Source organism: Aphelocoma coerulescens, chromosome 25 (assembly GCF_041296385.1).
Source record: "Aphelocoma coerulescens isolate FSJ_1873_10779 chromosome 25, UR_Acoe_1.0, whole genome shotgun sequence".
In the NCBI taxonomy this organism is placed as follows: domain Eukaryota; kingdom Metazoa; phylum Chordata; class Aves; order Passeriformes; family Corvidae; genus Aphelocoma; species Aphelocoma coerulescens.
In genome coordinates, this window is record NC_091038.1 from 2,308,747 (window position 1) to 2,441,243 (window position 132,497).

General features: G+C 63.6%; 17 protein-coding genes and 1 pseudogene across 17 annotated transcripts in view; 6 read left to right on the forward strand and 12 right to left on the reverse strand.

The window, feature by feature from the left end:
- The window catches only part of LOC138098499 (Fc receptor-like protein 5), a 13,278-nt gene extending 6,951 nt beyond the window's left edge, over positions 1-6,327 (reverse strand). Inside the window, 8 exon segments of the mRNA XM_068995072.1 lie at positions 2,118-2,197; positions 2,286-2,307; positions 2,711-2,797; positions 2,877-3,179; positions 3,269-3,538; positions 3,947-4,552; positions 5,267-5,332; positions 6,231-6,327. Coding sequence (XP_068851173.1) covers positions 2,118-2,197; positions 2,286-2,307; positions 2,711-2,797; positions 2,877-3,179; positions 3,269-3,538; positions 3,947-4,552; positions 5,267-5,332; positions 6,231-6,327 — 1,531 coding nt within the window.
- A 2,052-nt stretch (positions 6,328-8,379) lies between these two features.
- Positions 8,380-13,477, reverse strand: LOC138098500 (Fc receptor-like protein 4; annotated as a pseudogene).
- A 3,728-nt stretch (positions 13,478-17,205) lies between these two features.
- Positions 17,206-21,354, reverse strand: LOC138098501 (Fc receptor-like protein 2). The gene is made up of 11 exons (XM_068995073.1): positions 21,174-21,354; positions 20,530-20,550; positions 20,211-20,441; positions 19,675-19,947; positions 19,282-19,557; positions 18,615-18,884; positions 18,223-18,525; positions 18,057-18,143; positions 17,632-17,653; positions 17,464-17,543; positions 17,206-17,381 (listed from the first exon to the last, which is right to left on the reverse strand). Exons 1-11 carry the CDS (start codon positions 21,352-21,354, stop codon positions 17,266-17,268), a joined length of 1,860 nt encoding a protein of 619 aa, XP_068851174.1. The 3' UTR covers positions 17,206-17,265.
- A 2,023-nt stretch (positions 21,355-23,377) lies between these two features.
- On the reverse strand, positions 23,378-27,064 carry LOC138098502 (Fc receptor-like A). The gene is given in 9 exon segments (XM_068995074.1): positions 23,378-23,709; positions 23,712-23,833; positions 24,057-24,078; positions 24,612-24,698; positions 24,779-25,081; positions 25,516-25,782; positions 26,016-26,246; positions 26,335-26,355; positions 27,034-27,064. Coding segments are annotated over 9 exon segments (1,347 nt in total). The 3' UTR covers positions 23,378-23,446.
- A 518-nt stretch (positions 27,065-27,582) lies between these two features.
- On the forward strand, positions 27,583-33,111 carry LOC138098503 (Fc receptor-like protein 2). Its single transcript, XM_068995075.1, is given in 13 exon segments — positions 27,583-27,675; positions 29,100-29,157; positions 29,776-29,796; positions 29,885-30,115; positions 30,378-30,650; positions 30,767-30,994; positions 30,997-31,044; positions 31,492-31,761; positions 31,851-32,153; positions 32,236-32,319; positions 32,723-32,744; positions 32,834-32,913; positions 32,996-33,111. Coding segments are annotated over 13 exon segments (1,827 nt in total).
- Positions 33,112-36,468: 3,357 nt separating this feature from the next.
- LOC138098504 (Fc receptor-like protein 4) lies at positions 36,469-41,612 on the reverse strand. The gene is made up of 12 exons (XM_068995076.1): positions 41,601-41,612; positions 40,996-41,083; positions 39,974-39,994; positions 39,655-39,885; positions 39,106-39,360; positions 38,731-39,009; positions 38,053-38,322; positions 37,661-37,963; positions 37,495-37,578; positions 37,070-37,091; positions 36,901-36,980; positions 36,469-36,818 (listed from the first exon to the last, which is right to left on the reverse strand). Exons 1-12 carry the CDS (start codon positions 41,610-41,612, stop codon positions 36,703-36,705), a joined length of 1,761 nt encoding a protein of 586 aa, XP_068851177.1. The 3' UTR covers positions 36,469-36,702.
- Positions 41,613-43,575: 1,963 nt separating this feature from the next.
- On the reverse strand, positions 43,576-48,263 carry LOC138098453 (Fc receptor-like protein 4). Its single transcript, XM_068995020.1, is given in 13 exon segments — positions 43,576-43,665; positions 43,763-43,853; positions 43,943-43,964; positions 44,369-44,452; positions 44,535-44,837; positions 44,927-45,172; positions 45,175-45,195; positions 45,653-45,931; positions 46,111-46,365; positions 46,683-46,913; positions 47,002-47,022; positions 47,644-47,701; positions 48,252-48,263. Coding segments are annotated over 13 exon segments (1,713 nt in total).
- Positions 48,264-50,101: 1,838 nt separating this feature from the next.
- Positions 50,102-54,914, reverse strand: LOC138098454 (Fc receptor-like protein 2). Its single transcript, XM_068995021.1, has 11 exons — positions 54,875-54,914; positions 54,219-54,287; positions 53,560-53,580; positions 53,241-53,471; positions 52,710-52,973; positions 52,315-52,593; positions 51,696-51,965; positions 51,269-51,571; positions 51,102-51,188; positions 50,545-50,566; positions 50,102-50,347 (listed from the first exon to the last, which is right to left on the reverse strand). The coding sequence occupies exons 1-11, from the start codon at positions 54,912-54,914 to the stop codon at positions 50,200-50,202; spliced, it is 1,734 nt and encodes a 577-aa protein (XP_068851122.1). The 3' UTR covers positions 50,102-50,199.
- A 1,810-nt stretch (positions 54,915-56,724) lies between these two features.
- Positions 56,725-61,867, reverse strand: LOC138098456 (Fc receptor-like protein 4). The gene is made up of 12 exons (XM_068995023.1): positions 61,828-61,867; positions 61,172-61,240; positions 60,513-60,533; positions 60,194-60,424; positions 59,663-59,926; positions 59,268-59,546; positions 58,600-58,869; positions 58,208-58,510; positions 58,042-58,128; positions 57,618-57,639; positions 57,449-57,528; positions 56,725-57,366 (listed from the first exon to the last, which is right to left on the reverse strand). The coding sequence occupies exons 1-12, from the start codon at positions 61,865-61,867 to the stop codon at positions 57,251-57,253; spliced, it is 1,782 nt and encodes a 593-aa protein (XP_068851124.1). The 3' UTR covers positions 56,725-57,250.
- Positions 61,868-63,679: 1,812 nt separating this feature from the next.
- Positions 63,680-68,822, reverse strand: LOC138098457 (Fc receptor-like protein 4). Its single transcript, XM_068995024.1, has 12 exons — positions 68,783-68,822; positions 68,127-68,195; positions 67,468-67,488; positions 67,149-67,379; positions 66,618-66,881; positions 66,223-66,501; positions 65,555-65,824; positions 65,163-65,465; positions 64,997-65,083; positions 64,573-64,594; positions 64,404-64,483; positions 63,680-64,321 (listed from the first exon to the last, which is right to left on the reverse strand). Exons 1-12 carry the CDS (start codon positions 68,820-68,822, stop codon positions 64,206-64,208), a joined length of 1,782 nt encoding a protein of 593 aa, XP_068851125.1. The 3' UTR covers positions 63,680-64,205.
- A 1,723-nt stretch (positions 68,823-70,545) lies between these two features.
- On the reverse strand, positions 70,546-82,184 carry LOC138098505 (Fc receptor-like protein 5). The gene is made up of 21 exons (XM_068995078.1): positions 82,004-82,184; positions 81,398-81,418; positions 81,079-81,309; positions 80,530-80,784; positions 80,155-80,433; positions 79,487-79,756; positions 79,095-79,397; positions 78,929-79,015; positions 78,505-78,526; positions 78,187-78,415; positions 75,073-75,160; positions 74,433-74,453; positions 74,114-74,344; positions 73,583-73,846; positions 73,188-73,466; positions 72,510-72,779; positions 72,118-72,420; positions 71,952-72,035; positions 71,528-71,549; positions 71,359-71,438; positions 70,546-71,276 (listed from the first exon to the last, which is right to left on the reverse strand). The coding sequence occupies exons 1-21, from the start codon at positions 82,182-82,184 to the stop codon at positions 71,161-71,163; spliced, it is 3,636 nt and encodes a 1,211-aa protein (XP_068851179.1). The 3' UTR covers positions 70,546-71,160.
- Positions 82,185-84,196: 2,012 nt separating this feature from the next.
- LOC138098506 (high affinity immunoglobulin gamma Fc receptor I-like) lies at positions 84,197-87,884 on the reverse strand. The gene is given in 10 exon segments (XM_068995079.1): positions 84,197-84,400; positions 84,402-84,505; positions 84,508-84,629; positions 84,853-84,874; positions 85,436-85,522; positions 85,603-85,905; positions 86,340-86,606; positions 86,840-87,070; positions 87,159-87,179; positions 87,854-87,884. Coding segments are annotated over 10 exon segments (1,392 nt in total).
- A 1,468-nt stretch (positions 87,885-89,352) lies between these two features.
- LOC138098507 (Fc receptor-like protein 3) lies at positions 89,353-93,575 on the forward strand. Its single transcript, XM_068995080.1, is given in 11 exon segments — positions 89,353-89,364; positions 89,922-89,979; positions 90,601-90,621; positions 90,710-90,940; positions 91,204-91,476; positions 91,592-91,819; positions 91,822-91,869; positions 92,317-92,586; positions 92,676-92,978; positions 93,061-93,144; positions 93,550-93,575. Coding segments are annotated over 11 exon segments (1,554 nt in total).
- A 2,395-nt stretch (positions 93,576-95,970) lies between these two features.
- On the reverse strand, positions 95,971-103,826 carry LOC138098508 (Fc receptor-like protein 4). Its single transcript, XM_068995081.1, is given in 10 exon segments — positions 95,971-95,993; positions 100,904-100,983; positions 101,061-101,082; positions 101,853-101,900; positions 101,903-102,130; positions 102,311-102,565; positions 102,872-103,102; positions 103,191-103,211; positions 103,624-103,677; positions 103,769-103,826. Coding segments are annotated over 10 exon segments (1,020 nt in total).
- A 1,375-nt stretch (positions 103,827-105,201) lies between these two features.
- Positions 105,202-116,186, forward strand: LOC138098509 (Fc receptor-like protein 5). The gene is given in 20 exon segments (XM_068995082.1): positions 105,202-105,232; positions 105,796-105,816; positions 105,905-106,135; positions 106,398-106,667; positions 107,468-107,737; positions 107,828-108,130; positions 108,211-108,297; positions 108,859-108,880; positions 109,079-109,223; positions 109,824-109,939; positions 111,564-111,664; positions 112,226-112,246; positions 112,335-112,565; positions 112,881-113,108; positions 113,111-113,158; positions 113,584-113,853; positions 113,943-114,245; positions 114,331-114,414; positions 114,803-114,824; positions 114,913-116,186. Coding segments are annotated over 20 exon segments (3,066 nt in total). The 3' UTR covers positions 115,175-116,186.
- A 3,077-nt stretch (positions 116,187-119,263) lies between these two features.
- LOC138098524 (Fc receptor-like B) lies at positions 119,264-123,530 on the forward strand. The gene is made up of 9 exons (XM_068995097.1): positions 119,264-119,294; positions 119,840-119,860; positions 119,949-120,179; positions 120,442-120,708; positions 121,509-121,778; positions 121,868-122,170; positions 122,251-122,337; positions 122,899-122,920; positions 123,143-123,530. The coding sequence occupies exons 1-9, from the start codon at positions 119,264-119,266 to the stop codon at positions 123,528-123,530; spliced, it is 1,620 nt and encodes a 539-aa protein (XP_068851198.1).
- A 1,111-nt stretch (positions 123,531-124,641) lies between these two features.
- LOC138098510 (Fc receptor-like protein 2) lies at positions 124,642-128,482 on the forward strand. Its single transcript, XM_068995083.1, is given in 11 exon segments — positions 124,642-124,694; positions 125,304-125,570; positions 125,685-125,918; positions 125,921-125,962; positions 126,408-126,423; positions 126,425-126,675; positions 126,765-127,072; positions 127,147-127,233; positions 127,637-127,658; positions 127,746-127,823; positions 127,906-128,482. Coding segments are annotated over 11 exon segments (1,452 nt in total). The 5' UTR covers positions 124,642-124,663; the 3' UTR covers positions 128,022-128,482.
- Positions 128,483-131,642: 3,160 nt separating this feature from the next.
- LOC138098523 (cilia- and flagella-associated protein 45-like) overlaps positions 131,643-132,497 on the forward strand; it is a 4,141-nt gene continuing 3,286 nt past the window's right edge. Inside the window, 4 exon segments of the mRNA XM_068995096.1 lie at positions 131,643-131,774; positions 131,776-131,913; positions 131,915-132,081; positions 132,407-132,497. The exon segment at positions 132,407-132,497 is cut by the window's right edge and continues 51 nt beyond it. Coding sequence (XP_068851197.1) covers positions 131,643-131,774; positions 131,776-131,913; positions 131,915-132,081; positions 132,407-132,497 — 528 coding nt within the window.

Below are 132,497 nucleotides of genomic sequence, written 5' to 3' on the forward strand. Positions count from 1 at the left end.
CAGGTGGCTGCAGGTCCCATGTGGGGGCCAGCGGGCCAGGCCAAGGCCATCCTGAAGCCATGGCCCTGTTCCAGCCGTGGAACCCCCCCACTGCCTTGCTGTGGACAGCCGGAGCGGCTCAGCTCTTTTCCCCTCTCCACTGTGATAAGCAAAATTCCAGCTGCAAGGCTGAGGTGAGATTAACCCTTTTATTGCTGTGAAGAGCTGAAAACCTGAGGGAAGCGAGAGAGGAGATGCTTAAAGCTGAAATTCTGTTGTGAAGCTATGCTATATCAGAGTATCCCGTTGTAATTTCATGAAGATATGGGGGGTGGAGTGTTCAACTTGTAAGCAAAAGCACCTGCGCTGAGATAGGCAGATGCTGAAGTGTGGGGTATGCCCAGCCCCTGCCCTGGAGGGATCTCTGCTGAGATAAGAGATTTCACAATCACCCAGCAGGACTCCCTGGAAAGGCAACCACTTCTTTGGTCACGGCGAGAAAAGACAGACCCACAATCCTTTAGGAGACCCTATGCAGATCCTTTGTAACCCATTGGCCTTCACCCATCCCCTGTATCCCTATAAAAGCAAGCCCTCTGCCCCTGTGGAGAGAGTGCTCTCATCCCTGGCTTTCCCCTTTGCCGGAGGGGACCAACAATAAAGCTATCTTCCGTGTGGAACCAGCCACATGAGCCTCTCATCTCTCTCTCTGGTCTGGCTTGGCCTGGAGGCTGCCCTGCAGAGCTGAGCTGGAATCACGAGCTGATAATCACTGAAGAGCTGACAGCCTCTGCAAGGGCCCTCCTGCCAGCAGCTGAGGGAAGATACTGGGCCTTGGGAAGGCGATTCCTTTCGAGACCATCTCCCTGGACCGGTCACCTCTTCCTGGGTCAGAGCCACTGAAGCCGTCACCAGCTGTAATACTGATGCAGCTGTAATTTCATGAGAAGTTTGGACAGGGAGAGATGAACCAGATGAGGACTTTTGCTCCAAATGGGAAAGGAGAAAACCTCAGTTCCTAGAGATGCTCCCAAAGATAGTCCTAACCATGAAGATGAGGAGGACCCTTTGCTCGCAGTGAAGGAGGAGGGCCGCTGTTCTTAGAGATGAAATGCTCCCCGAGATGGGTGAAGAGAACTTTTGTTTCTGAACAGCTCAACCTTAAAATTGTACCCCAAAAACTTCAAGAGTGGACCCTCAAAAGCAGTTGTGGGAAAAGCTGCAAGTTGGGGAAGGGACTCACATGCGAGCAGAGAGACTCCTCGTCCTAAATGGACTGAACAATATTTGGAAGCGGGTGTCTGTCTCACTTGTGATAATCTTTTCATAGCACGAGCAAGAAGAGACTTCTCTTTCTAAATGGACTGAACACGGTTATTGTGGAAGTGATAAACAGACTGAACATCTGAAGGGTTGTCTTTTTACATTGTCAGTGGGAGAAGGGAGGAAGGAGGGGGGAGGAGGAGAGTTCTGAAGGTGGTATAATTTTTTTTTCCTTCTTTTAGGTCTGTTAATAAACTTCTTTATATTCTTTCAAGTTTGGTGCCTGCTTTGCATTTCTCCTAATTCTTATCTCACAGAAGATAAACAGTAATGAGTATTTTGGACCAAACCACTACACCAAGGGACTGAGGGAGCCCCAAAACTCAGGCAAATCCCACAAGGATCTGCTCAGCACCCTGAGTGGGACCCTCCTCCTTCCTGCCTTGCCGTGGGCTGGCGCTGCCTGGATGCCCTGCACCCACCAAAGCCACTCCCTCACTGCCCTCCGCAGCTGGATGCGGAGAGAAAGTTTTTAGTAGAAGCAGGAAATTGGAGAATCCCGTTCCAAAAGCAGGAGACAGCTGAACAAAGAAACACCATTTCTCCCAGTTTCAGCAAAAAGCTGCATTTTGGGCCCAGCAGAAGTCAGTCGGGTCCTCCAGTGTCCCCCAGTGCCCTCAGTGTCCCAGCACGTTCCCGTAGATGTCAGTGGGTGCCCGCGGTCGCCCGTGGGGTCCTGGCAGCTCCGCGTAGGTCACTTGGGTATCCTGGGGCGGAGCGGTGCGGGTGGGCCCTGCAGGAGACCCTGGCTGTGGCATCTGTGTGACACCCCCCGTGGGTGACGTGTCCCTGTGTGTGTCCCACCCCGTACTCACCCTGCGTCCGCTTTGTCCTCGTGACGTGGGTGTACAGCACCTCCCCCTCCTCTGGGGGGGCCGGGGGCTGCGGGGGAGCCCTGCAGGGATGGGGGGATGTGTGAGAGGGGATGGGAGGTCTTGGGGGCTGGATAAAACCGGGGGTCATGTCTGGAGCCCCCCACTCACCTTTCCTGGTGCTTCCTGGAGGCTGCAAAGGAAAGGGGTGGGGTGAGTGTGGGGTCCCCAAGGCCGTGACCACCCTCGGGAATCCTGAACTCCCACAGGCTCTCAATTTCCCCAAGGAACTCCCAGCATTCCTGGAGCCTCCCAGAAGCCCTGAACCACACCAGTGCCCCTGGCCCTGATGCCCCCAGGGCCCCAAGGCTGGCCGGGATGGGCACCCTCCAAACTGCCCCAGGATTCCTGAAAGAACCCCCAGCATCCCATGCATGACCCTCCTACACCACCCCAAATCCTTGAGGACCTGGAGCAAAGGTCACTGGGGACTCAGCACTGCCCAAGTCAGGGACTGTCGGTGCTGCCCCATCATCCCCACATTCTCGGTGGCCTCCCAGCTCCCCAGGGCCCCTGTCGGCCCCATTGTCACCCACCCAGGCAGTGCCACCGGCGCCAGCCCACAATGACACCCACGAGCAGAACCAGGAACAGGAGGGACCCGGCAACTCCTGCGGCCACTGCTGGGGACAGAGGGGGACACATCAGGGTCAGCTGCCATGCCGGGGGTACTGCAATCCCAATGACCCCGAGTGACCCCACCTGTGTCCCAGTGTCCCCGCGGTGTCACCGTCAGTGCCAGCTCGGGGCTGAGTGCCCGGAACACGCGGTGCCCGTCCTGTCCCAGCTGGTTGGTGGCCACGCACTGGTAGGTGCCGGAATGTCCCACATGGACGTCCCTGAGCTCCAGGAGGGGACCCCGGGCCACCTCGCGGCCGTTGTGCAACCAGGTGAAGGTGACAGGGGCTGAGCCCACCTGCACCGAGCAGCGCAGGGTCACGGGGTCACCTGCACGCACCGGGTGTGCCAGGGCACCGGGGCTGATGGTGGCATTGGCCACGGGCACTGCGGGGACACAGACAGGGCTGGCACCTGGCCAGGGGCGATGGGGATGTGGTGGGTGTGGTCAGCCCATTCCTGAGGGTCCCACTCACCCAGGACGGTGACATTCAGGGGGACACTCTCAGCCACGCTGTCCCCGTTGCTGGCCCGGCACTGGTAGTGGCCGCTGTCATTGTCCCCAACGTGGTGCAGCTCCAGGATGGGGCCGGTGCCCAGCGGTGCCCACGAGTCCCCCCGGTGCCAGGAGAAGGACAGGGGACCTGTCCCCGCGGCCACCGCGCAGCTCAGCATCAGGCGGTCCCCCAGTGCCACCTGTCCCCCGGGGGGCTGCGCCGACACGGACACCCCCGAGAGCGGGACCCCTGCGGGAGGGGGACACCAGCGGACAGTGATGGACCCAGGGAGGGTTGGGGAGGGGCATTGGGACCCCTGTGAGGAAGAGGGGTCACGGAGCCTGGGAGTGGCTTGGAAATGGTGGGAAGGGACCCCAAGGAAGGATGGGGGGTTTAGGGAGGGCACACCTTGAGATGGATGGGGGGGACTGCAGGGAGGGGTGGGGACCCAGAATGGGATGGTTTGACCTGGGGACCAGGAGGGAGCTCACAGAGGGCAGGAGGGGGGAGCCGGTGACAGATGGTGGGACCTGGGGAAGGAAGTGGGAAGGGATGGGAGGACACTGGGCAGGTGTCAGGAAGAGCTGGGTGTCCCCAGGCAGGACTGGGGGACCCGTGGCGGCTGTCGGGGCTCCCCGCGCCCATCCCCGCACTCACTGCGCACCGTGACGCGGAGCCGGGCGCTGCTCTTCCGCACGGCCCCCCGCTCGGAGCGCACCTCGCAGCTGTAATTCCCCGAGTGGGAGACCCCCACGGCGGGCAGCAGGAGCTGCGGGGACCCCTGCGGGCCCCCCACCAACCGCCCGTCCCGGTAGAAGAGGTGCAGGAGGGGGGCTCGGGGCCGCAGGGGGCTGGGGGTGCTGAGGCAGCTGAGATTCAGGGGGGACCCCTCGGTGGGCTCAGGGGGACCCTCCAGCACCGGCACCGGGAACAGCTCTGGGAAGAAGATGGGAGGGGCGATGGTGACCCCGAGTCCCTGGGAAGTGGTTTGGGGCTGTTGGGTCATTGGAGCTCCTGCTGTGGGGTGCTCACCGTGCACTGTCACTGTCACGGGCACTGACCGTGACAGCCTGAAGCCCTCCAAGCCCTCACAGCGGTAGCGGCCGCTGTGGTGCAGCTGCAGGGGGGACAGGGACAGCTCTGTCCCCTTGTGTGTCCTCCCCAGATCCTTCTCATCCTGGTAAAATTGCACCCTGCTGACCGACGTATCCTTCCTGTTCCGGCAGCGCAGTGTCACCGTGTCCCCCTCCAGCAGCGCCCGCGCTGGCACCTGCAGCACCAACCGCTCTGTGGGACAGGGGGGTCCCATCGCACTGAGGGGCTCGAGAAAGGTCCGAGGTGGGTCCCCACATCACCAGGGACCTCTGGGGGGAGTCTCCATTGCACGGGAGGATCCCAGGGACACCAGGGGTAACCCCATGGCACTGTTGTCACCATGAAGGTCCCATTACTCTGGGATGCACTGGGATGTCCCTGTAGGCAGGGGACAGGTTTTCGCCACATGAGGGTGAGGCCACCCACGGAATGGAGCCCACCCAGACCCACTGGGGACCACCCTGATCATTTATGATGCTCGCTCACCATTCAAGATGCTCACAGAGGGGCTCAGCCCGGTGCCGGGTCTGTCACACTGGTAGGTGCCACTCCCGGTGACACGGAATCGGTCGGGTCCCTGCAGCCACCAACGATGCCCGTCCTTGTACCAGGTGGTGGCACCGGCGGTGCCCGAGCCCTGGCAGGTCAGTGTCACCTGGTCCCACAGCACCGGCGGCGTCCAGGGGGGCTCCACGAGGAGCTGGGTGGTCTGGGCGCCTGCGGGTGACAGGGGACACCAGCCTGCCAGGGCCAGCACGGGATGGGGACAGCGGGGCGGGGACGTGGCATCCCCCCGAGGACTCACCAGCGAGGCCGAGGGTCTGGGCTGGAAGGGAGAAGGGACAGGGCTGGGTGGGGGTGGCACTGTGGGGACAGCGGCACCCGGGGCATGGAGTGTGAGGCTGTCCCCAAACTGTTCCCGTGCGAACACTGGTTTAGCACGGAGGTCTCGGGGATTGGGACACCTCTGTCACCCTGGGCTGAGGCAGGACATGGGGACACTGTGGTCACCCCATGCTTCTACAAGTCGCCTCCACCCACCCCACAGCACCTGTCCCTACGGCCACATCCCTGTAGGTACAAAAATGCTGTTAGCAAGGATTTCCTTGCTATTTTCTAAGTCCGTGAGAGACTTTTCTCTCTCACAGAAGAGGTGGCAGGGAATGTAAACAACCAAGCCACCTGCAACCTTGAAAAGTCTTGTTTATGGTAAAGTAGGAAAATATTTTGACAATGGATGTTCTAGGATTTTAGCCAATCACCCCCAAGGGGTGGCTCATCCTTTGTCCAATTAGACTATGAAGAAAAATGTCAATAAAAGAGTTTGTAAAATAATTAAATAGATCTTTCTTGCAGCACAATTCGTGCCTGCTGGATCTTCTCCTCCTCCTTGCCCCTATGGCTGCGGGACACGGTGATATACCATAGGAACCAGGCCTGCGGTAATACATCCCCATGACCCTCTGCCCATGATCCCATCCCAATGGCACCTGGCCCCGTGGCCCATCCTGATGGTGCTTGGCCCTTGTCCCTGTCCCTGCATCCCTGTCCCCCTGGCCCTGTCCCCACAGCTGTCCCAGCCCCAAGGTTCCTTTTGCTACATCCCACTCCCTCCAATCCTGTCCCTCTGATCCTGTACCCCCCATTCCTGTCCCCACAGCCACCCCACGACTCTCGTCACATTTAAGGGCTCCATGCCCCTACTCGGGCTTTGCTGCCCTTGGGGACCTCAGGGCACCCCGCAGCCCCCCTGTGCCCCCTCCCCACCGCTCTCTGCCTCACCAGGGCCCATCCCCGGGGCCTCAGGCCCGTGCCCAGGGCACTCACCCCAAAGGAGCAGAGGCACCTTCCCGGCCATCCCGGTGTCCCCGGCCACCCAGGCTGGCTGCCACACGCTGCCGGGGCGAACTGTCCCCTGTGTGGTGGGCAGGAAGCGATGTCATGTCTCGTCCCCACGTGTTGGTGGCCCTTGGTGGGGGCAGGGTGGGGGCAGGGTGGAGACACGGCAGGGGACAGGCTGGGGACAGGGTGGGACATGGTGTTCCCAGGAGTGGGGGGCTCAGGGCATGTGGGGATCTCAGGATGGGTGTCCCAGGGGAATGGGGAGAGAGGGGAAGTGACAGGGAGTGGCTGTCTGGGGAATGGGGGTCCCCATGCGTAGGGGGGTCCCCAGGATGGCGGTCCTGAGGGAATGGGGAGCAAAGGGGTTGGGGGGAAGGGGATGGAGATGCTGGGCAACAAGAGACACAGGATGGGGCTCTAAGAAGAAGGGGACCCAGGGAATGTGGCTGCCACAGTCGGGTTCCCAGGGGAATGGGGGTCCCAGAGATGGGCAGTGCCTGGGGGGCTCGTGGGTCGCAGCTCCTTCACCGGGTGCCTCAGATTTTAGGGTGACTCAGGGCCCAGCACGGCCCCCCCGGGGCACTAATTACCAGGGGCGGCATCACTGGGGGGTCCTGGGTAGCTCCGTATCTGTGTCCCCCGCACCCTTTGGCTTTTTCCTCTTTATTTCTGTTTTGTCCTTCATTTCCTCACCTTTGTGCCACGCTGCCTCACCCCCCAGTGTGCGGCTCAGTGATCCTGGGGAGCTCCTGAGCAAGGAACGGGTTGGGGGGACCCTGTGCAGGGGGAATAGGGGGTGTGGGGGTGCAGAGAGGGGTGGGGGGGCAGTGGGGAATGGGGGTGTCCGGCTGTGCCCCCCAACACTTTCACTTTCTCTCTCTGGCAGCAGAAGGAAGAGGCCGTTTGTGCTGAGAGTCAGACGGGGAGCGGGTTCTGACCTGGGGGGGCACATCCAGAGGGGTCCTGTCCTTGGGGTGACACGTCCTGGGGGGATCCTGTCCCTGGGCTGCCCCATCCCGACCAGGGAGGTCCTGTCCTGGGGGATGGCGGTGCTGGGGGGGTCTCTGGACACATTCCTGGGGGGAAGGGGGGGTCCCTCTCCCAGTGGTGGCACATCCTGGGGACCCCTGTCCTGGAAGGGCCCTGCCGGCTCCCACTGTCCCTGCTTGGGCTCTGTGACCTCTGCAGGGCACAAATTTGGGGGTGCCCTGTTCCTTCCATATTCCTTCCCCTTGATGGTCCCCTCCAGTCTGGGAGCCCCAAATCCCCCCTTGGGATCCCCCAGGGTGCAGCCCCTATTCCCCATCCTGCAGCCCCCTATCACCCTTCTGTGGGTGAGAAGCCCCACGGGGTGCCAGTGGGGGTGACAGGGGGTGGGTGTCAGTCGGGGAGGGCACAGACCCCGCCACAACCTCCCACAGCCACCCCAAGCCCCCAGCCCTGGCAGGGTCTCAGCGCTGGGAACCAGGAAATGGATGAGACCCTGCAGATGAAACGCTCATGACACTCCTGGCTGTGCCCCGCTCTGGCCACAACACCTGAGGACCAACCTGCCCCCTCTGCCTCAACACCCGCATGGAAAAATAGAACTTTTTTCCTTCTGCAAATGGCTGATTTGGCCAAAAATTGATCCCACACCACTGAGACATTGCAAATGTGGGGGGGCTGAAGCGGTTGGGGGCTGCCCCCCCTTTCCTGCTCCCACTGCCCCCCGTGTGGTTTCCATCCCGGGGGGTTGGGACACTTTGGGTTTGTTGATTTTGAGAGAAAACCTATTTCACACTTCTCCATTCTCACTCATCCCCTGCAGGAGCTGAGGCGGCAAGAGCAGCTTGGGAATGGAGCCCCAGGCAGGAAGCAGCTCCCAAACTCCTCCGTGCAGCCAGTGGCCATCCAAGTGTGGGGCCAGGCCACGCCACAGCCCCACTGCGCAGGGATGGGCATTGGCCAGCCCTGCTCTGGCCAGCCCCAGGGGCAGCCAGCACGAGGGTCCCCCCACCCCCTGGGCTTTGACTCTCGCAGCTTTAGAGCTGCTGCAAGGTGAGAATTGTGTGGGGGAAAAGGCGTGGCTGTGGTTTGCTCAGCGCTGCGAGAAGCACAAAAGCCAAGGGGAGCCCAAGCAGTGGCTCTGCGAGGGCCTTGTATGGTTTGCAGAGCAGGGCTGGCTGGAAACCGCCCCTGCAGGGGCAGCTGCGAGGGAAGCAGCCCGGAAATGCAGCAATGGATCATTTTGTCCCTCTGCCCAAGGCACTGAGGGAGCCCCAAAACTCAGGCAAATCCCACAAGGATCTGCTCAGCACCCTGAGCGGGACCCTCCTCCTTCCTGCCTTGCCGTGGGCGGGCGCTGCCCGGATGCCCCGCACCCACCAAAGCCGCTCTCTCACTGCCCTCCGCAGGCAGACAGGGAGAGAAAGTTTTTAGTAGAAGCAGGAAATTGGAGTATCCCGTTCCTAAAGCAGGAGAGAGCTGAACAAAGAAACACCATTTCTCCCAGTTTCAGCAAAAAGCTGCATTTTGGGCCCAGCAGAAGTCAGTCGGATCCTCCAGTGTCCCCCAGTGCCCTCAGTGTCCCAGCACGTTCCCGTGGATGTCAGTGGGTGCCCGCGGTCGCCCGTGGGGTCCCGGCAGCTCCGCGTAGGTCCCTTGGGTATCCTGGTGCGGAGCGGTGCGGGTGGGCCCTGCAGGAGACCCTGGCTGTGGCATCTGTGTGACACCCCCCGTGGGTGACGTGTCCCTGTGTGTGTCCCACCCCGTACTCACCCTGCGTCTGCTTTGTCCTTGTGACGTGAGTGTACAGCACCTCCCCCTCCTCTGGGGGGGCCGGGGGCTGCGGGGGAGCCCTGCAGGGATGGGGGGATGTGTGAGAGGGGATGGAAGGTCTTGGGGGCTGCGTAAAACAGGGGGGTCATGTCTGGAGCCCCCCACTCACCTTTCCTGGTGCTTCCTGGAGGCTGCAAAGGAAAGGGGTGGGGGTGACTGTGGGGTCCCCAAGGCTGTGACGACCCTCGGGAATCCTGAAGTCCTACAGGGCTCTCAATTCCCCCAAGGAACTCCCAGCATTCCTGGAGCCCCCCAGAAGTCCTGAACCACACCAGTGCCCCATGTCCTAATGCCCCCAGAGCCCCAAGGCTGGCAGGGATGGGCACCCTCCAAACTGCCCCAGGATTCCTGAAAGAACCCCCAGCATCCCTGCACGACCCTCCAACACCACCCCAAATCCTTGAGGACCTCAAGCAAATGTCACTGGGGATTCAGCGCTGGCCACGTCAGGGGCTGTGGGTGCTGCCCCATCATCCCCACATTCTTGGTGGCCTCCCAGCTCCCCAGGGCCTCTGTTGGTCCCATTGTCACCCACCCAGGTGGTGCCACCGGTGCCAGCCCACAATGACACCCACGAGCAGAACCAGGAACAGGAGGGAGCCGGCAACCCCTGCGGCCACTGCTGGGGACAGAGGGGGACACATCAGGGTCAGCTGTCACTGCGGGGGTGCTGCAATCCCAATGACCCCGAGTGACCCCACCTGTGTTCCTGTGTCCCTGCGGAGTCACCGTCAGTGCCAGCTCGGGGCTGAGCGCCCGGAACACGCGGTGCCCGTCCTGTCCCAGCTGGTTGGTGGCCACGCACTGGTAGGTGCCGGAATGTCCCACATGGACGTCCCCGAGCTCCAGGAGGGGACCCTGGGCCACCTCGCGGCCGTTGTGCAGCCAGGTGAAGGTGACAATGGCTGAGCCCACCTGCACCGAGCAGCGCAGGGTCACGGGGTCACCTGTGCGCACCGGCTGTGCCAAGGCACCGGGGCTGATGGTGGCATTGGCCACGGGCACTGCGGGGACACAGACGGGGCTGGCACCTGGCCAGGAGGGATGGGGATGTGGTGGGTGTGGTCACCCCATTCCTGAGGGTCCCGCTCACCCAGGACGGTGACATTCAGGGGGACACTCTCAGCCACGCTGTCCCCATTGCTGGCCCTGCACTGGTAGTGGCCGCTGTCATTGTCCCCAACGTGGCGCAGCTCCAGGATGGGGCCGGTGCCCAGAGGTGCCCACGGGCCCCCCCGGTGCCAGGAGAAGGACAGGGGACCTGTCCCTGTGGCCACCGTGCAGCTCAGCACCAGGCGTTCCCCCAGTGCCACCTGTCCCCCATGGCTGCGCTGACTGGACACCCCTGAAAGCAGGACCCCTGCAGGAGGGGCAGAAAGGGAATGGGGGACCCGCGAGGGTGGGGGACACCAGGGGCCAGGAAGGTCTCAAGAAGGGGAGGATCAGGGAGGGTTGGGGGGATCCCAGTGAGGAAGAAGGGGGACAAGATATGGGGGAGACGTTTGAAAGGGGTGGAAAGGACCCCAGGGAGGGATGGGAGATTAAGGGAGGGGAGACCTGGAGAAGGTTGGAGGGAGCCACATGGAAGGTTTTTTAGAGACTGGCATGGATATGAACTATGGACCATGGAGGGATATAAGAGAGGGAGAGGTGAACCTAGGGAGGGGTGAGGGAACCCAATGTGGGATGCAGGAATCAGGGGCTGGGAAGGGAGGTCCCAGGGAGTGAACTGGGAAGACAGGGAGGCACACAGAGGGTTGAGCAGGACTGGGGGACCCGTGGCGGCTATCGGGGCTCCCCACACCCATCCCCACACTCACTGCGCACCGTGACGCGGAGCCGGGCGCTGCTTTTCTGCACAGCCCCCTGCTCGGAGCGCACCTCGCAGCTGTAATTCCCCGAGTGGGAGACCCCCACGGCGGGCAGCAGGAGCTGCGGGGACCCCTGCGGGCCCCCCACCAACCGCCCGTCCCGGTAGAAGAGGTGCAGGAGGGGGGCTCGGGGCTGCAGGGGGCTGGGGGTGCTGAGGCAGCTGAGATTAAAAGGGGGACCCCTCGGTGGGCTCAGGGGGACCCTCCAGCACCGGCACCGGGAACAGCTCTGGGAAGGAGATGGGGTGGGGGCGATCACCCCGAGCCAGCAGGGGACAGGGCGCTGAGGTGTGGATTGTGGGATGCTCACTCTGCAGTGTCAGCAGGGGGATGCGGTGATGCGCAACCTGCTGGGGATGAGAGTGGGGGTATCAGAATATTTGGGGTAGCGGCTGTGGGGGTGCTCACCGTGCACTGTCACAGTCACTGGCACTGACTCCAGCCGGTTGGTTCCTATCTGGCAACTGCAGCGGTAGCGGCCACTGTGGTGCAGCTGCAGCGGGGACAGGGACAGCTCTGTGCCATTGAGGGGCCCACCCAGATCCTTCTCCTTGTGGTAAAATCACACCCCGGTGACTGACTTGTTCTGCCAACGCCGGCAGCGCAGTGTCACCGTGTCCCCCTCCAGCAGCGCCCACGCCGGCACCTGCAGCACCAGCCGGTCTGGGGGACAGGAGGGTCCCATTGCACTGAGGGGCTCGAGAAAGGTCCGAGGTGGGTCCCCACGGCACCAGGGGACGTCTGGGGGCAGTCTCCATTGCACGGGAGGATCCCAGGAACACCAGGGGTAACCCCATGGCACCGTGTCGCCCTGTGGGTCCCATTACACTGGGATGCACTGGGATGCAATGAGATGCACTGGGATGTCCATGTATGCAGGGGACAGGCGCTTGACACATGAGGGGTGTGAAGCCACCCATGGAGTGGAGCCCACCCAGACCCACTGAGGACCACCCTGATCATTTGTGATTCCCCCTCACCATTTAGGACGCGCAAGGGGGGGCTGCGCCCGGTTCCAGGTCTGTCACACTGGTAGGTGCCACTCTCGGTGACAACAAATCGGTCGGGTCCCTGCAGCTGCCAGCGCTGCCCGTCCTTGTACCAAGTGGTGGCACCGGCGGTGCCTGAGCCCTGGCAGGTCAGTGTCACCCGGTCCCACAGCACCGGCGGCGTCCAGGGGGGCTCCACGAGGAGCTGGGTGGTCTGGGCGCCTGCAGGTGACAGGGGACACCAGCCTGCCAGGGCCAGTGCAGGATGGGGACAGCGGGGGGGGGACGTAGCATCCCCCCGAGGACTCACCAGCGAGGCCGAGGGTCTGGGCTGGAAGGGAGAAGGGACAGGGCTGGGTGGGGGTGGCAGCACGGGGACAGCGGCACCCGGGGCACGGAGTATGGGGCTGTCCCCAAACTATCCCCATGGGGTCACTGGTATAGCACGGAGGTCTTGAGGACAGGGACACCTCTGTCACCCTGGGCTGAGGCAGGACATGGGGACACTGTGGACACCCCATGCTTGGATAAGTCATCTCCACCCACCCCACAGCACCTGTCCCCACAGCCACATCCCCACGTCCCTCTGCCCATGATCCCATCCCAATGGCACCTGGCCCCGTGGCCCATCCTGATGGTGCTTGGCCCTTGTCCCTGTCCCTGCATCCCTGTCCCCCTGGCCCTGTCCCCACAGCTGCCCCAGCCCCAAGGTTCCTTTTGCTACATCCCACTCCCTCCATTCCTGTCCCCCTGTTCCTGTGCCCCCCCCATTCCTGTCCCCACAGCCACCCCACAACTCCGGTCACATTTAAGGGTTCCATGCCCATGCTCGGCTCTGCTGCCCTTGGGGACCTCAGGGCACCGTGCAGACCCCCTGTGCCCCCTCCCCACCGCTCTCTGCCTCACCAGGGCCCATCCTCAGAGCGTCAGGCCCGTGCCCAGGGCACTCACCCCACAGGAGCAGCGCCACCTTCCCGGCCATCCCGGTGTCCCCAGCCACCCAGCCTGGCTGTCACACGCTGCCGGGGCCACCTGTCCCCTGGGTGGCGGGCAGGAAGCGAGGTCACGTCTTGTCCCCACGTGTTGGTGGCCCTTGGTGGGGGCAGGGTGTTGCAGGGTGGAGACACAGCAGGGGACAGGCTGGGGACAGGGTGGGACATGGTGTTCCCAGGAGTGGGGGGCTCAGGGCATGTGGGGATCTCAGGATGGGTGTCCCAGGGGAATGGGGAGAGAGGGGAAGTGACAGGGAGTGGCTGTCTGGGGAATGGGGGTCCCCGTGTGTCGGGGGGTGTCCAGGATGGCGGTCCTGAGGGAATGGGGGGGAAAGGGGATGGGGGGAAGGGGATGGAGATGCTGGGCAACAGGAGACCCAGGATGGGCTTCCTAGAAAAGGGGGCACAGGGAATGGGGCTCCCACAGTCAGGTTCCCAGGAGAATGGGGGTCCCAGGGATGGGCAGTGGCTGGGGGGGCTCGTGGGTCGCAGCTCCTTCACAGGTTTCCTCAGATTTTGGGGACCCAAACTTAGGGCCCAGCACAGCCCCCCCAGGGCGCTCATTACCAGGGGCGGCATCACAGGGGGGTCCTGAGTAGCTCCGGTCCTGAGTCCCCCCCACCCTTTGGCTTTTTCCTCTTTATTTCTGTTTTGTCCTTCATTTCCTCACCTTTGTGCCACGCTGCCTCACCCCCCAGTGTGCGGCTCAGGGATCCTGGGGAGCTCCTGAGCAGGGAACGGGTTGGGGGGACCCTGTGCAGGGGGAATAGGGGGTGGGGGGGCGCAGAGAGGGGTGGGGGGGCAGTGGAGGATGGGGGTGTCCGGCTGTGCCCCCCAACACTTTCACTTTCTCTCTTGGGCAGCAGAAGGAAGAGGCCGTTTGTGCTGAGAGTCAGACGGGGGACGGGTTCTGACCTGGGGGGGCACATCCAGAGGGGTCCTGTCCTGGGGTATGTCCCTGTTCTGGGGTGAAACATCCTGGGGGATCCTGTCCCAGGGCTGCCTCATCCCAGCCAGGGAGGTCCTGTCCAGGGGGATGGTGGTGCTGGGGGGGGTCTCTGGACACATTCCTGGCAGAGGGGGGGTCCCTCACCCAGTGGTGGCACATCCTGGGGACCCCTGTCCTGGAAGGGCCCTGCCGGCTCCCACTGTCCCTGCTTGGGCTCTGTGACCTCTGCAGGGCACAAATTTGGAGGTGCCCTGTCCCTTCTATGTCCCTTGTCCTTGATGGTCCCCTCCAATCTGGGAGCCCCCAATCCCCCTTTGGGATCCCCCAAGGTGCAGCCCCTCTTCCCCATCCTGCATCCCCCTATGACCCTTCTGTGGGTGAGAAGCCCCACGGGGTGCCAGTGGGGGTGACAGGGGGTGGGTGTCAGTCGGGGAGGGCACAGACCCCGCCACAACCTCCCACAGCCACCCCAAGCCCCCAGCCCTGGCAGGGTCTCAGCGCTGGGAACCAGGAAATGGATGAGACCCTGCAGATGAAACGCTCGTGACACTCCTGGCTGTGCCCCGCTCTGGCCACAACACCTGAGGACCAACCTCCCCCTCTGCCTCAACACCCGCATGGAAAAATGGAGCTTTTATCCTTCTGGAAATGGCTGATTTGGCCAAAAATTGATACCACACCACTGAGACACCGCAAATGTGGGGGGGCTGAAGCTGTTGTGGGGCTGCCCCCCCCTCCTGCTCCCACAGCCCCCCGTGTGGTTTCCGTTCTGGGGGTGGGACACTTTGGGTTTATTGGTTTTGGGAGAAAACCTATTTCACATTCTCCATTCTTGCTCATCCCCCGCAGGATCTGAGGCGGCAAGAGCAGCTTGGGAATGGAGCCCCAGGCAGGAAGCAGCTCCCAAACTCCTCCGTGCAGCCAGTGGCCATCCAAGTGTGGGGCCAGGCCACACCACAGCCCCACTGCACAGGGATGGGCATTGGCCAGCCCTGCTCTGGCCAGCCCCAGGGACAGCCAGGACCTGAGGGTCCCCCCCGCCCCCTGGGCTTTGATTCTCTCAGCTTTAGAGCTGCTGCAAGGTGAGAATTGTGTGGGGGAAAAGGCGTGGCTGTGGTTTGCTCAGCCCTGCGAGAAGCACAAAAGCCAAGGGGAGCCCAAGCAGTGGCTCTGCGAGGGCCTTGGGCGGTTTGCAGAGCAGGGCTGGCTGGAAACCGCCCCTGCAGGGGCAGCTGCGAGGGAAGCAGCCCGGAAATGCAGCAATGGATCATTTTGTCCCTCTGCCCAAGTGTCATAGATTAGCAAGCGATGTCCCGGAAGCAATGTCCTTGCCAAGGGGTGCTTACAGCTTCCTTTGTGACCTAACAGAACTTATCCGCTGGCCAATTTGATTGTGGACAATTCTTTAAGCCACTTTAAGTTGTGACCACCTCTGTGATCCACACTTAAGAATAGACAAACCCCCCACGTCTCTCTCTCTCTCGTTTCCGGTGCTGGGACAGGTGGCTGCAGGTCCCATGTGGGGGCCAGCGGGCCAGGCCAAGGCCATCCTGAAGCCATGGCCCTGTTCCAGCCGTGGAACCCCCCCACTGCCTTGCTGTGGACAGCCGGAGCGGCTCAGCTCTTTTCCCCTCTCCACTGTGATAAGCAAAATTCCAGCTGCAAGGCTGAGGTGAGATTAACCCTTTTATTGCTGTGAAGAGCTGAAAACCTGAGGGAAGCGAGAGAGGAAATGCTTAAAGCTGAAATTCTGTTGTGAAGCTATGCTATATCAGAGTATCCCGTTGTAATTTCATGAAGATATGGGGGGTGGAGTGTTCAACTTGTAAGCAAAAGCACCTGCGCTGAGATAGGCAGATGCTGAAGTGTGGGGTATGCCCAGCCCCTGCCCTGGAGGGATCTCTGCTGAGATAAGAGATTTCACAATCACCCAGCAGGACTCCCTGGAAAGGCAACCACTTCTTTGGTCACGGCGAGAAAAGACAGACCCACAATCCTTTAGGAGACCCTATGCAGATCCTTTGTAACCCATTGGCCTTCACCCATCCCCTGTATCCCTATAAAAGCAAGCCCTCTGCCCCTGTGGAGAGAGTGCTCTCATCCCTGGCTTTCCCCTTTGCCGGAGGGGACCAACAATAAAGCTATCTTCCGTGTGGAACCAGCCACATGAGCCTCTCATCTCTCTCTCTGGTCTGGCTTGGCCTGGAGGCTGCCCTGCAGAGCTGAGCTGGAATCACGAGCTGATAATCACTGAAGAGCTGACAGCCTCTGCAAGGGCCCTCCTGCCAGCAGCTGAGGGAAGATACTGGGCCTTGGGAAGGCGATTCCTTTCGAGACCATCTCCCTGGACCGGTCACCTCTTCCTGGGTCAGAGCCACTGAAGCCGTCACCAGCTGTAATACTGATGCAGCTGTAATTTCATGAGAAGTTTGGACAGGGAGAGATGAACCAGATGAGGACTTTTGCTCCAAATGGGAAAGGAGAAAACCTCAGTTCCTAGAGATGCTCCCAAAGATAGTCCTAACCATGAAGATGAGGAGGACCCTTTGCTCGCAGTGAAGGAGGAGGGCCGCTGTTCTTAGAGATGAAATGCTCCCCGAGATGGGTGAAGAGAACTTTTGTTTCTGAACAGCTCAACCTTAAAATTGTACCCCAAAAACTTCAAGAGTGGACCCTCAAAAGCAGTTGTGGGAAAAGCTGCAAGTTGGGGAAGGGACTCACATGCGAGCAGAGAGACTCCTCGTCCTAAATGGACTGAACAATATTTGGAAGCGGGTGTCTGTCTCACTTGTGATAATCTTTTCATAGCACGAGCAAGAAGAGACTTCTCTTTCTAAATGGACTGAACACGGTTATTGTGGAAGTGATAAACAGACTGAACATCTGAAGGGTTGTCTTTTTACATTGTCAGTGGGAGAAGGGAGGAAGGAGGGGGGAGGAGGAGAGTTCTGAAGGTGGTATAATTTTTTTTTCCTTCTTTTAGGTCTGTTAATAAACTTCTTTATATTCTTTCAAGTTTGGTGCCTGCTTTGCATTTCTCCTAATTCTTATCTCACAGAAGATAAACAGTAATGAGTATTTTGGACCAAACCACTACACCAAGGGACTGAGGGAGCCCCAAAACTCAGGCAAATCCCACAAGGATCTGCTCAGCACCCTGAGTGGGACCCTCCTCCTTCCTGCCTTGCCGTGGGCTGGCGCTGCCTGGATGCCCTGCACCCACCAAAGCCACTCCCTCACTGCCCTCCGCAGCTGGATGCGGAGAGAAAGTTTTTAGTAGAAGCAGGAAATTGGAGAATCCCGTTCCAAAAGCAGGAGACAGCTGAACAAAGAAACACCATTTCTCCCAGTTTCAGCAAAAAGCTGCATTTTGGGCCCAGCAGAAGTCAGTCGGGTCCTCCAGTGTCCCCCAGTGCCCTCAGTGTCCCAGCACGTTCCCGTAGATGTCAGTGGGTGCCCGCGGTCGCCCGTGGGGTCCTGGCAGCTCCGCGTAGGTCACTTGGGTATCCTGGGGCGGAGCGGTGCGGGTGGGCCCTGCAGGAGACCCTGGCTGTGGCATCTGTGTGACACCCCCCGTGGGTGACGTGTCCCTGTGTGTGTCCCACCCCGTACTCACCCTGCGTCCGCTTTGTCCTCGTGACGTGGGTGTACAGCACCTCCCCCTCCTCTGGGGGGGCCGGGGGCTGCGGGGGAGCCCTGCAGGGATGGGGGGATGTGTGAGAGGGGATGGGAGGTCTTGGGGGCTGGATAAAACCGGGGGTCATGTCTGGAGCCCCCCACTCACCTTTCCTGGTGCTTCCTGGAGGCTGCAAAGGAAAGGGGTGGGGTGAGTGTGGGGTCCCCAAGGCCGTGACCACCCTCGGGAATCCTGAACTCCCACAGGCTCTCAATTTCCCCAAGGAACTCCCAGCATTCCTGGAGCCTCCCAGAAGCCCTGAACCACACCAGTGCCCCTGGCCCTGATGCCCCCAGGGCCCCAAGGCTGGCCGGGATGGGCACCCTCCAAACTGCCCCAGGATTCCTGAAAGAACCCCCAGCATCCCATGCATGACCCTCCTACACCACCCCAAATCCTTGAGGACCTGGAGCAAAGGTCACTGGGGACTCAGCACTGCCCAAGTCAGGGACTGTCGGTGCTGCCCCATCATCCCCACATTCTCGGTGGCCTCCCAGCTCCCCAGGGCCCCTGTCGGCCCCATTGTCACCCACCCAGGCAGTGCCACCGGCGCCAGCCCACAATGACACCCACGAGCAGAACCAGGAACAGGAGGGACCCGGCAACTCCTGCGGCCACTGCTGGGGACAGAGGGGGACACATCAGGGTCAGCTGCCATGCCGGGGGTACTGCAATCCCAATGACACCGAGTGACCCCACCTGTGTCCCAGTGTCCCCGCGGTGTCACCGTCAGTGCCAGCTCGGGGCTGAGTGCCCGGAACACGCGGTGCCCGTCCTGTCCCAGCTGGTTGGTGGCCACGCACTGGTAGGTGCCGGAATGTCCCACATGGACGTCCCTGAGCTCCAGGAGGGGACCCCGGGCCACCTCGCGGCCGTTGTGCAACCAGGTGAAGGTGACAGGGGCTGAGCCCACCTGCACCGAGCAGCGCAGGGTCACGGGGTCACCTGCACACACCGGCTGTGCCAGGGCACCGGGGCTGATGGTGGCATTGGCCACGGGCACTGTGGGGACACAGACGGGGCTGGCACCTGTCCAGGAGGGATGGGGATGTGGTGGGTGGGGTCAGCCCATTCCTGAGGGTCCTGCTCACCCAGGACGGTGACATTCAGGGGGACACTCTCGGCCACGCTGTCCCCATTGCTGGCCCGGCACTGGTAGTGGCCGCTGTCATTGTCCCCAACGTGGCGCAGCTCCAGGCGGGAGCCGGTGCCCAGCAGTGCCCACGAGTCCCCCCGGTGCCAGGAGAAGGACAGGGGACCTGTCCCTGTGGCCACCGCGCAGCTCAGCACCAGGCGGTCCCCCATTGCCACCTGTCCCCCAGGGGGCTGCGCTGACACGGACACCCCCGAGAGCGGGACCCCTGCAAGAAGGGGACACCAGGGGACAGTGAAGGAACCGGGGAGGGTGGCAGAGGGACACGGGGACCCCTGTGAGGAAGAGGGGGCACGGAGCCTGGGAGTGGCTTGGAAATGGTGGGAAGGGACCCCAAGGAAGGATGGGGGAGTTTAGAGAGGGCACACCTGGAGAGGGATGGGGAGGACACCAGGGCGGGACGGGGACCCAGAAGAGGAGGGTGTGACCTTGGGACCAGGAGGGAGCTCATAGAGGGCAGGAGGGGGGAGCCGGTGATGGATGGGGGACCTGGGGAAGGAAGTGGGAAGGGATGAGAGGACACTGGGCAGGCATCATGTGTCCCAGGCAGGACTGGGGGACCCGTGGCAGCTGTCGGGGCTCCCCGCGCCCATCCCCGCACTCACTGCGCACCGTGACGCGGAGCCGGGCGCTGCTCTTCCGCACGGCCCCCTGCTCGGAGCGCACCTCGCAGCTGTAATTCCCCGAGTGGGAGACCCCCACAGCGGGCAGCAGGAGCTGCGGGGACCCCTGCGGGCCCCCCACCAACCGCCCATCCTGGTAGAAGAGGTGCAGAAGGAGGGCTCGGGGCCGCAGGGGGCTGTGGGTGCTGAGGCAGCTGAAATTCAGGGGGGACCCCTCGGTGGGCTTGGGGGGACCCTCCAGCAGCTGCACGTGAAGAGCTCTGGGAAGGAGGTGGGGTGCGGGCAGCGTGACCCCGAGCCTGCTGTGAAGGGGCTGTGGGGGTGCTGAGGTGTGGGGGTGTCGGGGCATCAGGGTGGTGGCTGTGGGGTGCTCACCGTGCACTGTCACTGTCACTGGTGCTGACTCCGAGTCCTTCCACCATTGTGACACCTCAGAATACACTGAGCCCCTGCAGCGGTAGTGGCCACTGTCCTGCAGCCACAGGGGGGACAGGGACAGCTCGGTCCCACCGTGGAAACTCTGCAGTTGTTTCTCCTCACGGTAGAAGGACACCCAGGTCACCGGATTGTCCTGCCAGCCTCGGCAGCGCAGTGTCACCGTGTCCCCCTCCAGCAGCACCCGTGCTGTCACCTGCAGCACCAGCAAGTCTGGGGAACAGGAGGGTCTGGTCAAACCATAGGGATCTGTGGGGTCCCAATGGCATCGTGACACCCCGATTGGGTCACACCCAGCGCACCAGGGGTCCCCAATTCCAACATGTAGCTCGGCTCACACTGGGATGGTCTGGGATGTCCCCGTGTGCTGGGGACGGGCTCTCGTCACACCAGGAAGGTGACCGATGGAGCAGAGCCCACCCAGAGCCCTTGGGGACCTCACGGGTGCCAGGCTGGGGACACCCAGCCCCCCTTACCATCTAAGACGCTCACGGGAGGGCTCAGCCCGGTGCCAGGTCTGTCACACTGGTAGGTGCCACTCTCGGTGACAACGAATCGGTCGGGTCCCTGCAGCTGCCAGCGCTGCCCGTCCTTGTACCAGGTGGTGGCACCGGCAGTGCCCGAGCCCTGGCAGGTCAGTGTCACCCGGTCCCACAGCACCGGCGGTGTCCAGGGGGGCTGCACGAGGAGCTGGGTGGTCTGGGTGCCTGTGGGTGACAGGGGACACCAGCCTGCCAGGGCCAGCGCGGGATGGGGACAGCGGGGTGGGGACGTGGCATCCCCCCGAGGACTCACCAGCGAGGCCGAGGGTCTGGGCTGAAAGGGAGAAGGGACAGGGCTGGGTGGGGGTGGCACCGCAGGGACAGCGGCACCCAGGGCACGGAGTGTGGGGCTGTCCCCAAACTGTCCCCACGGGGTCACCGGTTTAGCACGGAGGTCTTGAGGACAGGGACACCTCTGTCACCCTGGGCTGAGGCAGGACATGGGGACACTGTGGAAACCCCATGCTTGGACAAGTCACCTCCACCCACACCACAGCACCTGTCCCCACGGCCACATCCCCACGGCCCTCTGCCCATGATCCCATCCCAATGGCACCTGGCCCCTTGGCCCATCCTGATGGTGCTTGGCCCTTGTCCCTGTCCCTGCATCCCTGTCCCCCTGGCCCTGTCCCCACAGCTGCCCCAGCCCCAAGGTTCCTTTTGCTACATCCCACTCCCTCCATTCCTGTTCCCCTGGTCCTGTCCCCACAGCCACCTCACGACTCCGGTCACATTTAAGGGCTCCATGCCCATGCTCGGGCTCTGCTGCCCTTGGGGACCTCAGGGCACCCCGCAGCCCCCCTGTGCCCCCTCCCCACCGCTCTCTGCCTCACCAGGGCTCATCCCCGGAGCGTCAGGCCCGTGCCCGGGGCACTCACCCCACAGGAGCAGCATCACCTTCCCGGCCATCCCGGTGTCCCCGGCCACCCAGGCTGGCTGTCACACGCTGCCGGGGCCGCCTGTCCCCTGTGTGGCGGGCAGGAAGCGATGTCACGTCTCGTCCCCACGTGTTGGTGGCCCTTGATGGGGGCAGGGTGGGGGCAGGGTGGAGCCACAGCAGGGGACAGGCTGGGGACATGGTGGGACATGGTGTTCCCAGGAGTGGGGGGCTCAGGGCATGTGGGGATCTCAGGATGGGTGCCCCAGATGAATGGGGAGAGAGGGGAAGTCACAGGGAGTGACTGTCTGGAAAATGGGGGTCCCCATGTGTCAGGGGATCCCTGGGATGGGATCCTGAGGGAATGGGGAGAAAGGGGATGGAGGGAAGAGGATGGAGATGCTGGTCAACCGGAGACCCAGGATGGGGCTCCGAGAAAAGGGGACACAGGGAATGGGGCTCCCACGGCCGGGTTCCCAGGGGAATGGGTTCCCAGAGATGGGCAGTGCCTGGGGGGGGTCGTGGGTCAAAGTTCCTTCATTGGGTTCCTCAGATTTTGGGGTGACTCAGGGCCCAGCACAGCCCCCCCGGGGTGCTCACTACCTGGGGTGGCATCAAAGGGGGCTCCTGGGTAGCTCTGGTTCTGTGTCCCCCCCACCCTTTGGCTTTTTCCTCTTTATTTCTGTTTTGTCCTTCATTTCCTCACCTTTGTGCCACGCTGCCTCACCCCCTATTGTGCGGCTCAGTGATCCTGGGGGGTCCTGAGCAGGGAACGGGTTGGGGGGACCCAGTGCAGTGGGAATAGGAGGTGTGGGGGCTCAGAGAGGGGTGGGGGGCCAGTGGGGGATGGGGGTGTCTGGCTGTGCCCTCCAACACTTTCACTTTCTCTCTCGGGCAGCAGAAGGAAGAGGCCGTTTGTGCTGAGAGTCAGACGGGGGGCGGGTTCTGACCTGGGGGGGCACATCCAGAGGGGTCCTGTCCTGCAGTGCGTTCCTGTTCTGCGGGGGACACCTTCTGGGGGAATCCTGTCTCAGGGCTGCCCCATCCCGGCCAGGGGGGTCCTGTCCTGGGGGATGATGGTGCTGGGGGGGTCTCTGGACACATTCCTGGTGGGGGGGTGGGCCCTCACCCAGTGGTGGCACATCCTGGGGACCCCTGTCCTGGAAGGGCCCTGCCGGCTCCCACTGTCCCTGGTTGGGCTCTGCAGGGCACAAATTTGGGGGTGCCCTGTCCCTTCTATGTCCCTTGTCCTTGATGGTCCCCTCCAATCTGGGACCCCCAAATCCCCCTTTGGGATCCCCCAAGGTGCAGCCCCTCTTCCCCATCCTGCAGCCCCCTGTCACCCTTCTGTGGGTGAGAAGCCCCACGGGGTGCCAGTGGGGGTGACAGGGGGTGGGTGTCAGTCGGGGAGGGCACAGACCCCGCCACAACCTCCCACAGCCACCCCAAGCCCCCAGCCCTGGCAGGGTCTCAGCACTGGGAACCAGGAAATGGATGAGACCCTGCAGATGAAACGCTCGTGACACTCCTGGCTGTGCCCCGCTCTGGCCACAACACCTGAGGACCAACCTGCCCCCTCTGCCTCAACACCCGCATGGAAAAATAGAACTTTTTTCCTTCTGCAAATGGATGATTTGGCCAAAAATTGATCCCACACCACTGAGACATTGCAAATGTGGGGGGCTGAAACTGTGGTGGGGCTGCCCCCCCTCTCCTGCTCCCACTGCCCCCCCCCGTGTGGTTTCCGTCCTGGGGGGTTGGGACACTTTGGGTTTGTTGGTTTTGAGAGAAAACCTATTTCAGACTTCTCCATTCTCACTCATCCCCTGCAGGAGCTGAGGTGGCAAGAGCAGCTTGGGAATGGAGCCCCAGGCAGGAAGCAGCTCCCAAACTCCTCCGTGCAGCCAGTGGCCATCCCAGTGTGGGGCCAGGCCACGCCACAGCCCCACTGCACAGGGATGGGCATTGGCCAGCCCTGCTCTGGCCAGCCCCAGGGGCAGCCAACACCTGAGGGTCCCCCCCGCCCCCTGGGCTTTGACTCTCACAGCTTTAGAGCTGCTGCAAGGTGAGAATTGTGTGGGGGAAAAGGCGTGGCTGTGGTTTGCTCAGCCCTGCGAGAAGCACAAAAGCCAAGGGGAGCCCAAGCAGTGGCTCTGCGAGGGCCTTGGATGGTTTGCAGAGCAGGGCTGGCTGGAAACCGCCCCTGTAGGGGCAGCTGCGAGGGAAGCAGCCCGGAAATGCAGCAATGGATCATTTTGTCCCTCTGCCCAAGGCACTGAGGGAGCCCCAAAACTCAGGCAAATCCCACAAGGATCTGCTCAGCACCCTGAGCGGGACCCTCCTCCTTCCCGAGCTCAGCAGGCAGAGCTGAACAAACCAACCCCATTTCTCCCGCTTTAATCCAAACGCTGCCTTTTGGCTCCAAGAAGAGGCAAAAGGGTCCTGTGCTCCCCTGGCACTGGGAGGGGGAATGGGGAGTCCCTGGGGTGCTGGGAAGGGCAGAGAGGGACCCCTGGGGGGACTCGATGCCTCCCAGTGATCCCCAATTTCCCCCAGGGTCACATCACACTCTCGTAGATGGCACCGGGGTCCTGCTGTCCCTCGTAGGGTCCCGGCAGCTCCGCGTTGGTCACTTGTGGATGCCGAGGGGGGGCAGGGCCGGGGGACACCCGTGGGGGCGCTGGCAGAGACAGCGGCTGTGGGGACCTGGGAGGGGGTGAGACCCGTGGGGGACGTGTCCCTGTCCCCAGCCCCGTACTCACCCCCCGCCCGCTTGCTGCCCATGCCGTGGGGCTCCAGCAGCTCCCCCTCCTCCGGGGGGGCCCTGCGGGGATAAGGGGGGGCCTGAGGGGGTGTCTGGGGAAGGGGGAAAGGGGAGTCACGGCCGGAGCCCCCCCACTCGCCTGTCCTGGGGCTTCCTGGCGGCTGCAAGGAAAAGGGGAGGGGGTGACCGTGGGGACCCCGGGACCTCTGAACCTTCCTGGGACCTCGGCAGCTCCGACCACCCGCGGGACCCCCAAATCCCCACTGGAGCTCTGATTCCCACTGCACCCCTGATTCCCCCCTGGATGCTCCAAGCACCCCTGAACCCCCAGAACTTCTGCACCACCGCAGTGCCCCCGAGCTCCCACAACCCCAAGCCCAACAGGGAGGGGCAGCCCCAAAACTCCTCCAGGACCCCAGAAAGATCCCTCAACATCCTGCATGGCCCTCCAGGAACTCCCCAAACCCTCCAGGAGCTCCCACTGCCAGCCCAATGTTCCTCAAAGCACACCCAGGGATGCCCCTGGAGCCCAAGCAAGACCCTCCAGAACCCTCCTAAAGCCCCCAGGACCCCCAGCCGAGGTCACTGTGGGCTCCGTTTCCCCAGCTCAGGGGCTGTGGGTGCTGCCCCATCCCCCCCCACTCTGGGGGCTTCCCCTCACTCCAGCAGCCCCATCCCCCCCATTGTCACCCACCCAGGCGGTGCCACCAGTGACAGCCCCCGATGACAGCCAGGAGCAGGACCAGGAACAGGAGGCTCCTGCCGATGTTCACAGCCACTGCTGGGGACAGAGGGGGACACATCAGGGTCAGCTGCCATGCCGGGGGTTCTGCACCCTCCAGTAACCCCGAGTGACCCCACCTGTGTCCCAGTGTCCCCGCGGTGTCACCGTCAGTGCCAGCTCGGGGCTGAGCGCCCGGAACACGCGGTGCCCGTCCTGTCCCAGCTGGTTGGTGGCCACGCACTGGTAGGTGCCGGAATGTCCCACATGGACGTCCCCGAGCTCCAGGAGGGGACCCCGGGCCACCTCGTGCCCGTTGTGCAGCCAGGTGAAGGTGACAGGGGCTGAGCTCACCTGCACCGAGCAGCGCAGGGTCACGGGGTCACCTGCGCGCACCGGGTGTGCCAGGGCACCGGGGCTGATGGTGGCATTGGCCACGGGCACTGCGGGGACACAGACGGGGCTGAGGCCACGGGAGGGGCTGGCACCCGGCGTGGGGTCAGGGGAATGGGAGGGGAGGGAATGTCAGATGGGGGTATGAGGGAGTCTGTGCATGGTGGCACCTGGGGACAGAGGGAGCCTTTCAGCCAGGACTGTGACGTGTGTCAGTGTTTACCGTCACCCATTGGGGATGCCGTGGGTGGGAGCATCCAGAGCCAGAGGGTCCCAGTCCCCCAGGACTGTGACCTTCAGTGGCGGGGGCTGTGACCTGGGGTAGGATGGGGGATGCTGTGCTTGGGGTCACCCCCAGCCCAAGAGGGACATGGGAAGGTGTGGGTGAGCCAGGGAGGGATGAAGGGAGGGATGAGGGACCCAGGCAGTGGTGGGGGAACGCCGGCAAGATGTTGGGGTCTCCCATCCTCATTCCCACATTCACCATGCACTGTCACTGTCACAGGAGCCGACTTCTCCCACCACAGTGACGGCCCAGAGTCCACCCAGCCCCCACAGCGGTAGCGGCCACCGTGGAGCAGCTGCAGGGGGGACAGGGACAGCTCGGTCTTATTAAGGGGTCTCCCCAGATCCTTCTCCTCGTGGTAAAATTGCACCCCAGTGACCGCGCTGTCCCTCCAGCCCCGGCAGTGCAGCGTCACCGTGTCCCCCTCCAGCAGCGCCGACGCCGGCACCTGCAGCACCAGCTGCTCTGTGGGACAGGAGGGACCTGTCACATCTGGGGAGTCTGAGAGATCCCAAAGGCCTTGGGAGGCACCAGGGGTCCCCCATTGCAACAGGGAGGTCTCATGTCACTGGGATGCACTGGGATGTCCCCGTGTGCAGGGGATGGGCTCTCGTCACACCAGGGGGTGACCCATGGAGTGAAGCCCACCCAGAGCCCTCGGGGACCCCATGGGTGCCAGGGCACTCATCATCACTCACCGTTTAGGATGTGCATGGGAAGGCTCAGCCCGGTGCCAGCTCTGTCACACTGGTAGGTGCCACTCTCGGTGACAACAAATCGGTCGGGTCCCTTCTGCCACCAGCGCTGCCCGTCCTTGTACCAGGTGGTGGCACCGGCAGTGCCCGAGCCCTGGCAGGTCAGTGTCACCTGGTCCCACAGCACCGGCGGCGTCCAGGGGGGCTCCACGAGGAGCTGTGTGGTCTGGGTGCCTGCGGGTGACAGGGGACACCAGCCTGCCAGGGCCAGCGCGGAATGGGGATAGTGGGGCAGGGACGTGGCATCCCCCCGAGGACTCACCAGCGAGGCCGAGGGTCTGGGCTGGAAGAGAGAAGGGACAGGGCTGGGTGGCTCTGAGGGGCAAGTGGCACCCAGGGGACTGGGTGTGGGGCTGTCCCCAAACTGTCCCCAGTGGGACACTGGTTCTCGTGAGAAAGCACTTAGGAATGGTCCCCAACAGGTCTGGAGAGGCTGGGGGACGTGTCTGTGTCACAGCTGTCCATGTGCCACATCCGTGTGGCATGGAAGCCCCAGGGATGGGGACACTGCAGCCACCTCGAGCTGAGGCAGGACACGGGGACACTGTGAACACCCTGGAAGTGGGGACACCGTGGACACCCCATGCTGGCCCAGGTCACCACCACCAGCCCCACGGCACCTGTCCCCCATGGCCCATCCACACAGTGCTTGTCCCCTTGTTCCTGTCCCTGCATCCCTGTGCCCCTGGCCCTGTCCCCACAGCTGTCCCAGTCCCAGTGTGCCTGTCATGATGTCCTTGTCCCCAGATCTCAGTCCCCCCATTCTGGTCCTCCTGTTCCTGTCCCCACAGCCACCCCACGACTCCGGTCACATTTAAGGGGTCCATGCCCATGCTCGGGCTCTGCTGCCCTTGGGGACCTCAGGGCACCCCGCAGACCCCCTGTGCCCCCCCCTCCCCAGTGCTCCCTTCCCCGCCAGGGCCCATCCCCAGGGCGTCAGGCCCGTGCCCGGGGCACTCACCCCACAGGAGCAGCGCCACCTTCCCGGCCATCCCAGTGTCCCCGGCCACCCAGGCTGGCTGTCACACGCTGCCAGAGCCACCTGTCCCCTGGGTGGCGGCTCTTTGGCCAAAGAGGAAGGAAGCGAGGTCAGGTCTGTACCCATGTGCTGGTGACCCTTGGTGGGGGCAGGGTGGAGACAGGCTGGGGACATAGAGGGAGATGGTGGGACATGGTAGGGACATGAGACTTGGGAGTCCCAGGAATGGGGGCTCCAGGAATGTGGGGAGCTCAGGATGGATTTCCCGAGGAACAGGGGGCCCCTGGGATGGGGATCCTGGGGAATGGGGGTCCCCACTGATGGGGGGACCAGGGATGGGGGTCCCAGGGAATATGGGCCCCACGGATTTGGGGTCATGGAATGAAGATCCCAGGGATGGAGGGTCCTGAGGGACTGGAGAGCCCATGGGATGGGGTCAAGGGGAGGGGGGTGCTGGGCAATGGAGGTTCTGGGAAATGGGCAGCCTGGGATGGGGGTCCCCAGGAGAGGGGACTTAGGGAATGCGGTCCCATGGTTGTGGTTCCCAGAGGAATGCGGGTCCCAAGCATGTGCCTGGGTGGGCTCGTGGGTCGCAGCTCCTTCACCAGGTGCCTCAGATTTTGGGTGAGGCAGACAAAAGCAGAGACCCCCGTAGTGTTGGTGGTCTGTGGGGAACACCACGGGGTTCTCACGGTGCTCTGGCCCTGTGCTCCCCACCCTGGCACTTTTTCTTCTCTTTGTTCCTATTTTTTCTTATTTACCTCACTTTTGTGCACTCCCCCTCCCAGTTCATGGCTCGGCAATCTTGGGGAGCTCCTGGGCAGGGAAGGGGTTGGGGGGACCATGTGCAGGGGGAATAGGGGGTGTGGGGTGCAGAGAGAGGTGGGGGGGCAGTGGGGAATGGGGGTGTCCGTCTGTGTCGCCCAACACTTTCACTTTCTCTCTCGGGCAGCAGAAGGAAGAGGCCGTTTGTGCTGAGAGTCAGACGGGGGGTGGGTTCTGACCTGGGGGGGCACTGGGGCAGGAACCCCCAGGGCGTGGCACCCCCAAAACGAGGACCTGCCTGGCACAAGGCCCAGGTGTCACCACAGCAGAGGAGCCCCTTTCCCCCAGGACAGGACCCCTCTGGATGTGCCCCCCAGGTCAGAACCCGCCCCCCGTCTGAATCTCAGCACAAACGGCCTCTTCCTTCTGCTGCCCGAGAGAGAAATTGAAAGTGTTGGGGGGCACAGCCAGACACCCCCATCCCCCACTGGCCCCCCACCCCTCTCTGCACCCCCGCACCCTTTTTTTCCCCCTGCACAGGGTCCCCCCAACCCGTTCCCTGCTCAGGAGCTCCCCAGGATCACTGAGCCGCACAATAGGGGGTGAGGCAGCGTGGCACAAAGGTGAGGAAATGAAGGACAAAACAGAAATAAAGAGGAAAAAGCCAAAGGGTGGGGGGGGACACAGAACCAGAGCTACCCAGGCCCCCCCTATGATGCTGCCCCAAGTAATGAGCACCACGGGGGGCCGTGCTGGGCCCTGAGACACCCCAAAATCTGAGGCACCCGGTGAAGGAGCTGCAACCTACGAGACCCCCAGGCACTGCCCATCTCTGGGACCCCCATTCCCCTGGGAACCTGACCGTGGGAGCCACATTCCCTGTGTCCCCCTTTTCTCAGAGCCCTATCCTGTGTCTCCTGTGTCCCAGCATCTCCATCCCCTTCCCCCCAACACCTTTGCCCCCCATTCCCTCAGGACCCCCCTCCTGGGGACCCGCCGACACATGGGGACCCCCATTCCCCAGACAGCCACTCCCTGTCACTTCCCCTCTCTCCCCATTCCCCTGGGACATCCATCCTGAGATCCCCACATCCCCTGAGCCCCCCACTCCTGGGAACACCATGTCCCACCCTGTCCCCAGCCTGTCCCCTGCTGTGTCTAAACCCTACCCCCACCCTGCAACACCCTGCCCCCACCAAGGGCCACCAGCACGTGGGGGCAAGACGTGACACCGCTTCCTGCCCGCCACCCTGGGGACAGGTGGCTCCGGCAGCGTGTGACAGCCAGCCTGGGTGGCCGGGGACACCAGGATGGCCGGGAATGTGGCGCTGCTCCTATGGGGTGAGTGTCCTGGGCACGGGCCTGATGCCCTGGGGATGGGCCCCGGTGAGGCAGAGAGCGGTGGGGAGGGGGCACAGGGGGTCTGCGGGGTGCCCTGAGGTCCCCAAGGGCAGCAGAACCGAGCATGGGCATGGAGCCCTTAAATGTGACCGGAGTCATGGGGTGGCTGTGGGGACAGGAATGGGGGGTACAGGATCGGGGGGACAGGAATGGAGGGAGTGGGATGTAGCAAAAGGAACCTTGGGGCTGGGGCAGCTGTGGGGACAGGGCCAGGGGGACAGGGATGCAGGGACAGGGACAAGGGCCAAGCACCATCAGGATGGGCAACGGGGCCAGGTGCCATTGGGATGGGATCATGGGCAGAGGGACGTGGGGATGTGGCCATGGGGACAGGTGCTGTGGGGTGAGTGGAGGTGACTTGTCCAAGCATGGGGTGACCACAGTGTCCCCATGTCCTGCCTCAGCCCAGGGTGACAGAGGTGTCCCTGTCTTCAAGACCTCCGTGCTAAACCGGTGACCCCGTGGGGACAGTTTGGGGACACCCCCACACTGTGTGCCCCGGGTGCCGCTGTCCCTGCGGTGCCACCCCCACCCAGCCCTGTCCCTTCTCCCTTCCAGCCCAGACCCTCGGCCTCGCTGGTGAGTCCTCGGGGGGATGCCACGTCCCCGCCCCACTGTCCCCATCCCGCGCTGGCCCTGGCAGGCTGGTGTCCCCTGTCACCCACAGGCGCCCAGACCACACAGCTCCTCGTGGAGCCCCCCTGGACGCCGCCGGTGCTGTGGGACCGGGTGACACTGACCTGCCAGGGCTCGGGCACTGCCGGTGCCACCACCTGGTACAAGGACGGGCAGAGCTGGCGGCTGCAAGGACCCGACCGATTTGTTGTCACCGAGAGTGGCACCTACCAGTGTGACAGACCCGGCACCGGGCTCAGCCCTCCCGTGAGCGTCTCCAATGGTGAGGGGGGTTGGGTGTCCCCAGCCTGGCACCCGTGAGGTCCCTGAGGGCTCTGGGTGGGCTCCACTCCATGGGTCACCCCCTGGTGTGACGAGAGCCCGTTCCCTGCATACGGGGATATCCCAGAGCATCCCAGGGTGAGAGGAGCTCCGTGTTGGAATTAGGCACCCCTGGCTTACTGGGTGTGACCCAGTCGGGGCATCCCCGTGCCATCGGGACCCCATGGAACCCCACGGTGTGACGAGACCTCCCTGTCCGCCAGACCGGCTGGTGCTGCAGGTGCCGGCGCAGGCGCTGCTGGAGGGGGACACGGTGACACTGCGCTGCCGGGGCTGGCAGGACAATCCGGTGACCTGGGTGTCCTTCTACCACGAGGAGAAACAACTGCAGTGGTTCCGCGTTGGGACCGAGCTGTCCCTGTCCCCTCTGCGGCTGCAGGACAGCGGCCGCTACCGCTGCAGGGGCAGGGTGGAATCCAGCCTGTCACGGGGGTGGAAGGAGTCTGTGTCGGCGCCAGTGACAGTGAAGGTGCACGGTGAGCACCCCGCAGCCGCCACCCTGACACCCCATCCCCCCCCACACCTCAGCACCCCCACAGCCCCTTCACAGCAGGCTCGGGGTCACGCTCCCCCCGCCCCTTCTCCTTCCCAGAGCTGTTCCCGGTGCTGGTGCTGAAGGGTCCCCCCGAGCCCACCGTGGGGTCCCCCCTGAATCTCAGCTGCCTCAGCACCCCCAGCCCCCTGCGGCCCCGAGCCCCCCTCCTGCACCTCTTCTACCGGGATGGGCGGTTAGTGGGGGGCCCACAGGGGTCCCCGCAGCTCCTGCTGCCCGCCGTGGGGGTCTCCCACTCGGGGAATTACAGCTGCGAGGTGCGCTCCGAGCAGGGGCCGTGCGGAAGAGCAGCGCCCGGCTCCGCGCCACTGTGCGCAGTGAGTGCGGGGATGGGCGCGGGGAGCCCCGACAGCCGCCACGGGTCCCCCAGTCCTGCCTGGGGACCCCACAGCCCTCCATGACACCTTCTCGAGTCCCCCCATCACTGCCATCTGTCCCTTTATCCCCCACCGGGTCCCCTCACCCCTCCCTAAGAACACCTCTCCCTCTCTTAGGTCCCTCCATGGTCCACAGTTCTCATCCATGTCTGGCTCCACAAAACCTTCCCTGTGCTTCCCTCCAATCCTCTCCAGGTCTCCCCTCCATGTACTTTCCTGGGGTCCCTTCCAGCCCTTCCAATCTTCCCCCCCCATCTCTTGGCCCCCTTCTTCCACACTGGGGTCTTGCCACCCCTCCCTGACGCTCTCCGACCCTGAGTCCTCCACTGGCACCTGGTGTCCCTCACCCCTCCCAGGTGCACCATTCTCTTTCTGTCCCGCCCGCAGGAGTCCCGCTCTTGGGGGTGTCCGTGTCGGCGCAGCCCCCCGGGGGACAGGTGGCACTGGGGGAACGCCTGGTGCTGAGCTGCACGGTGGCCACGGGGACAGGTCCCCTGTCCTTCTCCTGGCACCGGGGGGACTCGTGGGCACTGCTGGGCACCGGCCCCATCCTGGAGCTGCGCCACGTTGGGGACAATGACAGCGGCCACTACCAGTGCAGGGCCAGCAATGGGGACAGCGTGGCTGAGAGTGTCCCCCTGAATGTCACCGTCCTGGGTGAGCGGGACCCTCAGGAATGGGGTGACCCCACCCACCGCATCCCCATCCCCCCTGGCCAGGTGCCAGTCCCGTCTGTGTCCCCGCAGTGCCTGTGGCCAATCCCAGCATCAGCCCCGGTGCCCTGGCACAGCCGGTGCGTGCAGGTGACCCCGTGACCCTGCGCTGCTTGGTGCAGGTGGGCTCAGCCCCTGTCACCTTCACCTGGCTGCACAACGGCCAAGAGGTGGCCCGGGGTCCCCTCCTGGAGCTCGGGAACGTCAGTGTGGGACATTCCGGCACCTACCAGTGCGTGGCCACCAACCAGCTGGGACAGGACGGGCACCGTGTGTTCCGGGCACTCAGCCCCGAGCTGGCACTGACGGTGACACCGCGGGGACACTGGGACACAGGTGGGGTCACTCAGGGTCATTGGGATTGCAGCACCCCAGCAGTGACAGCTGACCCTGATGTGTCCCCCTCTGTCCCCAGCAGTGGCCGCAGCGGTTGCCGGGTCCCTCCTATTCCTGGTTTTGCTCGTGGGTGTCATTGTGGGCTGGCACCGGTGGCACCGCCTGGGTGGGTGACAATGGGGCCAACGGAGGTCCTGGGGAGCTGGGAGGCCACCAAGAATGTGGGGATGATGGGGCAGCACCCACAGCCCCTGACTTGGCCAGTGCTGAATCCCCAGTGACCTTTGCTTGAGGTCCTCAAGGATTTGGGGTGGTGTTGGAGGGTCGTGCAGGGATGCTGGGGGTTCTTTCAGGAATCCTGGGGCAGTTTGGAGGGTGCCCATCCCTGCCAGCCTTGGGGCTCAGGAGGCATCAGGGCCTGGGCTCTGGTGTGGTTCAGGGCTTCTGGGGGGCTCCAGGAATGCTGGGAGTTCCTGGGGGGAATTGAGAGCCCTGTGGGGGTTCAGGATTCCTGAGGGTCGTCACAGCCTTGGGGACCCCACAGTCACCCCCACCCCTTTCCTTTGCAGCCTCCAGGAATCACCAGGAAAGGTGAGTGGGGGGCTCCAGACATGACCCCCCTGTTTTACCCAGCCCCCAAGACCTCCCATCCCCTCTCACACATCCCCCCATCCCTGCAGGGCTCCCCCGGAGCCCCTGGCCCCCCCAGAGGAGGGGGAGGTGCTGTACACCCATGTCACAAGGACAAAGCGGACGCAGGGTGAGTACGGGGTGGGACACACACAGGGACACGTCACCCACGGGGGGTGTCACACAGATGCCATAGCCAGGGTCTCCTGCAGGGCCCACCCGCACCGCTCCGCCCCAGGATACCCAAGTGACCTACGCGGAGCTGCCGGGACCCCATGGGCGACCGCGGGCACCCAGTGACATCTACGGGAACGTGCTGGGACACTGAGGGTGCTGGGGGACACTGGAGGACCCGACTGACTTCTGCTGGGCCCAAAATGCAGCTTTTTGCTGAAACTGGGAGAAATGGTGTTTCTTTGTTCAGCTCTCTCCTGCTTTAGGAACGGGATTCTCCAATTTCCTGCTTCTACTAAAAATTTTCTCTCCCCGTCTGGCTGCAGAGGGCAGTGAGAGAGCGGCTTTGGTGGGTGCGGGGCATCCGGGCAGCGCCAGCCCACGGCAAGGCAGGAAGGAGGAGGATCCCGCTCAGGGTGCTGAGCAGATCCTTGTGGGATTTGCCTGAGTTTTGGGGCTCCCTCAGTGCCTTGGGCAGAGGGACAAAATGATCCATTGCTGCATTTCCGGGCTGCTTCCCTCGCAGCTGCCCCTGCAGGGGCGGTTTCCAGCCAGCCCTGCTCTGCAAACCATCCAAGGCCCTCACAGAGCCACTGCTTGGGCTCCCCTTGGCTTTTGTGCTTCTCGCAGCGCTGAGCAAACCACAGCCACGCCTTTTCCCCCACACAATTCTCACCTTGCAGCAGCTCTAAAGCTGTGAGAGTCAAAGCCCAGGGGGTGGGGGGGACCCTCATGTGCTGGCTGCCCCTGGGGCTGGCCAGAGCAGGGCTGGCCAATGCCCATCCCTGCGCAGTGGGGCTGTGGCGTGGCCTGGCCCCACACTTAAATGGCCACTGGCTGCACGGAGGAGTTTGGGAGCTGCTTCCTGCCTGGGGCTCCATTCCCAAGCTGCTCTTGCCGCCTCAGATCCTGCAGGGGATGAGCAACAATGTCTGGAATAGGTTTTCTCCCCGAACTAACAAACGCAAAGTGTCCCAACCCCCAGGACAGAAACCCCATAGCCGGGGGGGGGGGTGGGGGAATGTGGGGATCAGGAGAGGCGGGGGCAGCCCCCAAACAGCTTCAGCCCCTTCCGATTTACAGCGTCCCAGCCCTGCAGAATCAAACTGGGGCCAAGTCAGCCATTTCCAGGAGAAAATACCTGCAGCTTTCACAGTGCTGCAGGAGAGAGGGCAGAACGGTCCTCGGGTGTTGTGGGCAGAGGAGGGGATGGTCACGAGCATTCCAGCCTGGTTCCCAGCACTGAGACCCTGAAGGAGGTGTGGGGGTGTGTTACAGTGCGGATTCTGCAACACGCGTATCAGACAATGAGGCCCGTGGAAAAAAAAATATATATGGAGGGATTCTTGATAGATGTTTCAGAGAGATGTCTGTTACTCCAGCCCCATGGCCGGGATCTGCCGAGGAACTGGTACAGTCACGGGACCCGAGGGTCCTTGCCCACGCAGGGGAACACAAAACAACCAATGGGGAACGAGGCTGACCAGGGACAGGAAAACCCCGTGCCTCCCGCCCAGGGCCCCTCTCCCAGGGCCACATGGCAGAGGGGAAGGACCCTGACATTTCACCTGTTTATTTTTAATAAAAAGAGATTTAAAACTTAACATTGAAAACAACTGGATAAACATAACAAGAATCTTTTCAAAACCAAACAAGCCACCCTCCTGAGTCTTCAAATGTCCAAACAGATTCTGTGGAACATCTTAAGGCTGACAGAAGGGAGACAGGACTCTCCGGGCATGCTTTGTGGGGAAACTGAGGCAGGAGAGGGTTTCTTCCATGTGTACCTGTTGGAACTCTAAACAACACTAGTTAATTTCTTTCCCTCTCCCTTTTCATCCCCCACTCGGCATTGGAAAGGGATTTTTGGGGAAACAATTGGCAAAGGCATGGTTTTGTGAGGGAAACCATGAGTGAAAAAACAGATTGGGAATACAGTGGGAGTAATAGGATATAGGTGTGCTAGTTTGAAAACAAACCAGGGGGAGGCACCAAGTCAGAATAACAATTTAATGGAAATTAAAGAAGAGGAAAAGAAAGTAAAAGAAAACACTGACAGAGTCAAGATACAACCTGAGTCCCTGTTAGGCAGGGTGGTGGTAGCAGCCCTCTGAAGTGGTGATCCTGTAGTAGAAAGGGGTCTGCTCTTCCTCAGAAAGTCCAGTGGTGGCTGTGTAGCTCCTATCCTCTGGAAATCCAGTGGAGCCAGTGTCTTTGATGCTCAGAGTCCCAGATTATATCCGTGATGGGATGCTTGGTTCCTCCCTCTGGGTGGAGCATCTCACAATGGGGTAATGAGTCATGAGGTCAAGTGTTGATTAGGCTCGTTAACAGAAGATAGTCCGGAGGGAGTTATCTCTGAGTCATGGGCAGGACAATGATGGGCCATGAACAGCAAGAGAGTCTGGGGGGAGGAGGCAAGGAAACACTGCCCCACCTGATTTCCACAGCTCATGAGGATGGTAATAGAATACACTGCAACCCAGGACATACAGGGTAAAGGGGAAAGGTGGGATTAGGAAAGGGAGACTGTAGGGGGGGCTTATAGTGGAGATATTGTCTACCATGACTACGATTTCGAGCATATATACTGCCCTTTACAGAAACACCATCAGGCCCAGTGACCTCTGCTGCTTATAACCCTTTTCTACCTTGCACAATTTTGAATTCCACCACCTCTCCATCTCCCAAGCTTGTGATGTATTTTTCAGATATTCTTTTTAATTGCAGTTCTATGAAGAAATATGTCTTCTTGGTTGACACATCTTGTAAAAAACCATAATTTTGTTTAATATTATACCATTTTACTATTCCTAACACCTTAGCTACGGTGATTTTTTCCTTTTTCCGAGTGGCTGCTGTTTTCTGTCTCGCTGCGTTCCTGGTTTCACTTTCGTTTTCGCTCGCTCCTGCGTTGGAGCCGTCGGGGCTGCTCGTGCCTGTGTGCTCTACCCAGGGGTCGCAGTCGGGGCCGTGCGGGCCGGGCGGTGCTGCACCGCTCAGCTCCCCGCGTGCTGCCGCCTCTGCTCTCAGCTGTGGTGCTGCAGCCGGGCGCCGTGCCCAAGTCTTGGCCGGGACCCCGAGCAACAACCCCCCCCACACCCAGCTCCAGTGCCGGTTTTGGCAAGGTGCAGCTCTGCTGCCAGCCGCCTCAGCCCCAGGACCTTAGGGTCCCCCCCGCCCCCTGGGCTTTGACTCTCGCAGCTTTAGAGCTGCTTCAGTGGTGAGAATTGTGTGGGGGAAAAGGCGTGGCTGTGGTTTGCTCAGGCCTGCGAGAAGCACAAAAGCCAAGGGGAGCCCAAGCAGTGGCTCTGCGAGGGCCTTGGATGGTTTGCAGAGCAGGGCTGGCTGGAAACCGCCCCTGCAGGGGCAGCTGCGAGGGAAGCAGCCCGGAAATGCAGCAATGGATCATTTTGTCCCTCTGCCCAAGGCACTGAGGGAGCCCCAAAACTCAGGCAAATCCCACAAGGATCTGCTCAGCACCCTGAGCGGGACCCTCCTCCTTCCTGCCTTGCCGTGGGCTGGCGCTGCCCGGATGCCCCGCACCCACCAAAGCCGCTCTCTCACTGCCCTTTGCAGCCAGACGGGGAGAGAAAGTTTTTAGTAGAAGCAAGAAATTGAAGAATCCCGTTCCTAAAGCAGGAGAGAGCTGAACAAAGAAACACCATTTCTCCCAGTTTCAGCAAAAAGCTGCATTTTGGGCCCAGCAGAAGTCAGTCGGGTCCTCCAGTGTCCCCCAGCACCCTCAGTGTCCCAGCACGTTCCCGTAGATGTCACTGGGTGCCCGCGGTCGCCCATGGGGTCCCGGCAGCTCCGCGTAGGTCACTTGGGTATCCTGGGGCGGAGCGGTGCGGGTGGGCCCTGCAGGAGACCCTGGCTGTGGCATCTGTGTGACACCCCCCGTGGGTGACGTGTCCCTGTGTGTGTCCCACCCCGTACTCACCCTGCGTCCGCTTTGTCCTCGTGACGTGGGTGTACAGCACCTCCCCCTCCTCTGGGGGGGCCGGGGGCTGCGGGGGAGCCCTGCAGGGATGGGGGGATGTGTGAGAGGGGATGGGAGGTCTTGGGGGCTGGATAAAACAGGGGGGTCATATCTGGAGCCCCTCACTCACCTTTCCTGGTGATTCCTGGAGGCTGCAAAGGAAAGGGGTGGGGTGAGTGTGAGGTCCCCAAGGCCGTGACCACCCTCGGGAATCCTGAACTCCCACAGGGCTATCAATTCCCCCAAGGAACTCCCAGCATTCCTGGAGCCCCCCAGAACCCCTGAACCACACCAGTGCCCCTTGCCCTGATGCCCCCAGGGCCCCAAGGCTGACAGGGATGGGCACCCTCCAAACTGCCCCAGGATTCCTGAAAGAACCCCCAGCATCCCTGCACGACCCTCCAACACCACCCCAAATCCTTGAGGAACTCAAGCAAATGTCACTGGGGATTCAGCACTGGCCACGTCAGGGGCTGTGGGTGCTGCCCCATCATCCCCACATTCTTGGTGGCCTCCCAGCTCCCCAGGGCCTCTGTTGGTCCCATTGTCACCCACCCAGGCGGTGCCACCGGTGCCAGCCCACAATGACACCCACGAGCAGAACCAGGAACAGGAGGGACCCGGCAACCCCTGCGGCCACTGCTGGGGACAGAGGGGGACACATCAGGGTCAGCTGTCACTGCGGGGGTGCTGCAATCCCAATGACCGCGAGTGACCCCACCTGTGTTCCAGTGTCCCTGCGGTGTCACCGTCAGTGCCAGCACGGGGCTGAGCGCCCGGAACACGCGGTGCCCGTCCTGTCCCAGCTGGTTGGTGGCCACGCACTGGTAGGTGCCGGAATGTCCCACATGGACGTCCCCGAGTTCCAGGAGGGGACCCCGGGCCACCTCGTGGCCGTTGTGCAGCCAGGTGAAGGTGACAGGGGCTGAGCCCACCTGCACTGAGCAGTGCAGGGTCACGGGATCACCTGCGCGCACCGGGTGTGCCAGGGCACCGGGGCTGATGGTGGCATTGGCCACGGGCACTGCGGGGACACAGATGGGGCTGGCACCTGGCCAGGGGCGATGGGGATGTGGTGGGTGGGGTCAGCCCATTCCTGAGGGTCCCGCTCACCCAGGACGGTGACATTCAGGGGGACACTCTCAGCCATGCTGTCCCCGTTGCTGGCCCGGCACTGGTAGTGGCCGCTGTCATTGTCCCCAACGTGGCGCAGCTCCAGGCGGGGGCCGGTGCCCAGCGGTGCCCATGAGCCGGCCCGGTGCCAGGAGAAGGACAGGGGACCTGTCCCCGCGGCCACCGCGCAGCTCAGCACCAGGCGGTCCCCCAGTATCACCTGTCCCCCGGGGGGCTGCGCCGACACGGACACCCCCGAGAGCGGGACTCCTGCGGGAAGGGGACACCAGCGGACAGTGATGGACCCAGGGAGGGTTGGGGAGGGGCATTGGGACCCCTGTGAGGAAGAGGGGTCACGGAGCCTGGGAGTGGCTTGGAAATGGTGGGAAGGGACCCCAAGGAAGGATGGGGGGTTTAGGGAGGGCACACCTTGAGATGGATGGGGGGGACTGCAGGGAGGGGTGGGGACCCAGAATGGGATGGTTTGACCTGGGGACCAGGAGGGAGCTCACAGAGGGCAGGAGGGGGGAGCCGGTGACAGATGGTGGGACCTGGGGAAGGAAGTGGGAAGGGATGGGAGGACACTGGGCAGGTGTCAGGAAGAGCTGGGTGTCCCCAGGCAGGACTGGGGGACCCGTGGCGGCTGTCAGGGCTCCCCGCACCCATCCCCACACTCACTGCTCACCGTGACGCGGAGCCGGGCGCTGCTCTTCCGCACGGCCCCCCGCTCAGAGCGCACCTCGCAGCTGTAATTCCCCGAGTGGGAGACCCCCACGGTGGGCAGCAGGAGCTGCGGGGACCTCTGCGGGCCCCCCACCAACCGCCCGTCCTGGTAGAAGAGGTGCAGGAGGGGGGCTTGGGGCCGCAGGGTGCTGGGGGTGCTGAGGCAGCTGAGATTCAGGGGGTACCCCTCGGTGGGCTCAGGGGGACCCTCCAGCACCGGCACCGGGAACAGCTCTGGGAAGAAGATGGGAGGGGCGATGGTGACCCCGAGTCCCTGGGAAGTGGTTTGGGGCTGTTGGGTCATTGGAGCTCCTGCTGTGGGGTGCTCACCGTGCACTGTCACTGTCACGGGCACTGACCGTGACAGCCCGAAGCCTTCCAAACCCTCACAGCGGTAGCGGCCGCTGTGGTGCAGCTGCAGGGGGGACAGGGACAGCTCTGTCCCCTTGTGTGTCCTCCCCAGAGCCTTCTCATCCTGGTAAAATTGCACCCTGCTGACCGACGTATCCTTCCTGTTCCGGCAGCGCAGTGTCACCGTGTCCCCCTCCAGCAGCGCCCGCGCTGGCGCCTGCAGCACCAACCGCTCTGTGGGACAGGGGCGTCCCATCGCACTGAGGGGCTCGAGAAAGGTCCGAGGTGGGTCCCCACATCACCAGGGACCTCTGGGGGGAGTCTCCATTGCACGGGAGGATCCCAGGGACACCAGGGGTAACCCCATGGCACTGTTGTCACCATGAGGGTCCCATTACTCTGGGATGCACGGGGATGTCCCTGTAGGCAGGGGACAGGCTTTCGCCACATGAGGGTGAGGCCACCCACGGAATGGAGCCCACCCAGACCCACTGGGGACCACCCTGATCATTTATGATGCCCGCTCACCATTCAAGATGCTCACAGGGGAGCTCAGCCCGGTGCCGGGTCTGTCACACTGGTAGGTGCCACTCCCGGTGACACGGAATCGGTCGGGTCCCTGCAGCCACCAACGATGCCCGTCCTTGTACCAGGTGGTGGCACCGGCGGTGCCCGAGCCCTGGCAGGTCAGTGTCACCTGGTCCCACAGCACCGGCGGTGTCCAGGGGGGCTGCACGAGGAGCTGGGTGGTCTGGGTGCCTGCGGGTGACAGGGGACACCAGCCTGCCAGGGCCGGCACGCAATGGGGACAGTGGAGCGGGGACGTGGCATCCCCCCGAGGACTCACCAGTGAGGCTGAGGGTCTGGGCTGGAAGGGAGAAGGGACAGGGCTGGGTGTTGGTGGCACTGTGGGGACAGCGGCACCCGGGGCATGGAGTGTGAGGCTGTCCCCAAACTGTTCCCCTGCGAACACTGGTTTAGCACGGAGGTCTCGGGGATTGGGACACCTCTGTCACCCTGGGCTGAGGCAGGACATGGGGACACTGTGGTCACCCCATGCTTCTACAAGTCGCCTCCACCCACCCCACAGCACCTGTCCCTACGGCCACATCCCTGTAGGTACAAAAATGCTGTTAGCAAGGATTTCCTTGCTATTTTCTAAGTCCGTGAGAGACTTTTCTCTCTCACAGAAGAGGTGGCAGGGAATGTAAACAACCAAGCCACCTGCAACCTTGAAAAGTCTTGTTTATGGTAAAGTAGGAAAATATTTTGAAAATGGATATTCTAGGATTTTAGCCAATCACCCCCAAGGGGTGGCTCATCCTTTGTCCAATTAGACTATGAAGAAAAATGTCAATAAAAGAGTTTGTAAAATAATTAAATAGATCTTTCTTGCAGCACAATTCGTGCCTGCTGGATCTTCTCCTCCTCCTCGCCCCTATGGCTGCGGGACACGGTGATATACCATAGGAACCAGGCCTGCGGTAATACATCCCCATGACCCTCTGTCCATGATCCCATCCCAATGGCACCTGGCCCCGTGGCCCATCCTGATGGTGCTTGGCCCTTGTCCCTGTCCCTGCATCCCTGTCCCCCTGGCCCTGTCCCCACAGCTGCCCCAGCCCCAAGGTTCCTTTTGCTACATCCCACTCCCTCCATTCCTGTCCCTCTGATCCTGTACCCCCCATTCCTGTCCGCACAGCCACCCCACGACTCTCGTCACATTTAAGGGCTCCATGCCCCTACTCGGGCTTTGCTGCCCTTGGGGACCTCAGGGCACCCCGCAGCCCCCCTGTGCCCCCTCCCCACCGCTCTCTGCCTCACCAGGGCTCATCCTAGGGGCGTCAGGCCCGTGCCCAGGGCACTCACCCCACAGGAGCAGAGCCACCTTCCCGGCCATCCCAGTGTCCCCGGCCACCCAGGCTGGCTGCCACACGCTGCCGGGGCGAACTGTCCCCTGTGTGGTGGGCAGGAAGCGATGTCATGTCTCGTCCCCACGTGTTGGTTGGCCTTGGTGGGGGCAGGGTGGGGGCAGGGTGTAGACACAGCAGGGGACAGGCTGGGGACAGGGTGGGACATGGTGTTCCCAGGAGTGGGGGGCTCAGGGCATGTGGGGATCTCAGGATGGGTGTCCCAGGGGAATGGGGAGAGAGGGGAAGTGACAGGGAGTGACTGTCTGGGGAATGGGGGTCCCCATGCGTAGGGGGGTCCCCAGGATGGCGGTCCTGAGGGAATGGGGAGCAAAGGGGTTTGGGGGAAGGGGATGGAGATGCTGGGCAACAAGAGACACAGGATGGGGCTCTAAGAAGAAGGGGACCCAGGGAATGTGGTTGCCACAGTCGGGTTCCCAGGGGAATGGGGGTCCCAGAGATGGGCAGTGCCTGGGGGGCTCGTGGGTCGCAGCTCCTTCACCGGGTGCCTCAGATTTTAGGGTGACTCAGGGCCCAGCACGGCCCCCCCAGTGCGCTCATTACCAGGGGCGGCATCACAGGGGGGTCCTGGGTAGCTCCGGTTCTGTGTCCCCCGCACCCTTTGGCTTTTTCCTCTTTATTTCTGTTTTGTCCTTCATTTTCTCACCTTTGTGCCACGCTGCCTCACCCCTCAGTGTGCGGCTCAGTGATCCTGGGGAGCTCCTGAGCAAGGAACGGGTTGGGGGGACCCTGTGCAGGGGGAATAGGGGCTGTGGGGGCGCAGAGAGGGGTGGGGGTGCAGTGGGGGATGGGGGTGTCTGGCTGTGCCCCCCAACACTTTCACTTTCTCTCTCGGGCAGCAGAAGGAAGAGGCCGTTTGTGCTGAGAGTCAGACGGGGAGCGGGTTCTGACCTGGGGGGGCACATCCAGAGGGGTCCTGTCCTTGGGGTGACACGTCCTGGGGGGATCCTGTCCCTGGGCTGCCCCATCCCGACCAGGGAGGTCCTGTCCTGGGGGATGGCGGTGCTGGGGGGGTCTCTGGACACATTCCTGGGGGGAAGGGGGGGTCCCTCTCCCAGTGGTGGCACATCCTGGGGACCCCTGTCCTGGAAGGGCCCTGCCGGCTCCCACTGTCCCTGCTTGGGCTCTGTGACCTCTGCAGGGCACAAATTTGGGGGTGCCCTGTTCCTTCCATATTCCTTCCCCTTGATGGTCCCCTCCGGTCTGGGAGCCCCCAATCCCCCCTTGGGATCCCCCAGGGTGCAGCCCCTATTCCCCATCCTGCAGCCCCCTGTCACCCTTCTGTGGGTGAGAAGACCCACGGGGTGCCAGTGGGGGTGACAGGGGGTGGGTGTCAGTCGGGAAGGGCACAGACCCCGCCACAACCTCCCACAGCCACCCCAAGCCCCCAGCCCTGGCAGGGTCTCAGCGCTGGGAACCAGGAAATGGATGAGACCCTGCAGATGAAACGCTCGTGACACTCCTGGCTGTGCCCCGCTCTGGCCACAACACCTGAGGACCAACCTGCCCCCTCTGCCTCAACACCTGCATGGAAAAATGGAGCTGTTTTCCTTCTGCAAATGGATGATTTGGCCAAAAATTGATCCCACACCACTGAGACATTGCAAATGTGGGGGGCTGAAGCGGTTGGGGGCTGCCCCCCCTCTCCTGCACCCACTTCTCCCCGTGTGGTTTCCATCCCGGGGGGTTGGGACACTTTGGGTTTGTTGATTTTGAGAGAAAACCTATTTCAGACTTCTCCATTCTCACTCATCCCCTGCAGGATCTGAGGCGGCAAGAGCAGCTTGGGAATGGAGCCCCAGGCAGGAAGCAGCTCCCAAACTCCTCGTGCAGCCAGTGGCCATTTAAGTGTGGGGCCAGGCCACGCCACAGCCCCACTGCACAGGGATGGGCATTGGCCAGCCCTGCTCTGGCCAGCCCCAGGGGCAGCCAGGACCTGAGGGTCCCCCCCGCCCCCTGGGCTTTGACTCTCGCAGCTTTAGAGCTGCTGCAAGGTGAGAATTGTGTGGGGGAAAAGGCGTGGCTGTGGTTTGCTCAGCGCTGCGAGAAGCACAAAAGCCAAGGGGAGCCCAAGCAGTGGCTCTGCGAGGGCCTTGGATGGTTTGCAGAGCAGGGCTGGCTGGAAACCGCCCCTGCAGGGGCAGCTGCGAGGGAAGCAGCCCGGAAATGCAGCAATGGATCATTTTGTCCCTCTGCCCAAGGCACTGAGGGAGCCCCAAAACTCAGGCACAAATCCCACAAGGATCTGCTCAGCACCCTTAGCGGGACCCTCCTCCTTCCTGCCTTGCCGTGGGCTGACGCTGCCCGGGTGCCCCGCACCCACCAAAGCCGCTCTCTCACTGCCCTTTGCAGCCAGACGGGGAGAGAAAGTTTTTAGTAGAAGCAGGAAATTGGAGAATCCCGTTCCTAAAGCAGGAGACAGCTGAACAAAGAAACACCATTTCTCCCAGTTTCAGCAAAAAGCTGCATTTTGGGCCCAGCAGAAGTCAGTCGGATCCTCCAGTGTCCCCCAGTGCCCTCAGTGTCCCAGCACGTTCCCGTAGATGTCACTGGGTGCCCGCGGTCGCCCATGGGGTCTCGGCAGCTCCGCGTAGGTCACTTGGGTATCCTGGGGCGGAGCGGTGCGGGTGGGCCCTGCAGGAGACCCTGGCTGTGGCATCTGTGTGACACCCGCCGTGGGTGACGTGTCCCTGTGTGTGTCCCACCCCGTACTCACCCTGCGTCCGCTTTGTCCTCGTGACGTGGGTGTACAGCACCTCCCCCTCCTCTGGGGGGGCCAGGGGCTCCGGGGGAGCCCTGCAGGGATGGGGGGATGTGTGAGAGGGGATGGGAGGTCTTGGGGGCTGGGTAAAACAGGGGGGTCATGTCTGGAGCCCCCCACTCACCTTTCCTGGTGCTTCCTGGAGGCTGCAAAGGAAAGGGGTGGGGGTGACTGTGGGGTCCCCAAGGCTGTGACGACCCTCGGGAATCCTGAAGTCCTACAGGGCTCTCAATTCCCCCAAGGAACTCCCAGCATTCCTGGAGCCCCCCAGAAGTCCTGAACCACACCAGTGCCCCTGGTCCTGATGCCCCCAGAGCCCCAAGGCTGGCAGGGATGGGCACCCTCCAAACTGCCCCAGGATTCCTGAAAGAACCCCCAGCATCCCTGCACGACCCTCCAACACCACCCCAAATCCTTGAGGACCTCAAGCAAATGTCACTGGGGATTCAGCACTGGCCACGTCAGGGGCTGTGGGTGCTGCCCCATCATCCCCACATTCTTGGTGGCCTCCCAGCTCCCCAGGGCCTCTGTTGGCCCCATTGTCACCCACCCAGGCGGTGCCACCGGTGCCAGCCCACAATGACACCCACGAGCAGGACCAGGAACAGGAGGGACCTGGCAACCCCTGCGGCCACTGCTGGGGACAGAGGGGGACACATCAGGGTCAGCTGTCACTGCGGGGGTGCTGCAATCCCAATGACCCTGAGTGACCCCACCTGTGTTCCTGTGTCCCTGCGGAGTCACCGTCAGTGCCAGCTCGGGGCTGAGCGCCCGGAACACGCGGTGCCCGTCCTGTCCCAGCTGGTTGGTGGCCACGCACTGGTAGGTGCCGGAATGTCCCACATGGACGTCCCCGAGCTCCAGGAGGGGACCCTGGGCCACCTCGCGGCCGTTGTGCAGCCAGGTGAAGGTGACAATGGCTGAGCCCACCTCCACCGAGCAGCGCAGGGTCACGGGGTCACCTGTGCGCACCGGGTGTGCCAGGGCACCGGGGCTGATGGTGGCATTGGCCACGGGCACTGCGGGGACACAGACGGGACTGGCACCTGGCCAGGAGGGATGGGGATGTGGTGGGTGGGGTCACCCCATTCCTGAGGGTCCCGCTCACCCAGGACGGTGACATTCAGGGGGACACTCTCAGCCACGCTGTCCCCATTGCTGGCCCTGCACTGGTAGTGGCCGCTGTCATTGTCCCCAACGTGGCGCAGTTCCAGGTGGGGGCCGGTGCCCAGAGGTGCCCACGGGCCCCCCCGGTGCCAGGAGAAGGACAGGGGACCTGTCCCTGCGGCCACCGTGCAGCTCAGCACCAGGTGGTCCCCCAGTGCCACCTGTGCCCCGGGGGGCTGTGCTGACTGGACACCCCTGAAAGCAGGACCCCTGCAGGAGGGGCAGAAAGGGAATGGGGGACCCGCGAGGGTGGGGGACACCAGGGGCCAGGAAGGTCTCAAGAAGGGGAGGATCAGGGAGGGTTGGGGGGATCCCAGTGAGGAAGAAGGGGGACAAGATATGGGGGAGACGTTTGAAAGGGGTGGAAAGGACCCCAGGGAGGGATGGGAGATTAAGGGAGGGGAGACCTGGAGAAGGTTGGAGGGAGCCACATGGAAGGTTTTTTAGAGACTGGCATGGATATGAACTATGGACCATGGGATATAAGAGAGGGAGAGGTGAACCTAGGGAGGGGTGAGGGAACCCAATGAGGGATGCAGGGATCAGGGGCTGGGAAGGGAGGTCCCAGGGAGTGAACTGGGAAGACAGGGAGGCACACAGAGGGTTGAGCAGGACTGGGGGACCCGTGGCGGCTGTCGGGGCTCCCCGCGCCCATCCCCGCACTCACTGTGCACCGTGACGCGGAGCCGGGCGCTGCTCTTCCGCACGGCCCCCTGCTCGGAGCGCACCTCGCAGCTGTAATTCCCCGAGTGGGAGACCCCCACGGCGGGCAGCAGGAGCTGCGGGGACCCCTGCGGGCCCCCCACCAACCGCCCGTCCCGGTAGAAGAGGTGCAGGAGGGGGGCTCGGGGCCGCAGGGGGCTGGGGGTGCTGAGGCAGCTGAGATTAAAGGGGGACCCCTCGGTGGGCTCGAGGGGACCCTCCAGCACCGGCACCGGGAACAGCTCTGGGAAGGAGATGGGGTGGGGGCGATCACCCCAAGCCAGCAGGGGACGGGGCGCTGAGGTGTGGATTGTGGGATGCTCACTCTGCAGTGTCAGCAGGGGGATGCGGTGATGCGCAACCTGCTGGGGATGAGAGTGGGGGTATCAGAGTATTTGGGGTGGCGGCTGTGGGGGTGCTCACCGTGCACTGTCACAGCCACTGGCACTGATTCCAGCTGGTTGGTTCCTATCTGGCAACTGCAGCGGTAGCGGCCACTGTGGTGCAGCTGCAGCGGGGACAGGGACAGCTCTGTGCCATTGAGGGGCCCACCCAGATCCTTCTCCTTGTGGTAAAATCGCACCCCGGTGACTGACTTGTTCTGCCAACGCCGGCAGCGCAGTGTCACCGTGTCCCCCTCCAGCAGCGCCCGCGCCGGCACCTGCAGCACCAGCCGGTCTGTGGGATAGGAGGGTCCCATTGCACTGAGGGGCTCGAGACAGGTCCGAGGTGGGTCCCCACGGCACCAGGGGACCTCTGGGGGCAGTCTCCATTGCACGGGAGGATCCCAGGAACACCAGGGGAAACCCCATGGCACCGTGTCGCCCTGTGGGTCCCATTACACTGGGATGCACTGGGATGCAATGAGATGCACTGGGATGTCCCTGTATGCAGGGGACAGGCGCTTGACACATGAGGGGTGTGAAGCCACCCATGGAGTGGAGCCCACCCAGACCCACTGAGGACCACCCTGATCATTTATGATTCCCCCTCACCATTTAGGACGCGCAAGGGGGGGCTGCGCCCGGCTCCAGGTCTGTCACACTGGTATGTGCCACTCTCGGTGACAACAAATCGGTCGGGTCCCTGCAGCTGCCAGCGCTGCCCATCCTTGTACCAGGTGGTGGCACCGGCAGTGCCCGAGCCCTGGCAGGTCAGTGTCACCCGGTCCCACAGCACTGGCGGCGTCCAGGGGGGCTGCACGAGGAGCTGGGTGGTCTGGGCGCCTGCGGGTGACAGGGGACACCAGCCTGCCAGGGCCAGCACGGAATGGGGACAGTGGGGCAGGGACGTGGCATCCCCCCGAGGACTCACCAGCGAGGCCGAGGGTCTGGGCTGGAAGGGAGAATGGACAAGGCTGGGTGGGGGTGGCAGCACGGGGACAGTGGCACCCGGGGCACGGAGTATGGGGCTGTCCCCAAACTGTCCCCATGGGGTCACTGGTATAGCACGGAGGTCTTGAGGACAGGGACACCTCTGTCACCCTGAGCTGAGGCAGGACATGGGGACACTGTGGACACCCCATGCTTGGATAAGTCATCTCCACCCACCCCACAGCACCTGTCCCCACGGCCACATCCCCACGGCCCTCTGCCCATGATCCCATCCCAATGGCACCTGGCCCTGTTGCCCATCCTGATGGTGCTTGGCCCTTGTCCCTGTCCCTGCATCCCTGTCCCCCTGGCCCTGTCCCCACAGCTGCCCCAGCCCCAAGGTTCCTTTTGCTACATCCCACTCCCTTCATCCCTGTCCCCCCGATCCTGTGCCCCCCCCATTCCTGTCCCCTCAGCCACCCCACGACTCCGGTCACATTTAAGGGTTCCATGCCCATGCTCGGGCTCTGCTGCCCTTGGGGACCTCAGGGCACCCCGCAGCCCCCCTGTGCCCCCTCCCCACTGCTCTCTGCCTCACCAGGGCTCATCCTAGGGGTGTCAGGCCCGTGCCCAGGGCACTCACCCCACAGGAGCAGCGCCACTTTCTCGGCCATCCTGGTGTCCCCGGCCACCCAGGCTGGCTGTCACACGCTGCCGGGGCCACCTGTCCCGGGGGTGGCGGGCAGGAAGCGAGGTCACGTCTCGTCCCCACGTGTTGGTGCCCTTGGTGGGGGTAGGGTGATGGCAGGGTGGAGACACAGCAGGGGACAGGCTGGGGACAGGGTGGGACATGGTGTTCCCAGGAGTGAGGGGCTCAGGGCATGTGGGGATCTCAGGATGGGTGTCCCAGGGGAATGGGGAGAGAGGGGAAGTGACAGGGAGTGTCTGTCTGGGGAATGGGGGTCCCCGTGTGTCGGGGGGTCCCCAGGATGGCGGTCCTGAGGGAATGGGGGGGAAAGGGGATGGGGGGAAGGGGATGGAGATGCTGGGCAACAGGAGACACAGGATGGGCTTCCTAGAAAAGGGGGCACAGGGAATGGGGCTCCCACAGTCAGGTTCCCAGGAGAATGGGGGTCCCAGGGATGGGCAGTGGCTGGGGGGGCTCGTGGGTCGCAGCTCCTTCACAGGTTTCCTCAGATTTTGGGGACCCAAACTCAGGGGCCAGCACGGCTCTCCTGGGGCGCTCATTACCAGGGGCGGCATCACTGGGGGGTCCTGAGTAGCTCCGGTTCTGTGTCCCCCCCACCCTTTGGCTTTTTCCTCTTTATTTCTGTTTTGTCCTTCATTTCCTCACCTTTGTGCCACGCTGCCTCACCCCTCAGTGATCCTGGGGAGCTCCTGAGCAGGGAACGGGTTGGGGGGACCCTGTGCAGGGGGAATAGGGGGTGCGGGGATGCAGAATGGGGTGGGGGCAGTGGGGGATGGGGGTGTCTGGCTGTGCCCCCCAACACTTTCACTTTCTCTCTCGGGCAGCAGAAGGAAGAGGCCGTTTGTGCTGAGAGTCAGACGGGGAGCGGGTTCTGACGTGGGAGGGCACATCCAGAGGGGTCCTGTCCTGCGGTGCGTTCCTGTTCTGTGGGGGACACCTTCTGGGGGAATCCTGTATCAGGGCTGCCCCATCCCGGCCAGGGGGGTCCTGTCCTGGGGGATGGCGGTGCTGGGGGGGTCTCTGGACACATTCCTGGTGGGGGGGTGGGCCCTCACCCAGTGATGGCACAGCCTGGGGACCCCTGTCCTGGAAGGGCCCTGCCGGCTCCCACTGTCCCTGCTTGGGCTCTGTGACCTCTGCAGGGCACAAATTTGGGGGTGCCCTGTCCCTTCTATGTCCCTTGTCCTTGATGGTCCCCTCCAATCTGGGACCCCCAAATCCCCCCTTGGGATCCCCCAGGGTGCAGCCCCTATTCCCCATCCTGCAGCCCCCTGTCACCCTTCTGTGGGTGAGAAGCCCCACGGGGTGCCAGTGGGGGTGACAGGGGGTGGGTGTCAGTCGGGGAGGGCACAGACCCCGCCACAACCCCCCACAGCCACCCCAAGCCCCCAGCCCTGGCAGGGTCTCAGCGCTGGGAACCAGGAAATGGATGAGACCCTGCAGATGAAACGCTCGTGACACTCCTGGCTGTGCCCCGCTCTGGCCACAACACCTGAGGACCAACCTGCCCCCTCTGCCTCAACACCCGCATGGAAAAATGGAGCTTTTTCCTTCTGGAAATGGCTGATTTGGCCAAAAATTGATACCACACCCCTGAGACACCGCAAATGTGGGGGGGCTGAAGCTGTTGTGTAGCTGCCCACCTCTCCTGCTCCCACTGCCCCCCCCGTGTGGTTTCCGTCCTGGGGGTTGGGACACTTTAGTTTTGTTGGTTTGGGGAGAAAAACTATTTCAGACTTCTCCATTCTTGCTCATCCCCTGCAGCATCTGAGGCGGCAAGAGCAGCTTGGGAATGGAGCCCCAGGCAGGAAGCAGCTCCCAAACTCCTCCGTGCAGCCAGTGGCCATTTAAGTGTGGGGCCAGGCCACGCCACAGCCCCACTGCGCAGGGATGGGCATTGGCCAGCCCTGCTCTGGCCAGCCCCAGGGGCAGCCAGCACCTGCGGGTCCCTCTTGCCCCCTCTGCTTTGACTCTCGCAGCTTCAGAGCTGCTGCAAGGTGAGAATTGTGTGGGGGAAAAGGCGTGGCTGTGGTTTGCTCAGGCCTGCGAGAAGCACAAAAGCCAAGGGGAGCCCAAGCAGTGGCTCTGCGAGGGCCTTGGATGGTTTGCAGAGCAGGGCTGGCTGGAAACCGCCCCTGCAGGGGCAGCTGCGAGGGAAGCAGCCCGGAAATGCAGCAATGGATCATTTTGTCTCTCTGCCCAAGGCACTGAGGGAGCCCCAAAACTCAGGCAAATCCCACAAGGATCTGCTCAGCACCCTGAGCGGGACCCTCCTCCTTCCCGAGCTCAGCAGGCATAGCTGAACAAACCAACCCCATTTCTCCCGCTTTAATCCAAACGCTGCCTTTTGGCTCCAAGAAGAGGCAAAAGGGTCCTGTGCCACCCTGGCACTGGGAGGGGGAATGGGGAGGCCCTGGGGCGCTGGGAAGGGCAGTGGGGGACCCCTGGGGGGACTCGATGCCTCCCAGTGATCCCCAATTTCCCCCAGTGTCACATCACACTCTCGTAGGTGGCACCGGGGTCCTGCTGTCCCTCGTAGGGTCCCGGCAGCTCCGCGTTGGTCACTTGTGGATGCCGAGGGGGGGCAGGGCCGGGGGACACCCGTGGGGGCGCTGGCAGAGACAGCGGCTGTGGGGACCTGGGAGGGGGTGACACCCGTGGGGGACGTGTCCCTGTCCCCAGCCCCATACTCACCCCCCGCCCGCTCGCTGCCCACGCCATGGGGCTCCAGCAGCTCCCCCTCCTCCGGGGGGGCCCTGCGGGGATAAGGGGGGGCCTGAGGGGGTGTCTGGGGAAGGGGGAAAGGGGAGTCACGGCCGGAGCCCCCCCAGTCACCTGTCCTGGGGCTTCCTGGCAGCTGCAAGGAAAAGGGGAGGGGGTGACCGTGGGGACCCCGGGACCCCTGAACCTTCCTGGGACCTCAGCAGCTCCGACCACCCATGGGACCCCCAAATCCCCACTGGAGCTCTGATTCCCACTGCACCCCTGATTCCCCCCTGGATGCTCCAAGCACCCCTGAACCCCTAAAACTTCTGCACCACCGCAGTGCCCCCGAGCTCCCACAACCCCAAGCCCAACAGGGAGGGGCAGCCCCAAAACTCCTCCAGGACTCCAGAAAGATCCCTCAACATCCTGCATGGCCCTCCAGGAACTCCCCAAACCCTCCAGGAACTCCCACTGCAAGCCCAATGTTCCTCAAAGCACACCCAGGGGTGCCCCTGGAGCCCAAGCAAGACCCTCCAGAACCCTCCTAAAGCCCCCAGGACCCCCAGCCGAGGTCACTGTGGGCTCCGTTTCCCCCAGCTCAGGGGCTGTGGGTGCTGCCCCATCGCCCCCCCACTCTGGGGGCTTCCCCTCACTCCAGCACCCCCATTGGCCCCATTGTCACCCACCCAGGCGGTGCCACCAGTGACAGCCCCCGATGACACCCAGGAGCAGGACCAGGAACAGGAGGCTCCTGCCGATGTTCACAGCCACTGCTTGGGACAGAGGGGGACACATCAGGGTCAGCTGCCATGCCGGGGGTTCTGCACCCTCCAGTAACCCCGAGTGACCCCACCTGTGTCCCAGTGTCCCTGCGGTGTCACCGTCAGTGCCAGCTCGGGGCTGAGCGCCCGGAATACGCGGTGCCCGTCCTGTCCCAGCTGGTTGGTGGCCACGCACTGATAGGTGCCGGAATGTCCCACATGGATGTCCCCAAGCTCCAGGAGGGGACCCCAGGCCACCTCGTGGCCATTGTGCAGCCAGGTGAAGGTGACAGGGGCTGAGCCCACCTGCACCGAGCAGCGCAGGGTCACGGGGTCACCTGTGCACACCGGCTGTTCCAGGGCACCGGGGCTGATGGTGGCATTGGCCACGGGCACTGCGGGGAAACAGATGGGGCTGGCCAGGGGCTGGGGGGGATGGGGGAGGTGGAGATCAAAGTGGGATGGGCGTGATGGGGTTTACCGTGAGTGGGGTCACCCCATTCCGGGTGTCCTGCTCACCCAGGACGGTGACATTCAGGGGGACACTCTCAGCCACGCTGTGCCCGTTGCTGGCCCGGCACTGGTAGTGGCCGCTGTCATTGTCCCCAACGTGGCGCAGCTCCAGGCGGGGGCCGGTGCCCAGCGGTGTCCACGAGCCGGCCCGGTGCCAGGAGAAGGACAGGGGACCTGTCCCTGCGGCAACCGCACAGCTCAGCACCAGGCGGTCCCCCAGTGCCACCTGTCCCCCGGGGGGCTGCGCCGAAACAGACACTCCCGAGAGCGGGACCGCTGCAGGAAGGGGACACCAGAGGACAGTGAAGGATCCGTGGAGGGTGCAAGAGGGGCAGGAGGATCTCTGTGAGGAAGAGGGGGCACGGAGCTTGGGAACGCCTTGGAAAGGGTGGGAAGGGACCCAGAAGTGGAAGGATGGGGGGTTTAGGGAGGGGACACCTGGAGAGGGATCAGGGGGACTCCAGGGAAGGGTGGGGACCCAGAAGGGGATGGTGGGACCTGGGGAAGGAAGTGGGAAGGTATGGGAGGACAGTGGGCAGGTGTCAGGAAGAGCTGGGTGACCCCAGGCAGGACTGGGGGACCCGTGGCGGCTGGCGGGGCTCCCCACACCCATCCCCGCACTCACTGCGCACCGTGACGCGGAGCCGGGCGCTGCTCTTCCGCACGGCCCCCCGCTCGGAGCGCACCTCGCAGCTGTAATTCCCCGAGTGGGAGACCCCCACAGCGGGCAGCAGGAGCTGCGGGGACCCCTGCGGGCCCCCCACCAACCGCCCGTCCTGGTAGAAGAGGTGCAGGAGGGGGGCTCGGGGACGCAGGGGGCTGGGGGTGCTGAGGCAGCTGAGATTCAGGGGGGACCCCTCGGTGGGCTCGAGGGGACCCTCCAGGACCGGCAGCGGGAACAGCTCTGGGAAGGAGATGGGGCAGGGGGAGCGTGACCCCGAGCCTGCTGTGAAGGGGCTGTGGGGGTGCTGAGGTGTGGGGGGGGACGGGGTGTCAGGGTGGCGGCTGTGGGGTGCTCACCGTGCACTGTCACTGTCACCGACGCCGACTCCTTCCACCGTGACACCTCGGAGTCCACCCGGCCGCTGCAGCGGTAGTGGCCACTGTCCTGCAGCCGCAGAGGGGACAGGGACAGCTCGGTCCCATCGTGGAACTTCTGCAGTTTTTTCTCCTCGCGGTAGAAGGACACCCAGGTCACCGGTTTGTCCTGCCAGCCCCGGCAGCGCAGTGTCACCGTGTCCCCCTCCAGCAGCGCCCGTGCCGGAACCTGCAGCACCAGCCGGTCTGGGGGACAGGAGTGTCCGGTCAAACCGCGGAGTTCCATGGAGTCCCAATGGCACCAGGACCCCCCAACTGGGTCACACCCAGCACACCAGGGGTCCCCAATTCCAACACGGGGGGCGGCTCGCCCTGAGATGCTCTGCGATGTCCCCGTGTGCAAGACACCAGGGGCCTCTCGTCACACCAAGGGGGGTGACCCATGGAGTGGAGCCCACCCAGAGCCCTGGGGAACCCACGGGTGCCAGGCTGGGGACACCCAACTCCCCTCACCATTTAAGACGCTCACGGGAGGGCTCAGCCCGGTGCCGGGTCTGTCACACTGGTAGGTGCCACTCTCGGTGACACGGAATCGGTCGGGTCCCTGCAGCCGCCAGCGCTGCCCATCCTTGTACCAGCTGGTGGCACCGGTGGTGCCCAAGCCATGGCAGGTCAGTGTCACCCGGTCCCACAGCACCGGCGGTGTCCAGGGGGGCTCCACGAGGAGCTGGGTGGTCTGGGTGCCTGCGGGTGACAGGGGACACCAGCCTGCCAGGGCCAGCGCGGGATGGGGACAGCGGGGCGGGGACGTGGCATCCCCCCGAGGACTCACCAGCGAGGCCGAGGGTCTGGGCTGGAAGGGAGAAGGGACAGGGCTGGGTGGGGGTGGCACCGCAGGGACAGCGGCACCCGGGGCACGGAGTGTGGGGCTGTCCCCAAACTGTCTCCACGGGGTCACCGGTTTAGCACGGAGGTCTTGAGGACAGGGACACCTCTGTCACCCTGGGCTGAGGCAGGACATGGGGACACTGTGGACACCCCATGCTTGGACAAGTCACCTCCACCCACCCCACAGCACCTGTCCCCACAGCCACATCCCCACGGCCCTCTGCCCATGATCCCATCCCAATGGCACCTGGCCCCGTGGCCCATCCTGATGGTGCTTGGCCCTTGTCCCTGTCCCTGCATCCCTGTCCCCCTGGCCCTGTCCCCACAGCTGCCCCAGCCCCAAGGTTCCTTTTGCTACATCCCACTCCCTCCATTCCTGTCCCCCCGATCCTGTACCCCCCATTCCTGTCCCCACAGCCACCCCACGACTCCGGTCACATTTAAGGGCTCCATGCCCATGCTCGGGCTCTGCTGGCCTTGGGGACCTCAGGGCACCCCGCAGCCCCCCTCTGCCCCCTCCCCACTTCTCTCTGCCTCACCAGGGCCCATCCCCGGGGCGTCAGGCCTGTGCCCGGGACACTCACCCCACAGGAGTAGCATCACCTTCCCGGCCATCCTGGTGTCCCCGGCCACCCGGGCTGGCTGCCACTCGCTGCTGGGACGAACTGTCCCCTGTGTGGCGGGCAGGAAGCGATGTCACGTCTCATCCCCACGTGTTGGTGGCCCTTGGTGGGGGCAGGGTGGGGGCAGGGTGGGGGCAGGGTGGAGACAGAGCAGGGGACAAGCTGGGGACATGGTGGGACATGGTGATCCCAGGAGTGGGGGGCTCAGGGCATGTGGGGATCTCAGGATGGATGTCCCAGGGGAATGGGGAGAGAGGGGAAGTGACAGGGAGTGTCTATCTGGGGAATGGGGGTCCCCGTGTGTCGGGGGGTCCCCAGGATGGCGGTCCTGAGGGAATGGGGGGGAAAGGGGATGGGGGGAAGGGGATGGAGATGCTGGGCAACAGGAGACACAGGATGGGCTTCCTAGAAAAGGGGGCACAGGGAATGGGGCTCCCACAGTCAGGTTCCCAGGAGAATGGGGGTCCCAGGGATGGGCAGTGGCTGGGGGGGCTCGTGGGTCGCAGCTCCTTCACAGGTTTCCTCAGATTTTGGGGACCCAAACTCAGGGCCCAGCACGGCTCTCCTGGGGCGCTCATTACCAGGGGCGGCATCACTGGGGGGTCCTGAGTAGCTCCGGTTCTGTGTCCCCCCCACCCTTTGGCTTTTTCCTCTTTATTTCTGTTTTGTCCTTCATTTCCTCACCTTTGTGCCACGCTGCCTCACCCCTCAGTGATCCTGGAGAGCTCCTGAGCAGGGGGAATAGGGGGTGGGGGGGTACAGAGAGGGGTGGGGGGGCAGTGGGGGATGGGGGTGTCCGGCCGTGCCCCCCAACACTTTCACTTTCTCTCTCTGGCAGCAGAAGGAAGAGGCCGTTTGTGCTGAGAGTCAGACGGGGAGCGGGTTCTGACCTGGGGGGGCACATCCAGAGGGGTCCTGTCCTGGGGGGGGTCCCTGTTCTGGAGGTGACACATCCTGGGGGGATCCTGTCCCAGGCCTGCCCCATCCCGCCCACGGGGGTCCTGTCCCTGGGATGGCGGTGCTGGGGGGGTCCCTCTTCCAGTGGTGGCACATCCTGGGGACCCCTGTTCTGGAAAGCCCTGCTGGCTCCCACTGTCCCTGCTTGGGCTCTGTGACCTCTGCAGGGCACAAATTTGGGGATGCCCTGTCCCTTCTATGTCCCTTCCCCTCGACGGTCCCCTCCAGTCTGGGAGCCCCCTATCCCCCCTTGGGATCCCCCAAGGTGCAGCCCCTCTTCCCCAGCCTGCAGCCCCCTATCACCCTTCTGTGGGTGAGAAGCCCCACGGGGTGCCAGTGGGGGTGACAGGGGGTGGGTGTCAGTCGGGGAGGGCACAGACCCCGCCACAACCTCCCACAGCCACCCCAAGCCCCCAGCCCTGGCAGGGTCTCAGCGCGGGGAACCAGGAAATGGATGAGACCCTGCAGATGAAATGCTCGTGACACTCCTGGCTGTGCCCCGCTCTGGCCACAACACCTGAGGACCAACCTGCCCCCTCTGCCTCAACACCCGCATGGAAAAATGGAGCTTTTTTCCTTCTGGAAATGGCTGATTTGGCCAAAAATTGATACCACACCACTGAGATTGATACACACACACTGCAAATGTGGGGGGGCTGAAACTGTGGTGGGGCTGCCCCCCCCCTCCTGCTCCCACAGCCCCCCGTGTGGTTTCCGTCCCGGGGGGTTGGGACACTTTGGGTTTGTTGGTTTTGGGAGAAAACCTATTTCACGCTTCTCCATTCTCACTCATCCCCTGCAGGAGCTGAGGCAGCAAGAGCAGCTTGGGAATGGAGCCCCAGGCAGGAAGCAGCTCCCAAACGCCTCCGTGCAGCCAGTGGCCATCCAAGTGTGGGGCCAGGCCACGCCACAGCCCCACTGCGCAGGGATGGGCATTGGCCGGCCCTGCTCTGGCCAGCCCCAGGGGCAGCCAGCTCCACAATTTTGAATTCCACCACCTCTATATCTCCCAAGCTTGTGACGTATTTTTCAGAGTTATTCTTTTTTTAATAGCAGTTCTATGAAGAAATATGTCTTCTTGGTTGGCACATCTTGCATAAAACCATAATTTTGTTTAACATGATACCATTTTACTATTCCTAACACCTTAGCTACGGTGATTTTTTCCTTTTTCCGAGTGGCTGCTGTTTTCTGTCTCGCTGCATTCCTGGTTTCACTTTCGTTTTCACCCTCTCCTGCGTTGGAGCCGTCAGGGTTGCTCGTGCCTGACTGCTCTACCCAGGGGTCGCAGTCGGGGCCGTGCGGGCCGGGCGGTGCTGCACCGCTCAGCTCCCCGCGTGCTACCGCCTCTGCTCTCAGCCTGGCGCCGTGCCCAAGTCTTGGCCGGGACCCCGAGCAACAACCCCCCCACACCCAGCTCCAGCACCTGTTTCGGCAAGGTGCAGCTCTGCCGCCAGCCGCCTCAGCCCTAGGACATGAAGGTCCCCCCCGCCCCCTGGGCTTTGACTCTCGCAGCTTTAGAGCTGCTGCAAGGTGAGAATTGTGTGGGGGAAAAGGCGTGGCTGTGGTTTGCTCAGGCCTGCGAGAAGCACAAAAGCCAAGGGGAGCCCAAGCAGTGGCTCTGCGAGGGCCTTGGGGGGTTTGCAGAGCAGGGCTGGCTGGAAACCGCCCCTGCAGGGGCAGCTGCGAGGGAAGCAGCCCGGAAATGCAGCAATGGATCATTTTGTCCCTCTGCCCAAGGCACTGAGGGAGCCCCAAAACTCAGGCAAATCCCACAAGGATCTGCTCAGCACCCTGAGCGGGACCCTCCTCCTTCCTGCCTTGCCGTGGGCTGACGCTGCCCGGATGCCCCGCACCCACCAAAGCCGCTCTCTCACTGCCCTTTGCAGCCAGACGGGGAGAGAAAGTTTTTAGTAGAAGCAGGAAATTGGAGTATCCCGTTCCTAAAGCAGGAGAGAGCTGAACAAAGAAACACCATTTCTCCCAGTTTCAGCAAAAAGCTGCATTTTGGGCCCAGCAGAAGTCAGTCGGATCCTCCAGTGTCCCCCAGTGCCCTCAGTGTCCCAGCACGTTCCCGTAGATGTCACTGGGTGCCCGCGGTCGCCCGTGGGGTCCCGGCAGCTCCGCGTAGGTCACTTGGATATCCTGGGGCGGAGCGGTGCGGGTGGGCCCTGCAGGAGACCCTGGCTGTGGCATCTGTGTGACACCCCCCGTGGGTGACGTGTCCCTGTGTGTGTCCCACCCCGTACTCACCCTGCGTCCGCTTCGTCATCGTGACATGGGTGTACAGCACCTCCCCCTCCTCTGGGGGGGCCAGGGGCTCCGGGGGAGCCCTGCAGGGATGGGGGGATGTGTGAGAGGGGATGGGAGGTCTTGGGGGCTGGGTAAAAGCGGGGGGTCATGTCTGGAGCCCCCCACTCACCTTTCCTGGTGCTTCCTGGAGGCTGCAAAGGAAAGGGGTGGGGTGAGTGTGGGGTCCCCAAGGCCGTGACCACCCTCGGGAATCCTGAACTCCCACAGGCTCTCAATTCTCCCCCGGACCCTCCAGCATCCCTGGAGCCTCCCAGAACCCCTGAACCACACCAGTGCCCCTGGCCCTGATGCCCCCAGGGCCCCAAGGCTGGCAGGGATGGGCACCCACCGGAGTGCCCCAGGATTCCTGAAAGAACCCCCAGCATCCCTGCACAACCCTCCAACACTCCCCCAAATCCTTGAGGACCTGGAGCAAAGGTCACTGGGGACTCAGCACTGCCCAAGTCAGGGACTGTGGGTGCTGCCCCATCATCCCCACATTCTAGGTGGCCTCCCACCACCCCAGGACCTCCATCGGCCCCATTGTCACCCACCCAGGCGGTGCCACCGGTGCCAGCCCACAATGACACCCACGAGCAGAACCAGGAACAGGAGGGACCCGGCAACCGCTGCGGTCACTGCTGGGGACAGAGGGGGACACATCAGGGTCAGCTGTCACTGCGGGGCTGCTGCAATCCCAAAGACCCCAAGTGACCCCACCTGTGTCCCAGTGTCCCCGCGGTGTCACCGTCAGTGCCAGCTCGGGGCTGAGCGCCCGGAACACGCGGTGCCCGTCCTGTCCCAGCTGGTTGGTGGCCACGCACTGGTAGGTGCTGGAATGTCCCACATGGACGTCCCCGAGCTCCAGGAGGGGACCCCGGGCCACCTCGTGGCCATTGCGCAGCCAGGTGAAGGTGACAGGGGCTGAGCCCACCTGCACCAAGCAGCGCAGGGTCACGGGGTCACCTGTGCGCACCGGGTGTGCCAGGGCACCGGGGCTGATGGTGGCATTGGCCACGGGCACTGCGGGGACACAGACGGGGCTGGCACCTGGCCAGGGGCGATGGGGATATGGTGGGTGGGGTCAGCCCATTCCTGAGGGTCCCGCTCACCCAGGACGGTGACATTCAGGGGGACACTCTCGGCCACGCTGTGCCCGTTGCTGGCCCGGCACTGGTAGTGGCCGCTGTCATTGTCCCCAACGTGGCGCAGTTCCAGGTGGGGGCCGGTGCCCAGCAGTGCCCACGAGTCCCCCCGGTGCCAGGAGAAGGACAGGGGACCTGTCCCCGCGGCCACCGCGCAGCTCAGCACCAGGCGGTCCCCCAGTACCACCTGTCCCCCGGGGGGCTGTGCCGACACGGACACCCCCGAGAGCGGGACCCCTGCGGGAAGTGGACAGTGATGGACCCAGGGAGGGTTGGGGAGGGGCATTGGGACCCCTGTGAGGAAGAGGGGTCACGGAGCCTGGGAGTGGCTTGGAAATGGTGGGAAGGGACCCCAAGGAAGGATGGGGGGTTTAGGGAGGGCACACCTTGAGATGGATGGGGGGGACTGCAGGGAGGGGTGGGGACCCAGAATGGGATGGTTTGACCTGGGGACCAGGAGGGAGCTCACAGAGGGCAGGAGGGGGGAGCCGGTGACAGATGGTGGGACCTGGGGAAGGAAGTGGGAAGGGATGGGAGAACACTGGGCAGGTGTCAGGAAGAGCTGGGTGTCCCCAGGCAGGACTGGGGGACCCGTGGCGGCTGTCGGGGCTCCCCGCGCCCATCCCCGCACTCACTGCTCACCGTGACGCGGAGCCGGGCGCTGCTCTTCCGCACGGCCCCCCGGTCGGAGCGCACCTCGCAGCTGTAATTCCCCGAGTGGGAGACCCCCACAGCGGGCAGCAGGAGCTGCGGGGACCCCTGTGGGCCCCCCACCAACCGCCCGTCCTGGTAGAAGAGGTGCAGGAGGGGGGCTCGGGGACGCAGGGGGCTGGGGGTGCTGAGGCAGCTGAGATTCAGGGGGGACCCCTCGGTGGGCTCGAGGGGACCCTCCAGGACCGGCAGCGGGAACAGCTCTGGGAAGGAGATGGGGCAGGGGGAGCGTGACCCCGAGCCTGCTGTGAAGGGGCTGTGGGGGTGCTGAGGTGTGGGGGGGGACGGGGTGTCAGGGTGGCGGCTGTGGGGTGCTCACCGTGCACTGTCACTGTCACCGACGCCGACTCCTTCCACCGTGACACCTCGGAGTCCACCCGGCCGCTGCAGCGGTAGCGGCCACTGTCCTGCAGCCGCAGAGGGGACAGGGACAGCTCGGTCCCATCGTGGAACTTCTGCAGTTTTTTCTCCTCGCGGTAGAAGGACACCCAGGTCACCGGTTTGTCCTGCCAGCCCCGGAAGCGCAGTGTCACCGTGTCCCCCTCCAGCAGCGCCCGTGCCGGAACCTGCAGCACCAGCCGGTCTGGGGGACAGGAGTGTCCGGTCAAACCGCGGAGTTCCATGGAGTCCCAATGGCACCAGGACCCCCCAACTGGGTCACACCCAGCACACCAGGGGTCCCCAATTCCAACACGGGGGGCGGCTCGCCCTGAGATGCTCTGCGATGTCCCCGTGTGCAAGACACCAGGGGCCTCTCGTCACACCAAGGGGGGTGACCCATGGAGTGGAGCCCACCCAGAGCCCTGGGGAACCCACGGGTGCCAGGCTGGGGACACCCAACTCCCCTCACCATTTAAGACGCTCACGGGAGGGCTCAGCCCGGTGCCGGGTCTGTCACACTGGTAGGTGCCACTCTCGGTGACACGGAATCGGTCGGGTCCCTGCAGCCGCCAGCGCTGCCCATCCTTGTACCAGCTGGTGGCACCGGTGGTGCCCAAGCCATGGCAGGTCAGTGTCACCCGGTCCCACAGCACCGGCGGTGTCCAGGGGGGCTCCACGAGGAGCTGGGTGGTCTGGGTGCCTGCGGGTGACAGGGGACACCAGCCTGCCAGGGCCAGCGCGGGATGGGGACAGCGGGGCGGGGACGTGGCATCCCCCCGAGGACTCACCAGCGAGGCCGAGGGTCTGGGCTGGAAGGGAGAAGGGACAGGGCTGGGTGGGGGTGGCACCGCAGGGACAGCGGCACCCGGGGCACGGAGTGTGGGGCTGTCCCCAAACTGTCCCCACGGGGTCACCGGTTTAGCACGGAGGTCTTGAGGACAGGGACACCTCTGTCACCCTGGGCTGAGGCAGGACATGGGGACACTGTGGACACCCCATGCTTGGACAAGTCACCTCCACCCACCCCACAGCACCTGTCCCCACAGCCACATCCCCACGGCCCTCTGCCCATGATCCCATCCCAATGGCACCTGGCCCCGTGGCCCATCCTGATGGTGCTTGGCCCTTGTCCCTGTCCCTGCATCCCTGTCCCCCTGGCCCTGTCCCCACAGCTGCCCCAGCCCCAAGGTTCCTTTTGCTACATCCCACTCCCTCCATTCCTGTCCCCCCGATCCTGTACCCCCCATTCCTGTCCCCACAGCCACCCCACGACTCCGGTCACATTTAAGGGCTCCATGCCCATGCTCGGGCTCTGCTGGCCTTGGGGACCTCAGGGCACCCCGCAGCCCCCCTCTGCCCCCTCCCCACTTCTCTCTGCCTCACCAGGGCCCATCCCCGGGGCGTCAGGCCTGTGCCCGGGACACTCACCCCACAGGAGTAGCATCACCTTCCCGGCCATCCTGGTGTCCCCGGCCACCCGGGCTGGCTGCCACTCGCTGCTGGGACGAACTGTCCCCTGTGTGGCGGGCAGGAAGCGATGTCACGTCTCATCCCCACGTGTTGGTGGCCCTTGGTGGGGGCAGGGTGGGGGCAGGGTGGGGGCAGGGTGGAGACAGAGCAGGGGACAAGCTGGGGACATGGTGGGACATGGTGATCCCAGGAGTGGGGGGCTCAGGGCATGTGGGGATCTCAGGATGGATGTCCCAGGGGAATGGGGAGAGAGGGGAAGTGACAGGGAGTGTCTGTCTGGGGAATGGGGGTCCCCGTGTGTCGGGGGGTCCCCAGGATGGCGGTCCTGAGGGAATGGGGGGGAAAGGGGATGGGGGGAAGGGGATGGAGATGCTGGGCAACAGGAGACACAGGATGGGCTTCCTAGAAAAGGGGGCACAGGGAATGGGGCTCCCACAGTCAGGTTCCCAGGAGAATGGGGGTCCCAGGGATGGGCAGTGGCTGGGGGGGCTCGTGGGTCGCAGCTCCTTCACAGGTTTCCTCAGATTTTGGGGACCCAAACTCAGGGCCCAGCACGGCTCTCCTGGGGCGCTCATTACCAGGGGCGGCATCACTGGGGGGTCCTGAGTAGCTCCGGTTCTGTGTCCCCCGCACCCTTTGGCTTTTTCCTCTTTATTTCTGTTTTGTCCTTCATTTCCTCACCTTTGTGCCACGCTGCCTCACCCCTCAGTGATCCTGGAGAGCTCCTGAGCAGGGGGAATAGGGGGTGGGGGGGTACAGAGAGGGGTGGGGGGGCAGTGGGGGATGGGGGTGTCCGGCCGTGCCCCCCAACACTTTCACTTTCTCTCTCTGGCAGCAGAAGGAAGAGGCCGTTTGTGCTGAGAGTCAGACGGGGAGCGGGTTCTGACCTGGGGGGGCACATCCAGAGGGGTCCTGTCCTGGGGGGGGGGTCCCTGTTCTGGAGGTGACACGTCCTGGGGGGATCCTGTCCCAGGCCTGCCCCATCCCGCCCACGGGGGTCCTGTCCCTGGGATGGCGGTGCTGGGGGGGTCCCTCTTCCAGTGGTGGCACATCCTGGGGACCCCTGTTCTGGAAAGCCCTGCTGGCTCCCACTGTCCCTGGTTGGGCTCTGTGACCTCTGCAGGGCACAAATTTGGGGATGCCCTGTCCCTTCTATGTCCCTTCCCCTCGACGGTCCCCTCCAGTCTGGGAGCCCCCTATCCCCCCTTGGGATCCCCCAAGGTGCAGCCCCTCTTCCCCAGCCTGCAGCCCCCTATCACCCTTCTGTGGGTGAGAAGCCCCACGGGGTGCCAGTGGGGGTGACAGGGGGTGGGTGTCAGTCGGGGAGGGCACAGACCCCGCCACAACCTCCCACAGCCACCCCAAGCCCCCAGCCCTGGCAGGGTCTCAGCGCTGGGAACCAGGAAATGGATGAGACCCTGCAGATGAAACGCTCGTGACACTCCTGGCTGTGCCCCGCTCTGGCCACAACACCTGAGGACCAACCTGCCCCCTCTGCCTCAACACCCGCATGGAAAAATGGAGCTTTTTTCCTTCTGGAAATGGCTGATTTGGCCAAAAATTGATACCACACCACTGAGATTGATACACACACACTGCAAATGTGGGGGGGCTGAAGCTGTGGTGGGGCTGCCCCCCCCCTCCTGCTCCCACAGCCCCCCGTGTGGTTTCCGTCCCGGGGGGTTGGGACACTTTGGGTTTGTTGGTTTTGGGAGAAAACCTATTTCACGCTTCTCCATTCTCACTCATCCCCTGCAGGAGCTGAGGCAGCAAGAGCAGCTTGGGAATGGAGCCCCAGGCAGGAAGCAGCTCCCAAACGCCTCCGTGCAGCCAGTGGCCATCCAAGTGTGGGGCCAGGCCACGCCACAGCCCCACTGCGCAGGGATGGGCATTGGCCGGCCCTGCTCTGGCCAGCCCCAGGGGCAGCCAGCTCCACAATTTTGAATTCCACCACCTCTACATCTCCCAAGCTTGTGACGTATTTTTCAGAGTTATTCTTTTTTTAATAGCAGTTCTATGAAGAAATATGTCTTCTTGGTTGGCACATCTTGCATAAAACCATAATTTTGTTTAACATGATACCATTTTACTATTCCTAACACCTTAGCTACGGTGATTTTTTCCTTTTTCCGAGTGGCTGCTGTTTTCTGTCTCGCTGCATTCCTGGTTTCACTTTCGTTTTCACCCTCTCCTGCGTTGGAGCCGTCAGGGTTGCTCGTGCCTGACTGCTCTACCCAGGGGTCGCAGTCGGGGCCGTGCGGGCCGGGCGGTGCTGCACCGCTCAGCTCCCCGCGTGCTACCGCCTCTGCTCTCAGCCTGGCGCCGTGCCCAAGTCTTGGCCGGGACCCCGAGCAACAACCCCCCCACACCCAGCTCCAGCACCTGTTTCGGCAAGGTGCAGCTCTGCCGCCAGCCGCCTCAGCCCTAGGACATGAAGGTCCCCCCCGCCCCCTGGGCTTTGACTCTCGCAGCTTTAGAGCTGCTGCAAGGTGAGAATTGTGTGGGGGAAAAGGCGTGGCTGTGGTTTGCTCAGGCCTGCGAGAAGCACAAAAGCCAAGGGGAGCCCAAGCAGTGGCTCTGCGAGGGCCTTGGGGGGTTTGCAGAGCAGGGCTGGCTGGAAACCGCCCCTGCAGGGGCAGCTGCGAGGGAAGCAGCCCGGAAATGCAGCAATGGATCATTTTGTCCCTCTGCCCAAGGCACTGAGGGAGCCCCAAAACTCAGGCAAATCCCACAAGGATCTGCTCAGCACCCTGAGCGGGACCCTCCTCCTTCCTGCCTTGCCGTGGGCTGACGCTGCCCGGATGCCCCGCACCCACCAAAGCCGCTCTCTCACTGCCCTTTGCAGCCAGACGGGGAGAGAAAGTTTTTAGTAGAAGCAGGAAATTGGAGTATCCCGTTCCTAAAGCAGGAGAGAGCTGAACAAAGAAACACCATTTCTCCCAGTTTCAGCAAAAAGCTGCATTTTGGGCCCAGCAGAAGTCAGTCGGATCCTCCAGTGTCCCCCAGTGCCCTCAGTGTCCCAGCACGTTCCCGTAGATGTCACTGGGTGCCCGCGGTCGCCCGTGGGGTCCCGGCAGCTCCGCGTAGGTCACTTGGATATCCTGGGGCGGAGCGGTGCGGGTGGGCCCTGCAGGAGACCCTGGCTGTGGCATCTGTGTGACACCCCCCGTGGGTGACGTGTCCCTGTGTGTGTCCCACCCCGTACTCACCCTGCGTCCGCTTCGTCATCGTGACATGGGTGTACAGCACCTCCCCCTCCTCTGGGGGGGCCAGGGGCTCCGGGGGAGCCCTGCAGGGATGGGGGGATGTGTGAGAGGGGATGGGAGGTCTTGGGGGCTGGGTAAAAGCGGGGGGTCATGTCTGGAGCCCCCCACTCACCTTTCCTGGTGCTTCCTGGAGGCTGCAAAGGAAAGGGGTGGGGTGAGTGTGGGGTCCCCAAGGCCGTGACCACCCTCGGGAATCCTGAACTCCCACAGGCTCTCAATTCTCCCCCGGACCCTCCAGCATCCCTGGAGCCTCCCAGAACCCCTGAACCACACCAGTGCCCCTGGCCCTGATGCCCCCAGGGCCCCAAGGCTGGCAGGGATGGGCACCCACCGGAGTGCCCCAGGATTCCTGAAAGAACCCCCAGCATCCCTGCACAACCCTCCAACACTCCCCCAAATCCTTGAGGACCTGGAGCAAAGGTCACTGGGGACTCAGCACTGCCCAAGTCAGGGACTGTGGGTGCTGCCCCATCATCCCCACATTCTAGGTGGCCTCCCACCACCCCAGGACCTCTGTCGGTCCCATTGTCACCCACCCAGGCGGTGCCACCGGTGCCAGCCCACAATGACACCCACGAGCAGAACCAGGAACAGGAGGGAGCCGGCAACCCCTGCGGCCACTGCTGGGGACAGAGGGGGACACATCAGGGTCAGCTGTCACTGCGGGGCTGCTGCAATCCCAAAGACCCCAAGTGACCCCACCTGTGTCCCAGTGTCCCCGCGGTGTCACCGTCAGTGCCAGCTCGGGGCTGAGCGCCCGGAACACGCGGTGCCCGTCCTGTCCCAGCTGGTTGGTGGCCACGCACTGGTAGGTGCTGGAATGTCCCACATGGACGTCCCCGAGCTCCAGGAGGGGACCCCGGGCCACCTCGTGGCCATTGCGCAGCCAGGTGAAGGTGACAGGGGCTGAGCCCACCTGCACCAAGCAGCGCAGGGTCACGGGGTCACCTGTGCGCACCGGGTGTGCCAGGGCACCGGGGCTGATGGTGGCATTGGCCACGGGCACTGCGGGGACACAGACGGGGCTGGCACCTGGCCAGGGGCGATGGGGATATGGTGGGTGGGGTCAGCCCATTCCTGAGGGTCCCGCTCACCCAGGACGGTGACATTCAGGGGGACACTCTCGGCCACGCTGTGCCCGTTGCTGGCCCGGCACTGGTAGTGGCCGCTGTCATTGTCCCCAACGTGGCGCAGTTCCAGGTGGGGGCCGGTGCCCAGCAGTGCCCACGAGTCCCCCCGGTGCCAGGAGAAGGACAGGGGACCTGTCCCCGCGGCCACCGCGCAGCTCAGCACCAGGCGGTCCCCCAGTACCACCTGTCCCCCGGGGGGCTGTGCCGACACGGACACCCCCGAGAGCGGGACCCCTGCGGGAAGTGGACAGTGATGGACCCAGGGAGGGTTGGGGAGGGGCATTGGGACCCCTGTGAGGAAGAGGGGTCACGGAGCCTGGGAGTGGCTTGGAAATGGTGGGAAGGGACCCCAAGGAAGGATGGGGGGTTTAGGGAGGGCACACCTTGAGATGGATGGGGGGGACTGCAGGGAGGGGTGGGGACCCAGAATGGGATGGTTTGACCTGGGGACCAGGAGGGAGCTCACAGAGGGCAGGAGGGGGGAGCCGGTGACAGATGGTGGGACCTGGGGAAGGAAGTGGGAAGGGATGGGAGAACACTGGGCAGGTGTCAGGAAGAGCTGGGTGTCCCCAGGCAGGACTGGGGGACCCGTGGCGGCTGTCGGGGCTCCCCGCGCCCATCCCCGCACTCACTGCTCACCGTGACGCGGAGCCGGGCGCTGCTCTTCCGCACGGCCCCCCGGTCGGAGCGCACCTCGCAGCTGTAATTCCCCGAGTGGGAGACCCCCACAGCGGGCAGCAGGAGCTGCGGGGACCCCTGTGGGCCCCCCACCAACCGCCCGTCCTGGTAGAAGAGGTGCAGGAGGGGGGCTCGGGGCCGCAGGGGGCTGGGGGTGCTGAGGCAGCTGAGATTCAGGGGGGACCCCTCGGTGGGCTCGAGGGGACCCTCCAGCACCGGCAGCGGGAACAGCTCTGGGAAGGAGATGGGGCAGGGGGAGCGTGACCCCGAGCCTGCTGTGAAGGGGCTGTGGGGGTGCTGAGGTGTGGGGGGGGACGGGGTGTCAGGGTGGCGGCTGTGGGGTGCTCACCGTGCACTGTCACTGTCACCGACGCCGACTCCTTCCACCGTGACACCTCGGAGTCCACCCGGCCGCTGCAGCGGTAGCGGCCACTGTCCTGCAGCCGCAGAGGGGACAGGGACAGCTCGGTCCCATCGTGGAACTTCTGCAGTTTTTTCTCCTCGCGGTAGAAGGACACCCAGGTCACCGGTTTGTCCTGCCAGCCCCGGAAGCGCAGTGTCACCGTGTCCCCCTCCAGCAGCGCCCGTGCCGGAACCTGCAGCACCAGCCGGTCTGGGGGACAGGAGTGTCCGGTCAAACCGCGGAGTTCCATGGAGTCCCAATGGCACCAGGACCCCCCAACTGGGTCACACCCAGCACACCAGGGGTCCCCAATTCCAACACGGGGGGCGGCTCGCCCTGAGATGCTCTGCGATGTCCCCGTGTGCAAGACACCAGGGGCCTCTCGTCACACCAAGGGGGGTGACCCATGGAGTGGAGCCCACCCAGAGCCCTGGGGAACCCACGGGTGCCAGGCTGGGGACACCCAACTCCCCTCACCATTTAAGACGCTCACGGGAGGGCTCAGCCCGGTGCCGGGTCTGTCACACTGGTAGGTGCCACTCTCGGTGACACGGAATCGGTCGGGTCCCTGCAGCCGCCAGCGCTGCCCATCCTTGTACCAGCTGGTGGCACCGGTGGTGCCCAAGCCATGGCAGGTCAGTGTCACCCGGTCCCACAGCACCGGCGGTGTCCAGGGGGGCTCCACGAGGAGCTGGGTGGTCTGGGTGCCTGCGGGTGACAGGGGACACCAGCCTGCCAGGGCCAGCGCGGGATGGGGACAGCGGGGCGGGGACGTGGCATCCCCCCGAGGACTCACCAGCGAGGCCGAGGGTCTGGGCTGGAAGGGAGAAGGGACAGGGCTGGGTGGGGGTGGCACCGCAGGGACAGCGGCACCCGGGGCACGGAGTGTGGGGCTGTCCCCAAACTGTCCCCACGGGGTCACCGGTTTAGCACGGAGGTCTTGAGGACAGGGACACCTCTGTCACCCTGGGCTGAGGCAGGACATGGGGACACTGTGGACACCCCATGCTTGGACAAGTCACCTCCACCCACCCCACAGCACCTGTCCCCACAGCCACATCCCCACGTCCCTCTGCCCATGATCCCATCCCAATGGCACCTGGCCCCGTGGCCCATCCTGATGGTGCTTGGCCCTTGTCCCTGTCCCTGCATCCCTGTCCCCCTGGCCCTGTCCCCACAGCTGCCCCAGCCCCAAGGTTCCTTTTGCTACATCCCACTCCCTCCATTCCTGTCCCCCCGATCCTGTACCCCCCATTCCTGTCCCCACAGCCACCCCACGACTCCGGTCACATTTAAGGGCTCCATGCCCATGCTCGGGCTCTGCTGGCCTTGGGGACCTCAGGGCACCCCGCAGCCCCCCTCTGCCCCCTCCCCACTTCTCTCTGCCTCACCAGGGCCCATCCCCGGGGCGTCAGGCCTGTGCCCGGGACACTCACCCCACAGGAGTAGCATCACCTTCCCGGCCATCCTGGTGTCCCCGGCCACCCGGGCTGGCTGCCACTCGCTGCTGGGACGAACTGTCCCCTGTGTGGCGGGCAGGAAGCGATGTCACGTCTCATCCCCACGTGTTGGTGGCCCTTGGTGGGGGCAGGGTGGGGGCAGGGTGGGGGCAGGGTGGAGACAGAGCAGGGGACAAGCTGGGGACATGGTGGGACATGGTGATCCCAGGAGTGGGGGGCTCAGGGCATGTGGGGATCTCAGGATGGATGTCCCAGGGGAATGGGGAGAGAGGGGAAGTGACAGGGAGTGTCTGTCTGGGGAATGGGGGTCCCCGTGTGTCGGGGGGTCCCCAGGATGGCGGTCCTGAGGGAATGGGGGGGAAAGGGGATGGGGGGAAGGGGATGGAGATGCTGGGCAACAGGAGACACAGGATGGGCTTCCTAGAAAAGGGGGCACAGGGAATGGGGCTCCCACAGTCAGGTTCCCAGGAGAATGGGGGTCCCAGGGATGGGCAGTGGCTGGGGGGGCTCGTGGGTCGCAGCTCCTTCACAGGTTTCCTCAGATTTTGGGGACCCAAACTCAGGGCCCAGCACGGCTCTCCTGGGGCGCTCATTACCAGGGGCGGCATCACTGGGGGGTCCTGAGTAGCTCCGGTTCTGTGTCCCCCGCACCCTTTGGCTTTTTCCTCTTTATTTCTGTTTTGTCCTTCATTTCCTCACCTTTGTGCCACGCTGCCTCACCCCTCAGTGATCCTGGAGAGCTCCTGAGCAGGGGGAATAGGGGGTGGGGGGGTACAGAGAGGGGTGGGGGGGCAGTGGGGGATGGGGGTGTCCGGCCGTGCCCCCCAACACTTTCACTTTCTCTCTCTGGCAGCAGAAGGAAGAGGCCGTTTGTGCTGAGAGTCAGACGGGGAGCGGGTTCTGACCTGGGGGGGCACATCCAGAGGGGTCCTGTCCTGGGGGGGGGGTCCCTGTTCTGGAGGTGACACGTCCTGGGGGGATCCTGTCCCAGGCCTGCCCCATCCCGCCCACGGGGGTCCTGTCCCTGGGATGGCGGTGCTGGGGGGGTCCCTCTTCCAGTGGTGGCACATCCTGGGGACCCCTGTTCTGGAAAGCCCTGCTGGCTCCCACTGTCCCTGGTTGGGCTCTGTGACCTCTGCAGGGCACAAATTTGGGGATGCCCTGTCCCTTCTATGTCCCTTCCCCTCGACGGTCCCCTCCAGTCTGGGAGCCCCCTATCCCCCCTTGGGATCCCCCAAGGTGCAGCCCCTCTTCCCCAGCCTGCAGCCCCCTATCACCCTTCTGTGGGTGAGAAGCCCCACGGGGTGCCAGTGGGGGTGACAGGGGGTGGGTGTCAGTCGGGGAGGGCACAGACCCCGCCACAACCTCCCACAGCCACCCCAAGCCCCCAGCCCTGGCAGGGTCTCAGCGCTGGGAACCAGGAAATGGATGAGACCCTGCAGATGAAACGCTCGTGACACTCCTGGCTGTGCCCCGCTCTGGCCACAACACCTGAGGACCAACCTGCCCCCTCTGCCTCAACACCCGCATGGAAAAATGGAGCTTTTTTCCTTCTGGAAATGGCTGATTTGGCCAAAAATTGATACCACACCACTGAGATTGATACACACACACTGCAAATGTGGGGGGGCTGAAGCTGTGGTGGGGCTGCCCCCCCCCTCCTGCTCCCACAGCCCCCCGTGTGGTTTCCGTCCCGGGGGGTTGGGACACTTTGGGTTTGTTGGTTTTGGGAGAAAACCTATTTCACGCTTCTCCATTCTCACTCATCCCCTGCAGGAGCTGAGGCAGCAAGAGCAGCTTGGGAATGGAGCCCCAGGCAGGAAGCAGCTCCCAAACGCCTCCGTGCAGCCAGTGGCCATCCAAGTGTGGGGCCAGGCCACGCCACAGCCCCACTGCGCAGGGATGGGCATTGGCCGGCCCTGCTCTGGCCAGCCCCAGGGGCAGCCAGCTCCACAATTTTGAATTCCACCACCTCTACATCTCCCAAGCTTGTGACGTATTTTTCAGAGTTATTCTTTTTTTAATAGCAGTTCTATGAAGAAATATGTCTTCTGGGTTGGCACATCTTGCATAAAACCATAATTTTGTTTAACATGATACCATTTTACTATTCCTAACACCTTAGCTACGGTGATTTTTTCCTTTTTCCGAGTGGCTGCTGTTTTCTGTCTCGCTGCATTCCTGGTTTCACTTTCGTTTTCACCCTCTCCTGCGTTGGAGCCGTCAGGGTTGCTCGTGCCTGACTGCTCTACCCAGGGGTCGCAGTCGGGGCCGTGCGGGCCGGGCGGTGCTGCACCGCTCAGCTCCCCGCGTGCTACCGCCTCTGCTCTCAGCCTGGCGCCGTGCCCAAGTCTTGGCCGGGACCCCGAGCAACAACCCCCCCACACCCAGCTCCAGCACCTGTTTCGGCAAGGTGCAGCTCTGCCGCCAGCCGCCTCAGCCCTAGGACATGAAGGTCCCCCCCGCCCCCTGGGCTTTGACTCTCGCAGCTTTAGAGCTGCTGCAAGGTGAGAATTGTGTGGGGGAAAAGGCGTGGCTGTGGTTTGCTCAGGCCTGCGAGAAGCACAAAAGCCAAGGGGAGCCCAAGCAGTGGCTCTGCGAGGGCCTTGGGGGGTTTGCAGAGCAGGGCTGGCTGGAAACCGCCCCTGCAGGGGCAGCTGCGAGGGAAGCAGCCCGGAAATGCAGCAATGGATCATTTTGTCCCTCTGCCCAAGGCACTGAGGGAGCCCCAAAACTCAGGCAAATCCCACAAGGATCTGCTCAGCACCCTGAGCGGGACCCTCCTCCTTCCTGCCTTGCCGTGGGCTGACGCTGCCCGGATGCCCCGCACCCACCAAAGCCGCTCTCTCACTGCCCTTTGCAGCCAGACGGGGAGAGAAAGTTTTTAGTAGAAGCAGGAAATTGGAGTATCCCGTTCCTAAAGCAGGAGAGAGCTGAACAAAGAAACACCATTTCTCCCAGTTTCAGCAAAAAGCTGCATTTTGGGCCCAGCAGAAGTCAGTCGGATCCTCCAGTGTCCCCCAGTGCCCTCAGTGTCCCAGCACGTTCCCGTAGATGTCACTGGGTGCCCGCGGTCGCCCGTGGGGTCCCGGCAGCTCCGCGTAGGTCACTTGGATATCCTGGGGCGGAGCGGTGCGGGTGGGCCCTGCAGGAGACCCTGGCTGTGGCATCTGTGTGACACCCCCCGTGGGTGACGTGTCCCTGTGTGTGTCCCACCCCGTACTCACCCTGCGTCCGCTTCGTCATCGTGACATGGGTGTACAGCACCTCCCCCTCCTCTGGGGGGGCCAGGGGCTCCGGGGGAGCCCTGCAGGGATGGGGGGATGTGTGAGAGGGGATGGGAGGTCTTGGGGGCTGGGTAAAAGCGGGGGGTCATGTCTGGAGCCCCCCACTCACCTTTCCTGGTGCTTCCTGGAGGCTGCAAAGGAAAGGGGTGGGGTGAGTGTGGGGTCCCCAAGGCCGTGACCACCCTCGGGAATCCTGAACTCCCACAGGCTCTCAATTCTCCCCCGGACCCTCCAGCATCCCTGGAGCCTCCCAGAACCCCTGAACCACACCAGTGCCCCTGGCCCTGATGCCCCCAGGGCCCCAAGGCTGGCAGGGATGGGCACCCACCGGAGTGCCCCAGGATTCCTGAAAGAACCCCCAGCATCCCTGCACAACCCTCCAACACTCCCCCAAATCCTTGAGGACCTGGAGCAAAGGTCACTGGGGACTCAGCACTGCCCAAGTCAGGGACTGTGGGTGCTGCCCCATCATCCCCACATTCTAGGTGGCCTCCCACCACCCCAGGACCTCTGTCGGTCCCATTGTCACCCACCCAGGCGGTGCCACCGGTGCCAGCCCACAATGACACCCACGAGCAGAACCAGGAACAGGAGGGACCCGGCAACCGCTGCGGTCACTGCTGGGGACAGAGGGGGACACATCAGGGTCAGCTGTCACTGCGGGGCTGCTGCAATCCCAAAGACCCCAAGTGACCCCACCTGTGTCCCAGTGTCCCCGCGGTGTCACCGTCAGTGCCAGCTCGGGGCTGAGCGCCCGGAACACGCGGTGCCCGTCCTGTCCCAGCTGGTTGGTGGCCACGCACTGGTAGGTGCCGGAATGTCCCACATGGACGTCCCCGAGCTCCAGGAGGGGACCCCGGGCCACCTCGTGGCCATTGCGCAGCCAGGTGAAGGTGACAGGGGCTGAGCCCACCTGCACCAAGCAGCGCAGGGTCACGGGGTCACCTGTGCGCACCGGGTGTGCCAGGGCACCGGGGCTGATGGTGGCATTGGCCACGGGCACTGCGGGGACACAGACGGGGCTGGCACCTGGCCAGGGGCGATGGGGATATGGTGGGTGGGGTCAGCCCATTCCTGAGGGTCCCGCTCACCCAGGACGGTGACATTCAGGGGGACACTCTCGGCCACGCTGTGCCCGTTGCTGGCCCGGCACTGGTAGTGGCCGCTGTCATTGTCCCCAACGTGGCGCAGTTCCAGGTGGGGGCCGGTGCCCAGCAGTGCCCACGAGTCCCCCCGGTGCCAGGAGAAGGACAGGGGACCTGTCCCCGCGGCCACCGCGCAGCTCAGCACCAGGCGGTCCCCCAGTACCACCTGTCCCCCGGGGGGCTGTGCCGACACGGACACCCCCGAGAGCGGGACCCCTGCGGGAAGGGGACACCAGTGGACAGTGATGGACCCAGGGAGGGTTGGGGAGGGGCATTGGGACCCCTGTGAGGAAGAGGGGTCACGGAGCCTGGGAGTGGCTTGGAAATGGTGGGAAGGGACCCCAAGGAAGGATGGGGGGTTTAGGGAGGGCACACCTTGAGATGGATGGGGGGGACTGCAGGGAGGGGTGGGGACCCAGAATGGGATGGTTTGACCTGGGGACCAGGAGGGAGCTCACAGAGGGCAGGAGGGGGGAGCCGGTGACAGATGGTGGGACCTGGGGAAGGAAGTGGGAAGGGATGGGAGAACACTGGGCAGGTGTCAGGAAGAGCTGGGTGTCCCCAGGCAGGACTGGGGGACCCGTGGCGGCTGTCGGGGCTCCCCGAGCCCATCCCCGCACTCACTGCTCACCGTGACGCAGAGCCGGGCGCTGCTCTTCCGCACGGCCCCCCGCTCGGAGCGCACCTCGCAGCTGTAATTCCCCGAGTGGGAGACCCCCACTGCGAGCAGCAGGAGCTGTGGGGACCCCTGCGGGCCCCCCACCAACCGCCCGTCCCGGTAGAAGAGGTGCAGGAGGGGGGCTCGGGGACGCAGGGGGCTGGGGGTGCTGAGGCAGCTGAGATTCAGGGGGGACCACTCAGTGGGCTCGAGGGGACCCTCCAGCACCGGCAGCGGGAACAGCTCTGGGAAGGAGATGGGGCAGGGGGAGCGTGACCCCGAGCCTGCTGTGAAGGGGCTGTGGGAGTGCTGAGGTGTGGGGGGGGACGGGGTGTCAGGGTGGCGGCTGTGGGGTGCTCACCGTGCACTGTCACTGTCACCGACGCCGACTCCTTCCACCGTGACACCTCGGAGTCCACCCGGCCGCTGCAGCGGTAGTGGCCACTGTCCTGCAGCCGCAGAGGGGACAGGGACAGCTCGGTCCTATCGCGGAACTTCTGCAGTTTTTTCTCCTCGCGGTAGAAGGACACCCAGGTCACCGGTTTGTCCTGCCAGCCCCGGCAGCGCAGTGTCACCGTGTCCCCCTCCAGCAGCGCCCGTGCCGGAACCTGCAGCACCAGCCGGTCTGGGGGACAGGAGTGTCCGGTCAAACCGCGGAGTTCCATGGAGTCCCAATGGCACCAGGACCCCCCAACTGGGTCACACCCAGCACACCAGGGGTCCCCAATTCCAACACGGGGGGCGGCTCGCCCTGAGATGCTCTGCGATGTCCCCATGTGCAAGACACCACGGGCCTCTCGTCACACCAAGGGGGGTGACCCATGGAGTGGAGCCCACCCAGAGCCCTGGGGAACCCACGGGTGCCAGGCTGGGGACACCCAACTCCCCTCACCATTTAAGACGCTCACGGGAGGGCTCAGCCCGGTGCCGGGTCTGTCACACTGGTAGGTGCCACTCTCGGTGACACGGAATCGGTCGGGTCCCTGCAGCCGCCAGCGCTGCCCATCCTTGTACCAGCTGGTGGCACCGGTGGTGCCCAAGCCCTGGCAGGTCAGTGTCACCCGGTCCCACAGCACCGGCGGTGTCCAGGGGGGCTCCACGAGGAGCTGGGTGGTCTGGGTGCCTGCAGGTGACAGGGGACACCAGCCTGCCAGGGCCAGCGAGGGATGGGGACAGCGGGGCGGGGACGTGGCATCCCCCCGAGGACTCACCAGCGAGGCCGAGGGTCTGGGCTGGAAGGGAGAAGGGACAGGGCTGGGTGGGGGTGGCACCGCAGGGACAGCGGCACCCGGGGCACGGAGTGTGGGGGTGTCCCCAAACTGTCCCCATGGGGTCACCGGTTAAGCATGGAGATCTTGAGGACAGGGACACCTCTGTCACCCTGGGCTGAGGCAGGACATGGGGACACTGTGGACACCCCATGCTTGGACAAGTCACCTCCACCCACCCCACAGCACCTGTCCCCACAGCCACATCCCCACGGCCCTCTGCCCATGATCCCATCCCAATGGCACCTGGCCCCGTGGCCCATCCTGATGGTGCTTGGCCCTTGTCCCTGTCCCTGCATCCCTGTCCCCCTGGCCCTGTCCCCACAGCTGCCCCAGCCCCAAGGTTCCTTTTGCTACATCCCACTCCCTCCATTCCTGTCCCCCCGATCCTGTACCCCCCATTCCTGTCCCCACAGCCACCCCACGACTCCGGTCACATTTAAGGGCTCCATGCCCATGCTCGGGCTCTGCTGGCCTTGGGGACCTCAGGGCACCCCGCAGCCCCCCTCTGCCCCCTCCCCACTTCTCTCTGCCTCACCAGGGCCCATCCCCGGGGCGTCAGGCCTGTGCCCGGGACACTCACCCCACAGGAGTAGCATCACCTTCCCGGCCATCCTGGTGTCCCCGGCCACCCGGGCTGGCTGCCACTCGCTGCTGGGACGAACTGTCCCCTGTGTGGCGGGCAGGAAGCGATGTCACGTCTCATCCCCACGTGTTGGTGGCCCTTGGTGGGGGCAGGGTGGGGGCAGGGTGGGGGCAGGGTGGAGACAGAGCAGGGGACAAGCTGGGGACATGGTGGGACATGGTGATCCCAGGAGTGGGGGGCTCAGGGCATGTGGGGATCTCAGGATGGATGTCCCAGGGGAATGGGGAGAGAGGGGAAGTGACAGGGAGTGTCTGTCTGGGGAATGGGGGTCCCCGTGTGTCGGGGGGTCCCCAGGATGGCGGTCCTGAGGGAATGGGGGGGAAAGGGGATGGGGGGAAGGGGATGGAGATGCTGGGCAACAGGAGACACAGGATGGGCTTCCTAGAAAAGGGGGCACAGGGAATGGGGCTCCCACAGTCAGGTTCCCAGGAGAATGGGGGTCCCAGGGATGGGCAGTGGCTGGGGGGGCTCGTGGGTCGCAGCTCCTTCACAGGTTTCCTCAGATTTTGGGGACCCAAACTCAGGGCCCAGCACGGCTCTCCTGGGGCGCTCATTACCAGGGGCGGCATCACTGGGGGGTCCTGAGTAGCTCCGGTTCTGTGTCCCCCCCACCCTTTGGCTTTTTCCTCTTTATTTCTGTTTTGTCCTTCATTTCCTCACCTTTGTGCCACGCTGCCTCACCCCTCAGTGATCCTGGAGAGCTCCTGAGCAGGGGGAATAGGGGGTGGGGGGGTACAGAGAGGGGTGGGGAGGCAGTGGAGGATGGGGGTGTCCGGCCGTGCCCCCCAACACTTTCACTTTCTCTCTCGGGCAGCAGAAGGAAGAGGCCGTTTGTGCTGAGAGTCAGACGGGGAGCGGGTTCTGACCTGGGGGGGCACATCCAGAGGGGTCCTGTCCTGGGGGGGGTCCCTGTTCTGGAGGTGACACGTCCTGGGGGGATCCTGTCCCAGGCCTGCCCCATCCCGCCCACAGGGGTCCTGTCCCTGGGATGGCGGTGCTGGGGGGGTCCCTCTTCCAGTGGTGGCACATCCTGGGGACCCCTGTTCTGGAAAGCCCTGCTGGCTCCCACTGTCCCTGGTTGGGCTCTGTGACCTCTGCAGGGCACAAATTTGGGGATGCCCTGTCCCTTCTATGTCCCTTCCCCTCGACGGTCCCCTCCAGTCTGGGAGCCCCCTATCCACCTTTGGGATCCCCCAAGGTGCAGCCCCTCTTCCCCAGCCTGCAGCCCCCTATCACCCTTCTGTGGGTGAGAAGCCCCACGGGGTGCCAGTGGGGGTGACAGGGGGTGGGTGTCAGTCAGGGAGGGCACAGACCCCGCCACAACCTCCCACAGCCACCCCAAGCCCCCAGCCCTGGCAGGGTCTCAGCGCTGGGAACCAGGAAATGGATGAGACCCTGCAGATGAAACGCTCGTAACACTCCTGGCTGTGCCCCGCTCTGGCCACAACACCTGAGGACCAACCTGCCCCCTCTGCCTCAACACCCGCATGGAAAAATGGAGCTTTTTTCCTTCTGGAAATGGCTGATTTGGCCAAAAATTGATACCACACCACTGAGATTGATACACACACACTGCAAATGTGGGGGGGCTGAAGCTGTGGTGGGGCTGCCCCCCCCCTCCTGCTCCCACAGCCCCCCGTGTGGTTTCCGTCCCGGGGGGTTGGGACACTTTGGGTTTGTTGGTTTTGGGAGAAAACCTATTTCACACTTCTCCATTCTCACTCATCCCCTGCAGGAGCTGAGGCAGCAAGAGCAGCTTGGGAATGGAGCCCCAGGCAGGAAGCAGCTCCCAAACGCCTCCGTGCAGCCAGTGGCCATCCAAGTGTGGGGCCAGGCCACGCCACAGCCCCACTGCGCAGGGATGGGCATTGGCCGGCCCTGCTCTGGCCAGCCCCAGGGGCAGCCAGCTCCACAATTTTGAATTCCACCACCTCTACATCTCCCAAGCTTGTGACGTATTTTTCAGAGTTATTCTTTTTTTAATAGCAGTTCTATGAAGAAATATGTCTTCTTGGTTGGCACATCTTGCATAAAACCATAATTTTGTTTAACATGATACCATTTTACTATTCCTAAAACCTTAGCTACGGTGATTTTTTCCTTTTTCCGAGTGGCTGCTGTTTTCTGTCTCGCTGCGTTCCTGGTTTCACTTTCGTTTTCACTCGCTCCTGCATTGGAGCCGTCGGGGCTGCTCGTGCCTGTGTGCTCTACCCAGGGGTCACAGTCGGGGCCGTGCGGGCCGGGCGGTGCTGCACCGCTCAGCTCCCCGCGTGCTGCCGCCTCTGCTCTCAGCTGCGGTGCTGCAGCCTGGCGCCGTGCCCAAGTCTTGGCCGGGACCCAGAGCAACAACCCCCCCACACCCAGCTCCAGCACCTGTTTCGGCAAGGTGCAGCTCTGCCGCCAGCCGCCTCAGCCCTAGGACATGAAGGTCCCCCCCGCCCCCTGGGCTTTGACTCTCGCAGCTTTAGAGCTGCTGCAAGGTGAGAATTGTGTGGGGGAAAAGGCGTGGCTGTGGTTTGCTCAGGCCTGCGAGAAGCACAAAAGCCAAGGGGAGCCCAAGCAGTGGCTCTGCGAGGGCCTTGGGGGGTTTGCAGAGCAGGGCTGGCTGGAAACGGCCCCTGCAGGGGCAGCTGCGAGGGAAGCAGCCCGGAAATGCAGCAATGGATCATTTTGTCCCTCTGCCCAAGGCACTGAGGGAGCCCCAAAACTCAGGCAAATCCCACAAGGATCTGCTCAGCACCCTGAGCGGGACCCTCCTCCTTCCTGCCTTGCCGTGGGCTGACGCTGCCCGGATGCCCCGCACCCACCAAAGCCGCTCTCTCACTGCCCTTTGCAGCCAGACGGGGAGAGAAAGTTTTTAGTAGAAGCAGGAAATTGGAGTATCCCGTTCCTAAAGCAGGAGAGAGCTGAACAAAGAAACACCATTTCTCCCAGTTTCAGCAAAAAGCTGCATTTTGGGCCCAGCAGAAGTCAGTCGGATCCTCCAGTGTCCCCCAGCGCCCTCAGTGTCCCAGCACGTTCCCGTAGATGTCACTGGGTGCCCGCGGTCGCCCGTGGGGTCCCGGCAGCTCCGCGTAGGTCACTTGGATATCCTGGGGCGGAGCGGTGCGGGTGGGCCCTGCAGGAGACCCTGGCTGTGGCATCTGTGTGACACCCCCCGTGGGTGACGTGTCCCTGTGTGTGTCCCACCCCGTACTCACCCTGCGTCCGCTTCGTCATCGTGACATGGGTGTACAGCACCTCCCCCTCCTCTGGGGGGGCCAGGGGCTCCGGGGGAGCCCTGCAGGGATGGGGGGATGTGTGAGAGGGGATGGGAGGTCTTGGGGGCTGGGTAAAAGCGGGGGGTCATGTCTGGAGCCCCCCACTCACCTTTCCTGGTGCTTCCTGGAGGCTGCAAAGGAAAGGGGTGGGGTGAGTGTGGGGTCCCCAAGGCCGTGACCACCCTCGGGAATCCTGAACTCCCACAGGCTCTCAATTCTCCCCCGGACCCTCCAGCATCCCTGGAGCCTCCCAGAACCCCTGAACCACACCAGTGCCCCTGGCCCTGATGCCCCCAGGGCCCCAAGGCTGGCAGGGATGGGCACCCACCGGAGTGCCCCAGGATTCCTGAAAGAACCCCCAGCATCCCTGCACAACCCTCCAACACTCCCCCAAATCCTTGAGGACCTGGAGCAAAGGTCACTGGGGACTCAGCACTGCCCAAGTCAGGGACTGTGGGTGCTGCCCCATCATCCCCACATTCTAGGTGGCCTCCCACCACCCCAGGACCTCTGTCGGTCCCATTGTCACCCACCCAGGCGGTGCCACCGGTGCCAGCCCACAATGACACCCACGAGCAGAACCAGGAACAGGAGGGACCCGGCAACCGCTGCGGTTACTGCTGGGGACAGAGGGGGACACATCAGGGTCAGCTGTCACTGCGGGGCTGCTGCAATCCCAAAGACCCCAAGTGACCCCACCTGTGTCCCAGTGTCCCCGCGGTGTCACCGTCAGTGCCAGCTCGGGGCTGAGCGCCCGGAACATGCGGTGCCCGTCCTGTCCCAGCTGGTTGGTGGCCACGCACTGGTAGGTGCTGGAATGTCCCACATGGACGTCCCCGAGCTCCAGGAGGGGACCCCGGGCCACCTCGTGCCCGTTGTGCAGCCAGGTGAAGGTGACAGGGGCCGAGCCCACCTGCACCAAGCAGCGCAGGGTCACGGGGTCACCTGTGTGCACCGGGTGTGCCAGGGCACCGGGGCTGATGGTGGCATTGGCCACGGGCACTGCGGGGACACAGACGGGGCTGGCACCTGGCCAGGGGCGATGGGGATATGGTGGGTGGGGTCAGCCCATTCCTGAGGGTCCCGCTCACCCAGGACGGTGACATTCAGGGGGACACTCTCGGCCACGCTGTCCCCGTTGCTGGTCCGGCACTGGTAGTGGCCGCTGTCATTGTCCCCAACGTGGCGCAGTTCCAGGTGGGGGCCGGTGCCCAGCAGTGCCCACGAGTCCCCCCGGTGCCAGGAGAAGGACAGGGGACCTGTCCCCGCGGCCACCGCGCAGCTCAGCACCAGGCGGTCCCCCAGTACCACCTGTCCCCCGGGGGGCTGTGCCGACACGGACACCCCCGAGAGCGGGACCCCTGCGGGAAGTGGACAGTGATGGACCCAGGGAGGGTTGGGGAGGGGCATTGGGACCCCTGTGAGGAAGAGGGGTCACGGAGCCTGGGAGTGGCTTGGAAATGGTGGGAAGGGACCCCAAGGAAGGATGGGGGGTTTAGGGAGGGCACACCTTGAGATGGATGGGGGGGACTGCAGGGAGGGGTGGGGACCCAGAATGGGATGGTTTGACCTGGGGACCAGGAGGGAGCTCACAGAGGGCAGGAGGGGGGAGCCGGTGACAGATGGTGGGACCTGGGGAAGGAAGTGGGAAGGGATGGGAGAACACTGGGCAGGTGTCAGGAAGAGCTGGGTGTCCCCAGGCAGGACTGGGGGACCCGTGGCGGCTGTCGGGGCTCCCCGCGCCCATCCCCGCACTCACTGCTCACCGTGACGCGGAGCCGGGCGCTGCTCTTCCGCACGGCCCCCCGCTCGGAGCGCACCTCGCAGCTGTAATTCCCCGAGTGGGAGACCCCCACTGCGAGCAGCAGGAGCTGTGGGGACCCCTGCGGGCCCCCCACCAACCGCCCGTCCCGGTAGAAGAGGTGCAGGAGGGGGACTCGGGGCCGCAGGGGGCTGGGGGTGCTGAGGCAGATGAGATTCAGGGGGGACCCCTCGGTGGGCTCAGGGAGACCCTCCAGCACCGGTGCCAGGAACAGCTCTGGGAAGGAGATGGGAGGGGGGACGGTGACCCCGAGTCCCCGGGAAGTGGTTTGGGGCTGTCGGGTCATTGGAGTTCCCACTGTGGGGTGCTCACCGTGCACTGTCACTGTCACGGGCACTGACCGTGACAGCCCGAAGCCCTCCAAGCCCTCGCAGCGGTAGCAGCCGCTGTGGTGCAGCTGCAGGGGGGACAGGGACAGCTCTGTCCCCTTGTGTGTCCTCTCCAGAGCCTTCTCATCCTGGTAAAATTGCACCCTGCTGACTGACGTATCCTTCCTGTTCCGGCAGCGCAGTGTCACCGTGTCCCCCTCCAGCAGCGCCCGCGCTGGCACCTGCAGCACCAACCGCTCTGTGGGACAGGGGGGTCCCATCACACGGAGGGGCTCAAGAAAGGTCCAAGGTGGGTCCCCACGGCACCAGGGACCTCTGGGGGGAGCCTCCATTGTGCGAGAGGATCCCAGGGACACCAGGGGTAACCCCATGGCACTGTTGTCACCATGAGGGTCCCATTACACTGGGATGCACTGGGATGTCCCTGTATGCAGGGGGCAGGCTTTCGCCACAAGAGAGTGAGGCCACCCACGGAATGGAGCCCACCCAGACCCACTGGGGACCACCCTGATCATTTAACATCCCCCCTCACCATTGGAGATGCTCACGGGGGGGCTGCGCCCAGTGCTGGGTCTCTCACACTGGTAGGTGCCACTCTCGGTGACAACGAATCGGTCGGGTCCCTGCAGCCGCCAGCACTGCCCGTCCTTGTACCAGGTGGTGGCACCGGCAGTGCCCGAGCCCTGGCAGGTCAGTGTCACCCGGTCCCACAGCACTGGTGGTGTCCAGGAGGGCTCCATGAGGAGCTGGGGGGTCTGGGTGCCTGCGGGTGACAGGGGACACCAGCCTGCCAGGGCCAGCGCAGGATGGGGACAGTGGGGCAGGGACGTGGCATCCCTCCAAGGACTCACCAGCAAGGCCGAGGGTCTGGGCTGGAAGGGAGAAGGGACAGGGCTGGGTGGGGGTGGCAGCATGGGGACAGTGGAACTCGGGGCATGGAGTGTGGGGCTGTCCCCAAACTGTCCCCACGGGGTCACCGGTTTAGCACGGAGGTCTTGAGGACAGGGACACCTCTGTCACCCTGGGCTGAGGCAGGACATGGGGACACCGTGGACACCCCATGCTTGGACAAGTCACCTCCACCCACCCCACAGCACCTGTCCCCACAGCCACATCCCCACGGCCCTCTGCCCATGATCCCATCCCAATGGCACCTGTCCCCCTGGCCCTGTCCCCACAGCTGCCCCAGCCCCAAGGTTCCTTTTGCTACATCCCACTCCCTCCATTCCTGTCCCCATGATCCTGTACCCCCCATTCCTGTCCCCACAGCCACCCCATGACTCCGGTCACATTTATAGGGGTCCGTGCCCATGCTCGGGCTTTGCTGGCTTTGGGGACCTCAGGGCACCCCGCAGCCCCACTGTGCCCCCTCCCGCAGGGGCTCTCTGCCTCACCAGGCCCATCCCTGGAGTGTTAGGCCCGTGCCCAGGACACTCACCCCACAGGAGCAGCGCCACCTTCCCGGCCATCCCGGTGTCCCCGGCCACCCAGGCTGGCTGCCACTCGCTGCCAGGGCCACCTCTCCCCTGTGTGGCGGGCAGGAAGCGGTGTCACATCTTGTCCCCACGTGTTTGTTGGCCTTGGTGGGGGCAGGGTGGGGGCAGGGTGGAGACAGAGCAGGGGACAGGCTGGGGACATGGTGGGACATGGTGTTCCCAGGAGTGGGAGGCTCAGGGGATGTGGGGATCTAAGGTTTGGTGTCCCAGGGGAATGGGGAGAGTGGGGAAGTGACAGGGAGTGTCTGTCTGGGGAATGGGGGTCCCCATGTGTTGGGGGGTCCCCAGGATGGGGGTCCTGAGGGAATGGGGGGCAAACGGGGTGGAGGGAAGGGGATGGAGATGCTGGGCAACAGGAGAGGCAGGATGGGGCTCTGAGAAAAAGCGGACACAGGGAAGGGGGCTCCCACGGTTGGGTTCCGAGTGGAATGGGGGTCCCATGGATGGGCAGTGCCTGGGGGGGGTCATGGGTCGCAGCTCCTTCACGGGGTGCCTCAGGGCCCAGCACGGCCCCCCCAGGGCGCTCATTACCTGGGGCGGCATCAAAGGGGGGTCCTGGGTAGCTCCGGTTCGGTATCCCCCCCACCCTTTGGCTTTTTCCTCTTTATTTCTGTTTTGTCCTTCATTTCCTCACCTTTGTGCCACGCTTTGTGCCCCTCAGTGTGCGGCTCAGGGATCCTGGGGAGCTCCTGAGCAGGGAACAGGTTGGGGGGGCCCTGTGCAGGGGGAATAGGGGGTGTGGGGGCTCAGAGAGGGGTGGGGAGGCAGTGGGGGATGGGGGTGTCTGGCCGTGCCCCCCAACACTTTCACTTTCTCTCTCGGGCAGCAGAAGGAAGAGGCCGTTTGTGCTGAGAGTCAGACGGGGGGCGGGTTCTGACCTGGGGGGGCACATCCAGAGGGGTCCTGTCCTGGGGTATGTCCCTGTTCTGGGGGTGATACGTCCTGCGGGGATCCTGTCCCAGGGCTGCCCCATCCCAGCAAGGGGGGTCCTGTTCCTGGGATGGCAGTGCTGGGGGGAGTCTCTGGACATATTCCTGGGCATCCCTCTCCCAGTGGTGGCACATCCTGGGGACCCCTGTTCTGGAAGGCCCCGCCGGATCCCATTGTCCCTGGTTGGGCTCTGTGACCTCTGCAGGGCACAAATTTGGGGGTGCCCTGTCCCTTCTATGTCCCTTCCCCTTGACGGTCCCCTCCACTTTGGGATCCCCCAAGATGCAGCCCCTCTTCCCCATCCTGCAGCCCCCTATCACCCTTCTGTGGGTGAGAAGCCCCACGGGGTGCCAGTGGGGGTGACAGGGGGTGGGTGTCAGTCGGGGAGGGCACAGACCCCGCCACAACCTCCCACAGCCACCCCAAGCCCCCAGCCCTGGCAGGGTCTCAGCGCTGGGAACCAGGAAATGGATGAGACCCTGCAGATGAAACGCTCGTGACACTCCTGGCTGTGCCCCGCTCTGGCCACAACACCTGAGGACCAACCTGCCCCCTCTGCCTCAACACCCGCATGGAAAAATGGAGCTTTTTTCCTTCTGCAAATGGCTGATTTGGCCAAAAATTGATACCACACCAGTGAGACACCGCAAATGTGGGGGGGCTGAAACTGTGGTGGGGCTGCCCCCCCTCTCCTGCTCCCACTGCCCCCCGTGTGGTTTCCGTCCTGGGGGTTGGGACACTTTGGGTTTATTGGTTTTGGGAGAAAACTTATTTCACACTTCTCCATTCTCACTCATCCCCTGCAGGATCTGAGGCGGCAAGAGCAGCTTGGGAATGGAGCCCCAGGCACGAAGCAGCTCCCAAACTCCTCCGTGCAGCCAGTGGCCATCCAAGTGTGGGGCCAGGCCACGCCACAGCCCCACTGCGCAGGGATGGGCATTGGCCAGCCCTGCTCTGGCCAGCCCCAGGGGCAGCCAGCACATGAGGGTCCCCCCCGCCCCCTGGGCTTTGACTCTCGCAGCTTTAGAGCTGCTGCAAGGTGAGAATTGTGTGGGGGAAAAGGCGTGGCTGTGGTTTGCTCAGGCCTGCGAGAAGCACAAAAGCCAAGGGGAGCCCAAGCAGTGGCTCTGCGAGGGCCTTGGGCGGTTTGCAGAGCAGGGCTGGCTGGAAACCGCCCCTGCAGGGGCAGCTGCGAGGGAAGCAGCCCGGAAATGCAGCAATGGATCATTTTGTCCCTCTGCCCAAGGCACTGAGGGAGCCCCAAAACTCAGGCACAAATCCCACAAGGATCTGCTCAGCACCCTGAGCGGGACCCTCCTCCTTCCCGAGCTCAGCAGGCAGAGCTGAACAAACCAACCCCATTTCTCCCGCTTTAATCCAAACGCTGCCTTTTGGCTCCAAGAAGAGGCAAAAGGGTCCTGTGCTCCCCCTGGCACTGGGAGGGGGAATGGGGAGGCCCTGGGGTGCTGTGAAGGGCAGTGAGGGACCCCTGGGGGGTCTCGATGCCTCCCAGTGATCCCCAATTTCCCCCAGTGTCACATCACACTCTCGCAGGTGGCAGCGGGGTCCTGCTGTCCCTCGTAGGGTCCCGGCAGCTCCGCGTTGGTCACTTGTGGATGCCGAGGGGGGGCAGGGCCGGGGGACACCCGTGGGGGCGCTGGCAGAGACAGCGGCTGTGGGGACCTGGGAGGGGGTGACACCCGTGGGGGACGTGTCCCTGTCCCCAGCCCCGTACTCACCCCCCGCCCGCTCCCTGCCCACGCCGTGGGGCTCCAGCAGCTCCCCCTCCTCCAGGGGGGCCCTGCGGGGATAAGGTGGGGCCTGAGGGGGTGTCTGGGGAAGGGGGAAAGGGGAGTGACAGCCGGGGACTCCCCACTCACCTGTCCTGGGGCTTCCTGGCGGCTGCAAGGAAAAGGGGAGGGGGTGATCGTGGGGAACCCGGGACCCCTGAACCTTCCTGGGACCTCAGCAGCTCCGACCACCCAGAGGATCCCCAAATCCCCACTGGAGCTCCGATTCCCACTGCACCCCTGATTCCCGCCTGGATGCTCCAAGCATCCCTGAACCCTCAGAACTTCTGCACCACGCAGTGCCCCCGAGACCCCCGGTGCCCCCGACCCTCTGAGCCTCGAGCACCCGAAGCCCAATAGGGAGGTGCACCCCCAAAACTCCTCCAGGACCCCAGAAAGATCCCTCAACATCCCTGCATGGCCCTCCAGGAACTCCCCAAACCCTCCAGGAGCTCCCACTGCCAGCCCAATGTTCCTCAAAGCCCACCCAGGGGTGCCCCTGGAGCCCAAGCAAGACCCTCCAGAATCCTCCTAAAGCCCCCAGGACCCCCAGCCGAGGTCACTGTGGGCTCCGTTTCCCCCAGCTCAGGGGCTGTGGGTGCTGCCCCATTGACCCCCCACTCTGGGGGCTTCCCCTCACTCCAGCACCCCCATTGGCCCCATTGTCACCCACCCAGGCGGTGCCACCAGCAACAGCCCCCAATGACAGCCAGGAGCAGGACCAGGAACAGGAGGCTCCTGCCGATGTTCACAGCCACTGCTGGGGACAGAGGGGGACACATCAGGGTCAGCTGCCATGCCGGGGGTTCTGCACCCTCCAGTAACCCCGAGTGACCCCACCTGTGTCCCAGTGTGCCCGCGGTGTCACCGTCAGTGCCAGCTCGGGGCTGAGCGCCCGGAACACGCGGTGCCCGTCCTGTCCCAGCTGGTTGGTGGCCACGCACTGGTAGGTGCCGGAATGTCCCACATGGACGTCCCCGAGCTCCAGGAGGGGACCCCGGGCCACCTCCTGCCCGTTGCGCAGCCAGGTGAAGGTGACAGGGGCTGAGCCCACCTGCACCGAGCAGCGCAGGGTCACGGGGTCACCTGCATGCACCGGGTGTGCCAGGGCACCAGAGATGATGGTGGCATTGGCCACGGGCACTGTGGGGACACAGACGGGGCTGTGAACGGGGGAGGGGTTGGCACCCGGCGTGAGGTCAGGGGAATGGGAGGGGAGGGAGTGTCAGATGAGGGGATGAGGGAGTCTGTGCATGGTGGCACCTGGGGACAGAGGGAGCCTTTTAGGCAGGACTGTGACGTGTGGCGGTGTTTACCGTCACCCATTGGGGATGCCGTGGGTGGGAGCATCCAGAGGCAGAGGGTCCCAGTCCCCCAGGACTGTGACCTTCAGTGGCGGGGGCTGTGACCTGGGGTAGGATGGGGGATGCTGTGCTTGGGGTCCCCCCCAGCCCGAGAGGGACATGGGAAGGTGTGGGTGAGCCAGGGAGGGTTGAAGGGAGGGATGAGGGACTCAGGCAGTGGTGGGGGAACGCCGGCAAGATGTTGGGGTCTCCCATCCCCATTCCCACATTCACCATGCACTGTCACTGTCACAGGAGCCGACTTCTCCCACCACAGTGACGGCCCAGAGTCCACCCAGCCCCCACAGCGGTAGCGGCCACCGTGGAGCAGCTGCAGGGGGGACAGGGACAGCTCGGTCTTATTAAGGGGTCTCCCCAGATCCTTCTCCTCGTGGTAAAATTGCACCCCAGTGACCGCGCTGTCCCTCCAGCCCCGGCAGCGCAGCGTCACCGTGTCCCCCTCCAGCAGCGCCCGCGCCGGCACCTGCAGCACCAGCCGCTCTGTGGGACAGGAGGGACATGTCACATCTGGGGAGTCTGAGAGATCCCAAAGGCCTTGGGAGGCACCAGGGGTCCCCCATTGCAACAGGGAGGTCTCATGTCACTGGGATGCACTGGGATGTCCCCGTGTGCAGGGGATGGGCTCTCGTCACACCAGGGGGTGACCCATGGAGCGAAGCCCACCCAGAGCCCTCGGGGACCCCATGGGTGCCAGGGCACTCATCATCACTCACCGTTTAGGATGCGCATGGGAAGGCTCAGCCCGGTGCCGGGTCTGTCACACTGGTAGGTGCCACTCTCGGTGACAATGAATCGGTCAGGTCCCTTCTGCCACCAGCGCTGCCCGTCCTTGTACCAGGTGGTGGCACCGGCTGTGCCCGAGCCCTGGCAGGTCAGTGTCACCCGGTCCCACAGCACCGGCGGCGTCCAGGGGGGCTGCACGAGGAGCTGGGTGGTCTGGGCGCCTGCGGGTGACAGGGGACACCAGCCTGCCAGGGCCGGCAAGGGATGGGAACAGTGGAGCGGGGACATGGCATCCCCCCGAGGACTCACCAGCGAGGCCGAGGGTCTGGGCTGGAAGAGAGAAGGGACAGGGCTGGGTGGCTCTGAGGGGCAAGTGGCACCCAGGGGACTGGGTGTGGGGCTGTCCCCAAACTGTTCCCAGTGGGACACTGGTTCTCGTGAGAAAGTGCTCAGGAATGGTCCCCAACAGGTCTGGAGAGGCTGGGGGACGTGTCTGTGTCACAGCTGTCCATGTGCCACATCCGTGTGGCATGGAAGCCCCAGGGATGGGGACACTGCAGCCACCTCGAGCTGAGGCAGGACACGGGGACACTGTGAACATCCTGGAAGTGGGGACACCGTGGACACCCCATGCTGGCACAGGTCATTCCCACCAGCCCCACGGCACCTGTCCCCCATGGCCCATCCACACAGTGCTTGTCCCCTTGTCCTTGTCCCTGCATTCCTGTGCCCCTGGCCCTGTCCCCACAGCTGTCCCAGTCCCAGTGTGCCTGTCATGATATCCTTGTCCCCAGATCTCATTCCCCCCATTCTGGTCCTCCTGTTCCTGTCCCCACAGTCATCCCACGACTCTGGACACATTTGGGGGTCCATGCCCATGCTCGGGCTCTGCTGCCCTTGGGGACCTCAGGGCACCCCGCAGACCCCCTGTGCCCCCTCCCCAGTGCTCCCTTCCCTGCCAGGGCCCATCCCCAGGGCATCAGGCCCGTGCCCGGGGCACTCACCCCACAGGAGCAGCGCCACCTTCCCGGCCATCCTGTTATCCCCGGCCACCCGGGCTGGCAGTCACACGCTGCTGATGCCACCTGTCCCCTGGGTGGCGGCTCTTTGGCCAAAGAGGAAGGAAGCGAGGTCAGGTCTGTACCCATGTGCTGGTGACCCTTGGTGGGGGCAGGGTGGAGACAGGCTGGGGACATAGAGGGACATAGAGGGACATGCTGGGGACATGAGACTTGGGAGTCCCAGGAATGGGGGCTCCAGGAATGTGGGGAGCTCAGGATGGATTTCCAGAGGAACAGGGGGCCCAAGGGATGGGGATCCTGGGAATGGGGGTCCCCACTGATGGGGGGACCAGGGATGGGGGTCCCAGGGAATATGGACATCACGGATTTGGGGTCATGGGATGAAGATCCCAGGGATGGAGGGTCCTGAGGGACTGGAGAGCCCATGGGATGGGGTCAAGGGGAGGAGGGTGCTGGGCAATGGAGGTTCTGGGAAATGGGCGGCCTGGGAGTGGGGTCCCCAGGAGAGGGGACTTAGGGAATGAGGTCCCATGGTTGTGGTTCCCAGAGGAATGCGGGTCCCAAGCATGTGCCTGGGTGGGCTCGTGGGTCGCAGCTCCTTCACCAGGTGCCTCAGATTTTGGGTGAGGCAGACAAAAGCAGAGACCCCCGTAGTGTTGGTGGTCTGTGGGGAACACCACCGGGTTCTCACGGTGCTCTGGCCCTGTGCTCCCCACCCTGGCACTTTTTCTTCTCTTTGTTCCAATTTGTTCTTATTTACCTCACTTTTGTGCACTCCCCCTCCCGCTTCATGGCTCGGCAATCCTGGGGAGCTCCTGGGCAGGGAAGGGGTTGGGGGGACCCTGTGCAGGGGGAATAGGGGGTGCGGGGGCGCAGAGAGGGGTGGGGGGGCAGTGGGGAATGGGGGTGTCCGTCTGTGTCGCCCAACACTTTCACTTTCTCTCTTGGGCAGCAGAAGGAAGAGGCCGTTTGTGCTGAGAGTCAGACGGGGGGTGGGTTCTGACCTGGGGGGGCACTGGGGCAGGAACCCCCAGGGCGTGGCACCCCCAAAACGAGGACCTGCCTGGCACAAGGCCCAGGTGTCACCACAGCAGAGGAGCCCCTTTCCCCCAGGACAGGACCCCTCTGGATGTGCCCCCCCAGGTCAGAACCCGCCCCCCGTCTGACTCTCAGCACAAACGGCCTCTTCCTTCTGCTGCCCGAGAGAGAAAGTGAAAGTGTTGGGGGGCACAGCCAGACACCCCCATCCCCCACTGGCCCCCCCACCCCTCTCTGCGCCCCCGCACCCTTTTTTTCCCCCTGCACAGGGTCCCCCCAACCCGTTCCCTGCTCAGGAGCTCCCCAGGATCACTGAGCCGCACACTGGGGGGTGAGGCAGCGTGGCACAAAGGTGAGGAAATGAAGGACAAAACAGAAATAAAGAGGAAAAAGCCAAAGGGTTGGGGGGACACAGAACCAGAGCTACCCAGGACCCCCATGTGATGCCGCCCCAGGTAATGAGCGCCCTGGGGGGGCCGTGCTGGGCCCTGAGTCACCCCAAAATCTGAGGCACCCGGTGAAGGAGCTGCAACCTACGAGACCCCCAGGCACTGCCCATCTCTGGGACCCCCATTCCCCTGGGAACCTGACCGTGGGAGCCACATTCCCTGTGTCCCCCCTTTCCCGGAGGCCCATCCAGGGTCTCCTGTTGCCCAGCATCTCCATCCCCTTTCCCCCAACACCTTTGCCCCCCATTCCCTCAGGACCGCCATCCTGGGGACCCGCCGACACATGGGGACCCCCATTCCCCAGACAGACACTCCCTGTCACTTCCCCTCTCTCCCCATTCCCCTGGGACACCCATCCTGAGATCCCCACATGCCCTGAACCCCCCACTCCTGGGATCACCATGTCCCACCCTGTCCCCAGCCTGTCCCCTGCTGTGTCTAAACCCTACCCCCACCCTGCAACACCCTGCCCCCACCAAGGGCCACCAGCACGTGGGGGCGAGACGTGACCTCGCTTCCTGCCCGCCACCCAGAGGACAGGTGGCCCCGGCAGCGTGTGACAGCCAGCCCGGGTGGCCGGGGACACCGGGATGGCCGGGAAGGTGGCTCTGCTCCTGTGGGGTGAGTGTCCTGGGCACGGGCCTGATGCCCTGGGGATGGGCCCTGGCGGGGAAGGGAGCACTGGGGAGGGGGGGGCACAGGGGGGCTGCAGGGTGCCCTGAGGTCCCCAAGGCCAGCAGAGCCGAGCATGGGCATGGAGCCCTTAAATGTGACCGGAGTCGTGGGGTGGCTGTGGGGACAGGAATGGGGGGTACAGGATCGGGGGGACAGGATTGGAGGGAGTGGGATGTAGCAAAAGGAACCTTGGGGCTGGGGCAGCTGTGGGGACAGGGCCAGGGGGACAGGGATGCAGGGACAGGGACAAGGGCCAAGCACCATCAGGATGGGCCAAGGGGCCAGGTGCCATTGGGATGGGATCATGGGCAGAGGGCCGTGGGGATGTGGCTGTGGGGACAGGTGCTGTGGGGTGAGTGGAGGTGACTTGGACAAGCATGGGGTGTCCACAGTGTCCCCATGTCCTGCCTCAGCCCAGGGTGACTGAGGTGTCCCTGTCCTCAAGACCTCCGTGCTAAACCGGTGACCCCATGGGGACAGTTTGGGGACAGCCCCACACTCCATGCCCCGGGTGCCGCTGTCCCTGCGGTGCCACCCCCACCCAGCCCTGTCCCTTCTCCCTTCCAGCCCAGACCCTCGGCCTCGCTGGTGAGTCCTCGGGGGGATGCCACGTCCCCGCCCCGCTGTCCCCATCCCGCGCTGGCCCTGGCAGGCTGGTGTCCCCTGTCACCCGCAGGCACCCAGACCACCCAGCTCCTCGTGCAGCCCCCCTGGACGCCACCGGTGCTGTGGGACCGGGTGACACTGACCTGCCAGGGCTCGGACACTGCCCGTGCCACCACCTGGTACAAGGACGGGCAGCGCTGGCGGCTGCAGGGACCCGACCGAGTCGTTGTCACCGAGAGTGGCACCTACCAGTGTAACAGACCCGGCACCGGGCTCAGCCCTCCTGTGAGCGTCTCCAATGGTGAGGGGGGTTGGCTGTCCCCAGCCTGGCACCCGTGAGGTCCCTGAGGGCTCTGGGTGGGCTCCACTCCATGGGTCACCCCCCTGGTGTGACGAGAGCCCGTCCCCTGCATACGGGGATATCCCAGAGCATCCCAGGGTGAGAGGAGCTCCGTGTTGGAATTAGGCACCCCTGGCTTACTGGGTGTGACCCAATCGGGGCATCCCCATGCCATTGGGACCCCATGGAACCCCACGGTGTGACGGGACCTCCCTGTCCGCCAGACCGGCTGGTGCTGCAGGTGCCGGCGCAGGCGCTGCTGGAGGGGGACACGGTGACACTGCGCTGCCGGAGCTGGCAGGACAATCCGGTGACCTCGGTGTCCTTCTACCATGAGGAGAAACGACTGCAGTGGTTCCGCGGTGGGACCGAGCTGTCCCTGTCCCCTCTGCGGCTGCAGGACAGCGGCCGCTACCGCTGCAGGGGCTGGGTGGAATCCAGCCTGTCACGGGGGTGGAAGGAGTCCGTGTCGGCGCCAGTGAAAGTGAAGGTGCACGGTGAGCACCCCGCAGCCGCCACCCTGACACCCCGGCACCCCCACACCTCAGCACCCCCACAGCCCCTTCACAGCAGGCTTGGGGTCATGCTCCCCCCGCCCCGTCTCCTTCCCAGAGCTGTTCCCGGTGCCAGTGCTGGAGGGTCCCCCCAAGCCCACCGAGGGGTACCCCCTGAATCTCAGCTGCCTCAGCACCCCCAGTGCCCTGCTGCCCCGAGCCCTCCTCCTGCACCTCTTCAACCGGGATGGGCGGTTAGTGGGGGCCCCACAGGGGTCCCTGCAGCTCCTGCTGCCCACCGTGGGGGTCTCCCACTCGGGGAATTACAGCTGCGAGGTGCGCTCTGAGCGGGGGCCGTGCGGAAGAGCAGCGCCCGGCTCCGCGTCACGGTGCGCAGTGAGTGCGGGGATGGGCGCGGGGAGCCCCGACAGCCGCCACGGGTCCCCCAGTCCTGCCTGTGGTCCCCGCAGCCCTCCATGACACCTTCTCGAGTCCCCCCATCACTGCCATCTGTCCCTTTATCCCCCACCGGGTCCCCTCACCCCTCCCTAAGAACACCTCTCCCTCTCTTAGGTCCCTCCATGGTCCACAGTTCCCATCCATGTCTGGCTCCACAAAACCTTCCCTGTGCTTCCCTCCAATCCTCTCCAGGTCTCCCCTCCATGTACTTTCCTGGGGTCCCTTCCAGCCCTTCCAATCTTCCCCCCCCATCTCTTGGCCCCCTTCTTCCACACTGGGGTCTTGCCACCCCTCCCTGACGCTCTCCGACCCTGAGTCCTTCACTGGCACCTGGTGTCCCTCACCCCTCCCAGGTGCACCATTCTCTTTCTGTCCCGCCCGCAGGGGTCCCGCTCTCGGGGGTGTCCGTGTCGGCGCAGCCCCCCGGGGGACAGGTGGCACTGGGAGACCGCCTGGTGCTGAGCTGCACGGTGGCCGCGGGGACAGGTCCCCTGTCCTTCTCCTGGCACCGGGGGGACTCGTGGACACTGCTGGGCACCGGCCCCCGCCTGGAGCTGCGCCACGTTGGGGACAATGACAGCGGCCACTACCAGTGCAGGGCCAGCAATGGGGACAGCGTGGCTGAGAGTGTCCCCCTGAATGTCACCGTCCTGGGTGAGCGGGACCCTCAGGAATGGGGTGACCCCACCCACCACATCCCCATCGCCCCTGGCCAGGTGCCAGCCCCATCTGTGTCCCCGCAGTGCCCGTGGCCAATGCCACCATCAGCCCCGGTGCCCTGGCACACCCGGTGCGCGCAGGTGACCCCGTGACCCTGCGCTGCTCGGTGCAGGAGGGCTCAGCCCCTGTCACCTTCACCTGGCTGCACAACGGGCACGAGGTGGCCCGGGGTCCCCTCCTGGAGCTCGGGGACATCCATGTGGGACATTCCGGCACCTACCAGTGCGTAGCCACCAACCAGCTGGGACAGGACGGGCACCGCCTGTTCCAGGTGCTCAGCCCCGAGCTGGCACTGACGGTGACACCGCAGGGACACTGGAACACAGGTGGGGTCACTCAGGGTCATTGGGATTGCAGCACCCCCGCAGTGACAGCTGACCCTGATGTGTCCCCCTCTGTCCCCAGCAGTGGCCGCAGGGGTTGCCGGGTCCCTCCTGTTCCTGGTTTTGCTCGTGGGTGTCATTGTGGGCTGGCACCGGTGGCACCGCCTGGGTGGGTGACAATGGGGCCAACGGAAGTCCTGGGGAGCTGGGAGGCCACCGAGACTGTGGGGATGATGGGGCAGCACCCACAGCCCCTGACTTGGGCAGTGCTGAGTCCCCAGTGACCTTTGCTTGAGTTCCTCAAGGATTTGGGGTCGTGTTGGAGGGTCGTGCAGGGATGCTGGGGATTCTTTCAGGAATCCTGGGGCAGTTTGAAGGGTGCCCATCCCTGCCAGCCTTGGGGCTCTGGGGGCATCAGGACCAGGGTCACTGGTGTGGTTCAGGGGTTCTGGGGGGCTCCAGGAATGCTGGGGGTGTCCAGGGGAGAATTGATAGCCCTGTGGGGGTTCAGGATTGCTGAGGTTGGTCAGGGCCTTGGGGACCCCACAGTCACCCCCACCCCTTTCCTTTGCAGCCTCCAGGAAGCACCAGGAAAGGTGAGTGGGGGGCTCCAGACATGACCCCCCTGTTTTACCCAGCCCCCAAGACCTCCCATCCCCTCTCACACATCCCCCCATCCCTGCAGGGCTCCCCCAGAGGAGGGGGAGGTGCTGTACACCCACGTCACGAGGACAAAGCGGACGCAGGGTGAGTACGGGATGGGACACACACAGGGACACGTCACCCACGGGGGGTGTCACACAGATGCCACAGCCAGGGTCTCCTGCAGGGCCCACCCGCACCGCTCCGCCCCAGGATACCCAAGTGACCTACGCGGAGCTGCTGGGACCCCACGGGCGACCGCGGGCACCCAGTGACATCTACGGGAACGTGCTGGGACACTGAGGGCGCTGGGGGACACTGGAGGACCCGACTGACTTCTGCTGGGCCCAAAATGCAGCTATTTGCTGAAACTGGGAGAAATGGTGTTTCTTTGTTCAGCTCTCTCCTGCTTTAGGAACGGGATACTCCAATTTCCTGCTTCTACTAAAAACTTTCTCTCCCCGTCTGGCTGCAAAGGGCAGTGAGAGAGCGGCTTTGGTGGGTGCGGGGCATCCGGGCAGCGTCAGCCCACGGCAAGGCAGGAAGGAGGAGGGTCCCGCTCAGGGTGCTGAGCAGATCCTTGTGGGATTTGCCTGAGTTTTGGGGCTCCCTCAGTGCCTTGGGCAGAGGGACAAAATGATCCATTGCTGCATTTCCGGGCTGCTTCCCTCGCAGCTGCCCCTGCAGGGGCGGTTTGCAGCCAGCCCTGCTCTGCAAACCATCCAAGGCCCTCGCAGAGCCACTGCTTGGGCTCCCCTTGGCTTTTGTGCTTCTCGCAGGGCTGAGCAAACCACAGCCACGCCTTTTCCCCCACACAATTCTCACCTTGCAGCAGCTCTAAACTTGCGAGAGTCAAAGCCCAGGCGGCGGGGGGGACCCTCATGTGCTGGCTGCCCCTGGGGCTGGCCAGAGCAGGGCTGGCCAATGCCCATCCGTGTGCAGTGGGACTGTGGCATGGCCTGGCCCCACACTTGGATGGCCACTGGCTGCACGGAGGAGTTTGGGAGCTGCTTCGTGCCTGGGGCTCCATTCCCAAGCTGCTCTTGCCGCCTCAGATCCTGCAGGGGATGAGTGAGAATGGAGAAGTCTGGAATAGGTTTTCTCCCAAAACCAACAAACCCAAAGTGTCCCAACCTCTCAGGACCGAAACCCCATGGCAGGGGGGGATGTGGGGATAGGGGCAGGTGGCAGCCGCACAACTGCTTAACCCCCCCCCGATTTACAGGGTCCCATCCCTGCTGCATCAAATTGGGGCAAAATCAGCCACTTCCAGGGGAAAATACCTGCAGTTTTCACAGTGCTGCAGGGGAGGGGGCAGAATGGTCCTCAGGTGTTGTGGGCAGAGGAGGGGACGGTCACAAGCGTTCCAGCCTGGTTCCCAGCACTGAGACCCTGAAGGAGGTGTGGGGGAGGGCTTTGGGGGTTTTTAGGGTGTCCTCCCCTAATGACACCCAGCACCTCTCACCCCCTGCTGTCCCCCCCATCGGGGCTTCTTCCACACGGAAGAGTCTTGGAGGGGTGTGGGATTGGAGGGACAGGCTGCACCTTAGGGACTCCCAAAGGGGAATTTGGGGTTCCTGTCAAATGGGGGTGTAGAGGGGACAGAGTACCCCCCAGCTTGGGGCACCCCAGAGGTCACAGTGCCCCAAGGAGGTCCAGAGAATGGGGATCCTGAGGAGGGGCAGTCATGATGGATGGGTCTTCTGGGGAATGGGGGTCCCCTTGGTGGGGGAACAAAGGGATGAGGCTCCCAGGACAATGTGGGCTGCAGGGATTTGGGGTCATGGGATGCTGGTCCCAGGGATGGGGCCAGCTGGGGAATGTGGGGCCCTGTGGGACACTGGATCCTGGGGCAATGGGGAAGAATAGGATGGGATCAAGGGTAGGGGAGTCGTGGGGATTGGAGATGCTAGGAAATGGGAGTCCTGGCATGGTGGTCCCAAGGAGGGGGGAGATAAAGAATGGTGGTCCCATGGTTTGGTTCTATGGTGAATGGGGGTCCAAAGGACAGGGAGTGGTTGGGTGGCATGTGGGTCACAGCTCCTTCAGTGGGCGCCTCAGATTTTGGGGTGACCCAGGGCCCAGCACAGCCCCCCCAAAAGAATGTCCCCATGGTGCTCCAAGTCTTCGACACTGCCCTCACCCAGGGCTTTTTCCTCTCTTTATTCTGTTTTTCCCTTATTTTCCTCACTATCACACCTCTCCCTCTGCCCCAGTTTCTGTCGATCCTGGAGGTGCAGGTGCTGCAGAGAGGAGGGGGGGGCTGTGGGGGATGAGGGTGTCCGATCGTGCCCCCCAACACTTTCACTTTCTCTTTCCGGCAGCAGAGGGAAGAGGCCGTTTGTGCTGAGAGTCAGACGGGGGGCGGGTTCTGACCTGGGGGGGCACATCCAGAGGGGTTCTGACCTGGGGGGGGTTCCAGTTCTGGGGGTGACATGTCCTGGGAGGGTCCTGTCCCAGGGCTGCCCCATCCCGGTCAGGGGGGTCCTGTCCTGGGGGATGGCGGTGCTGGGGGGGTCTCTGGACACATTCCTTGGAGGGTCCCTCACTCAGAGGTGGCCCATCCTGGGGAGCCCTGTGCAGGGGGAGTCCTGCCTGCTCCCACTGTCCCCAGCCGCCCCTGCTTTTTAGGGCGTTGGAGGTCAGGATTTTTCCTTTTGTTTTCTTTCTCAGAGAATTTTCTCCCATTTGTTGTTAAGAGACAATAATGACCATACTTTAGAGAGACAAAGAAGTGGCCAAGGTGTGGGGAAGAGCTGCAGCTGGCTGAATTCAGCCTCTTAGCCGGTGGGGCTTTTCTCTTGGGAAGGGCAGAGATACCGAGAGATTTTGGCTTGGGGGTGAGGGATTTTGGCTTGGGGGCTTAGCTCCAGCTCTCTCTTGGTCTGGGGATCAGAGGGAACAGTCGAGCTGCTGCTCACCGCAGGAAGAATTCAGAGTCCAGCCCTGTCCTGCTTCTCCCTTACTGTGGGTGAGCCTTTGCTCGGAAGAGCAGCTGTTGAACTGCGACCTTATTAACAGCGGACCCCACTGGAAAAGGACCCTCACCATCTGCTCGGGTGCCTCAGGGGAAAACCTGGGGTCCCGAGCCCCTCCCTCTCCGAGGGAGCCTCTCCCAGCTGCGTTCAGGAGCCGGGCTGCCGCTGCCCGGCCCCGCCGTTTTTCTGCCACTGCTCTGGTTTTTTCACTACACTCTAACCCAGCACCGCCTGCCTGCCGGGACACCCCGCGGCTCCTGCTACAGCTGCGGAGCTTCTGTTCCATTTTGTTTTGCCACTCTGGGCTCCACTGGCCTATGCCGTCCCAGCTGCTGCTCCCAGGTTCCTGCTGCAGCCCCTTTCGCCATCCCGAGGGGCACCGGGCCTGGCTGCCCTTGGGGGTTTGTAAAGGAAGCCGCTTTTCCATCCCTCCCGCCGGCTGCGCCGCCATCGCCGCGTGAGGGAGAGACAGGGCAGAGCTCCCACCACAGCGCCCCCTGCTGGCGGGCGGGGGGAATCACCACACCCACCCCGCCCGGCCGGGAGCCACCAGCGCCCCTGGCGGCCTCGAGCGGAACTGCAGCGAGGGGAAAGTGCCTGCGTCCGAGAGAGGCACCAGCACTGGTTCTGGTACTGGCTCCAGGTCTGGCACTGACACTGGGTCTTCTACTGTCACCGGCTCTGGTACTGGCACCAGGTCCGGTACCGGCATCGGTCTGGTACTGGCACCGGGTCTGGTGCTGGCAGTGGGTCTGGTTCCAGCACCAGATTCTGGTTCTGGCACCAGGGTCTGGTTCTGGCACCAGGGTCGGTTCCTGGAACTGGGTTTGTGGTTCTGGCACCGGCTTCTGTTTTTTTCATCCGGTTCTAGTTCCGGCACTGGGTCTGGTGCTGGCACCAGGCTGTGGTCCTGGCACTGGGTTCTGGTTCTGGCACTGGGTTTGTGTTAGAAGCTCCGTGGGACGAGGAGCCCGGATCCCAGCGGGGGGAGAGAGAGAGACAGTCCAAACCAGTATGGTTGATAAACGAATTCTATTTATTAGCAGTCCAAAGGCACTTATATAGTATACCAGCTTGTTAGCTCCTAAGTGGCTTAAAGATTATCAAGACACATTTCTATTTCTACATAATTGGACTTACATTGGCAAGTCTCCACAGTCTTGTTATGATCAAAAGAATTCTGTGCTCACCTCCCTTGTTCATTCCCGGATAGCACAGCTGCAAGTTTTTCACTCCCTCTCAGTTTCCTCAGGCCTGTTTGTTTTCTTCACACAGGGACTTTCCCATGGAAAGTTTTTCTCACACACAAGCCTAAAAAACTTCCAGGCCTATTGCTTGCACAGTTATTTTATTGATCCCAATAATTCTATTTCCCAACAGGTTTGTGGTTCTGGCACCGGGTTCTGGTCCTGGCACTGGGATCTGGTTCTGTTTGTTGTTGCTGCCATTGTTGTTTCTTTGCCCTGTTGTACATATATACACTCACTAGTCAAGAACTGTTATTCCTGTTCCCATATCTTGGCCTGAAAGCCCCATAATTTCACAGTTGCAATAGTTCGGAGGATAGGGGGTCGTATTCTCCAAACCAAGGGAGGTTCCCACCTTCCTGGACAGACACATGTCTTTCAAACCAAGACATAGTGACAGCCCAAAATTGGAGAATCCCGTTCCTAAAGCCCGTCAGAGCTGAACAAGCAATCAGCATTTCTGCCAGTTTAACCAAAAAGATGCATTTTTGTCCCAGGGGGAGAGAACCAGGTCCTGTGCCCCCTTGGAACTGGCAGGGGGGACGGTAAGCCATTTGCTGTACTGGGAGCACTGGGAGGGGGATTGCAGAGCTGCTGGGAGCATGGGCGTTGAGAGGAACCAATCTGATTTTCATTTGTGCCTCAACATATGGTACACATGAGGTGGAAAATGACTCTAGGGGCTCTACACATCATGGGAAGCCTGTCCCAGGGAGGCTTCAGCTGACAGCCGATCAGGGGAGAGAAAGCTTCCATGATGGGGCTGTGAGTGACCCCGTACTGGCCAGTGGGACAGATGCCCAGAGGCCTGGAAAAATGCCTGGGAAAAAAATGCCCAGGAAATCGGGCTGTGGGAGGAACCTTAGCACATAAAAGCAGTTAATTCACACAGGAGCCATTTTACTTTGGGTTTCTTGGAGGGATCAGGGGCTTGCTCGGAGGGTCAGCTTGGCCTTCCTCCCTTGTTCCAGTTTGGCCAAATTTAGAACTACATCCTCTGAGAGAAGGCAGGTTCCAAACCAACCCTCCCCCACCAGCTTTGGGAAAAAACACTTTTTCCTTGAAGGAAAGTGAAAGAGATAAAAACTATTTATTTAACAAAGACACAGGGGAAAAAAAGAGACTAATGCTAAATAATGAAACCCCTTGCTGTAGAGGGAAAACCTGGGAAAATTTCAGAGTCCTTCCATTGTCTCTCTCTCTCCCCATATTTGGAGCTGGGACGAGGTGGTGGGCCCACCTCCAGGGCCAAGGCCTCGGTGGAAATTCTTCCCGATGTATTCTGATGTTGAAACAGTCCAGCAGAAAAAAGGAAAAAGACCAAAGTCCCAGGAAAACAAAAGTTCAACTCTTCGTCTCTCTCCGGAGAAGAAGAAAACCGAAAGCTGGCTGAACAAGCAAGCAGGCGCTTCTCCTCTCCCCTCCCACAGCAGCAGAATGCAGAAGAAAAAAAAATGCAGAGAATGAGAGTGTGTTATCTCTGTCTGTGTCCTTGAAAGGCACTGCTTGGAGAAGTTTGCTCAGTTTTCTCTCTCTCTGCTTATGCTCAGTTTAAAAGCATAGAAAGGCATCAAACTAATTTCTGGGCATAGAGCAGTGACAGGGAATACAAAATCGAGTCACCCCAAGACATCCCGCCCTCGCCTTTTCCTCCCACGACCCTGCTTCCCTGCCCGCACCCGTTCTGCCCTGCTTCGCCGCTCCTGCGAGGCAGCTCATGGCTGCGACAGCCTGATGCTCGGCTGCTTCCCCAACAGAGCGGGCACCTCATGCACCAGCCTCAGCCGCCGCCGTGTTTCCCGCGTTGCCTGCGTTGCAACCAGCGTGCTGCACCAGCCCACGGCGGTACCAACCCGCAGCACCAGCCCATGGCAGCCGGCCCACAGCAGCTGGCCCACAGCCGTTCTACGCCAGCACCAGAGACGCGCTGCCACAGCATCTCCTGAAGGCCGCTTTGGCCATCAAAGCAAGGAAGGTCCAGGGCCCTGCCAGGTTCCTGCTGGTGGACGAAACGTGCCGGGGGAAGTGTTTGGGGTTTGTTCCTTGTTGGGGGCTTTCCCTGGACATCGTTCCTTTTGTGACCCTTTGGATTCGGAATCTTGTTGTTGTTGCTGTTGGTTTCCTTCTCTCATTGCAGTTTGTAGGAAATTGTTCTTCTCTCAGCCCTTTGGGATCTTTGCCTTTTGTGCCTCCACTGGGAGGGCAAGGGAGCAGCAGCCCCTGGTTTTCAGTGCCAGCCCAAAACTGGAGAATCCCATTCCTAAAGCCCGACAGAGCTGAACAAACAAACACCAATTCTGCCAGTTTAACCAAAAAGCTGCATTTTGGTGTCAATGACAGGGAAAGGGGTCCTGTGCCCCCCTGGCACTGGGAGGAGAGGTGGGGAGCCATGGGTGTACTGGGAGTACTGGGAGGGGGAATGCAGAGGCACTGGGAGTACAGCGGGACTGGGAGATAGAATGGGGAACATCTGGATGTACTGGAAGCAATAGAGAAGTACTGGGAACAAGATTAAGGAGCCCTTGGGGGTTGTGGGAGCAGTGGGAGGGAGAATGGGAGGTACTGGGGACAAGGGGACGGGGAGCAGAGAGCCTCACATGGTACTGGGAGTACTGCGGGGAGCAGAATGTGGAAGTCGCTGTGGTACTGGGAGTACTGGGATGGGGAGTGGGGAACCACTGAGGGTACTGGAAGTGGGACAGAGGAACCCCTGCTGGTACTGGAAGGAGGAATGGGAAGCACTGGCCACCCTATGCAGCTCCCCTCCCCCAACTTGTGACCACCTTCCCAGACAGGTTGGGAAACCACTGAAACTGAGGGGGAATGGGAGATCCAGTGCCCCCAATGCCCCTTTAGTGGCCCCAGAATCACATCTTGTTGTCCCTGCTGTCACTGGGTTCCCACGGCCGTGTGTGGGCTCCTGGAAGCTCTGCATAGGTCACCTGGAGGTCCTGGGGTGGGGTGGTGCAGGGGGATCCTGTGAGAGATACTGTTTGTGGGTACTTGGGTGGGGGAGGTGACACCCATGGGTGGCGTGTCCCCATCCCTCCCCTGTACTCACCCCCTGCCCGCCCAGTGCCTACAATGTGGGTGTACAGCACCTCCCCCTCTTGCCAGGGGCCTGAAGGCTCCGGGGGGGCCCTGCAGGACAAAAGGGGGTGTGAAGGGTATCTGCAGAGGAGGGAAAAGGCAGTCCATGGCCACAGTCCCTTACTCACCTGTCCTGGGGCTTCCTGGCTGCTGCAAGGAAAGGTGGGGGGATGACTGTGGGGTCCCCAGGGCTTCTGAACCCTCCTTGGACCCTGGGTCATCCAACCCCCTATAGGACTCCTGATTCCCTCCAGGACCTCCAAACACCCCCAAAGCCCCCAGAACCTTGAACCACCCCAGTACCGCTGACTTCCCTGTGACCTCTGAGCTCCCAGAAGCCCAAGCCTGGCAGGGAGATGCACCCCCCCAACTCCCCCAGAATCCCTGAAGAGCCCTCAACATCCCTGTAAAACCCTCCAAGACCACCTCAAAGACCCCAGCAGGTCCCAGTGCCACCCCAGTATTCCTCAAGGTCCCCCACGGGATGATCCCGGAGTCCCTGAAGACCCCTCCAAAGATCCCAGCAGTCAGAGCCAAGGTCACTGGGGCTCAGTCCCCACCATGTCAGGGGCTGTGGGTGCCACCCCATGGCCCCCCAGTCTTGGGGCCTCTCTCTAAACCAAGGACCCCCTTCCACCCCCATTGTCACCCACCCTTGTGTTGCCACCACTGACAGCTCATGGTGACTCCCAGCAGCAGGACCAGGAACAACAGGGACCCAGCAACACCTGCAGCCACTGCTGGGGAATGAGGGGTTCTGTGCGTGGTTCCACCTGGAGACAGAAGGTCATCATCACCCAGGACTGTGACCCACGGTGGCAGCGGCAGTCATCCAGAGTGGGTTGGGATGGGGATGTGATGGATGGGATGGGTGAGACGGGGGCTGCTGAGACTGGTGGGCTCCCCATCCCCGCACTCACTGCGCACCGTGACGCGGAGCCGGGCGCTGCTCTTCCGCACGGCCCCCGCTCGGAGCGCAGCTTGCAGCTGTAATTCCCCTAGTGGGAGACCCCCACAGCGGGCAGCAGGAGCTGCGGGGACCCCTGCGGGCCTCCCACCAACCGTCCGTGCCGGTAGAAGAGGTGCAGGAGGGGGGCTCGGGGCTGCAGGGGGCTGGTGGGGGTGAGGCAGCTGAGATTCAGGGGGGACCCCTCGGTGAGCTCGGGGGGACCCTCCAGCACCGGCACCGGGAACAGCTCTGGGAAGGAGATGGGGTGGGGGCGATCACCCCGAGCCAACAGGAGAGGGGGTGCTGAGGTGTGGATTGTGAGGATGCTCACTCTGCAGTGTCAGCAGGTGGAAGCGCTGATGCACAGCGTGCTGGGGATGAGAGTGCGGGTATCAGAGTATTTGGGGTAGCGGCCGTGTGGGTGCTCACCGTGCACTGTCACAGTCACTGGCACTGACTCCAGCCAGTTGGTTCCCATCTGGCAACTGCAGCGGTAGCGGCCACCGTGATGCAGCTGCAGCGGGGACAGGGACAGCTCTGTCCCATTGAGGGGCCCACCCAGATCCTTCTCCTTGTGGTAAAATCGCACCCCGGTGACTGACTTGTTCTGCCTGGCCCGGCAGCGCAGTGTCACCGTGTCGCCCTCCAGCAGCGCCCGCGCCGGCACCTGCAGCACCAGCCGGTCTGGGGGACAGGAGGGTCCCATCACACTGAGAGGATCGAGACAGGTCCAAGGTGGGTCCCCACGGCACTGGGGACCTCTTGGGAGAGTCTCCATTGCACGGGAGGATCCCAGGAACACCAGGGGTAACCCCATGGCATCGTGTCGCCCTGAGGGTCCCATTACACTGGGATGTACTGGGATGCACTGGGATGTCCCTATATGCAGGGAACAGGCTCTCGCCATACCAGGGGTGTGAAGCCAGCCACAGAGTGGAGCCCACCCAGACCCACTGGGGACTACCCTGAACATTTCTGATCCCCTCTCACCATTCAAGACGCTCAGGGGGGAGCTCAACCCGGTGCCGGGTCTGTCACACTGGTAGGTGCCACTCTCAGTGACAACGACTCGGTTGAGTCCTTGCAGCCGCCAGCGCTGCCCGTCCTTGTACCAGGTGGTGGCACCGGCAGTGCCCGAGCCCTGGCAGGTCAGTGTCACCTGGTCCCACAGCACTGGTGGTGTCCAGGGGGGCTCCACGAGGAGCTGGGTGGTCTGGGCACCTGCAGGTGACAGGGGACACCAGCCTGCCAGGGCCAGCGTGGGATGGGGACAGCGGGGCGGGGACGTGGCATCCCCCCGAGGACTCACCAGCGAGGCCGAGGGTCTGGGCTGGAAGGGAGAAGGGACAGGGCTGGGTGGGGGTGGCACCGCAGGGACAGTGGCACCCGGGGCACGGAGTGTGGGGCTGTCCCCAAACTGTCCCTGTGCAGACACCGGTGTGGCATGGCAATCTCGGGGATGGGGACACCACAGTCACCCCAGGTGGCCTCTGTCCCCAAGGTCACATCCCCATGGTGCTTGTCCCCTTGTCCCAGTCCCTCCATTCCTGTCCCCCCCATTCCATTCCCCACATCCACCCATACGACTCCGGTCACATTTAAGGGCTCCATGCCCATGCTCAGGCTCTGCTGCCCTTGGGGACCTCAGGACACCCCACAGGCCCCCTGTGCCCCCTCCCCACCACTCTCTGCCTCACCAGGGCCCATCCCCGGGGCCTCAGGCCCGTGCCCAGGGCACTCACCCCACAGGAGCAGCGCCACCTTCCCGGCCATCCCGGTGTCCCCAGCCACCTGGGCTGGCTGTCACACGCTGCTGATGCCACCTGTCCCCTGGGTGGCAGCTCTTTGGCCAAAGAGGAAGGAAGCGAGGTCAGGTCTCAGTCCTACGTTTTGGTGGCCCTTGGTGGGGGCAGGGTGGGAACAGGATGGGGGCAGGGTGGGGCATGGTGGTGATGGTGGGGCGGTGTGGGGACGTGGTGCGGACACAGTGGGGACATGGTGTTACCAGAATTTGAAGGCTGTGGTGTGCAGGGAGGCAGGGATGGGGTCCCAGGCGAACGTGGGCTCCAGGGATTTGGGGCCATAGAATGGGGGTCCCCATGGGATGGGGGTCCCACGGGAAAGGGGACCCCGTGAGAATGGGGGTCCTGGGGGAATCAAAGTCCTGGGGAAGGGGGGTCTCAGGGGCTGGAGGTACCAGGATGGGGGTCCTTGGGAATGGAGATGCTCGGGAATGGCTGTCCCGGGATGGGCGTCCCAGGGAGGGGGGACATAGGGAATGGGGGTTCCATGGTCGGGGTTCTCAGAGGAATGGGGGTCCCAGGGATGGGCAGTGGCTGGGTGAGCACGTGGGTCGCAGCTCCTTTCATGGGTGCCTCAGATTTCGGGGTGACCCAGAGTGCAGAGAGGGACAGAGACCCAGAGCCCCCCCGAGGTGCTCGTGGCCTGGGGATCACCCCAGGCAGATTCCGAGGGGCTCTGGCTCTGTGCCCCCCGCCCCACAGGGGCTTTTTCCTCCCTTTATTTCCATTTCTTTCCCTTTTTCCATCATCTTCCAGTCACCCCCAGCAGCCCCTGACCCAGTGATCCTGGGGAGCTCCTGAGCACGGAACAGGTTGAGGGGACCCTGAGGAGGGGAAAAAAAGGGTGCGGGGAGGTTTGGGGGGACAGTGGGGAATGGGGGTGTCCGGCTGTGCCCCCCAACACTTTCTCTCTCGGGCAGCAGAAGGAAGAGGCCGTTTGTGCTGAGAGCCAGACAGGAAGCGGGTTCTGACCTGGGGGGGCACATGCAGAGGGGTCCTGTCCTGGGGTGTGTCCCTGTTCTGGGGGTGACACGTTCTGGGGGGATCCTGTCCCAGGGGTGACACGTCCCAGCCCGGGCATCCCCACAGCCCCCCCACGACTTCCCGCATCCTCGGCACCCCCTTTTCCCTCTCCCCAGGGTCCCCCCAACCCGTTCCTTGCTCAGGAGCTCCCCAGGATCACTGCCCCATGAACGGGGGGGATGTGAAATTGAGGGAGAAAGGAAAAGAAATGGAAGTGAAGAGAGGAAAAAGCCCCTGTGGGGTGGGGGGCACAGACCCAGAGCCCCTCGGAATCTGCCTGGGGTGATCCCCAGGCCACGAGCACCTCGGGGGACTCTGGGTCTCTGTCCCTCTCTGGACTCTGGGTCACCCCACCCTGCACCCACCATGCCCCACCAACACGTGGGGACGAGATGTGACACCGCTTCCTTCCTCTTTGGCCAAAGAGCCGCCACCCAGGGGATGGGTGGCATCAGAAGCGTGTGACAGCCAACCCGGGTGGCCGGGGACACCGGGATGGCCGGGAAGGTGGCGCTGCTCCTGTGGGGTGAGTGCCCTGGGCACGGGCCTGATGCCCCGGGGATGGGCCCTGGTGAGGCAGAGAGCAGTGGGGAAGGGGGCACAGGGGGTCTGCAGGGTGCCCTGAGGTCCCCAAGACCAGCAGAGCTGAGCATGGGCTTGGAGCCCTTAAATGTGACCGGAGTCATGGGGTGGCTGTGGGGAACAGGGGACAGGAATGGAGGGACAGGAATATAAGGACGGGGATGTGGGGACGGGCACGATGGGACTGGGCCAGGTGTGAGCACAGGGATGCAGGAACAAAGGGCCAAGCACCAGGGAGATTTGGTGGTGGCGAGAGGAGCCGTGGGGCTCCTGGAGGTGACCTGGGCCAGCACCAGGTGTCGGTCGAGTCCCCATGCCCAGAGTGTCCACAGTGTCCCCGTGTCCTGCCTATGCCCAGGGTGACAGAGGTGTCCCAACCCCTGAGACCTCTGTGCTAAACCGGTGGCCCCGTGGGGACAGTTTGGGGACAGCCCCACACTCGCTGCCCCGGGTGCCGCTGTCCCCGCGGTGCCACCCCCACCCAGCCCTGTCCCTTCTCCCTTCCAGCCCAGACCCTCGGCCTCGCTGGTGAGTCCTCGGGGGGATGCCACATCCCCGCCCCGCTGTCCCCATCCCGCGCTGGCCCTGGCAGGCTGGTGTCCCCGGTCACCCGCAGGCGCCCAGACCACCCAGCTCCTTGTGCAGCCCCCCTGGACACCGCCAGTGCTGTGGGACCGGGTGACACTGACCTGCCAGGGCTCGGACACTGCCCGTGCCACCACCTGGTACAAGGATGGGCAGCTCTGGCTGCTGCAGGGACCCGACCGAGTCGTTGTCACTGAGAGTGGCACCTACCAGTGTGACAGACCCGGCACTGGGCTGAGCCCCCCCGTGAGCGTCTCCAATGGTGAGGGGGGTTGGGTGTCTCCAGCCTGGCACCCGTGAGGTCCCCGAGGGCTCTGGGTGGGCTCCGCTCCATTGGTCATCCCTTGGTGTGACGAAAGCCCGTCCCCTGCACACGGGGACATCCCAGAGCATCCCAGGGCCAGCGGAGCCCCGTGTTGGAATTGGGGACCCATGGTGCGCTGGGTGTGACCCAATCGGGGCGTCCCGGTGCCATCGGGACCCCACGGAACCCCACGGTGTGACCGTACCCCCCTGTCCCCCAGACCAGCTGGTGTTGCAGGTGCCAGCGAGGGCGCTGCTGGAGGGGGACACGGTGACACTGCGCTGCCGGAGCTGGCAGGACAAACCAGTGACCTGGGTGTCCTTCTACCGCGAGGAGAAACAACTGCAGCGGTTCCGTAATGGGACCGAGCTGTCCCTGTCCCCTCTGCGGCTGCAGGACAGCGGCCGCTACCGCTGCAGGGGCCGGGTGTATTCCGAGCTGTCGGAGTGGAAGGAGTTGGAGTCGGCGCCGGTGACAGTGACAGTGCATGGTGAGCACCCCACAGCTGCCACCCTGACACCCCGACACCCCCACAACCTCAGCACCCCCACAGCCCCTGCCCAGTGAACTCAGGGTCACGTCTTCCCCCTCATTTCCTTCCCTCTCTCATCCCGCTGTTGGTGTTGGAGGGTCCCCCTGAGTCCACCGAGGGGTCCCCCCTGAATCCCAGCTGCCTCACCCCCACCAGCCCCCTGCAGCCCCGAGCCCCCCTCCTGCACCTCTTCTACCGGGACGGGCGGTTGGTGGGGGGCCCGCAGGGGTCCCCGCAGCTCCTGCTGCCCACCGTGGGGGTCTCCCACTCGGGGAATTACAGCTGCGAGGTGCGCTCTGAGTGGGGGCCGTGCGGAAGAGCAGCGCCCGGCTCCGCGTCACGGTGCGCAGTGAGTGCGGGGATGGGCGCGGGGAGCCCTGACAGCCACCACAGGTCCCCCAGTCCTGCCTGGGGACCCCACAGCCCTCCATGAGACCTCGAGAACCCCCATCACTGCCATCTGTCCCCTCATCCCTCACTGTGTCCCCTCACCCCTCCCTAGGTTCACCGCTCCCTCTCTTAGGTCCCTCCATGGTCCACAGGTCCCATCCATGTCTGGGTCCCCAAAACCTTCCCTGTGGTTCCCTCCAACCCTCTCCAGGTCTCCCCTGCCTGAACATCCCTGGGGTCCCTCAACCCCTTCCAAGCCTCCCCCCCCATTTCTTGGCCCCCTTCTACCTCGCTGTGGTCCCGCCAACCCTCGCTGAGCCAGCCCCTCCCCGGGTCCATCACTGTCCGCTGGTGTCCCCTTCCCGCAGGGGTCCCGCTCTCAGGGGTGTCCGTGTTGGCACAGCCCCCCGGGGGACAGGTGGCACTGGGGGACCACCTGGTGCTGAGCTGCATGGTGGCCGTGGAGACAGGTGCCCTGTCCTTCTCCTGGCACCGGGTGGGCTCATGGGCACCGCTGGGCACCGGCCCCCACCGGGAGCTGCTGAATGTTGGGGACAATGACAGAGGCCACTACCAGTGCCGGGCCAGCGATGGGCACAGCGTGGCCAAGAGTGTCCTCCTGAATGTCACTGTCCTGGGTGAGCGGGACCCTCAGGAATGGGGTGACCCCACCCACGGCTGCCCCATCCCCCCATGGCCAGGTGCCAGCCCCGTCTGTGTCCCCGCAGTGCCCGTGGCCAATGCCACCATCAGCCCCGGTGCCCTGGCACACCCGGTGCGTGCAGGTGACCCCGTGACCCTGCGCTGCTCGGTGCAGGTGGGCTCAGCCCCTGTCACCTTCACCTGGCTGCACAACGGGCAGGAGGTGGCCCAGGGTCCCCTCCTGGAGCTCGGGGACGTCCATGTGGGACATTCCGGCACCTACCAGTGCGTGGCCACCAACCAGCTGGGACAGGACGGGCACCGCGTGTTCCAGGCGCTCAGCCCCGAGCTGGCACTGACGGTGACACCGCGGGGACACTGGGACACAGGTGGGGTCACTCGGAGTTACTGGAGGGTGCAGAACCCCCGGCATGGCAGCCGACCCTGATGTGTCCCCCTCTGTCCCCAGCAGTGGCTGTGAACATCGGCAGGAGCCTCCTGTTCCTGGCCCTGCTCCTGGGTGTCATTGGGGGCTGTCACTGGTGGCACCGCCTGGGTGGGTGACAATGGGGCAAATGAAGGTGCTGGAGTGAGGGGAAGCCTCCAGAGTGGGGGGCGATGGGGCAGCACCCACAGCCCCTGAGCTGGGGGAAACGGAGCCCACAGTGACCTCGGCTGGGGGTCCTGGGGGCTTTAGGAGGATTCTGGAGGGTCTTGCTTGGGCTCCAGGGGCACCCCTGGGTGGGCTTTGAGGAACATTGGGCTGGCAGTGGGAGCTCCTGGAGGGCCTGGGGAGTTCCTGGAGGGCCATGCAGGGATGTTGAGGGATCTTTCTGGGGTCCTGGAGGTGTTTTGGGGCAGGCCCTCCTTGCCGGGCTTGGGGTTATGGGGTCCCGGGGGCCTTGGAGGCACGGGGGGTCTTGGTGGCATTGCGGTGGTGCAGAAGTTCTGGGGGTTCAGGTGTGCTTGGAGTGTCCAGGGGGGATCAGGGGTGCGGTGGGAATCGGGGCTCCAGTGGGGATTTGGGGGTCCCGTGGGCGGTGAGAGCTGCTGAGGTCCCAGGAAGGTTCAGGGGTCCCGGGTTCCCCACGATCACCCCCTCCCCTTTTCCTTGCAGCCGCCAGGAAGCCCCAGGACAGGTGAATGGGGGGGCTCCGGCCGTGACTCTCCTTTCCCCCTTCCCCAGACACCCCCTCAGGCCCCACCTTATCCCCGCAGGGCTCCCCCCGGAGGAGGGGGAGCTGCTGGAGCCCCACGGCTTGGGCAGCGAGCGGGCGGGGAGTGAGTACGGGGCTGGGGACAGGGACACGTCCCCCACGGGTCTCACCCCCTCCCAGGTCCCCACAGCCGCTGTCTCTGCCAGCGCCCCCACGGGTGTCCCCCGGCCCTGCCCCCCCTCGGCATCCACAAGTGACCAACGCGGAGCTGCCGGGACCCTACGAGGGACAGCAGGACCCCGGTGCCACCTACGAGAGTGTGATGTGACACTGGGGGAAATTGGGGATCACTGGGAGGCATCGAGTCCCCCCAGGGGTCCCTCACTGCCCTTCCCAGCACCCCAGAGCCTCCCCATTCCCCCTCCCAGTGCCAGGGGGAGCACAGGACCCTTTTCCCTCTTCTTGGAGCCAAAAGGCAGCGTTTGGATTAAAGCGGGAGAAATGGGGTTGGTTTGTTCAGCTCTGCCTGCTGAGCTCGGGAAGGAGGAGGGTCCCGCTCAGGGTGCTGAGCAGATCCTTGTGGGATTTGCCTGAGTTTTGGGGCTCCCTCAGTGCCTTGGGCAGAGGGACAAAATGATCCATTGCTGCATTTCCGGGCTGCTTCCCTCGCAGCTGCCCCGCGCAGGGGAAGGAGCTGCCGCTCGCTGTTTGTCCCCTCTCGGTGACACCCGGCCAAGGGCTCGGGGACCTGCGGCGGTGCCGCCCCGTCCCCTCGGGCACCGATCCCGCAGCTGCCGAGCTCCTCGGCCCCAGCTGGAGCCCGACAGCAGCGGGAGCGCCCCGAGAGCCCCGGGACGGAGCCGGGCCGGCCGGCGGGGACCCACCAGGCCAAGCCACGCCAGCGCTGCCCGGTGCTCCCCGGTAGCCGCCGGTGGCCAAAGCCCCGCAGCCGGCGCTCCCCGAGCGGCGCCTGAGCCCCGGAGCCGCTGCGGAGCCTCCGGCGGGCCCGGCCCTGGGGCGGGCGGGCGGCGCCGGGGGGAGGTGCGGGGAGCGTGGCGGGGAGCGGGGAGCCGGGGGAGGAAGGCCCGGCACTGCGGGAGCGGAGTCCTGGGCTCGGGCACTGCCGCAGGTCGCGGCTGCCATCGCGCTGCGAGGGCCGGGACTGTCCCGGGCTGCGGGGAGCCACGGTGCCGATGTGGCCCAAGCGGCTTTTGTGCTTCTCGCAGGGCTGAGCAAACCACAGCCACGCCTTTCCCCCCACACAATTCTCACCTTGCAGCAGCTCTAAAGCTGCGAGAGTCAAAGCCCAGGGGGTGGGGGGACCCTCAGGTGCTGGCTGCCCCTGGGGCTGGCCAGAGCAGGGCTGGCCAATGCCCATCCCTGCGCAGTGGGGCTGTGGAGTGGCCGGGCCCCACCCTGGGATGGCCACTGGTCCCCAGGTTCCCCCCTGAACAGGGACCCTTCCAGAACCTGTCAAGGGAACCCCCAGAGCCGCCATCCCTCAGGTCAAGACCTGCCCCCTCCCCCAGCCTGGATACGTCACCCCTGGGACAGGATCCTCCCAGGACATGTGTACTAGTTTGAAAACAAACCAGTGAGAGGCACCAAGTCAGAATAACAATTTAATGGAAATTAAAGAAAAGGAACAGAAAGTAAAAGAAAACACTGACAGAGTCAAGATACAACCTGATTCCCTATTAGGCAGAGTAGTGGTAGCAGTCTGGTGGAATGTGGCTGCAGTCCTCTGAAGTGGTGATCCTGTAGTAGAAGGGGTCTGCTCTTCCTCAGAAAGTTCAGCGGTGGCTGTGTAGCTCCTATCCTCTGGAAATCCAGTGGAGCCAGTGTCTTTCATGCTCAGAGGCCCAGTTATATCCACGATGGGATGCTTGGTTCCTCCCTCTGGGTGGAGCATCTCACAATGGAGTAATGAGTCATGAGGCCAAGTGTTGATTAGGCTCGTTAACAGAAGATAGTCCGGAGGGAGTTATCTCTGAGTCATGGGCAGGACAATGATGGGCCATGAACAGCAAGAGAGTCTGGGGGGAGGAGGCAAGGAAACACTGCCCCTCCTGATTTCAACAGCTCATGAGGATGGTAATAGAATACACCTCAACCCAGGACAACGTGTCACCCCCAGAACAGGGATCCCCCCCCCCCAGGACAGGGCACCTCTGGATGTGCCCCCCCAGGTCAGAACCTGCCCCCATCTGACTCTCAGCACAAATGGCCTCTTCCTTCTGCTGCCAGAGAGAGGAAGTGAAAGTGTTGGGGGCCACAGGCGGACACCCCCATTCCCCACTGCCCCCCCAAACCTCCCTGCACCCTCCGCACCCCCTTTTCTGCCTCCTCAGCGTCCCCTTAACCCGTTCCCTGCTCGGGAGCTCCCCAGGATCGCTGAGTCAGGGGCTGCTGGGGGTGACAGGAAGATGATGGAAAAAGGGAAAGAAATGGAAATGAAGAGAGGAAAAAGCCCCTGTGGGGTGGGGGGCACAGACCCAGACCCCTTCGGAATGTGCCAGGGGTGATCCCCAGGCCACGAGCACCTCGGGGGGGCTCTGGGTCTCTGTCCCTCTCTGGACTCTGGGTCACCCCACCCTGCACCCACCATGCCCCACCAACACGTGGGGACGAGATGTGACACCGCTTCCTTCCTCTTTGGCCAAAGAGCCGCCACCCAGGGGACAAGGGGCTCCGGCAGTGTGTGGCAGCCAGCCCGGGTGGCCGGGGACACCGGGATGGCCGGGAAGGTGGCGCTGCTCCTGTGGGGTGAGTGCCCTGGGCACGGGCCTGATGCCCCGGGGATGGGCCCTGGTGAGGCAGAGAGCGGTGGGGAGGGGGCACAGGGGGTCTGCGGGGTGCCCTGAGGTCCCCAAGGGCAGCAGAGCCTGAGCATGGGCATGGAGCCCTTAAATGTGACCGGAGTCGTGAGGTGGCTGTGGGGAACAGGGGACAGGAATGGAGGGACAGGAATGTAAGGACGGGGATGTGGGGACGGGCACGATGGGACTGGGCCAGGTGTGAGGACAGGTGCAGGGACAAAGGGCCAAGCACCAGGGAGATTTGGTGGTGGTGAGAGGAGCCATGGGGCTCCTGGAGGTGACCTGGGCCAGCACCAGGTGTCTGTCGAGTCCCCATGCCCAGAGTGTCCACAGTGTCCCCGTGTCCTGCCTATGCCCAGGGTGACTGCGGTGAGCCAATACCTGAGACCTCCGTGCTAAACCGGTGACCCCATGGGGACAGTTTGGGGACAGCCCCACACTCCATGCCCCGGGTGCTGCTGTCCCTGCGGTGCCACCCCCACCCAGCCCTGTCCCTTCTCCCTTCCAGCCCAGACCCTCGGCCTCGCTGGTGAGTCCTCGGGGGGATGCCACGTCCCCGCCCCGCTGTCCCCATCCCGCGCTGGCCCTGGCAGGCTGGTGTCCCCTGTCACCCGCAGGCGCCCAGACCACCCAGCTCCTTGTGCAGCCCCCCTGGACGCCGCCGGTGCTGTGGGACCGGGTGACACTGACCTGCCAGGGCTCGGGCACCGCCGGTGCCACCACCTGGTACAAGGACGGGCAGCGCTGGTGGCAGAAGGGACCCGACCGATTTGTTGTCACTGAGAGTGGCACCTACCAGTGTGACAGACCCGGCACCGGGCTCAGCCCCCCCGTGAGCATCTCCAATGGTGAGGGGAGTTTGGTGTCCCCAGCCTGGCACCCGCGGGGTTCTCGAGGGCTCTGGGTGGGCTCCGCTCCATGGGTCACCCCCCTGGTGTGATGAGAGCCCATCCCCTGTAAATGGGGACATCTCAGAGCATCCCTGTGCGAGCGGAGACCCGTGTTGGAATTGGGGACCCCTGGTGCGCCGGCAATAGTGACAGTGCACAGTGAGCACCCCACAGCCGCCACCCTGACACCCCGACACCCCCACACCTCAGCACCCCCACAGCCCATGCCCAATGGACTCGGGGTCACTGTCCCTCCTCTTTTCTCCTTCCCAGAGCTGTTCCTGGGGCTGGTGCTGGAGGGTCCCCCTGAGCCCACCGAGGGGTCCCCCCTGAATCTCAGCTGCTGCAGCACCCCCAGTCCCCTGCAGTCCCGAGCCCCCCTCCCGCACCTCTTCTACCGGGACGGGCGGTTGGTGGGGGGCCCACAGGGGTCCCCGCAGCTGCTGCTGCCCGCTGTGGGGGTCTCCCACTCGGGGAATTACAGCTGCGAGGTGCGCTCCGAGCAGGGGCCGTGTGGAAGAGCAGCGCCCGGCTCCGCGTCACGGTGCGCAGTGAGTGCGGGGATTGGCGCCGGGAGCCCCGACAGCCACCACGGGTCCCCCAGTCCTGTCTGAAACCCTCCCCGGGTCCCCAGCACTGCCCCAGTCCTGTTCATCCCTCCCTGGGTCCACCCAACTCCTCCCTCCATCCTTTCCCCGTTCCCTTCCCATGTGCCCCTATTACTGCCCCAGGTCCCTCCATCCCTCACTGGATCCCCTCCCAGGGCCCATCCGCTCCCTCTCTGAGGTCCCCCAATGGTCCCCAAGTCCCACCATCCCTCTCCGTGTCCCCTCACTGCTTCCAGGAGTTCTCCCACACCCCCCTCCAGGTCTCCCCTCCCTCAATCCTCCCTCCTTTCCTGGGGCCCCTCTCTCTCACTGGGTTCCCCTCCTACTGCCCCTCTTTCTCCTTCTCCTCCTGTGTCCCCTTCCCGCAGGGGTCCCGCTCTCAGGGGTGTCCGTGTTGGCGCAGCCCCCCGGGGGACAGGTGGCACTGGGGGACCGCCTGGTGCTGAGCTGCGCGGTGGCCACGGGGACAGGTCCCCTGTCCTTCTCCTGGCACCGGGTCAGCTTGTGGACACTGCTGGGCACCGGCCGCCGCCTGGAGCTGTGCCACGCTGGGGACAATGACAGCGGCCACTACCAGTGCCGGGCCAGCAACGGGGACAGCGTGGCCGAGAGTGTCCCCCTGAATGTCACCGTCCTGGGTGAGCGGGACCCTCAGGAATGGGCTGACCCCACCCACCACATCCCCATCCCCCCAGGACAGGTGCCAGCCCCGTCTGTGTCCCCGCAGTGCCTGTGGCCAATGCCACCATCAGCCCCGGTGCCCTGGCACACCCGGTGCGCGCAGGTGACCCCGTGACCCTGCGCTGCTCGGTGCAGGTGGGCTCAGCCCCTGTCACCTTCACCTGGCTGCACAACGGCAGCGAGGTGGCCCAGGGTCCCCTCCTGGAGCTCGGAGACATTCATGTGGGACATTCCGGCACCTACCAGTGCGTGGCCACCAACCAGCTGGGACAGGACGGGCACCACATGTTCCGGGCGTTCAGCCCTGAGCTGCCACTGATGGTGACACTGCGGGGACACTGGGACACAGGTGGGGTCACTCGGGGTCCCGGGAGGGTGCAGGACCCCCAGGGTTCTGGGTGACCTCGGTGTGACCCCCTTTCTCTCCCCAGCAGTGGCCTCAGTGTTTGCCGGGTCCCTCCTGTTTCTGGTCCTGCTCGTGGGTGTCATTGTGGGCTGTCACTGGTGGCACTGCCTGGGTGGGTGACAAGAGGGGGATAGGGGTCCCAGGGAGCTGTAGGGAGCCCCCAGAGTTGGGGAGCAGTAGGGCAGCACTCACAGCCTCCCCCAGTTGTGAACCTGCTGGGGGTCCTGGGGGGTTTGGGGCAGTGCTGGAGTGTCTTACAGGGATGCTGGGGGTTCTTTCAGGGTTACTGGGGGATTTTGAGGGGGTCCCTCTTCCTCCTGGGCTTTGGGTTCTTGAGGCTGAACTGGTCGGGTGCACCGGTGCTGTTCATGAATTTTGGGGGGGCTCCAATGATGCTCGGGGGTCCTGATCAGAGCTGAGAGTCCTGTAGGGGTTCAGGGTTCCTGTGTGGGGTAAGGGACACAGGGACCCCACAATCACCTCCCTTCTTTCCTTTGCAGCCACCAGGAAGCACCAGAAAAGGTGAGTGGTGGGCTCCAGCCACAATCCCCCCCTTACCGCCACCCCACAACTCTCCATCCCCTCCCACACATTGTCTTTATCCCCACAGGGCTACCAAGGAGCCCCCGGCCCCCCCAGAGGACGGGGAGGTTCTGTACACCCACGTCGTGAGCACCAAACAGGCGGGGCGTGAGCACAGCGGTGGGAGTGGGACAGTGCCATGTCACCCACCGGTGTCACCCCCACCTTGCTCCCCCCCACTGATGTCTCTTGCAGGGCCCCCCCGCATTGCTGTCCCCCAGGAACCCCAGGTGACCTACGCAGAACTGCTGGGACCCCATGGGCGACCGTGGGACCCCAGTGATATTTAAGAGATCATGCTGTGACACTGGGGGGGAGCTGGGGGGGACACTGAGGCCCCCAACCATGGGTACCCACATGTGTGTGCTGCCCCTAAAAATCTGCCCCTTCCCTCCCAGTGGAGGCACAAAAGGCAAAGATCCCAAAGGGCTGAGAGAAGAACAATTTCCTGCAAACTGCTCTGAGAGAAGGAAACCAACAGCAACAGCAACAAGATTCCAAATCCAAAGGGTCACAAAAGGAACGATGTCCAGGGAAAGCCCCCAACAAGGAACAAACCCCAAACGCTTCCCCCAGCACGTTTCGTCCACCAGCAGGAACCTGGCAGGGCCCTGGACCTTCCTTGCTTTGATGGCCAAAGCGGCCTTCAGGAGGCTCTGGATTCTCTTGGCCCCTTTCCCAAACCCTCCTCTGCCGTGCTCCCCCACACCATGATGTCACCAAGGCCCTGGGGGTGTTCCAGAGCCTCCCCCTTTCCCAGGGCAGTTGGGATCAGTCCGTGGCACAGGGTGGGGTGTCAGAGGCAGGAAATGATTGATGTCTTGAGACATTTTGGAACATCTGTGTCTTGACCCTGAGTTCTCTTGAAATCCAGGAGCTGGTAGCTCTGTGTGCGTTTTTCTACATCTTTTCTTTCTATCTTCTTCTAATCCTCTCTTCACGGAACATTTTGGGCTATGCAACATCAAAATGGTTTAAAGCTTTCTAGGTTAAATGGTCTAAGTTAATGCTATGGTCAGTGTTTTATGGTGTACTAATTTTTTTGCCAAAGTTTGTTGTTTTTCTGTGTTTGGGTATTTTTGACCTCTTGAGAATATCTGGCTGATATTTCTCCCATGCGTCAGCCCAGAGAAAAAGATCATCTTGGTTTAAAAGGCAAATGTCTGCCAAGGAAGGCGGGAACCTTCCTGGAATAGAAAGAAGACCCCTCCCTCCAAATTACTGTAACTTTGAAATTTATGGGGCTTTCAGGAAAATATGTAGGAAAAGGAATAGAAACTCTTTGCTACAAAATAAATAGAACAGAACAGAAAAAACCCCAAGACAAGAACAGAAGCTTCCAACCTCTGAAGTGCTGTTTTTGCGTATTTGGTGCAGTTGTGGCCACAGCCAGCAGGGGGCGCTGCAGGGATCACGCGCGGCCAGCAGGGGGCGCTGCAGGGATCACTCACGGCCAGCAGGGGGCGCTGCAGCGATCACTCACGGCCAGCAGGGGGCGCCCCGGTGCGAGCTCGAAGCCCTCAGGGGCGATGGCGGCCTCGGACGGGAGGGAGGAGGGGAAATCGCTCCTTTTGCAAACCCACGGGCACCGATCGGTCCCGGCACCACCACCGGCAGCGGGCAGAAGCGGCCAAGGCAGCAGCTTCGATCGTAGTGCCCAATGGCAGCGGAGCAGTGTCCCGGGGCCAGGCACACACCCTGCGTACCACCTGCGACCACTCTCCCCGATCCCAAAGGGAAGGAAGGCAGCACCCAGCCCCAGCCCAGTCTCGGGCCCACAATACCCAAAAACGCCCAACTTTTCACTCCCTTCTCGCCCTTCAGTCCCGGCACAGCAGCTTTGGGAATGCTGAACTCCCCGCGGATGTTGAGCAAAGCAGGTGCTCGGTGCTGAGTCTGCCAGGGCTCCTCAGGGGGCTCCACAGCACGTTTGGGATCCCTGCTCTTCCTGGGCCACTGCTGGTCCTGACACAGCAGCCGGAGGAGGAGAAGGAAGAGGAGGAGGAGGAAGAGGAGGAGGAAGGGGAGAGCAGAGCCACAGCCCCGAGGGCTCTGCAGCTGCAGCACAGGGACAGCGCGGGCCGGGAGCAGTGGCTTGGGAGGTCAAAACGGGGCTGAATTGGAGCTGCTTGGGCCAATGCCCGCGTTGTGCTCTGGGGGCTGCAGAGCCTTCATGAGGTGCTGCAGACCCTTAATGAGGTGCTGCAATTAGAGCTGGGGTTCCTAAAGTTCAGCCGTGCTCCTAAAGCATCCCTGTGCACAAACACACGGCTCCGCTGCCTCTCGCGGGCATTTTGGGATCCAGAGGCAGCACTGGACACATTTTGAGGGACAGGTGCCCTCAGCTGTGGCCAGAAGGAGCCTTTTCGGCTGCCGGGAAGGTTGCCTGGTGCTCACTGCTGGTGTTGGGGATGATTGAGCACCTCTGCCATGTGGCCGGTGCTTGGCGCTGGGCGGCCGGGAAGGCCGAGCTGGAGCAGCGGCTGAGGCGGGAGCGGCTGGAGCAGGCGGCCCACGGGAGCAGCAGCTGGCCACGCAGGTGGAGCAGGAGTGCCGGGAATTCCGCAGGGTGCTCAGGTGAGGCACAGGGGGCCGGGGAGCACTGGCTGGGAGGGGCCGGGATGGAGGGACCGGGAGCCCACAGGGGACCCCCGAGGGGGGAGGGACCGAAATGGCCAAGGGGAGACCCCGGGACGGCGGGGGAGCAGAGACCCCGGCGTGGAGCCCGCGGAAAGGAGGGACCAGAATGGTGGTCCCAGAGCACTGGGAAGGGGCCCGGCTGCCATCGAGCTGCGGGTGCCGGGACTGTCACGGGGTGTCCGAAGCGACTGTGGCAGCGCCTCCGAAGCCGCTGTCGCGATATGTGGGGACCGATTGTTGCCATGGCAACGCCTCGCACACCTCCGGGCACTCGTGGGGTGTCCCGGAACGGGCGTGGCAAGGGCGGGGCAGAGCCCTGTCTATTCCCCTGCCCTGCGCAGGTGAGGAGGGCAGGCATGGAGCAGCTCTGGAGACTCCTGGAATCCAGCCGGGGTCACCCCCCACAGCCCCAGCACGGCCGCGGGCCAGAGCCACGGCTCGGTATTTCCACACTTCTCCCTCTCGTCTGTTGGCCACAGCCAGAACCCAAACATTCTTTCCAGGAGCTTCCAAAGGGCTGCAGGTTTGAGCCAGGAAGGAGGGGAGTCCCACTCAGGGTGCTGAGCAGATCCTTGTGGGAGTTGCCTGAGTTTTGGGGCTCCCTCAGTGCCTTGGGCAGAGGGACAAAATGATCCATTGCTGCATTTCCGGGCTGCTTCCCTCGCAGCTGCCCCTGCAGGGGCGGTTTCCAGCCAGCCCTGCTCTGCAAACCATCCAAGGCCCTCGCAGAGCCACTGCTTGGGCTCCCCTTGGCTTTTGTGCTTCTCGCAGCGCTGAGCAAACCACAGCCACGCCTTTTCCCCCACACAATTCTCACCTTGCAGCAGCTCTAAAGCTGCGAGAGTCAAAGCCCAGGGGGCAGGGGAACCTCAGCACCCTCAGGACCCGTTCCCTGCTCGGGAGCTCCCTGGGATCGTTGAGCCACGAACTGGAGGGGGCGGGGGGGATGGGAAAGTGATGGAAATAAAGGAAGAAATGGAAATGAAAAGAGGAAGAAGCCCCGGGGCTGGGGCACAGGCCTGGAGTTCCGCCCTGTGGTGTCCCCCCCAGTCCGCAAGCACCCCATGAGGGCAGTGCTGGGCCCTGACTCACCCCAAAATCGGAGGCACCCAGTGAAGGAGCTGCGACCCACGTGCCCACCCAGCCACTGCCCATCCCTGGGACCCCCATTCCTCTGAGAACCTCGACCATGGGACCCCCATTCCTTACGTCCCCCCTCCCTGGGACGCCCATCCCGGGACAGCCATTCCCCATTCCCAAGGACCCCCATCCCAGTAACTCCAGCCCCTGAGACCCCCCTTCCCCAGGACTTTGATTCCCCCAGGACCCCCATTCCCACAGGGCCCCTTTCCCCCAGCCCTCCTATCCCAGAGGGATCCCCATCCCATGATCCCAAATCCCTGGAGCCCACGTTCCCCTGGGACTCTCATCCCTGAGTCCCTGCTCCCATGGCACCCGCATTGCCCTGGACACACATCCTTGCCTCCCTATGCCTCCTCAGCCTCCAAATTCTGGCAACACCACGTCCCTACTACGTCCCCACCATGTCCTCGCCATGTTCCACAATGTCCCCACCCTGCCCCCAGCCTGTCCCCACCCTGCCCCCACCATGTGCCACCTACACATAAGGACGAGACCTGACCTCGCTTCCTTCCTCTTTGGCCCCAAGAGCCGCCACCCAGGGGATGGGTGGCATCAGCAGCGTGTGACAGCCAGCCCGGGTGGCCGGGGACACCGGGATGGCCGGGAAAGTGGCTCTGCTCCTGTGGGGTGAGTGCCCCAGGCATGGGCCTGACGCCCCAGGGATGGGCCCTGGTGGGGAAGGGAGTGGTGGGGAGGGGGCACAGGGGGGCTGCGGGGTGCCCTGAGGTCCCCAAGGGCAGCAGAGCCGGTCCATGAGGTGACCCGGGTCATGTGGATATGAGAGTGGGGACAATAATGGGTGAACAGGAGTGTGGGGAGGCATCATGGAGCTGGGACAGCTGTGGGGACAGGGCCAGGGGGACAGGGGTGCAGGGACAGGGATAAGGGGATCAGCACCACGGGGATGGGCCATAGGGACAGAGGCCGTGGGGCGGCTGCCAGTGACATGTGCCAGCATGGGGTGTCCAAGGTCTCCTCCTGCCTGGGGTGTCCACAGTGTCCCCATATCCTGCCTTAGCTTGGGCTGGGCACGGTGTCCCCATCCCCAAGAGGTGAGTGCCAGACCCGTGTCTGCACAGGTACACTTCAGGGACAGCCCCACACTCCGTGCCCCGGGTGCCGCTGTCCCCGTGCTGCCACCCCCACCCAGCCCTGTCCCTTCTCCCTTCCAGCCCAGACCCTCGGCCTCGCTGGTGAGTCCTCGGGGGGATGCCACGTCCCCGCCCCGCTGTCCCCATCCCGCGCTGGCCCTGGCAGGCTGGTGTCCCCTGTCACCCGCAGGCGCCCAGACCACCCAGCTCCTCGTGGAGCCCCCCTGGACGCCGCCGGTGCTGTGGGACTGGGTGACACTGACCTGCCAGGGCTCGGGCACTGCCGGTGCCACCACCTGGTACAAGGATGGGCAGAGCTGGCAGCTGCAGGGACCCAACCACTTTAGTGTCACCAAGAGTGGCACCTACCAGTGTGACAGACCCGGCACCGGGCTCAGCTCCCCCGTGAGCATCTCCAATGGTGAGGGGGGTAGAGTGTCCCCAGCCTGGCACCCGCGGGGTTCTCGAGGGCTCTGGGTGGGCTCCGCTCCATGGGTCACCCCCCGGTGTGATGAGAGCCCGTCCCCTGTAAATGGGGACATATCAGAGCATCCCAGTGCGAGCGGAGCCCCGTGTTGGAATTGGGGACGCCTGGTGCGCTGGCTGTGACCCAATCGGGGCGTCCCGGTGCCATCAGGACCCCACGGATCCCCACGGTGTAACCTGACCCCCCTGTCCCCAAGACTGGCTGGTGCTGCAGGTGCCGGTGCAGGCGCTGCTGGAGGGGGACACGGTGACACTGCGCTGCCGGGGCTGGCAGGACAAACCGGTGACCTGGGTGTCCTTCTACCACGAGGAGAAACAATTGCAGATGCTCCCCCGCGGGACCGAGCTGACCCTGTCCCCTCTGCGGCTGCAGGACAGCGGCCGCTACCGCTGCAGGGGCCGGGTGGAATCCAAGATGTCAAAGCGGTGGGCGCATTCAGCGCCGGTGACAGTGACAGTGCACGGTGAGCACCCCACAGCCGCCACCCTGACACCCCGACACCCCCACACCTCAGCACCCCCACAGCCCATGCCCAATGGACTCGGGGTCACGTCCTCCCCCTCATCTCCTTCCCAGAGCTGTTCCCAGTGCCGGTGCTGGAGGGTCCCCCTGAGCCCACCGAGGGGTTCCCCCTGAATCTCAGCTGCCTCAGCACCCCCAGCCCCCTGCGGCCCCGAGCCCCCCTCCTGCACCTCTTCTACCGGGACGGGCGGTTGGTGGGGGGTCCGCAGGGGTCCCCGCAGCTCCTGCTGCCCACCGTGGGAGTCTCCCACTCGGGGAATTACAGCTGCGAGATGCGCTCCGAGCAGGGGGCCGTGTGGAAGAGCAGCGCCCAGCTCCGCGTCACGGTGCGCAGTGAGTGCGGGGATGGGCGCGGGGAGCCCCGACAGCCGCCATGGGTCCTACCTGGGCACCCCGCAGCCCTCCATGACATTTTCCGGCTCCCCCCATCACTGCCTGCGTATCCCCATGCCTCAACCGATACCCTCACCTCTCCCTGGGTCCACCCTACCCCTCTCTGAGATCCCTCCACAGTATCCAGGTGCCACTATCCCTGTCTGGGTCCCCACCACTCCCTCGGGTCCCCTCATCCCTCTCAAGGTGTCCTGGCACTGAAACCCCCCATCCTTCCTTGGGGTCCATTCCTGCCTTTTCCAAGCCTCCCCCAACATCTCTGTGTGCCCTCGTCCTCACAGGGGTCCCCCCGATGCTCTCTAAACTTCCTCGGGTCCTTCACTGTCCTCTGGTGTGCCCTTCTTGCAGGGGTCCCGCTCTCTGGGGTGTCCGTGTTGGCGCAGCCCCCCGGGGGACAGGTGGCACTGGGGGACCGCCTGGTGCTGAGCTGCACGGTGGCCACGGGGACAGGTCCCCTGTCCTTCTCCTGGCACCGGGGGGACTCGTGGGCACTGCTGGGCACCGGCCCCCACCTGGAGCTGCGCCACGTTGGGGACAATGACAGCGGCCAATACCAGTGCCGGGCCAGCGATGGGGACAGCATGGGAGAGAGTGTCCCCCTGAATGTCACCGTCCTGGGTGAGCGGGACCCTCAGGAATGGGGTGACCCCACCCACCGCATCCCCATCCCCCCCGGCCAGGTGCCAGCCCCGTCTGTGTCCCCGCAGTGCCCGTGGCCAATGCCACCATCAGCCCCGGTGCCCTGGCACACCCGGTGCGCGCAGGTGACCCCGTGACCCTGCGCTGCTCGGTGCAGGTGGGCTCAGCCCCTGTCACCTTCACCTGGCTGCACAACGGGCAGGAGGCAGCCCGGGGTTGCCTCCTGGAGCTCGGGAACGTCCATGTGGGACATTCCGGCACCTACCAGTGCGTGGCCACCAACCAGCTGGGACAGGACGGGCACCGCATGTTCCGGACGCTCAGCCCCGAGCTGGCACTGACGGTGACACCGCAGGGACACTGGGACACAGGTGGGGTCACTCGGGGTTACTGGAGGGTGCAGGACCCCCGGCATGGCAGCTGACCCTGATGTGTCCCCCTCTGTCCCCAGCAGTGGCTGTGAACATCGGCAGGAGCCTCCTGTTCCTGGTCCTGCTCCTGGCTGTCATCGGGGGCTGTCACTGGTGGCACCGCCTGGGTGGGTGACAATGGGGCCAATGGGGGTGCTGGAGTGAGGGGAAGCCCCCAGAGTGGGGGGCGATGGGGCAGCACCCACAGCCCCTGAGCTGGGGGAAATCGAGCCCACAGTGACCTCAGCTGAGGGTCCTGGGGGCTTTAGGAGGATTCTGGAGGGTCTTGCTTGGGCTCCAGGGGCACCCCTGGGTGGGCTTTGAGGAATATTGGGCTGGCAGTGGGAGCTCCTGGAGGGTTTGGGGAGTTGATGGAGGGCCATGCAGGGATGTTGAGGGATCATTCTGGGGTCCTGGAGGAGTTTTGGGGGTGCCCCTCCCTGCTGGGTTTGGGGTTCTGGGGTCTCAGGGGGTCCAGGGCACCGGGGATCTTGGGGGCAATGTGGTGGCGCAGAAGTTCTGGGGGATCAGGGGTGCTTGGAGTGTCCAGGGGGGAATCAGGGGTGCAGTGGGAATTGGAGCTCCAGTGGGGATTTGGGGGTCCCTTGAGCGGTGAGAGCTGCCGAGGTCCCAGGAAGGTCCAGGGGTCCCGGGTTCCCCATAATCACCCCCTCCCCTTTTCCTTGCAGCCGCCAGGAAGCCCCAGGACAGGCGAGGGGGGGGGCTCCGGCCGTGACTCCCCTTTCCCCCTTCCCCAGACACCCCCTCAGGCCCCCCCTTATCCCCGCAGGGCCCCCCCGGAGGAGGGGGAGCTGCTGGAGCCACACAGCGTGGGCAGCGAGCGGGCGGGGGTGAGTACGGGGCTGGGGACAGGGACACGTCCCCCACGGGTGTCACCCCCTCCCAGGTCCCCACAGCCGCTGTCTCTGCCAGCGCCCCCACGGGTGTCCCCCGGCCCTGCCCCCCCTCGGCATCCACAAGTGACCAACGCGGAGCTGCCGGGACCCTACGAGGGACAGCAGGACCCCGGTGCCACCTACGAGAGTGTGATGTGACCCTGGGGGGAAATTGGGGATCACTGGGAGGCATCGAGTCCCCCCAGGGGTCCCTCACTGCCCTTCCCAGCGCCCCAGGGCCTCCCCATTCCCCCTCCCAGTGCCTGGGGGGCGCAGGACCCTTTTCCCTCTTCTTGGAGCCAAAAGGCAGCGTTTGGATTAAAGTGGGAGAAATGGGGTTGGTTTGTTCAGCTCTGCCTGCTGAGCTCGGGAAGGAGGAGGGTCCCGCTCAGGGTGCTGAGCAGATCCTTGTGGGATTTGCCTGAGTTTTGGGGCTCCCTCAGTGCTTTGGGCAGAGGGACAAAATGATCCATTGCTGCATTTCCGGGCTGCTTCCCTCGCAGCTGCCCCTGCAGGGGCGGTTTCCAGCCAGCCCTGCTCTGCAAACCATCCAAGGCCCTCGCAGAGCCACTGCTTGGGCTCCCCTTGGCTTTTGTGCTTCTCGCAGCGCTGAGCAAACCACAGCCACGCCTTTTCCCCACACAATTCTCACCTTGCAGCAGCTCTAAAGCTGCGAGAGTCAAAGCCCAGGCGGCGGGGGGACCCTCAGGTGCTGGCTGCCCCTGGGGCTGGCCAGAGCAGGGCTGGCCAATGCCTATCCCTGCGCAGTGGGGCTGTGGCATGGCCGGGCCCCACGCTGGGATGGCCACTGGTCCCCAGGATCCCCCCTGAAATAGGGACCCCCCCCGGAACCTGTCAAGGCAACCCCCAGAACCGCCATCCCTCAGGTCAAGACCTGCGCCCTCCCCCAGCCTGGATACGTCACCCCTGGGACAGGATCCCCCCAGGACGTGTCACCCCCAGAACAGGGACATACCCCAGGACAGGACCCCTCTGGATGTGCCCCCCCAGGTCAGAACCCGCCCCCGTCTGACTCTCAGCACAAACGGCCTCTTCCTTCTGCTGCCAGAGAGAGGAAGTGAAAGTGTTGGGGGCCACAGGCGGACACCCCCATTCCCCACTGCCCCCCCAAACCTCCCTGCACCCCCTGCACCCCCTTTTCTCCCTCCTCCGGTTCCCCTTAACTCGTTCCCTGCTCGGGAGCTCCCCAGGATCACTGAGTCAGGGGCTGCTGGGGGTGACAGGAAGATGATGGAAAAAGGGAAAGAAATGGAAATAAAGGGAGGAAAAAGCCCCTGTGGGGCAGGGGGGCACAGAGCCAGAGCCCCTCGGAATGTGCCGGGGGTGATCCCCAGGCCACGAGCACCTCGGGGGGGCTCTGGGTCTCTGTCCCTCTCTGGACTCTGGGTCACCCCACCCTGCCCCCACCATGCCCCGCCAACACGTTAGGACGCGACGTAACATCGCTTCCTTCCTCTTTGGCCAAAGAGCCGCCACCCAGGGGATGGGTGACATCAGCAGCGTGTGACAGCCAGCCTGGGTGGCCGGGGACACCGGGATGGCCGGGAAGGTGGCGCTGCTCCTGTGGCGTGAGTGCCCCGGGCACGGGCCTGATGCCCCGGGGATGGGCCCTGGTGAGGCAGAGAGCGGTGGGGAGGGGGCACAGGGGAGCTGTGGGGTGCCCTGAGGTCCCCAAGGGCAGCAGAGCCCGAGCATGGGCATGGAGCCCTTAAATGTGACCGCAGTCATGGGGTGGCTGTGGGGAACAGGGGACAGGAATGGAGGGACAGGAATGTAAGGACGGGGATGTGGGGACGGGCACGATGGGACTGGCGGCTGCAGGGACCCGACCAATTCCATGTCACCAAGAGTGGCACCTACCAGTGTGACCTGGACCCGGCACCTGGCGGAGCCCCTCTGTGAGCGTCTCCAATGGTGAGGGGGTTTGAGTGTCCCCAGCCTGGCACCCGCAGGGTTCTCAAGGACTCTGGGTGGGCTCCACTCCATGGGTCACTCCCCTGGTGTGACGAGCGCCTGTCACCTGCACACAGGGATATCCCAAAGCACCCCAGTGCAAGCAAAAACCCGTGTTGGAATTGGGAACCCCTGGTGCGCTGGCTGTGACCCAATCGGGGCGTGCCGGTGCCATCAGGACCCCATGGATCCCCATGGTGTGACGGGACCCCCCTGTCCCACAGGCATTCTGGTGCTGCAGTTGCCAGCACGGGCGCTGCTGGAGGGGGACATGGTGACACTGCGCTGCCGGAGCTGGCAGGACAAACCGGTGACTTGGGTGCCCTTCTACTGTGACCAGAAGGAACTGGAGATGCTCCCCCGTGGGACCGAGCTGTCCCTGTCCCCTCTGCGGCTGCAGGACAGCGGCCACTACTGCTGCAGGGGCTGGGTGGATACCGAGGTGTCACGGGGGTGGAAGGAGTCGGCGCCGGTAACAGTGACAGTGTACAGTGAGCACCCCACAGCCGCCACCCTGACACCCCGTCCCCCCCACACCTCAGCACCCCCACAGCCCATGCCCAATGGACTCGGGGTCACTGTCCCCCCTCTTTTCTCCTTCCCAGAGCTGTTCCTGGGGCTGGTGCTGGAGGGTCCCCCCGAGCCCACCGAGGGGTCCCCCCTGAATCTCAGCTGCTGCAGCAACCCCAGCACCCTGCGGCCCCGAGCCCCCCTCCTGCACCTCTTCTACCGGGACGGGCGGTTGGTGGGGGGCCCGCAGGGGTCCTCGCAGCTCCTGCTGCCCACCGTGGGGGTCTCCCACTCGGGGAATTACAGCTGCGAGGTGCGCTTTGAGTGGGGGCCGTGTGGAAGAGCAGCGCCCGGCTCCGCGTCACGGTGCGCAGTGAGTGCGGGGATGGGCGCGGGGAGCCCCGACAGCCACCACGGGTCCCCCAGTCCTGCCTGGGGACCCCGCAGCCCTCCATGACGCCTTCTCGAGTCCCCGCATCACTGCCATCTGTCCCCTCATCCGTAACTGGCTCCCCTCACCCCTCCCTAGATTCATCTCTCCTTCTCTTACGTCCCTCCATGGTCCACAGGTCCCATCCATTTCTGGTCCCCAAAACCTTCCCTGTGGTTCCCTGCAATCCTCTCCAGGTCGCCCCTCCATGAACCTTTCTGGGATCCCTTTCACCCCTTCCAAGCTTCCTCCCCCATCTGTTGAACGACTTCTTCCTCACTGGGATCCCACACCCCTCCCTGATCCTCCCCTTCCCTGAGTTCCTCAATGGTCCTTGGTGTCTCCCACCCCTCCCGGGTGCCCCATTCCCTTTCTGTCCCTCCCGCAGGGGTCCGACTCTCGGGTGTCCGTGTCGGCACAGCCCCCTGGGGGACAGGTGGCACTGGGGGACCGCCTGGTGCTGAGCTGCGCGGTGGCCGCGGGGACAGGTCCCCTGTCCTTCTCCTGGCACCGGGCCAGCTCGTGGGCACCGCTGGGCACCGGCCCCCACCTGGAGCGGCGCCACGTTGGGGACAATGACAGCGGCCACTACCAGTGCCGGGCCAGTGATGGGGACAGCGTGGGCGAGAGTGTCCCCCTGAATGTCACCGTCCTGGGTGAGCGGGACCCTCAGGAATGGGGTGACCCCACCCACCACATCCCCATCACCCCTGGCCAGGTGCCAGCCCCGTCTGTGTCCCCACAGTGCCCGTGGCCAATGCCACCATCAGCCCCGGTGCCCTGGCACAGCCGGTGCGCGCAGGTGACCCCGTGACCCTGCGCTGCTCGGTGCAGGTGGGCTCAGCCCCTGTCACCTTCACCTGGCTGCACAACGGCAGCGAGGTGGCCCGGGGTCCTCTCCTGGAGCTCGGGGACGTCCATGTGGGACATTCCGGCACCTACCAGTGCGTGGCCACCAACCAGCTGGGACAGGACGGGCACCGCGTGTTCCAGGCGCTCAGCCCCGAGCTGGCACTGACGGTGACTCCGCAGGGACACAGGAACACAGGTGGGGTCACTCGGGGTCATTGGGATTGCAGCACCCCCGCAGTGACAGCTGACCCTGATGTGTCCCCCTCTGTCCCCAGCAGTGGCCGCAGGGGTTGCCGGGTCCCTCCTGTTCCTGGTTCTGCTCGTGGGTGTCATTGTGGGCTGGCACTGGTGACACCACCTGGGTGGGTGACAATGGGGCCAACGGGGGCCCTGGGGAGCTGGGAGGCCACCGAGAATGTGGGGATGATGGGGCAGCACCCACAGCCCCTGACTTGTGCAGCACTGAGCCCCCAGTGACATTTCTCCAGGTCCTCGAGGATTTGGGGTGGTGTTGGAGGGTGGGGCAGGGATGCTGGGGGTTCTTTCAGGAATCCTGGGGCAGTCCGGAGGGTGGCCATCCCTGCCAGCCTTGGGGCTCTGGGGGCATCAGGGCCAGGGGCACTGGTGAGGTTCAGGGCTTCTGGGGTGCTCCAGGAATTCTGGAGTGTCCTGGGGGGAATTGAGAGCTTTGTGGGACTTTAGGATTCCCGAGGGTGGTCAGGGCCTTGGGGACCCCACAGTCACCTCCACCCCTTTCCCTTGCAGCCTCCAGGAAGCACCAGGAAAGGTGAGTGGGGGGCTCCAGACATGACCCTCCTTTTCCGCAGCCCCCAAGACCTTCCATCCCCTCTCACACATCCCCCCATCCCTGCAGGGCTCCCCAGGAGCCCCGGGCCCCCTGGAGGAGGGGAGGTGCTGTACACCGAGGTCACGATGACGAAGCGGACGCAGGGTGAGTATGGGGTGGGACACACACAGGGACACGTCACCCACGGGGGGTGTCACACAGATGCCACAGCCAGGGTCTCCTGCAGGGCCCACCCGCACCGCTCCGCCCCAGGATACCCAAGTGACCTACGCGGAGCTGCCGGGACCCCACGGGCGACCGCGGGCACCCAGTGACATCTACGGGAACGTGCTGGGACACTGAGGGTGCTGGGGGACACTGGAGGACCCGACTGACTTCTGCTGGGCCCAAAATGCAGCTTTTTGCTGAAACGGGGAGAAATAGTGTTTCTTTGTTCAGCTGTCTCCTGCTTTAGGAACGGGATTCTCCAATTTCCTGATTCTACTAAAAACTTTCTCTCCCCGTCCGGCTGCGGAGGGCAGTGAGAGAGCGTCTTTGGTGGGTGCGGGGCATCCGGGCAGCACCAGCCCACGGCAAGGCAGGAAGGAGGAGGGTCCCGCTCAGGGTGCTGAGCAGATCCTTGTGGGATTTGCCTGAGTTTTGGGGCTCCCTCAGTGCCTTGGGCAGAGGGACAAAATGATCCATTGCTGCATTTCCGGGCTGCTTCCCTCGCAGCTGCCCCTGCAGGGGTGGTTTCCAGCCAGCCCTGCTCTGCAAACCATCCAAGGCCCTCGCAGAGCCACTGCTTGGGCTCCCCTTGACTTTTGTGCTTCTCGCAGGGCTGAGCAAACCACAGCCACGCCTTTTCCCCCACACAATTCTCACCTTGCAGCAGCTCTGAAGCTGCGAGAGTCAAAGCCCAGGGGGCGGGGGGGACCCTCATGTCCTGGGGCTGAGGCGGCTGGCGGCAGAGCTGCACCTTGCCGAAACAGGCGCTGGAGCTGGGTGTGGGGGGGTTGTTGCCCAGGGTCCCGGCCAAGACTTGGGCACGGCGCCAGGCTGCAGCAACGCAGCTGAGAGCAGAGGCGGCAGCACGCGGGGAGCTGAGCGGTGCAGCACCGCCTGGCCCGCACGGCCCCGACTGCGACCCCTGGGTAGAGCACACAGGCACGAGCAGCCCCGACGGCTCCAACGCAGGAGAGGGTGAAAACGAAAGTGAAACCAGGAACGCAGCGAGACAGAAAACAGCAGCCACTCGGAAAAAGGAAAAAATCACCATAGCTAAGGTTCTAGGAATAGTAAAATGGTATAATATTAAACAAAATTATGGTTTTTTACAAGATGTGACAACCAGGAAGACATATTTCTTCATAGCACTGCAATTAAAAAGAATAACCCTGAAAAGTACATCACAAGCTTGGGAGATGCAGAGGTGGTGGAATTCAAAATTGTACAAGGTAGGAAAGGGTTACAAGCAGCAGAGGTCACTGGGCCTGATGGTGTTTCTGTAAAGGGCAGTAAATATGCTAAAAATCGTAGTCATGGTAGACAATATCTCCATTATAAGCCCCCCCTACAGTCTCCCTTTCCTAATCCCACCTTTCCCCTTTACCCTATATCCTATTACTCCCACTGTATTCCCAATCCGTTTTTTCACTCATGGTTTCCCTCACAAAACCATGCCTTTGCCAATTGTTTCCCCAAAAATCCCTTTCCAATGCCGAGTGGGGGATGAAAAGGGAGAGGGAAAGAAATTAACTAGTGTTGTTTAGAGTTCCAACAGGTACACATGGAAGAAACCCTCTCCTGCCTCAGTTTCCCCACAAAGCATGCCCGGAGAGTCCTGTCTCCCTTCTGTCAGCTTTAAGATGTTCCAGAGAATCTGTTTGGACATTTGAAGACTCAGGAGGGTGGCTTGTTTGGTTTTGAAAAGATTCTTGTTATGTTTATCCAGTTGTTTTCAATGTTAAGTTTTAAATCTCTTTTTATTAAAAATAAACAGGTGAAATGTTGGGGTCCTTCCCCCCTGCCATGTGGCCCTGGGAGAGGGGCCCTGGGTGGGAGGCACGGGGTTTTCCTGTCCCTGGTCAGCCTCGTTCCCCATTGGTTGTTTTGTGTTCCCCTGTGTGGGCAAGGACCCTCGGGTCCCGTGACTGTACCAGTTCCTCGGCAGATCCCGGCCATGGGGCTGGAGTAACAGACATCTCTCTGAAACATCTATCAAGAATCCCTCCATATATATTTTTTTTTCCACGGGTCTCGTTGTCTGATACGCGCGTTGCAGAATCCGCACTGTAACACACCCCCACACCTCCTTCAGGTTCTCAGTGCTGGGAACCAGCCTGGAACGCTCGTGACCGTCCCCTCCTCTGCCCACAACACCCGAGGACCGTTCTGCCCTCTCCCCTGCAGCACTGTGAAAACTGCAGGTATCTTCCCCAGGAAATGGCTGATTTAGCCCCAGTTTGATGCTGCAGGGCTGGGACGCTGTAAATCGGAAGGGGCTGAAGCTGTTTGGGGGCTGCCCCTGCCTCTCCTGATCCCCACATTCCCCCCCTCCCACTATGGGGTTTCTGTCCCGGGGGGTTGGGACACTTTGGGTTTGTTGGTTTTGGGAGAAAACCTATTTCAGACTTCTCCATTCTCGCTCATCCCCTGCAGCATCTGAGGTGGCAAGAGCAGCTTGGGAATGGAGCCCCAGGCAGGAAGCAGCTCCCAAACTCCTCCGTGCAGCCAGTGGCCATCCAAGTGTGGGGCCAGGCCACGCCACAGCCCCACTGCGCAGGGATGGGCATTGGCCAGCCCTGCTCTGGCCAGCCCCAGGGGCAGCCAGGATCTGAGGGCCCCCCCCGCCCCCTGGGCTTTGACTCTCGCAGCTTTAGAGCTGCTGCAAGGTGAGAATTGTGTGGGGGAAAAGGCGTGGCTGTGGTTTGCTCAGCCCTGCGAGAAGCACAAAAGCCAAGGGGAGCCCAAGCAGTGGCTCTGCGAGGGCCTTGGATGGTTTGCAGAGCAGGGCTGGCTGGAAACCGCCCCTGCAGGGGCAGCTGCGAGGGAAGCAGCCCGGAAATGCAGCAATTGATCATTTTGTCCCTCTGCCCAAGGCACTGAGGGAGCCCCAAAACTCAGGCAAATCCCACAAGGATCTGCTCAGCATCCTGAGAGGGACCCTCCTCCCTCCTGCCTTGCCGTGGGCTGACGCTGCCCGGGTGCCCCGCACCCACCAAAGCCGCTCTCTCACTGCCCTCCGCAGCCAGATGGGGAGAGAAAATGGAGCGAAGGGTTCCTGGGCTGAAATAAGAACCAGGAGAGATTGCTCATCAAATCCTGTCACGGGCGAACCAGGCTCGAAATAAAAGATATTAATTCAATTTATTGCTGACAAAATGAGAGCAGGCTAAGGAGAAGTAAAATAAACCCTTCAAAACACCTTCCCACCACCCCTCCCTCCTTCACGGGCTCTCCCTCCTCCTTCCAGTGGCGCAAGGAGACGGGACTGGGGGGTCCGGGGCAGTTCAGCACAGGTTGTTTCTGCAGCTGCTCCAGCTTGGGGGGCTCACAGCCCCCTTCGGGCATCCCCTGCTCCACCGGGGGCTCCTCCAGGGGGGTCTCTGCTCCCCGGGGACCCCCACGAGCTGCAGGGGAATCTCCGGAGCCTCCCGTGCCCCTCTTTCCTCCCTGCGCTCGCTGCCTGCGGGGCTGTGCCTCTCGCAGCCTCTGGCTGCTCTTGGCTGCCGCAATTCCATCTCTACCATCCTTTGTATTTCACCTTCCCAACTCTGGGAGCTTCCGCACCGCCCTCTCATCCCCTGTCCCGCCGGTGTCGGGAGCTGTTGGTGGCGTTGCAGTGGCAACAGCCGGTCCCCACACATCGCGACAATGGCTTCGGGCACGCTGTCACAGTCGGTTCCATCGCATTGTGACAGTCGGCTCCGGGACATTGTCACACCACCGACACCCCGTGACGGCGCCGGCACTCGCAGCGTGATGGCAGCCGCGACTGCCGGCACAGGATCCCGGACCCTCCGTGCCGGGGGCCCCACCCGGGGATCCCTCCTCGCCCGCCGCCCCCGGCTTTCCCCGCCGGGATTCCAGTCCGTCCGTCCCAAGGTCTTCCCCCGGGATTTCCCAGCCAGGATCCCGGTCTCCTCCTGACCCCCAGCCCCTCCAGCCGTGTCCCCTGACAGCCCCGCAGCCGATCCCGTCAGAGGGTCCAGAGCTCCTCCCGGGATCAGTTGGTGTCCGGGAAGCACTGAGTGTGGGGGGGTTCGGGTTGCTCACATTATCCTTTCCCGCAGGGCACCGATTCCAGCAGCCCCATCGTGATCCTTCGGGATGTGTCAAAACATCCTGGAGCTCTGCCCTCCATCAGTTACAAACCAAAGACCACCAGAATCATCACCGGGGACCTGATCCGGAACTTCGTGTAAGGCGGTGCCTGAGCCCTGAGGGGTTTTGCGGGAATGGGTGTCACTGCACCATCCCAAAATCTCGGGGGAGCAGGATTGGCAGTGTGCCCTGGCCACCCCCGGGGATCCTGCCCCCCTGCATCCCAGCCTGGTGCCATTTTCACCACACTTTCCCTTCCTGCCTCCGCCCACACCAGGACAGCCGGGTTCCCACGGCTTCCCCAGCGCTTCCCGCATTGCTCTGGGCTGATTTGGTGGCCGAGTGGGCAGCTCAGGCAGCTCAGGGAACACAGGGAGCTGTTGGGGTCTCCGTGCCCCTGACCACTCTCCCTGTGCCCACAGCATTCCCCAGGAAAAGCCCCAACCGTGTCTCATCATTGGGAAAAAGGAATATGAGAAGATCAAGGAATCAGCTCGATCCCCAACCGAGGAG

Excerpts from the sequence above, each read along its gene's own strand:
- LOC138098504 (XM_068995076.1), bottom strand. Across the intron at positions 39,886-39,973 it reads CCAGACCCTCAGCCTCACTG|GCACCCAGACCACCCAGCTC; the intron begins GTGAGTCCTCGG and ends TGTCACCCGCAG. Across the intron at positions 36,981-37,069 it reads TCCAGGAATCACCAGGAAAG|GGCTCCCCCGCAGCCCCCGG; the intron begins GTGAGTGAGGGG and ends CCATCCCTGCAG.
- LOC138098505 (XM_068995078.1), bottom strand. The coding sequence starts at position 82,184 with ATGTCCCCAGCCTGTCCCCTGCTCTGTCTCCACCCTGCCCCCACCCTG. Across the intron at positions 79,398-79,486 it reads CCTGAATGTCACCGTCCTGG|TGCCCGTGGCCAATGCCACC; the intron begins GTGAGCGGGACC and ends GTGTCCCCGCAG. Across the intron at positions 73,467-73,582 it reads GGTGACAGTGACAGTGCACG|AGCTGTTCCCGCTGCCGGTG; the intron begins GTGAGCACCCCA and ends TCTCCTTCCCAG.
- LOC138098501 (XM_068995073.1), bottom strand. The coding sequence starts at position 21,354 with ATGTCCCCAGCCTGTCCCCTGCTGTGGCTCCACCCTGCCCCCACCCTG. Across the intron at positions 19,558-19,674 it reads AGTGACAGTGACAGTGCACG|CTCTTCACGTGCAGCTGCTG; the intron begins GTGAGCACCCCA and ends TCCTTCCCAGAG. Across the intron at positions 17,654-18,056 it reads GCGCCGGTGGCACTGCCTGG|CCTCCAGGAAGCACCAGGAA; the intron begins GTGGGTGACAAT and ends TTTCCTTTGCAG.
- LOC138098454 (XM_068995021.1), bottom strand. The coding sequence starts at position 54,914 with ATGAAGGACAAAACAGAAATAAAGAGGAAAAAGCCAAAGG. Across the intron at positions 51,966-52,314 it reads GCTCCGCGTCACGGTGCGCA|CGGTCCCGCTCTCGGGAGTG; the intron begins GTGAGTGCGGGG and ends CCCTTCCTGCAG. Across the intron at positions 51,572-51,695 it reads CCTGAATGTCACCGTCCTGG|TGCCCGTGGCCAATGCCACC; the intron begins GTGAGCAGGACA and ends GTTTCCCCGCAG.
- LOC138098456 (XM_068995023.1), bottom strand. The coding sequence starts at position 61,867 with ATGAAGGACAAAACAGAAATAAAGAGGAAAAAGCCAAAGG. Across the intron at positions 59,927-60,193 it reads TCCCGTGAGCGTCTTAAATG|ACCGGCTGGTGCTGCAGGTT; the intron begins GTGAGGGGAGTT and ends CCTGTCCCCCAG. Across the intron at positions 57,640-58,041 it reads GCACCGGTGGCACCGCCTGG|CCTCCAGGAAGCACCAGGAA; the intron begins GTGGGTGACAAT and ends TTTCCTTTGCAG.
- LOC138098524 (XM_068995097.1), top strand. The coding sequence starts at position 119,264 with ATGGCCGGGAAAGTGGCTCTGCTCCTGTGGG. Across the intron at positions 119,295-119,839 it reads AGTGGCTCTGCTCCTGTGGG|CCCAGACCCTCGGCCTCGCT; the intron begins GTGAGTGCCCCA and ends TCTCCCTTCCAG. Across the intron at positions 119,861-119,948 it reads CCAGACCCTCGGCCTCGCTG|GCGCCCAGACCACCCAGCTC; the intron begins GTGAGTCCTCGG and ends TGTCACCCGCAG.
- LOC138098457 (XM_068995024.1), bottom strand. The coding sequence starts at position 68,822 with ATGAAGGACAAAACAGAAATAAAGAGGAAAAAGCCAAAGG. Across the intron at positions 64,595-64,996 it reads GCACCGGTGGCACCGCCTGG|CCTCCAGGAAGCACCAGGAA; the intron begins GTGGGTGACAAT and ends TTTCCTTTGCAG. Across the intron at positions 64,484-64,572 it reads TCCAGGAAGCACCAGGAAAG|GGCTCCCCCGGAGCCCCTGG; the intron begins GTGAGTGGGGGG and ends CCATCCCTGCAG.